Source organism: Epinephelus moara, chromosome 19 (assembly GCF_006386435.1).
Source record: "Epinephelus moara isolate mb chromosome 19, YSFRI_EMoa_1.0, whole genome shotgun sequence".
Classification (NCBI taxonomy): domain Eukaryota; kingdom Metazoa; phylum Chordata; class Actinopteri; order Perciformes; family Serranidae; genus Epinephelus; species Epinephelus moara.
Window position 1 is genome coordinate 18,866,800 of NC_065524.1, and position 130,177 is coordinate 18,996,976.

Here is a 130,177-nt window from a genome sequence, read left to right on the forward strand (position 1 = left end):
GCCATGTGTAAGTAAGGTAAAGGAGGTTATTGGGTTGGTGCGGGGAGGGGAGCAGTGAGACCTGGCATTAGGGGAGTGTCTCTGGGACGCCAGAGATCACTGTCTAGCCTCCTGGAGGTGTCGTGGGACCAACTAGACGAAACACTGGTGAAAGGAGGTTCCCACCCGATGACCCCAAAGACATGCTAGCTATCACTGCTCACTGGTTTGTATAGTTAAGCCTTTCCATATTAGCTTATCATAGGGCTTAGGTTATTCACTGAGTGTTGATCCTTTCTCTACAGCACAAACTTCTTGTGTTTATTTGAACTTAGGGCAAACATCCAACATTAGCTTATATAAAATACAATCCAGAGTTTAGGGAATAAGGCAAACTAGTTATATGTATGCACTAGCTGCTCAAATTACAGAGATCTTGAAACTTCTATACTCATATATTTCCACCTTCTCCATCTTTACAGTTTAAATTTCACTGTACATTCATAAAATACATAACTGTGACATCACAGATTAGCAAGATAAAAAAAACACTATTCATTGAACAGTAAATTAGTGGAAATATAGTTTTTTATTATGTGGCTTCACACTATTCAAGGATTAAAAACAGTGTTAAAATGGTTATTGGGCTAACTGCTCTTTAAATCTTTCGCCTGGGTTTAATCCATAACACAGAACATCACCATCCACTGCTGCCCAAGCCATTCGCACTGTGGTAAAGGCGACTGCCCACTGTCCTGACGGAGAAACTGCAATAGCACCTCCTGCACCCTGAACACGGTCTCCCATGTACTTCAGAGACAACTGGGAAGAATCAGCCAGTGATTTACCTGCGTAGGAGAGGAGGAAACATGGACATAAATGCTATTTTCAGATAAATAAGACCTAAAAACTTGTTTAAATGGCTAAATTTAAATCAAAGTGGGAACTTGGAGTAAACAGAAGCTCACATTTCATTCTATCTGTCCTAAAGTATCTAATTAATGTTTATTATTTATTACAGCATGAAACAGACATAGTGACATCAAATTATATTCACTCGATAAAGTCAGATATATGCGGTTTGTCTTGATGTAGAGTATTTCAAAGTGTGATACTTCACCTTGTGCAACGTGTGAAAGAATGAGTCTGGCCAGTGTGACTTTAAGGATAGACTCTCCATGACCGGTACAAGACACTGCACCAGTGAAGTTGTCTGCATATCCTCCAGAGCCTTATTTACATGAGGGAACGTTGAAAAACACAACATTAATCAACTTCCTTTCTTTCTTTCTTTTTTTTTTTTTCAGTTGCTCAATTTCACACATTGGTGTCCGTAAATACTAGAAAAATTTAATTATAATCAGGAAACAGAAGTGCTAAATAAACTGTAATTTTAGCGTGAATAGAGCCAGCATATCTTTACATCTAACTCTATGAATTCGGGGGTTTTTTTCAGCCGAACTAGAGTTGGTGAGTGTCAGAATAGTGGAAAGACAAACCAAGACTCTCCATTTAAACAAACAGTAATTTTGTCATTGTAAAACCCACTTTATTCAAAGTCAACAGGAACAAAATAAACTTAAAAAAGCCATCTTGATTCGTCTTTCCACTGTTCCAACAATCACTACTCAGGTTTGGTTGAAATAAACCCTTAACTCACCTCATCAGATGTGATAATATGCTGGCTCTAAACACACTAACATTACAGTTTATTTAAATAGAGTTTGTTGGGTTTGGTGATAAAAATTTCAGGGCTGTGTTTTATGAAACCAAAAGGATCGTATTCTAAAAAAGGTTGCTCTCTGTAGAGTTCTATCCGAAACGTTGTCAGATACTTAAAGTAACAAGCTAAACCTGTTAGTGACATGCATGCACTTTGAGAAACATACATTGATGGTGTGTGATTGCCTCGAGGGATTACAATGAATCATGTTCCTTAATTAAAAATTAAAAAATTAAAAATCTGTGCAAGAAAAGCTAAAACATGTTCGGTTTGAAATTCAGTAGGTCGTCATGAGCATGTCTGCATACCTAAATGCATTGAGTTGCTGCCACGTGATTGGCTGATTAGCTATTTGTGTTGACTAGCAAGTCGAACAGCTGTACCTAATAAAGTGGCTGGTGAGTGTATGCTGGCTCTATACATGCTAATATTACTGTTTATTTAAATGGAGTCTTGGGGTTTGGCGATAGCAATTTCGGGGCTGCTTTTGGTTAAACAAAAAGGATCTTACTCTTTAAGAAAAAGGTCTGTCTCTGTAAGGATCCTTTCCATAATGACACTTAAAATAACAATTTAACCTCGTCAGTGGCAAAACAAGCACTTTTAGAAGACATACACTATCAGTGCATATGCCCTAAGAGGTTACATCGGAGCCTGTTTTGCTGCTACAGCTGCAGCCCTCTCAGTGGTCATGTAGACACAAAAATATGGGAAAACATGGTCTAGTTTGAAAACACTGAAGTTAGCCTTTGACTGCAGCTCACAGTGTAAAAAATGCTATTTGAGACAGAGCAAGAAATGAAGTCCTACCAATGATCGGAGAGTCTCCCACTCTGCCAACCATTTTATGTCTGATCCCTCCAGTTGATGTTGCACATGCAACATTACCAGCACAGTCCAAAGCAACCGCCCCAACAGTATCATGGGCCCTAGGATGAGAACATAAGGTGATAAAGGTGAACATATTTCACTTTTTATGTAGCTAACATTTCCTCTCACTCTCCAATACACACACACACCCACATTCTCTACCAAGCAGGCCCCAGAGTTTCTATTTATTTTATTTCAGGTTAGAGTCACACTGGGTTATTAAGCCTGAAAAGATGCCGTGAAGAGATGAATGAGGAAATCTGAGTCCAGACTTGAAGGGGTCAAAATAAAGTCAAACACTGCAGGTACTCACCACTGAGAGTTGAAATCCTCCATAACTCCAGTAACATAAGCCTTGCGCCTCTCCCACTCTTTCCTCTCATACACAGACACCAGTGTGTCAGTGGGAACCGTGGCCATGCCAATGCTCTCTGCAAACAGGTTTGCACCTCTGCTCGTCAAGATGACGTTGGTGGTCTGGAGTTTTCAGTGGCAGCGAACATGTAAGGAAAAATTCAGAGGGTAAATGGATTTTAAGACATTTTTATTGATAGGTAATATAAGTCAGTTTATTGCACACAGATGCTGCTTCCCATTAGAGACATTTATAAACCAATCAGTGGTCTCTGACTGTTTCTTTTAAAGAGAGACAAAAACAAAGAATTTAAGACGACACCTTCTCCATCACTGCCCGTGCCAGTGACACAGGGTTGGTAATGTTCTTCACTGCGGACACAGCGCCACTGGAAAGCGTCTTTCCATCCATGATAATGGCATCCATCTCCACTTCTCCAGCGGCATTTAGCGTTGCTCCGTTCCCTACAATCACAACCAGTGACTTACTTATACAGCAGCTCTAGGGCTGGGAGATGTAAAGAAAATCAAATATCACAATATTTTTGACCACATACCTCGATATTATTATTGCAACAATATTGTAGGGTTGACTATTGGTGTGTAAACTGGACGGCCTTAACCAGCCCTGAGAAACTAAATTAAATCTAACAACAGCAGACAGAGGGAGTGCAAGAAGGACACACTGGAGATTTCCTTCCTTCTCTGTGTGCACAGGTTTTATGTTGCCTGCTACATCATCACAAGTCCACAGGGTGGTGACAAAAGAGTGCAAAAGAGCACATTTTGGTTGTGGTTCGCTTTGTTTGGCACTTAAAATGCAGGCAGCATAAGACCTTCAAGATTCTCTGGGTGTTCATGTATAATTAAAAAGCTTTGAAAGGTTAAAAATCTAGTTTTAATGTAGCTTTATTGTAGAAAAACACTTGTCTATGTGTCCATGTGAGCCATGGCGCCAGTGAACAGACACCACCTCACATCACCATGAGGTTACAACACATTTTACAGATTTACAGATTTTGGTTGAGATTCCATCTGTGATCAGTGTCTGATCATGCGGATAAGCCCCATAATCAGAAAGCAACCTCACCTCCTTTAACCATCATCACTCTCTCTGACTCTGACTGTACATGTATGTCGGTGTTGCCACCAGCAGATGGAGACAGTGAGCTTCAGACAAATCCAGCTGAATTAATAAAGAGGATAGTGATTATACGTGATGGGCTTCTGTGGGGACAGGTGGGAGTTGGCTTTTTAAACTGATGTATGAATGAATAAAAGCCAAGAGTTGTGGCTTTAAGACCTTTTTCTAAAATTTTACCACATTTGAAACACCTTCCACCTACAATGCAGTTTGCTTCGTAAACATTTCCAGGCACTGGCTTTAATCATCATGAGTAATTGCTGTTATTCTTTTAAGCTTTTTGTCCTTACACTTACATTTTCCCATTTTTCATAGCTTGCAAGGTCTGAGTTTACCGATGCAGACTCATTGCGTGATCTAAGTGCATTGAAGGGACAAAAAAAAGGGGCCTTGCACACATACAGGTGTCGTGTCGAGGTCTGGTAAAATTGTCGAATAGTGTTTCCCTCCTGTTAAAATTATGTTTCCTATAGCACCAACACCAAAAATTACATTTGTGATGTGACTAAAAAAACAATTGAGACCCGTGGCCACCCTGCTGTTTGGTCAATAAATGTAAGGATAACTGTGTAGAGCAGGGATACTCAACTTCCTGTATCAGATGGGCAAGGGCCACTACATAAAGAAACAATGACAATATTTATCAGTATATTTAATTACTGACTTGGCCAGTTTCAACCTGTGAACATTTGTTGTCACTGAACTTTGCCAAGAGGTCAATCCAGTTGCAGCAGCCCTGCACACTTCAGGTGTATGCAGGGAAGTTTCTAGGCTTTGAGGACATTTGGGGCTGTTGGGGGGTCCCCAGGTTCCTCCCCTGGCACTTCTTTTTGATAAACAAACTCTATTTTGATGCTTATTTATGCACTCTGTCACCTTGTTTACAGTCAAAGCTTAAATCAGTGTGAATCAGTTTATTTTCATTGTGAATGAGAAAATAGTCAGTGAGCCACACAGCACTTAAGCATGAGCTGTTAGCTGAGTGTCCCTGGTGTAGAGTATACCTGCATTAAACTCAATGTTATCCTCCATAGACCTCACAGCCGCCTCGACAGCATCAAGTGCACTTCCTCCTCCTTTCAGCACCTTAGACCCTTCACATGCTGCAAACTTGACTCCATCAACACTGGACTCAGCCAGCTCATCCGGTATGGCCCACGCCCCACCGTGCACAACTATGATGGTTGACATCTTTGAGTCCCTGCAGGAAAAAGAAAAGGAAGTGGTTTATGGAGTCTCAGAAAAGATATAGATGAGGAAATATCACCCCCCCCCAGCAGGATAATGCACCATGCCACACTGCAAACATCGCTCAGGGAATGGCCCAAGGAATGTGACAAAGACCTCAAAGTGTCACCTGGCCTCCAAATTCCCCAGATCCCAATCTGAATGAGCTGGCCTCCAAATTCCCCAGATCCCAATCTGAATGAGCATCCGTGGCACATGCCGTTAACCCACCTCTCAACCCACTGGACTAAATCCAAGGAGGCCCCACCTTGGATTAGGGGTACATCTGTGGTACCGGCACATCACAAGAATCCTTAAGCAGATTGGGACTGGGGAAATTTAGAAGCCAGGTCAACACCTTGAGCTTTTTGTCACACTCCACAGTCCAACAAAATGTGGGAGTCACTCACTATCAAGCATGATTTTAAAGCAGGGCATCCTTTTCTGACACATGGTCACAGGAGCACACGCTGTGAGAAGAATGGAAGAATATTTGCCCTAGTAATCATATTTAAAATGACATGAAGTGTAAATAAAAATACATGTGTGTGTATGAAGTTGTAGAGAGGGTTTTATGAAGTATTTTTATTTTGCATGTTCAGAAACTCAGGGCAACGTTGTGCGATAAGAGGTACTTCTTTATTATCTTTACTATCTTCATTATTTCATGCATTTGTGCACAAAACTAGCTGCTTACTTGTTTTAACACATTTTGACAGAAAAATGGACGTAAGATTGTTCTATGGGAGGACAGAGCAGGATCGGCATGTTAGGGATTTCCCATCTGACAGTGAGGACAGTGACACAGACAGCAATGACAGTGGGGTAGAGTGGAGTGGAGAGAAAGGTTTGAGCAGAACAGGAAAAAAGGGTTTTAATTTCATAACACAGACAGCATAGTTGTAGATGTTCTGGATGTATTTTCATTAGCATCGAGAGCTTACTTTTTATATATTATATATTATACATGAGAATCAATATGACTGTATCAAGTCATATATGTAAATACGTTTCAAGTGTTTTTCAGGTCTTTGTTTCATAATTTGTTGACATTTTTGGAAGATTTTCTGATGTTTTTATTGCTCTCTAACAGTTGTCTTATGATCTATGAATTAATTTTTTTTATTTTTTTTTTGCAATAAAAGGACCCAAAGTGAATCAGTAAATGATGTTGAATAATTTTCAGCATGTACCATCAAAATGTGTGCAGTAGCGGGATCTGATCATCAATATTATTGATGTTCTTCTCCAGTCCACATTAAGCTTTTACTGTTCATAATTTACCTGCCTGGGTAAATAAAATGCAAACATATACTTTACTTTGATGAATCACTGTACCCTGCTGTATTAGCTATCTTTGCATAACATATTTATTCAAGTGGCTGCAACAACTACAAACTATAATAAATCAGTACAGCTGTAACTGCCCTCTGCTTTTTGCCATTTAAACCTGTGTGTTTGCGTGTATTGGGTGCAAATAAAAAAATAGATTATTTCTATAGTTGGATGATTCATTCATTTATTCATTCATTCATTCATCTATCTGATGCAGCCTTCAGCTGATCCATACATATTTTCAAGTGTTGATCTGAGTTAAGGACTAAACTGTAGGACACGTGTTGATCCCTCAGGCAGTGTGTGTGTGTGTGTGTGCACAGCCTCCTCGGACACACTGATTACTCTAAGCAGACAATAATTGTTTGACATAGTTTTGTGCATCCGGTTGAAAAACATGATGTAGCAACATTTAATAAAGTATTTGGACTTTTCTTACCTTTCCCGGTCCCCTGGCTTCAAGAGACCATCCGCCATGTTCACGTGACTCGTCGGATTTGTGAAGTGTTTTGCTCCTGTACATTCCCACCATAGACCAGCGCCTGCACACTGACGTCAAGTCCAGTACAAGTCAAGGTGAGACTTCCGGTGAAACCTTTCAAAATTAAACCCTAATAAAAGTTGTAAGAAAAACAATCTTAAAACAAAGTGGACAGATGAATGGACTTTCTGTTTCCTGCTGTTCTTTTATATACCAAACATAAGAGCAATATACCTTTGGTGGTGAAATCTATGGCTATCTAAGTTTTTGTTTTTCAAACCTGCTGTATCTACTGTCACATCACTATGAGGGTATAACACATTTTACATGTTTACAGATTTTGCTTGAGACTCCATCTGGGATTTATGTTGGATTATGAGGATGAGCCCCATAATCAGACAGCAACCTCCCCTGCTAACCATCATCACTCTGTATGTCAGCTTTGCCACCAGCAGATGGAGACAGTGAGCTTCAGATAAACCCAACTGAATTAATAAAGACAGTGATTATACGTGATGGGCTTCTGTGGGGACAAGTGGGAGTTGGCTTTTTAAACTGATGTATGAATGAATAAAAGCCAAGAGTTGTGGCTTTAAGACCTTTCTCTAAAATGTATTTCAAATGATTAGAGTACAGATAGACACTCAGTTGCCAGTGTATTAGGTACTCCTGGCTAAAATGAATGCGGTCTAATACAACAGTCAACAACTGAGTGTATAACCCTGTTGTTCAATATAATGGAGAATTCAAATCTAGATTTTTGCATGTGGGGATGTGTCTATACAGGGTGTCTACAGGTATAAAGACGTTAAATTTAAGACTTTTTAACACAACTTTTAATTAAATTAAAGACCAAACTTGTGATAGACATACACATCACAAGTTAAAGTATACTCCCACGAGTCACGTGAACATGGCGAATAAAGGATTATCTTTACTTTTCTTTTGAAATATGAAATAGATAATCAGGTGTCAGGTAGATGAAGAACAGATGAGGATGATCACCATGACTACCATCTAGAAGAATGACCTGCCCTTTCTGAGCAGTGTACATGATCTTGTGTGTCCATAGTGGATTGAGCTGACCAGTGCTCCAAATATCTCCCTCCTCCTCCTCTGACTTGACTCGAGCGTAGATGCTCTGTTACATGCATATTGTCTTGTGTAACACATCTACAGTTTGTACCCCCACTCTGTTTTGTAGGTCAGTTTTACATAGTTTTATTTTGAAAGCAAAGTTTGAATCCCTTTTGGGATTCTTGTGTTCGACTTGATGGAGGTGGAGCTAACAGGGGGCAGAGAGAGGACAGAATTTATCAACTGGCCAAGCAATCATAATAGGAATACAGGCATGTTTACAGCATTGCTGCCCACTTAGTAATCACTACCATCCTGTTATCAGTTATCTTTCATATTCTAGGGTGGGCAGATTTTAGAGGGATTGTTAATATTTGTGGCCTAAAACAAAAGATTGTTGGGTTTGTTAATTGTTGATCTGTGTCTGAAGCTTTAGGCAGGAAACTTAATTTGGGCAATAAATAGAAGTTTAACAGAGGAAACTTGGTGTTAGGAACAACACAACTAAACTCTGTGGGGTATAGGAGAACCATAAGTAACAAAGTTCAACACTGAGAAGAATCTGCTGTTAATGTCAGTGCTGTTTCGAAGGCGCCATTTTGTTATATCTTGATGCATGTTTACCTGCCTCCCAATAAAGTAGCCATCGTAGTTTACTAACCTTCTCTCTGTCGTCCTTTAACCTGAACTGTATTTTCCCCACAATATTCTGTGATACACAACAAACTCCCACAAAGTCAAGCAGCACCGACCCTTTAAATGTGCCAAAAATGTATAAACAGGTAAAGTCAAAGTTAGTATCACCTTTCCTGTCATATAAATCTTCATCTACACACAGATTAACACCAGTAAATAAAGTGTATTGGTGTAAAATATCCCTCAAAGACTTTTATTAAATGCACAAGGCAAACAAATATTGCAAATAAAACACTCACATTGCATTGAGAGCAGGAAACCAAAACCAAGAAGCACGACCACATCACACCAGTTTTGGCCTTGGCTCCCTGTTTGTTTAAGGATCGATTTTGAAATCTTATCAATTACTTTAAAGGCTCTTCATGGCCTGGCTTCAGACTACATTTCAGACCTGTTAGTCCCTTATGAACCTCTGTGTAGTTTGAAGTCTTCTTCTTGTCCCAGAGTTCAGACTGAGGACCAAAGGGGACAGAGCTTTTGCCACCAGGGCCCTGAGGCTCTGAAATGACCTGCCTGAGGATATAAGGCTATCTGAGTCACTGGCTTCATTAAAGTCTCTCTGAAAAATATACTTCTACCAGAAAGCTTATCCTGACTCTATGTGAGCTGTGTGTCTATTTAATTGCTATCTTACTGATTTTAATGCCATTTTATTATTTTGATTTTAGTTTTGGCCTTCTTTATTTTATCTTTTACTAGACAACATTTTATGACGTTATTTATTTTATTCTTTTTGTGTGTTAATTGTATTTAGTTTGATTGTACAGCACATTTATGTTTTGAAAGGTACCATATAAATAAAGTTTATTATTATTATCATCCGTCTCATGTACTTTTGTGTGGATGTAGTGACAGTTACTGCAAATATGACAAAAAGTTATGTTATTTTTTATAAAAGTAACCAACTGTATATATTAATAGATACTGAATAAAAGAGATTTGAACGTGTATACACCTTCAGAGGCAATGCAGATATAGAAAATGAAAAGACAGGGGAAAAAAACAACACTAGATGACAGCACAAAATAAAATGGCCTTAAGATCCTCTTTTAATTAAAGAAAAGATTATTACTTAACCTGTGGCCCCACTGTTTTAGAAAATATTTTAAAATAAAGAAATCTTTGAATCTGCATCAGATGCAACGGTGAAATATGCGATGTTGCACTCTGACCACTAGAGAGCTGCAAGAATGCATCAAATCCAAGTTGAAACACTTTGAATAGTTTCAGTGTTGACACAGAGTGTTAAAGTTAAAATCATCTGTCCATCACTGCAGCAGTCTGATAAAAGTCTTCTCTCTGCACTGATAAACATCACCGTACAAACTATTTCTCAATCCAGATTTCCTTTCCCTCTTTCCTGTAACGTCTTGGTGAAGGAGCACATTGTGCGTTTATGTCTGGTTTTTTTGACAAATCTCAGCCTTCCTGCTTTGGTCCAAATGCAAAACCATACTAAAGGATTACAAGATTAAACCACATTAACAGTCATAGTCATCATCACCATTAGTAGCCAGTGTAACAGCTGCGGGATTATCATCATCATTGTCATGAATCATTTCACTGAATTAAATTAAATCAGTGAAGGTTCAGCAAGCATGAAATACAGAGACAGTACTGGGCGACATGGGCCCAGTTACTGACTTTATTTTAGGATTTCAAGCAGAAAAATAAAATTGCGCCTCATTTCAGAGAGACATTAATCGTTAATTATAAAAAAAAGTAATGGTGAAGACGTGCAAGTTGTGATCAACATTGGCTCCTTGGAGGACTGGTTGCCATTTCATAAATGAGCGGAAATAGCAATTAGCAAGAGCTGTAATGCCAAATAAGATCAAATTTAAAAGAAAAAAAGTCTAAATTCTCTGATTCCAGCTTCTTATATGTGAATATTTTCTGGTTTCTTTGCTCCTCTATGACAGTAACCTGAATATCTTTGGGTTGCATACAAAACAAGACAGTGGAGGATGTTACCTTGTGCTTTGGGACACACTGATTGACATTTTTCACCCTTTTCTGACATTTAATAGACCGAACAACTAATCGATTTGTCAAGAAAATAAACAACAGATTAATCAACATGAAAATAATCATTAGTTGCAGCCCTTTTACTGTCTTATGATATTATTTCTGTTTTTAACAGTAACTAATTCATCAAAATCGGTGCCTATAAAGGGAAAAGAAACATGAATGACATAAAAATTAACTGTCTCTCTGGCCTTACACCAGTGTCTGCAGTTCCCCCCACAGTCTTTATGATTCTTATCAGTGCCGTGAGAATCAACTCTAAAGGTCAAGTGGAGCTAAACTTGGACGATCACCAGCCTCTCCTGCTCAAATTGAATAGTGAGTAAGTAAAGCTGCCTACACGCTGCGCCGTCGATGACTTTAGGATTCCAGTCAATATCACAGCTACGGGACAAGAGAGCTGTTTCATATGAGGTGCATTGCTGACACCGGCAGTGTAAGCATGCATGCTTCATAAAGACCTAATGAAGCATTCACTTGACATTGGATTTTTTTTTTTTTAAAGTAGTGCCCTATAATTCACTTTAAGATGAGAAGACTCCTCTTGACCTGACTGCCTTGAGTCCCTGAAAGAATGTGAAGTGAAATCTTACTTTATTCTCACTCTTATTTCAGGATTGCAGCTCTGCTCTTTAAAAATATAGGGTGTTAAACATCTTATTGCATTGCTCTGTATAGCTAATATATATGCAGAGTGGAAAAACAAATGACTGATAATCTCAAATACAAAGTCAAATCCACATCAAACAGGAAACAAGACATTACAGCATTGATATCGCTCCCTCCCCTTCCTATACGGCATATGCTGCAATTCAAAAACAAACTACTGGGCATAGTTTTGCAGAGTTTTACAAATAACATTCCAAACAGTGATTTATTCCACATTAACACAGTCAAATTCAGATTTCAGTTCAGGTCTTGTAACCCATGAGGGTGAACAATGTTGTTCTCCAAAGGCCTCCACGACACAAGAGCAGTAGTATTAAGGGAAGAGGGAGCCGTATGAACGACCCGTAGAGTGCCTAATTAAAGAAATAAATTGCTTTATGTTGTATACTCCCGTGGTATGCTTTCATTTAGAGTACATGTAATGAAAATAATGGCTTCAGAAATTACCACATCTGCACAACCAGCTAGAGTTTCCAGCACTGCAGGCAGTCTTCAGCACCATGGACAGCAACACACAGTGTTACGGTCCCTCAGGTTATTCTGTACACTGTTACAGTTTTCACACTTTACTACAGGTACAAGCTACGCCAGAGACTCTAACACAAACTCACAGGCCACCATACATTAAGGTTTTCCTGGGCTGAATCCAAAAACGAATAAGTTAAGAAATGTTTTTCTTGGAGATAAGGTGCTATCTCTTACTAGTATGACATTACTGGTTTAGCAGTAATTAAACTTATATCATAAGCTATGATTCAAGCAGTGCGACTGGCACTCATAGGTAGATAATGAGACACTGGGCCCCTGGGCACAGACATGCAGAGGGCCCCACCACCTCTACGAGCAAGATATGCTGACTTTAAAGAGTTTGCCTATTTTTTCATGCATGTTTGTTTGTTTGTTTTGTTGTCGTTGTTGCCTCTCTTTGTAGCCACTACGCTTTCCTCTGTGGTTTTTTCTTTCTTTGTAGTCATTCTCTGTCTCTTTGTAGTTGTTTTGTGTCTCTTTTGGGTAATATGTGTTTCTTTGTAGTGGCTTTGCATCTCTTTGTAGTCATTTTGTGTTTCTTTTAAGTAATTTTGTCTCTCTTTGTAGTCTTTTTGTGTCTCTTTGTAGTCATTTTGCATCTCTTTGTAGTCATTTTGCGTCTCTTTGAAGTAATTTTGTGTCTCTTTGAAGTCATTTTGTGTCTCGTTGTAGTCATTTTGTGTCTCTTTGAAGTCATTTTGTGTCTCTTTGAAGTCATTTTGTGTCTCTTTGAAGTCATTTTGCATCTCTTTGTAGTCTTTGAAGTCATTTTGTGTCTCTTTGTAGTCATTTTGTGTTTCTTTGTAGTTGTTGTACCCCTTTCCATAGTCATTGTGAGTCTTTTTGTGTCTCTTCCCTGCTTGCTGGATGTCAAATTGACGTCAGAAAGACATCAGACTCTTACGTCAAATTGTGGTTGGAATGAAAATCGGGTTGTCAATTTTTTAAAAATGTTTAGTGATGTTAGAACTTCATGTTGTGTGGACGTTACCATAAGGACATTGTGCAGATGGTTTGTTCTCCATACCTTACAACTAAATGTGTATTCTATGTCAAGATGATGCTGGCGTGAGACATTTGGAGAATGTTGGGTTTTGATTACTCAACAACACAACTTAAAACCAACAAAATATCAACGTCATCTGTCGCCAGTATTCTACATTGATTAACACTGGCATTTAAATATTGTCCTGACATTGAATTTTGGTTGCCTGATGTCACAACCTAAATTCAACCAAATATCAGTGTTTAAAGACGTTGGTGTCCAGCTGGATTTGCATAATTTTGCACCTCTTTCTCTATCCCTTTGTGGTCACTCTGAGTCTATTTCAAGTCAGTGCATGTCTCTTTAGGTGACATTTTGCAGATGAAGGCAAGGGGGCCCTTGACTCTTAGGGCTCCTGGGTCTGTGCCTGGTAAACCTGCTTAGTAATCTATCCATGCTGGCTCTGAATAACGAGTTTACAGTGGCCGGTGATGATGCACCTATAAGCCTATCTCTGTTTTAAACGAAGCCACACAACATTGATATTGCATTCCCAAATACATTTCTTACTTATTTTTCATAAGGAACTGTTTATAAACCGCAGAAAACTTTCATCTCCTATATTGGAGTGAGATTATTGCAGGGACCAGTGTCAGCCCCGACCAAGTACAACCACAACTTTTTTTAATCCATTCCCTCCGAGCACATCGCCCAATTGGTATGCGCTCAGCGGGGACCGTCCTTGTTTTCCAGCAGCGCCAGTTCCAGAATATGGCCAATAATGATGCTGAGGGGCGGGGAGCAGCGCGGGCTGCAGACCCACTGAGTCTGAGAGTCTGGCGGGGTGCCGAGGAGAGGCAGCAGGCAGCGGTGGCGGAGATGGGCTCACACCTCTGAATCACAACTCAACCTCGAGTCGCTCACACCTCTGAATCACATCTCAACCTCCAGTCAAGCATCTCGGAGACCCGGGACGACAATTCTTTTTTTTTTGGAGGGGGTTTTGCTTGTGGCGCTTATTATAAAGACTGGTAGACTGAAGCTACCAGAAAGCAGGAGCAGGAAGGTTTACAGTTGCATTCCGACGCTCAGCACTCCTGTCGCCTCACCTGCACGGCCGGTGAAGAGGTCCGCTGTGGTGATAATGCATCCAGATAAGTACTTACCTGAACTGGTGGCCGAGAAAAACAGCTTGGACCCCTCCTTCGTGCATGCGGTGCGTCTGCTTGCAGAAGGTAAGTCAGGTATTTTTCAAGTCTCATCTACTCTCAGCTTTGTGGACTTGTTTATCACAGGCATTCACCATGTTCCCCTGCAACTGGGAGCACCGTTGAATTGCATTCTGGTGGAGCAGAGTGACCTAATGTGAGCTTATTTGAACACATTGCCCTTGACTCTTAATGCCAGCTTAATGGCAGTGGATTCACTGTGCGGTGTGTTTAATGGAGGGAGCTCCTCTTTGGCTCCAGTGCAGAACTTTTCTGAGGGATTCTACCATCATGGGAGGAAATGCAGCGAGCACAGAAAGTAAAGTGTGTGCAAAGTCAGAGAGTCAGCACCTCTTATTGTAACCCACTGCCCTCCAAGGTCAAGCTCTGGCACACAACAAGCAGGAAACAAACTGAAAGTGTACACAGAGTAGTTATCCAGAATAAAAGGGACTAATTGCCTTAATTATATGACTGACTGGATTTAAACTGCTGTTAATCTTTATATATGCACTGTGTAGCCCAGTGACAGCATTTATTAGTTTAGTATAAAGTGAAATCAGAATTTATCAGACCCAAACGCTGCATGTTGTCAGAAAGGACTGAGTTTTCTTGATAAAAAAATAAGCACTCTGATCTAATATCTCAGTCTGATATTTTGAAGAACTCTACCTGAGTGCCTGAGGAGTCATAGATCATAATATGGCAAAGAAAACTGTTTTATACACCGTGTAGATGAATGTAGTTTAATAAGACATTCACCTCTTCTTTATATCATTATTTATACTAACTGATAACTGCCATGAAGGTCACAGAGGGGACTCCATTCAATTGAGACAGATGTTCTACAGTTTCTCTTCTGATTTAATGTTACAGTATGTCTAACTGGGCGGCATAATCAGCTTCCACCTGCAGCATATAAAGTAGTCCTTCATACTGCAGGTAGCCTTGGTGTCATTCACATGCTGAGAATGTGTCACTTTTGATAGGAAGCTCACCGTCGCAAAGCAAACACCAGAAACTCGGCTCAGCTCATATCATTGGGTCTGCAGATGTAACTTTTGCATTCCTCCTGTGCGAATACGGACTGTGTGTTTTGAAGGTTTGAGTGATGTGCTTTTGTGGATGAACGGACGAATGGATGTACTTTTATTCTGGTGTCATAGACCCAAAGGTGCTCGGAGTCCACATGGACTTGCAGGACACTACTTGCATTACATACAGAGCGAGAGGAAACAAACAGTGCTGTATCGTTGTAGAAAAACATAATATCAGATGTAAAATGACCACATTTAACACAGGATGCTTTCATATTGTGACTGTAAACCTGCTACATCATTTACTCAGTGTAAACATTTACTGTAATCTATATTAATCAGTCATTTTCAGTAACATTTTGCACACTTTGAAGGAACAATCTGAGCCCATTCAATCATTTTTATTATGTGCACAAATTAAACACCAAAATCTTGCCTGAGTGATTATTTCTAACCGTTTCTGACATGTTTGCTAAAAGAGATTCAGTCAAACTGTGTGTTGGATTAATATGCTCTGATTGGACTGGGGGGAGATTGTGCATTGGTGCTTTTTTGCCCCTTGAGCGTTCCTGTTGAAATGTGTTGATGAGACACCTGACAGTCCTGCTCTTGTCGCTAACTGTGATGCAGATGGGATCATCTGTCACACAGTACACTTTGCCAAATTTACTCAAGGCTGACTCACAAAGCCGGGGAACAAACAAAAAAAAAAGTCATCTTTATCGCATCGGCAGCAACTCGCATGTTAAAATGTGTTGTGTGTTTACCTTGTTGTTCATGTTTATTTTCTTATTTGCAATTCATTTGCAGCTCCCCATAGTATACAATACTGTAGAGTCTGCCTCAATACAGTATAATACTGTATACAAAAATTCAATAGGCTGCAGTAGCTAGTAATACATGGCAGTGGAATAGTATGTTTTCTGTTTGCAAGGTCAGCTCAAAAGAGTATGCATGCATCATACACAATCAGTATAATAAACTGTCAGTTCAGACTGTCAACTCTGAAAATGTTCAACACAGTCATCCGTGGGCAGCATGTTTAATACTCGGCTCATAATTGTAACCACTTTCCAGCAGTTGTTATCAATTTTGTGAGTCCATGCTCATGGATAATGCAGAATCATACATATCAGTGGACACAGCCAGAAAAACAGCCAGATTTATAGATTCACAGCTATTTATCACTGAATAGGAAATCATGTATGTAATCCTGCATTATTCACATCGTGCACAATAAACAGCATAGCATGGAATTACCATGGTCCCAGCTGACGGCTCCATATTTACGAAGTGAGTCTGTGTTTAAATTATGATGCCGCCTAAAAAATCATTTGTCTTTCTTTGAGCAGATTTAAAGCTGTGTGGGACAAAGGGGGGTGGGTGGGGATAAGTCTCCTTTAGAGCGGTGTGTGAGCTCCTTGTTTCCTTTGATTGTAAAAGTAATGATAAAACAGAGAAGATAATTTGAAAAACTTTGAATTATATACATTAAAAAGAATGTGTATAAAACTTTGTGTATTAGTTGTCAAGCAGTCATGTGCAGGTAATGAGTTAGGATTAGGTTTGGCAGAGTCATATATATAAAAGCTGTAAGATGCCACCATTGTTGTCAATGTTAACTTGTCCTTTGTTCTTTTTTGGACATTAAAGTGGATCAAGTTACCCAGAGAAGCTGTCCCCCATGCAACTTCACCCACAGCCATTTGATAGTTAATTCAGGAAGTAGTAAGTTTGTAGGCAAGACAGGAGAGAGAAACCTGCCTTACAGTTGCTTATATTGCAGCCCTCTCCCACTTAAAAAAAATCGCAACGACATAGGTCAAATGTGCAGGCAGCTTATTACGACCCATACTTACATTTATTGTAAGCTGGCACCCTTAAGTGGCTATAGTAATTATTACAGGAGCAGAGGAGGAAGTGGCGAGACGTAGCGTAAAAGCGATAAAGTCTATGTGATGTGCAAATATTAAGAAGCTGCTGTAGTTTGGGCAGGATGTGCGGTCGATGGGTCAGATGAACTTTCACCCAGGAGACTGGTGTTCATGTCCTGAAGTCATGGTCGACTTCTTTTGATGACAACATAGCCTAGTGTGCTAATATGTGTTGCATACTATGCTAGTGACCCATGTGACATGATGTGTGTGATGTATAACCATGTGCTGGAGAACATATTTTTGCTGAGGGGTGCTGCACAGTGTAAATGTGCGTGCATGACTATGTATGTGCACCCCCTTACTGCTCATGTGTGGTTCCATCAGCTGTTCTAAACCATTCACTCGCTTTCTTGGTGGGAGAAATGTTCCAGGCTGGCATCACCACTTCTTTCTCCACGACTTCTTTAAACTTAGATCGAGTCATTTTTGGCTCAAACAGAGGGACGGCCTCGGTCTTGTTGATGGCAGCTTTCATCATGGTCACCACGTGTTTGTTGGTGATCGCTTCGTGGATGATGTTTCGGGCGTTGACTGTGGTCAGGTTGTGCTGTTTAGACTTGGTCTCCAGGGATTGGTCCAGCTGCCTGTCAATCTCCACCTCTACCTCCGCCTACTCATTCTCCTCCTGTCGCTCTCTGAGGCCCCTGGTGTCAGACATCCAGTTGTCTCTTTGCTAACCGCACTATTGATTAGCTCCCCACTGCAAATCACTCCCCAAGTTTAGATGGCACTTTGACCTCACCTGACGTGATGATGTTGGCATGTCAGATCTGGAGAAATTAATTTAAAAATATATATTTTTTTTTACCATATCTTTTCTAACAGGGACCTTATATGCTGTACAAAATTTAAAATAAATGTTCAGATGGACCATTAGTTATGGTAAAATAGCCAACAGACTGTGTTGTTCCGCCCCTTGTCAACTGGGGGTGCTGCACATGTAATGTTAGGTTAGTAACAGAAGTACTTATTTACAGCCAAACCATGATGTTTTTTCCTGAATCTTACCACCTAGCTTTGTTACCTATCCCTGACCAGGAGGCTTTATAGTGTAACTGTGACCATGTCATAAGATTAAGGACGTGTTTGAAACTGCAACGGTTATTTTGGGGATGATCTTAAAGGTTGTTTTGGAAGTCAGTGGGAACCGTCCTGCTCTGTTGCTTTTAGGTATAAGAAAGTGTTATTTAAAAGTGAGTTGAAGTTCGAGTCAAGAAAAGGAAGCCTTTAATAGATCCCAGTGGTTTTTCCACATGCCACGTAGCCCAGCCCTGCCATGAAAACAAAATGGGATTCCTAATGAGGTGAAAAGAAAGAGAGGCAGAAGAGAAACAACAACACTGCTTGCTGAGAAAAACAAAAGGCAGGTGTGCTCCAAGTTTCCATTTTTAGGGTGAAGGGGACATCTCTCCACGTCGCTAGTGCAATCACAGGATCTAGTTTATATTGTCACTAAGCATTTTGACAGGGTATGTTCTATATCAAATGCCCTCACAAATGCTGCTAGGCACAGTGGCAATACAAACAAATCTGCATAGATTTGAAGGATGTGGGCTTCTCTGAATAAAAGATGAGTATAGATATGGAGGAGGACCAACACTGTGACTCATGTCAAGTAAGAGAGCAAGAACATAGGAAAATCCTTACATCTGTTGCCTGATCGTGCCAGTTTAATGCCTATGGAGTTAGATAATTGGAGCTTAAACTGCTTTTGTCTTGAAACCCCCCATTGTCTGAGCTCAAAACACCCTTAATCCACATAATATATTAGTTCTGTACATCATGTCCATATCCTCCTTGCGTTTGGCCCAACTCGAGCACTGAGCTGCACTTGCTTGTGATTTTCATGTGTACACACAGGAGGAAGTACTCTCAGAAAGAGAGGAACCCGCAGTTAATTACAGCACTGGTCAGTTTTGCTTCCTAACATTGTATATGTACAAGTAAATTCTGCGCCACAGAATTTAGGCTGATGAAAATGCTCAATCAAGACTACATTTTGGGCAATGACCCTTTAACTTTAATTAAAATTTATCAGAGAATGTATGAACCCTTGTGATGCACTGCAGCCGTTTTAGCCTTAGTTTCAGTCAGCTGGTAATGAAGAGCTATAATTAAATAAAGTAAGCTTCAATGAGTGACTGGTAAGAAGATATAAATCTTATAAACTATGAATATATGAGGCTTTACATGCAAAAAGTGTCGCCGCTTTTGCATGGTGCAGAATAACACCAAGGTCTTCCTCACCACATGCATACACATGCTCAGTCCAGGAAGAAAACTTCTATTAAGTCTCACGTTCTTACAATTGATTCGGACGATACTTCACCTCAGAGTGCAGTTCTCTCTCTCGAAGAATTGATTTGCATTTAATCTCTCTCTCTCTCTTCTTTATAAATTGTTGCTCACACTTTCAGTGTATCCATTATGCCCCGCTCGGCATCCAGCAGTGACCCGCCTCATAGCGGCAGATAAACAACAGCCCATGTGGTATGACCTATCAAAAGGACACAAAAATTACATTTCGGGAAAGTGAGACATTGCATTAAATTTCGGGCATTTAGCCGACGCTCTTATCGAGAGTGACTTACAATGAGTGCACGGGTCGAATAAGATTAGACTCCAAGGTCGTGAGCATTTCAAGCGACTGAAATGAGTGGATGAGCCGAAGCAGCAGCACTCAGACAAAAGATATGAGGTATCAGATTATGTTACTGCGCCTCTTGAATTTTCACACATAAAAGAAATGGTCTAAATAAAGAAATAGAAATGGGATTTTTTTTTAAAAGTCAAAACAAGCAAAATCAAGGGGAAGTACAGGAGTAACACTGGCATGAGGTGTTTGGTAGAGAAGCTATATTACTGTCTTTATGGTGCTCATAAAACAAGTCCTTTCAGATACCGTGGTTACTTTGAAATGTGTTTGGTAAAATCACTTTCAATTCACTTGCAAGTCATGACTGATTTGAAGTAGCTGCCAGCTACTGGAGCAAGATATATCTGATCTTTTAATCACATCGTCACACAATATGTTAGTGTGGAGGACAAATGGGAGAAAAAACTACCAATTTATCAATTATTATGTTGTAAAATGTGATTTGTGGTTTGGTTTCATTCTTAGGGTTTGTCTCTTCAGGTGTGCTTCTACTCCGGCTCTGCTCAGGGTTTTTTTCCTAATCATTAAAGAGCTACATGCTGATAGAGGCTAATGTGCTGTTTCATCCAACATACCAGTAATTAAATTTACACAGATTGTCCCTTCAGACAAGGAAATAAAGTGCTGCAGGGAGCAGGATGCCAAGCTAACACAATTAGGACTGGAAAAAGGAGAGATATACATACTGATCATGAAGCAGCAAATGCATGAACACATCAGTCAATCATTAGTGTACATTTTTTTGCACAAATATTCATCACAACTGTGCAATGATATACAACGTTAACAGTTATTACTAATAATTATGTAGAATATGTGAATTTAATTATACCAAACAAAATAATACACTATAATAGACAGCTGAAATAAATCCAACAACGTACATGTCAAACATTCAAATACAGATACATCTCATTCATGTTTCTCTGCTGAAATTGGCAGCTAACATACAGGGCTGAAGAGAAAGCATGCACCACTCATCAGAATACTTTGCCATGCTCCATGCTGTCTTTCTTTCTGAATATTTTTACATTTTCTTCACCCAAATTCAACAGCACCAAGTGTTCATCCAAACAAAAATATATCGCCTTAGTCCCCTTCTCCACCGCCTACCTTATGTCCATTTGCTCTTTATCAAAGCCATGCCTTCACTCTGCTCACCAAACAACTCCAACTGTAAGATAATGTGTAAAAGGAATAAATAAAACTTGTCAAATAACAGACAGCAGAGTGGCTGTGGTTCTTTATAATGCCCACAGGCCAAAAAACTTAGTCAAAGCAAGCATACAATATATAGAAATGTTAAAAAATGCACTCTATACCAACACAGTCACAAGCACACATTGGTGCGAATATACTGCATGCACCTAGAGACTAAACCAACAGTGTAAATATTAAAATAAAAATCAGAAACACAGTACAAAAAGTATAAAATATAAGGACATAATAGAATAGAGTAAGATAAAATAAAAATGAAAAATAATAAAGTAAAATAAAATAAAAAATTTAATTAAATAATGATGAAATAATTATAATTATTATAGTAATAACAATATAAACTCAGTGCACAAGTATAAAGATATAATAAAACAAATTAAAATAAAATGAAAATAATAATAAATAAAGTAAAATAAAATAAAAATTAAATTAAATTAAATAATAATGATAATAATTATAGTAATAACAATATAAACTCAATGCAAAAGTATAAAGACACGATAGAATAAAATAAAATAATAATAATAAGAACAAGAATAAGAACTAAATAAATGAAATAAATAAAATATGTGACATTATATGACAATGAAATTGCAAACTCCCTGTGATGCACAATATACAGAAATAAATACATACATTATAATAATAGAATAGGCACAATAATAATGATAATAATAACTCATATTAATTGTAAATAAATAAATAAATAAAATATGTGTATAACAGCCAAAATGCTGCATGTTTAACACAAATCTCTATTGAAGCAAACTGCAGCATTTGATGTGTCCTCAGATATAATAAAACATACTAGTTAAAGTACAGGTGTAGATCATATGTGTATTTCAGTAACACATGACATATATCACACTGTATATACAAAATAGAAACAGACCCTATTCTGCACATATAATATTGCATATGATAAAGAGAAACAGATCCTACATATATATAATAATGTATATCGTACCTATCAGACCATGGGCCATGTTGTCTACCAAAGCTGAATGTTGGGACTGTTTTCCATCCTGTCTGGCTTGTAAGTAGTTGTAATAAATACATGATTATTAAAACACCATCATGGTTAAAATGTGTATAATTTGCTTGCTTTTTAATATGTAATTTGTATGAATAGTAATTAGTTTTTCACTTCACTGTCCATCGCACACTCAGCAGAGAATCTGAAGATGGCATTATAATTAGATTGAAGATTTAATACTTTATCACCATGTCAACGGGCTGAATGTAATTTTTGCTTTGGTGCAGCTCCGTTAAAAACACATAAACAGCATGTGGCCAAGCAGTGGCACATATTATCAACCCCGTGCATTTACACTCATGAGTCCGGAGTGGAAAAAGGACAAAAGCTAATTGCACATCTTGTGGTCCATTCCCCCCACCAGGTCCACTCTGCTAAGCGTCACGTTATTACTTCCTCTTTATGTGTTTGATGTGAACAAGCAATTAGGTATTGGAGAGTAATTAGATTGATTCATTTTCGCTCCCATTGCGAGGTCGTTATTGTAGATATACCAGTCAGTAGGTAGAAGAAATCAGTTAATAATTTAGCTGTCTAAAGGCTAATGGCAGCACTCAACAAGCCTTTGTGTTCTGACCTCTTACTGCAGTAACTGCCCGCAGCACAATAAAGCTCCATCGACTGCGTCAGCACTGCGTAAATCAAAACATTTTGGATGAGCATATTAATATCAACCAGCAATATAGAGACTCTCTAAACGTACAGTAATGAACTGCTTTCACACATTCTTAGGGATTTTATTGGAAGCATAAAAACAAACAAGAGTACCTTATCAAAAACAGAAATGTACAGCCAAAATATAACTCCCCGCATCTAAACCTGACAGAAGTGAGGATTTTGTTTTTCCAGCAATTTACTATCTGCAGTTTTTCTTTAATGCTCATCCATCAGTTTGCGGGTTATTCGAGGTTTCCAGTCTTTCAGCCAGCTTTGCAAAATCAAAGGTGAGCAGAGTGAAAAGAAAGATGGGGAGGATGCTTACTGTGTGCATTATTTGTCTACACAGAGCACATGCCAGACATCGGGACATCCTGAGTTTGCTCTCTTGGGTGTGATAAGGTTCATCTTCATGCTCTGTTTTATCTCATCAAATCCCTCAGTGGCACGACAGCCCAACGGTGTGCGGATTAATCAAGCCTGTGTTGGAAGAATTAATTTTAATTGGATTTAATTATTATAGTGACCTGTTTTATCGCTGTACCACGTTCATTTAGCGTGTGAGTTTTCTCCACATCCACGTTTCTCCTTTGACCCATCAGAAAAAACCCACCAGCAGTGTTGCAGACAATTTGATCTCGCCAACATCATCTCAGTGTTGAAAGCACACATTTCACAAACAGCTCCTATTCAGCAACAAAGTGTATGCTTTAGCAGCATGGACTGTATGGCAAACAACAGCTGAAATCCAATAAAGCTACGATGTGAGGATAAACAGCCGAGCAGTAAACATATTATCTCCAACAAATGGTGCAGCTCCCATTCCCCCCTTCCTCTGATGTTACTATACTGCATACATGCTCTAGTATTTTGCAGTGAAAGTAGCTCAAATATTGTGGGGCATTCATGTTTTCTTTTTAGTAAACTATACTAGAGCTTTAAGTGAATTTTATATGGCTGGAATTATAGTCCGTGTAAGCAGTGAAAGACTTCACTCGATCAGTGCAACACAACCCATTATAATAAACCCCACAGCTTAAGGCAAATTAGATTTAAGACTTTTTTAATGCCACTCGGAATGAAACTAAGGACTAATTTTGTAGAAGCCAAAACTAAACAGAAAAAAACCCAACCATGAATCAACATCAGTTACTCAGGGTCAAATCGCCTAAATGACCAGAAGTGGAAATACCTGGGCATTTTTTTGGCAGCTTTTCTTGGCGATTTTGTGTTTCTCACTCTGCATGTGGGAATCCACCACCTTGATTTTGATCACACTGAGACTGAAAAACATTTTGCATTAAATACCCTGCACGCATTGCTTCATACCAGTTTGAGCCATGGCGGAAAATCCTGGTTAAATTGTTTTAGTTGAGTTTGCTCTTCCCCATGTTGTGCAGGGTACAGTGAAGGCCAGCTTGCAGACATTGGATCACCTGTGCGGAGCATCCCAGTTGAAAAACAACACATTCTCACTCTGACCTCGTCACATATTGACGTTTGGACATGGACTTTCCACGTCCACACACAATGTGCAAGGTGCCCTGGTTATGTTGGTTGTTGACGTTCTGGGACGTCATGTCAAGTCCTGCCTGTCACATGCATTGTGTTCTTTCAAAATACACTTCTGTTTTCACAGGAAATTTAACGTTTACATACAGTCTCTTTCAAAATAAATGCACTATGTCACTTTTTTCCTTCAACTTCAAATGGACGTGGTTAGGTTTAGGAAAAAAGAACAGGGTTTGGTTTTGTAATCTTACGGGATACAAACACTGCTCTCTCAGGTGAAAGACTGTGTTTGTTGGACCATCCTCCGCTCCTCCTGCCCACCCCAGTCGGACTTTCGCCGCCTTAAATTTGTCCTTGCTCCGCCGCATTTCCCCCTAATGCTGCCAGGCATGTTAAACTACGTATAATGGCAAAGTTAAAGGAAGCCTTTTTGGTTGGTTTCTGATACCGCAAGTCACTGCCCAAGTGCCGGATTTTGACGNTCGCCGCCTTAAATTTGTCCTTGCTCCGCCGCATTTCCCCCTAATGCTGCCAGGCACCGTTAAACTACGTATAATGGCAAAGTTAAAGGAAGCCTTTTTGGTTGGTTTCTGATGCCGCATGTCACTGCCCAACTGCCGGATTTGACGACCTCAGAGTGAGAAAATAAAGTATGACCAGGCGGCTGTGGCTCAGAGATAGAGTGGGTCGTCGTCCACCAACCAGAAGATCAACAGTTCGATCGCCAGCTCCTCCAGTCTGCATGTCGTATCCTTGAGCAAGACACTGAACCCCAAATAGCTCCCGACGATACTTCCATTGGTGTGTGTGTGTGTGTGTGTGTGTGTGTGTGTGTGTGAAAAACTGAGTAGCAGGTGGCACCTTGTGTGGTAGCCTCGGCCACCTGTGTATGAATGTGTGTGTGAATGGGTAAATGTTAGTGTAAAAGCACTTTGAGTGGTCAGATGACTAGAAAGGTGCTATACAAACACAGGTCCATTTACAATTCCATTACTGTTGATGGGTCCACCATCCTGATCTGTGTGACGTTAATACAAGAGGAATTTTAAAAAATGAATATCGTATCATCACACAGTGCCAATTATACATGCAAATTAAACTTTAGGTAGCCTATTTGAAAACTGCTTTTTCCAGCCCTCAAACTACATTCCCTTCAAATAAAATGCTTTTAGTGAGATGAACAGATTGAGAACTTTACCTAATTAGAAAAAACAGATGCTGACAAGGTTTCCCTTCGGGGACATAATTTACTATTTAAAAAAGGTTAATGAATCGCAATATATTTTATCACAATTCTCAGCATATTGCAACACGTTTAAAATCGCAATAATATTGAACCGTGGCTTAAGTATCGTGATAATAACGTATCATGGATCCTCTGGTGATTCCCACCCCACCTCAGCTGGGATAGGCTCCAGCCCCCGTGACCCCTAACAGGATAAGTGGTTATGGAACATGAATGAATGATTTTAGGATTTCATAATGCAACTTCAGAAAAAGATTCATTAATTCCTACTTCTTGTGTCTTAGTATTTTTAAGACTTCTGAAATATTGGTTTAAATCAATTTAATGCCAATTATTGCCTTATTTTTGGGTTAATTAAATCAATGTTTTTTAAGACTTTTTAGGGGTCCATGGGAACCCTCAGAAATGTATTCATGGCAAATCTCAATGGCAAAATGATGAAGAATACCCTGTTTAGTATCTGAACGTTTTGTGGTGATGCAGCTGGTTTACTGATGACAGAAAGGAGCCTTATTTTTCCAAAGATCCCTCTTAAAATTAAATCAAAATGCTTCCGAATCTGATGTCTGAATTTCTCATAGAACCTAATTTACTGTAATTGAAAACCCTTTTGTGTATTTTTATTGACAACTTGCTGGAGTCGAGGATAAGTGAACTTCAAGCTGTTTCTCGGTCCGTGTTGAGGCTCTGTGTTGCTGCATACAGACCAAAGCAGATGTATTTAACCTTAAGCCATGGCAGGCTGACTGAGCACATTTTCTCTTTTTTCAGCAGAATTCATACAGTTGCACACATTTATCTGTTAGCTGCCCAGTTAAACCACAGTTGTTGTTTTTTTTTTTTCCCCATTCTTGGCCGTTGAGCGGCTCCGCTGAAGCAGTTTGGCAGTGCAATAGAGGGGATCAAGAGCACCAGAATAGTCGCTGAGAGTGTTTTACTCATTCAATTCTCCCAATGAGATTTTTTTTCATCCTGTGTGAGGAATGAAACCAGTGACCTTCAAAGCAAATTCTCACTCCTCTGATGTTTAGGCTCACGTCGCTCGCTGCCACATATTTGACAACGATGATATTGGTGTGAACGTTTCCAGAGATTTATACATTGTAAGCTCATTTTCCTCTTCTTCTCCCCCTTTCCCCGTCTCTCATCCTCCCTCTCTTCCTCACACAATCTTCTTCTGAGTTCACTGGCAGGCTGCAGACCAGAATAAAGGTGTTTCCCATTATGCACTGTTCCAGAGTATAATCATCTTCACGGGCTAGAAAAACATCATTACTCTATTCAAATGATATGAAAGTGAGGCACTTCACAATGGAAACATAGCCTAAAACAAATTCCCTCCCACATGCAGGAGACCGGAACTGATCTTTGAGGAAATCGAGAAACAAATGCTTCATGAAACCTGGAACTAAAATCAGTAAAAATCCAAATGAGCTTTTTTCGATGGCATGACTAACATCATATGCTGTGACTATAGGTGCACTCATGCAGTAATCCACATATAGGGTGATTCATCATGCATGCCTTATTTTGCACTGAGGACACACCGACTGAGACGTTTGCACTTTTGCACATTATTTTCCACTGTGTGTTCAGTCCTGATGTAAAAGAAGCATTTAAAATACAAACTCTAGTCTGAATCGCTTTTGTTCTTTAAGTGCGAGTCCTTTGCTGCACAATACATTCTGCCTGAATACAGCACCATAGAAGAAGACAAAGGACAGTTTTTAAGGTGAAGCTCAACCTTTGTGAACCACACGACTAACAAAACACACATGAAAATGTACTCAATGACCCAAACTTTCACAGGCAACAAGTCCTTGGAATCGAAGAACAAAACATGACTCACCCTCTAGAACTGAACAGAAGAAGTTGTCTACTGATTGATTCGTTTTTCTGCTCATTTTGTGTGCTTCTTGTTGTCACATATTTGTTGTATATTAATAAATGATGTGAGCTGATTTTCTTCTTCTTTTTTTATTTTTATTATTTGTTTTCTCCATAAGTTGAGGAGAGGTCAGTTGTATACTGCCACCAAGACCCTCTTGACCACTCCTGACATTTCTTGTATTTCATTATCTGGACTGTACGCAGTCTAATGTGGGTGCAAGTAAAATAAATTAAAATTAAATAGAATGATGCACAGAAGTGTTCTGATGTGAAGTCTCAGGTCCAGTGTTTGGTTGACCCATCAGTCCATCCAATGCTATTCTGGACGTTGTGGCTCTATAACAAGGTCACTACTACTACTCCCACCTTGCTGCTAGTAGGCTTTGTCACTTGAACATAAGAATTGGGGGCGTGATGATACATTGATCAGTGATTAATGATCCAGTACCATCAATGCAAAGTGAAAACGCTGCAACAAATCATCATCTGTAAGATACACCTTTACTTAGACTATTCCCATGGCACGTCTGTGTCACCATTTCTGTCCGAGTGCACCTACTTCCTAAATTCAAACAGTGCTAGTAGCTTAGCACCAGGCAGACAATGGCAAGCAGCCATGAAAAAGACAATAAGGACATTTACTCATATTATGTCACATTGATCACGGGACCCTGAATTGAATTGAATCAAAGTTGCATTGTGTTAGATCAGTGGTTCCCAACTGGTGGGTCGCAGTCCATTCTGAATGGACCACACGTGACTTGTGAACATGTCAAGTTTGTAAAAAACACACTTTATTTTGAAGTGCAGTGAAATTCTGGCACAGAGCTTTTATTTTTAAGTGCGGTTTCCTGCTGTAGAGTGAGTAAGAGAATGGACAGCTTCTTGTCAGAGACAGCAAACTAGCTTGACGACATAGCCAAATGCCAGTATGACGCTGAATATATTAAACTGTGCGAACCTTGAACTAATGACTAGAAATCCGGACCCTTTGGCTGAACCAGTTGGGAACCACTGTGTAAGACTTTGTCATCGACAAAGATTGTATCGTTGTTCAAATAATCGATATAATATTGTTTTGTGATTAAACTTGTGATTTAAACCCCTAATAAAAACATGTTGTTCTGGGGTGTTTGCCAGAGATGACTGGGGCTGTCCTTCTTGGGGGGACAGTCTTGTCAATAGCCATGCTAACAGTTGAGGTTGATAAAAGAGTCAATAGCTTTGCAGGTATTAAGTCATAACCCAAAGTATGGAGGAAAGGTCAGGGGATTTCCAAAGTTCTTACATTATATCCTCTGTGGACAACAAATGTCTGTACCAAATGTCATGGCAATCCATAATATAGTTGTAGAGAAATACAGTTTGTGATGGACCTATTGACAGACTTTGACATCCCCAGAGCCCCATCAGTGCCTTGCTGAATACACATTCTCTTTTTTATGTACATATACTGTTGTTATATTTTCAGCTACTCACCACAGAGTACCCCATCTACTGTATATAGAACAGAACGAGTTCAAAATATTCATGTGTTTGCACACCACAGGTTGTGTTTGATTTACCTCCTCAGGCAAGAATACATAAATACTATTTTTAAAAGGCGCATTTTGTAAGCTCCTGCTATCCTGGGACACCTGTCTTGTGTAAAGTGTCACATAAGCGAGTGTGAATCAGCATTGTTGATAGGAATAAAAGGTTGGAGGGGTCTCTTAATCTGTGATTCTGCAAGAGTTTTCAGGCACAGTCTGTACCCAGAGGCAGACGGTGGTGGTGTCAGAGTTCACCGAGTTTACCTGATATAGTCCTTTCTGTTACGGCCTCACTGTGGGGAGTTAAAATACACTTATTAAGGTGTATTTTTGCAAGTAATGCACAAAACTTTCTAAAGTAAATGTTAGTTAAGGCTCTTCCATTTGGCACTGACTTTGACATACTTAAAAACTTAAAAAGGCATTTTTAAACACGCACCCCCATTTTGACAAACTCATTTTTTGGCAGTTTTGCAGCTTTGGTGAAAGTCATCTCACAGAGAAGCTTCACAAAAAAAGCAGAGACAGAATGTTCCAATTTAAACCATCTTCCTCGGACAATCAGGCACAATCAGAGAGACTGTGTCACGCTGGAGGAAATCTGTGCATTTCAAGCTGTTGGAGTTTTGTCTTGGTGATTTCACAGACAATAGCAATATCAAACAAATGAACCTTAATGTATGGTGTAAAACTGAAACCACAGGCCATTAGGGAGTGTAGTGAGTGAATGCTGGAGCTGCCTGGAACAAAGGGATCATTAAGTTGGAGTTATGAACGTCCAGAAGGTCACGTCAAGGAAAAGTCTCAGAAGGACCCTTTGCTGCAGAATGCTATTCCAACAAAGCAATATCATTACCACAAACTGATAACTAGTCAAATTCTGATACATGTGCCATGGATTTTAAGGTGGATTTAACCGCTTATAAGGACGTATTTCCATCCGTAGTCAATCTCCTGCCTTAGTGAACAGAAAACAGAGAAATGCATTCATTCAAATTTAATACGTTGTTCAGGGATAACACATTTAAGCCATCTATTTGTCCAAACTTGTGCTCCGTAATGAAACGTCCAATTGGTCGGGGATGTTTTTAACCTCACAGCTTTGTCCGCTGGTGGTTGACAGCTCAGATAAGGGTGAAGTGCTCCTCTCTAAATGAACTCTTGAGTTTCAATATAGCAGCTCAGGAGCGGTCTGCGACTTGTTCTCGGTCTTGTTCGGTAACATCTTTTATTGTCCAGCCAGTGTGTTGCAGGCTGATAATTGTAAATCCGGTGGGTATTAATTAGCGGCAGAGGAGGATCCCCGCTAGGTGGACAACAGATAGCTTAATTTCTAGAGCACTTAATGTATTGCCAGTAGTTGAGCACAAGTGCCATAAAATGCATCCATCAAAAAATAGCAGCGTCCAGGGTGTTCCTGTCGAGCTGAGCCGGACAGTTAATATCCACCTCTCATCTCTCATCTTATTGCATTAAGGCCGGGGACACAAGAGCACTATTGGCCCAATTTACACAAGCTTTGCACATTTTTGCAAATTATTAGGAGAGACTGCAGTTTGATTGGAATCAACGATCTGCAAATATGATCTTAATGTGAGAGTTCACAGATCCAATCTTTACCGCCCCAGTTGACTTTTACCCGATAACATCAAGCGATTTTTTCATGTTTAATCCGCCGTCTGTGAGAGTCCCGTGCTGTGTGGGGACCAGAGACTGCTGACAGCCCTCAAGAGCTCAGTTTGCAGCGAAGTGAAGCACAGCGAGCTGAGTGTGACTGTTTGCCTCTGTTGTTGTTTTGATTGGAATTACTGGATCATGAGATTACAGGCCCCGATGTAAAAGGACATATCAGGAGTCAGAGGGATAATCTCATATCATTAAAGTTTGCAGCGTGAGCATATTTACAGCTGAGACATAAAATAATCAGCAAAATATTTACTGTGTAATGCAAGGCATAGTTAAATTTCTCCGGATGTGTCCTCAGCCTGTTTGTTTGTCTGTTCCGCTGCAGACTGATGAAGATGTTGACTGATGTTTTTGCAATTACATTACAAACTAATAATCTTCTTATCTGTTTTTATCCATTTTGTTTTTCTGCAGAGATTGAAAAGAATGAAGGTGACGAATTGAGAAAAGATGGTGACATGAAGAAATACCTAGATATCATCAGCAATAAAAATATCAAGCTCTCTGAAAGAGTTCTCATCCCGATCCAGCAGTATCCAAAGGTAAGAGACACATCAGCCACGTCTTGCTCTGACAACAGCACATTATTAGCTCCTATTTAGGGTCCTATTTTTTGCCTCTGCGCCACTGACACCTGGAGGGATTATGTTTTTGGGTTGTTCGTTGTGATATCTCAAGAACACCTTTAGGGAATTTCTTTAACTTTGGCACAAACGTCCACTTGGACTCAGTGATGTGCAGATTAGAATTTGATGGTCAAAGGTCACTGTGCCCTCACAAACATGTTTTTGGCCATAGCTCAAGAATTCATACGCTAATTTTGACAAAATTTCACACACATTTAATCGGATGAAATGAAGTGATGACATATAATCTCCAAAAGGTCAAAGGTCAATTTCACTGTAACATCATGATGTTTTGCAGGAACACTTCTCTGAGCATTATTCAACTCCATAACTCAGGAACAGGAAGGGGTAGAAATTTTGTAGGATACTGAATTGGTGACACTTCTGTTTGGTATCCACCTTGAAACTGTGCTTATTGCATGGGAGGATAATTAGACAATGGGCCTCTGAGCACAGATCTAAAAAAGGTCCCATTGCCTCAAGACACACAGATCTTGTGGTTTTGTGTCTCTCTGAGGCTATTTTGTGTCTTGTTGTGCCCTTTTTGTACTTATTTTGTGTCCCTTTGCAGTTTATTTGCACCTCTTTGTGGTCATTTTGAGTCTCCTCCTGGTCGCTAAGTGTTAATTTGGCTGGAATTTTGGAGGTGAAGTCCAGGCCCTGACATATGGCCCGTTCAGTAATACCTCCATGGGTGATTGTATAGATCTTTAGTGCTGCCGGGTTGAAGATGTGTGTGAAGCAACAACATTTTAGAAGTTGTAACTTCTTTGCAGCAGCATTTATATTTGAAGCATCATCTACTCATTCATTCATTCATTTTCTGTAACTGCTATCCCGTTAGGGGTCGTGGGGGGTGGAGCTTGTCCCAGTGAGAGGCGGGGTACACCTTGAACAGGTCGCCAGACTATCACAGGGCTAACACATAGACAGACAACTATTCACACTCACATTCACACCTACGGGCAATTTAGAGTCACCAATTTATCTAACCTGCATGTCTTTGGACTGTGGGAGGAAGCCAGAGTACCCGGAGAAAACCCATGCTGACACAGGGAGAACATGCAAACTCCACACAGAAGGGCTCCCACACCCCAGGCTTACAACCACGTCCGGGTTCAAAGCAGGAACCCTCTTGCTGTGAGGTGATACTAACTACTGCACCACTGTGCCGTCTACTGTCATGGCTAAATATAAGTCTGGACAGACGTTGATGTAAACTGCAACATGGCTGGTTGGCGGAGACATACAACCACGAGGCAGGAAATCTAGTTTATTTTCTGTAAAAAAAGTGACCAAAAATGGAAATTTACGGTATTTTTAAAATGACCAGAACTGCAAACTGAAAGTCAAGGTACATTATGCAAAGGCCACATTTGAAAAAAAAATAATTCATCATTAATTTTAGTTGTCAATTGGGGAATGGGGCCTCTTAGTGTAATCTGGGTTCTCCTGCTTCACCTCTTTGCACAAATACTTTTGGCACTGAAAAATCCCACTGAGCTTCGAACAGGCTAATAGAAAGTCACTAGGCAGTGTCTGCTTATTTTCATGTAGTCATCAAAAAAACAAAGTTTTTAGTGCACTAAAGCACTCAAGGGTACAGTGAAGAACAATGACCATAAATCACCGTGTGACACAGTACGCCTTATTCTGACTTATGAAATGTCAGTCGTGACAAAGTTTGAAACGCAGCCTAATGAGGCTGCTCCATCAGGCAGCTAAGCAACGACACGCAGCTGCTTGTGGGGAACCAAAAGGCTTTACTGCCACTGTAATCAAGGAAACCTGCTCCACTGAGTTTGAATTCACACAGTCATGCAACAGGCAGCTAAGAATAATGACATCAGTGTAGCAATATAGATTGCAACAAAACATATTTTGATATAGTGTATTGATTATTTGTCCCGCTCTGCAGGTACAGTTTATACTGCATTCACTTTGGAACTATAGGTACACAGACAGATCACGAGGGAGTAGTTTATTTCTGGGCTTTATTGTATGTATCATGTTTTTCTTTTAAATGCAGTATATCTGTGTCCAGCTTTTATACAATGTTACAAAATTATTTTTAAATCAAACCATTTTAAATCTCATCTGAAAATAATTTATACTCACTGGTCACTTTATTAGGTACACCTTGCAAGTACCGGGTTGGACCCCCTTTTGCCTTCAGAACTGCCTTAATTCTTGGTGGCACAGATTCAACAAGATGCTCGAGACATTCCTCAGAGATTTTCTGCTGCTGTAGCCCATCTGCTTCAAGGTTCAACGTGTTGTTGGTTCAGAGATGGTCTTCTGCATAGGCTACCTTGGTTGTAATGAGTGGTTATTTGAGTTACTGTTGCCTTTCTATCATCCTGAATCAATCTGGCCGTTCTCCTCTGACCTCTGGCATCAACAAGGCATTTTCACCCAGAGAACTGCTGCTCACTGGATATTTATTTCTTTTTCGGACCATCCTCTGTAAACCCTAGAGATGGTTGTGTGTGACAAAACAACCATGCCACGTTAAAAATCACTTAAATCACCTTTCTTCCCCATTCTGATGCTCGGTTTGAACTTCAGCAGTTCGTCTTGACCATGTCTACATGCCTAAATGCCTTGAGTTGCTGCAGCGTGATTGTCTAATTAGCTACTTGTGTTGATGAGCAGTTGAACAGGTGTACCTAATAAAGTGGCCGGTGAGTGTATCAGGATAGTTAACTGATGCTTGCTGCAGGTGCTTTTCATTACATGGTAGCCTAATGAAAATAAGGATATATGATTAAGGACACTTGGCATCCATGAGTAGCTTAGACTATTAATTTTAAGGTTCCATAAAACAATACTGCAACTCCCGTGTTGTTGCGTTGAGTCCCTGGGTAGTGTTTCACTGTCTATGCAACATTTTCTGTATGCCAAAAAAATCTTGTGCTGATGCATCTTGTTTTGGAGGATGCAAACTCTTTAAAACTTCCGTCTGCTGATCATAGGTTTTTGGTGTGACCTTGCCGGCGCCCCCATCATACCAAACCTGCAGGATCTGTTCTTCGCTGTCAGTTTAAAATCTCAAACATATATGGCCGACTGTTGCTCAGCTCTCTGCTTCCACACTCTGACACTTTTTGTCTCCAAGCAGTCATTTGAAATGAATCACTTGTGGTCACTTTTCCTCTTGTTGTCGCTGCAGGTTTTGAGGGCTCAGTAAAGGAGTTATGGGGAAGAGATCGTCAACAAAACACTGACCACGTCCATTTTTCAGTCTTTGTCCTGCGAGTCACGTCCCTCTCCTTTCCCAAGTCTTACCCCCAATGTCTTGTTGCATGATCTCACAGCGATTTCATTTCAGTCATATGATGTTTTAAATGCAGATTACCAATTTTGTCTGTCTCATTAGAGACGAACCAGAGAAAAGACGATGTCATGAAGGCAGAGCAACATTTAACTGCACCTCAGGAGCACAGGCGGTGTGCTTTAGTCCAGTGAGCCCCTCAGGACACTCCATAGAAATCAATTTGCTGTTTCCTCCTCAGGATCAGTGTTGAGAAAGTAATTAAGCTGTGCTCAGGAACTCCTCACTCTATTAAATAGATTTTGAATCTATAAAAAAATGCCAATTGAGATAGTTTCTTGGGAACAGCAGACCCACAATGTCTTAGGGATATCTTTCTGTCCTTGTGTTTCTGCCTCATTAAGTGCATTTTCTGAACAAAAAAATAAAACCATTTTTCATTCAGCAGTACTTTCTAAATGCAAACACTGAGTTTTCCTTGAACTGAACTGTCTTCAGAATAAATGTTGTATTATAAGTTTCTACAAACTACGGATATTTAACATTTGTACTTTATTATGTCGTGGAAATGTTGAGACCTTGCATTTCTTTACTCTTCATCGGTGCTGTGGTTAAAGTGTGGTTATGTTTAGGCACAAAAACCACTTAGTTATGGTCAGAAAAAGATCGTGTTTTGGCTTAAAATACCCAGTTTTGATGGCACACTCACTGCTGGAAAAAAAACCTTGTGGTGGTACAGTCAATGCAGGAAATTGCTGCTGATATCTCGCTAAAAACACCTGCCTTTGCTGGCAAAGTTGCCGCTGGAAATGCCACCAATGTGTAGCAAAAAAAGGTGTCTCACCATCCACCACCCCCTCCACCTACTGTTGACAAAGTCAGCTCATATACTCACACTGGCCACTTCATTAGGTACACCTGCTCAACTGTTCGTTAACACAAATAGCTAAATAGCCAAACGCGCATGCAATGCATTTAGGCATGTAGACATCGTCAAGACAACCTGCTGAAGTTCAAACCAAGCATCAGAATGGGGAAATCAAATAACCGCTTGTTACAACCAAGGTATGCAGAAGAGGCCACAATTCACACGAGCTCACCAAAACTGGACAATAGAGTCTGACGAGTCTCAATTTCTCCTGCGACCTTCAGATGGTAGGGTTGGCGTAAACAACATGAAAGCATGGATCCATCCTGCCTTGTATCAACGGTTCAGGCTGGTGGTGGTGGTGTAATGGTGTGGGGGATATTTTCTTGGCACACTTTGGGCCCCTTAGTACCAACTGAGCATGGTTTAAACACCAAAGCCTACCTGAGTATTGTTGCTGACCGTGTCCATCCCTTTATGACCACAGTGTACCCATCTTCTGATGGCTACTTCCATCAGGATAATGCACCATGTCACAAAGCTCAAATCATCTCAAACTGGTTTCTTGAACATGACAATGAGTTCACTGTACTCCAATGGTCTCCACAGTCACCAGATCTCAATCCTATAGAGCACCTTTGGGATGTGGTGGAATAGGAGATTCACGTCATGGATATGCAGTGGACAAATCAGCAGCAATTGTGTGATGCTATCATGTCAATATGGACCAAAATCTCTGAGAAATGTTTCCAGCACCTTGTTGAATCTATGCCACGAAGAATGAAGGCAGTTCAAAGGCAAAAGGGGTCCAACCTGATACAAGCAAGTGTCCCTAATAAAGTGGCTGGTGAGTGTACATGTAATCAGAATGTGTCACTTTAGAAATGTTGATATGATATGTTTGAAACATACAAATGTAACACATCTGTGGTTTGCAGAAACGTACAATGCCAACACTGTCTTCTGGTGACTGGCTGGTATGGTTCATACTCTCAGAGGGTTAGGGTAAGGATAGATATGAAGTATAAGTGGTATACACACATACAGTCCCTGTACTTTAGGCAAATAGTCAGCATACTGATTTTGCAGAGACACCCATTTTCCTCTTAGAGACTACAAATTAGGACTAAAAGGAAATTATTGTGGAATAGTGGAGTACCCATTTTCTATCCTGCCTGCTGGTTTGTTGCACTCACCTGGTGTCCTGTTATAAGTGAGTCAGTTCCTGATTAGATGGTTAATGAAAACCAGTGGAGTCAAAAACAACCAAACCTGAGAACCACTGAGCTAGATAATGGAGATATAAAAAAATGTATTAAATAATATACTCATGATCATGAACAGAAAATTCACAGGCACAATCCACAGGCTGAAAGTCCTGGTGCTTTGTAATGAACATAATGGTGTCGGCTCTGCAAAGTAAGCAAAGCAGTGCAGTCCAGAGGGACGGAGCAGTTGTCCAACAACAACTTCTGTGACCTAATTGCACAGTCAGCACCCCACAAGACACTGCAGTGTCACTATCTTAAACATCTTGGTAACACTGCACTTTCAGTTAATGGTAATTAGCCACATGAAGCAAGTCTTTGATCGAGTGCACGGCCCGTAAAGAGGATGGGAGGAAAGACAAGAAACGCAGAGCTTAGAAAGATGAGTGAGATGAAGCATGCAGCAAATAAAAAGTTCAAAAGAGATTTACTTGACACAAATTGACACCGACAGATGTTTTCAGACAGAAACATTACCATATTTATATCTTGATTTTTTGATAATACTGTGTGAGAATGCATGTTAACATATTCATAAACACCTGCAAGATGCTTTTTAACAGCTACATGACAGATCAAAGATCACAAGTTACTTTTTCTATCAGTTTTCTCTAGCGCTTTGAAAAACATTTGTTTTTGAACTAGAGCAGATAAACATTAATAGTGGGCTGCTGTGAAAAATGTTTGTACATTGTTGCCACACAGATATGAATTCACTGACTTATATATTTGATTTTTCACTCTGACAACATCTGTCCCCACTGAGAGGCACAAACACATTTTACTTCACTTTGTGTCACAGCTATTTTCCAACGCTGACTATTCAGTAATGTCCAGTCTGTCTTTCTGTCTCTTGTGACAAAGTATAAAATGTCATAAATCTGTCCTTTCACGTCTCAGCAGCTTAACAGTGCTTGTTCGTGCCTACAGCTGCCATCTTGCTGCAACGTAATTAAATGCAAAGTAATTAAATTATTACTTGTGAGAATTCTTCTGCATGGTTTCGGATTTGACGACGTGACATAGGAAGATTGATGTCGTGCAGTGAAACAAGCAGTACTGATGAAATCATTCTTTATGGTACACGCCGGACAGGCACATACTGTCGCCTGTAAAGACATGTCATAGCAGGAAAGGCGCAGGTGTGTTAATAACATTAATGAAGACTGCATTTAATTGGCCAGTTACAGGGCTATTAATATGCATGCTGGTTTACTGTCACACCTTCATGTATCGTACATGAAGGTGTGACAGTAACGTGCGTTAATGTCTTCAGTTCCTCCTGTGCTTCTACTGTAATGACACGTCAGAAAGTCTGCCCAATTTAGTCCTGTTCTGTGATGCTACGTAGTATCAGGCAGAATTTTATTGATGGTGATTTTCAACAAAACAAGCTCCAGGCCTGTAAATATCTCAGTTGTGCTGAGAAGTTAATCAATGTTGTTACAAAACAACAAACTATGTGACTGAAACTTTTTTAAGCTTTGAGTCAGAGAAAGAGAAACTCTATGACATCACACAATATATGATACCATAGCCTCCTACCAACTTTTGTTTGGTATGCATTTTTAATTGTCAACGATAGTAAAGTCCCATTATCCTCAAATGAGACGATGATTAAGTCCTAATGCCTTCAAACGAGTACTTCCTAATTAACAGTGTCTTAGCTTGATACTGACACTAAAATTGGTCAAATCTGTTGCCATATCAAACTATAAACATTATTCATCATGAATAAACAAGCCATTAAATGTGATCAGGTTTTGGTCTTGTCCATTTTTGTGTCAGGATCGGCTGCAGACTGACTTGGCACAGATGGCTGCCATCTTCTTTTCAGATTTGTGCATTGTGCTCTTACTACCACTAGATGGCACAAACAAATGTCCACGGCCGAGGACAACAGGTCTAAGTTAAGTAGAATTATAAGGTCAAGTATACCCAAAATGTAATGTCCTCAGATAACGACACAGGGTCTCAGGAGGACAGTGGCTCGGCGTCCTGAGCAGCTCAGGAGGTAGTGCAGGTTGTCCACTAATCAGAAGATTGGGGATTCAAACCCAAGCTCTGCTGGTCTGCATGTTTTAGTATCCTTGGGCAAGATACTGAACCCAAATTGCTCCTGATGGCTTTTCATTGGTGTGCAAATGCATGTGAATGGTTAGCCTTGGCTACCAGTGTGTGAATGGATGAAGGTGACTCACAGTGTGAAAGCACTTTGAGATGTTGGAAGACTAGAAAAGCGCTACGCAAGTGCAGTCCATTTACCATTTAAAAGCAGTTAAAATATTACTATTTGGCATCAGCAGACAAGCGTATGCCAACAAAGCATATTGTAAAAATATTTAATTTAACTTACTTAGCAGGGACAATTCACACATTTATTGCATCAAATATAGCTAAAGACTCAGTTTCATTTATGGTCTCTGCATGGGCAGGAGCTGCCAGCAACACATGATGCAATAAAAGCTTAAACATTACTAATGGGCAGTTTTAGTGAATAATATTAATATTACAACAGGCATTAGAAATGGATATAAGTTCCTGTAGCTGACAGGGAAAATCAAATTAACCCCGACTACGAACCTCAGCGCACTCATTATCCTGTTTACTCAACACAAATGCAGAACTAAAAAAGCATAATTAATCATTTTAATATATAATTGAATATAAACTGTAGATGTTGGAGCCTAAGCATACTGTAAAGTCAGTGTTAGGGTTTTCACTGTAATGTCATGATTGGTTTATTATATTTTACTCTGTATTTTCTCAGAAAATCATCCCCCAATCAGCTACAAGGCATTTGTAAACCAATATTACTGTAGATTGCACATGGCACACTACCCTCCCTTACAGAAGCACTGAGAGGCCAGATAGATTTTTTTTTCCAAGTAATGATTTTCACCTGTTTCCATCTGTGAAAACAGGTGAAATTTTGATGACTAGAAAAAAAATTCTCACATGCGGGCGTCCCTATTGCCTCGCTGAATAATAAATTCAATTTCAGCTGTCAGCATCTGAAATTCATCGTTAGCTACGTGCTTAGGAGATGACAAGGAGCATTCAGGTGTGTTCTCAAAATAGGATCGATGCTTAACCTAACCTGCCAGTAAAACCATATTTAACTCCGTATGACAGTATTTCTCAAATTACAGGTTAATAGTTTTATTATTTTGTGTTTCTAAAGTGTGTTTTGTTGTATGGTTGGGCTAGAATTGCAAAAACTGCAGCTGCTACGCCTCCGATCTATGTGGATAAAACCTGGAGGGATGATGCATCTTGTTACAGAGCGGCCCTAGCTGTATGCATTATTCACAGGGGACGACTTGTGTGTTTTGTGCACCACTCTCTGTAAAATCTACATTAGGTCTGTTGTCGTTTTATAGCCTGTCAAGATAAAGATAGTTGGCCTTGGCGTTTTGCTCCAGTGACCTTACCATCACTTTCTTTAATCTCCTCTGGAAAAAAAAGGGGATGAATCCTTGAAAACAGGGTTGATCTCGGTTAACGAGGGAAGAGGCAGTACATCTGTACCTGTCCTCTTTTGACATCTAAACAAATGATACACTCACAGCATGATTTTGGAAGCCTCTGAATTGTACGCTGAGATCACTATTTACTCTGCAAAAACTATGATTAAGCAGCATAGTCATTTTCATTAACGCTTAACTAGAATTTATCCTCTGCTGTTTAATGAGACAGCTTGATTAGCATCTCATAACCTTGGGGCATGAAATGGATTTTCAATGGCTGATACTGTCTGCGTGTCTGAGTCCAGTGCTGGGACTTCTCTGTATGTGTGTGTGTATGAGAATGTAAAATGATTTCTGCCCTTTTAATTAGCAGCACTTTGATTTGGTTGGAAACAAAATGGACATATTTCCACTCTTGTCACATTTAAACAAGCTTGTTTCAATAGTATTACCTCTGTCGGGTACATGCTTTAACTATCCATTCTGCAGGTACATACAGTACACAGCCCACAACACATTAAATTGTATTTTGTCCTTGCGGGTGCCACAATTTTGAGCTTATCAGTCTTGGGTTATTGTGACCTTTAAATAGTGCGGCAGCTGTGCTCTCCCCAAAGAGGAATTCCATTTTTGTCCGCCCAGAGATGTCAGTGTCCCAAAGAAAGGCCTATCATGTGGAAAAGGTGTTTTGCTTAGATAAGTGCTGAATACAGTAGAGGCAGGACAGAGTGTGAATTAAAATTAAGTACGATAGCATCACAGCTCCACTCTGGGATTCCACTGAGTCAGTGTGTTTGTGTGATGACTTCGTCTGCCACAATGCTGCTCATGAGATATAATAATGATTAAAATGCCTCCCCATGTTAAAAATTGCCCCACATAAACAGTGACCCAGCTCTACACTGGATAATCATTCTAACAGGGTTTTCTGTATGTAGTCCATTCATTCTCGAAATGTGTCAGAGTCTTGTTAAATGTCAGCATGCGGCATATATTCACTTGATTTTTAAGAAGTGTGCTGCTGATTGACACTATTGTCCCACGATGCAGTTTAAGACAGAAATGGAGGAGCTGCTCACAGCCGGAGAAAATTAAGCCAATTGTAATTCTTGGTGAGAGAGCTACAGGAGGACCTGAGGGAAACAAAAATAAAGGAATATATGTTTTCAAAAGGATATGGCTTCCTTATTAAAGCTGCGCCTGTCAGTAACAATGGATCAAGTGGCTACATGTAACTAGGGCTGGGTATCGCCACTGATTTCCCCAATCGATTCTATTTCGATTCACAAGGTCCCGATTCAATTTGATTTCTGATTCGATTCAATACTGATTGATCAGTTACAATACCAATTTTTGCTAGTGTGTGAAAGAGATTCTCAGAGAACTTACATTGCAAACTTAACAAGGAATTATTTTTAAAAAAGAAAAAATTCAGAACAGGAATAAAACTGAATATTTTATAACAAAAGTAACATTAAAGCAGCAAAGTCACAATATAAACCCAATATCTCACTGGAAACAAATCTAAAATGTCAATAAAATAAATCTTATTCCTGACATCACAATACTGAGTGAAGTTTAGAAAGAATAAAGAATACACACGTAATATTAGCAACGGTGGATGACAGACTGCGGACACAGCAGATTAAAATATCACTTTTCTAGATGCTAACATTGTGCTAAACAGATGTATTTTTTATTTTTCCTTGTGGAGGTTTTATTGCACTCTCAATTACGCATAGACCGCGGAACCGGGGGGGCCAGGGGGGCCATGGCCCGGGTAACTTTTGTACTCTGACATAGAGGGCTGCATTGGGATTGGGTCCTGCCAGGTCCCCATTAAACAGTAGAAGAAGAAGAAAAAGAAGAAGAAGAAGATGTAGCCTAGTGACAGGATGTCAACACAGGAACTTGGTGCACATGCATGAGCGTTTCCACTCCATATTTATTCATAAATGGACGAATATGCCCTGAACCAGCTTTCATACCAGTTTGCCGCTTGCTCCACCTGTCTGTCTGTCTGTCTGTCTGTCTGTCAGCTCCATCTGTCATGAGACAAACATGAAAGAAGACGTGCAGTTTATTGTGTTTCACTGGCAACGAGCTGTCATTACGTGCGACTATTACACACGTCTGTGCGCTCTTTATAACTCACTGTGTGAACCTATGTTGCATAATAAAGATTTGCCCCCTCGTAATAGTTTTGCGGGAGGCGGTGGGAGTGGACATACACATTGTGGTTGTGGGCGGTAATGGTCAGAAATTCAGCGTTCTGGTTACTTTTCAGTAACTGCGCAGCTGCGCTTGTTTTGTTGTTGGGTGTGTGTGTGTGTGTGTGTGCGGCTCTGCACATCAGTCTGATATGAGTGCTGACTTGTGATGATAATGAATATGATGTTGATTTAGATTCAGGGCAGCAAGATGAGTTTTGGTTGTGGTTGTGGACTGGATGTACTTGGTTGTTTGCTATAGTTTCATCTGTGCGTNTCGGCGTGACTTGAAATTATGGCCCCCCCTTGTTCAGATGCGTTCCGCGGTCCATGCAATTATGTAAGTTTGTAAGACAAAATAAAAATGAGTGAGAATTATCACCTCACTCTGCAGTGTTTTTCAGCTCTTTGTTTTGGTTTTACAGCTCAGAACTTGACTTTTTTGGTTCATTCTCATGGCTCTCATCATCCTCATTTGTAGCTGCAGCACTTAGCTGATAAACCCGCTCTTCGCTATGTGCCAGCAACAAACAGCAGACAAAGTTAGAGGCTAAATGTGAACACAGAAAGTGCATTTCCATCCACCTGTTTTTATTCGCATTTACAACTTATGCAAAAAATCCTGATTAGAAATGCCAATTAAAAAAAAAAAAAAAAAAAAAAACCCACATAATATCACAAAACGCCTGGGGAGGTGGAAAAGTTGGTGTATTGATTAAAGGTAGATGCAAAATGTAAGTGCAATGGAAACTGATTCAGGGAATAAATGATGACATGCACTGCAAGCTCTCTTCATGTTTCCACAGCTCTCTTCCAAGGGCACATAGCTGGAATATTATTTGTTCATAAATCTATTTTCATTGTCCTGTGTGCTTTACGTTATAATACGACCATTGTTTTCCTTTGTTTGAGGTTTAACCAGCGCTCTCTCAATTATGTCATCTTCTTCTGCAGTGGTATAATAGCACCTGACTGGAGAGTAAGCACCACCCACTGCTTATCTCAATGAACCAACTCCCAATATTTGCATACCAGTATTGAATGAAGAAGTGCACAAATTAGCATTTTCTTTTGCCTACTTTCTGAAAATTCTGTTAAAATTTGCACTACATTTGGATGAAAACCCAACTAGTGAGGCAGTTAGCAGCTAAAGGGTCAAATATCTTTCTCAGGAGTTGGTGGAGACCAAACCAAAGCAAAAAGGAAAATCAAAATTAGACTTATGTTCATTACATAGACACAAACATGACTCCAAACCCATGCTAATGTTGCTTAGTGTCTGCTTGGTTGGTCATAACAACTTTATAATATAGGGTTTGACTACATTACGGTATTTACCAGGCGACGATAGAGATTTGGCAATACAGTTTCTACAATGGGAGCTATTTGATGCAGGCTATATGTAGCAAATCAGGGCTGTATTCTCATGTAATCTTGATCGTAATTGTGATTTTGCTATCTCATGATATCGCCAATCCAGCTGCCTCGCAATGTAATGTGATTTTGGACAGACATGGTGGAGAGTGAAGTTGTAAATACAGAAACCTGTTACACTTTACAAAACTTCCATTTTGAAAGAATTTTAATTTTACTGTCATTATTTTTGTTTTTTGTTTTTTTAGTGTTGTTAACCTTAACCCTAACCCTTTTCATGAATTTTAGTGTGTACTTTAAATTATTTCTTTATAGCACTTATTTATTCATGGTGGAGGAAGCTGCATTTTATTTAAATATGAATTTAACTTTTTTTTTTAGATTATATATCTGTTTATTAATTATTTATTTACTCTATTCAATTATTATTTATTTCTTTAATTATTCTATTTATTTATTTATTTATTAACTCATTCATTTTTTATCTGTTGCATTAGGATTTTATACCAGCTTTTGCCCGCAGCCAGAGTCCCTACTAACCTCTACTGTTTTAATAAACTTCCTTTGAAAATCTGGGGTGAGCTATTTTTATTCACAATATTTATCAACCAGAGCAAGTTTTATATTGGGGGTTGGAATTTTACACACATAAGTTACCCGACATTAAGAATTGCATGTTTTAAGATTACCTATTTATATTTTATGAATTTTCATGAACTTTTATTATTCCTTTTCCTGATTTTTATTGGTTTTATTGGTCTATGCATTATTATTGACTTTTTATCAGCACTTATTTTATGCACCTTATGTTAGCACTTACTAACCTTCCTTCTTTTATGTCGGCTTTCTTAATCCAATCCTAGCACTTATTTTATAATATTTTACCTTGCTCCTTTTAATTCATAGTAACCCCAAGATGTCAATTTAGAGACCCTGGGAAGCTGGAGTACTTTCTTTAAAACCTACTTCCCACTGCCAAACTGCCCAGTGGCCCAATCTACTTTGCATTTTACAAATTTTAGCAGGGCTTTTAGGGACCCATTTGGTTTTTAACAAAAAATCATTTTAAGTACCTAGTGGATACATATAGCCCCCGGAGTGCTCCCTTCAGAGCACTGCGCTTTTATCCTAACCTAACCTTATACTAAGACAATAATCCAGTGTGGTGATGATACACCTACAGTTTGTCTAAGTATATTTTTTTTTAAACATTTCTTAAGTGAATTAATAGAACAATTACCATATTAGGATATATACTGTTACCATGATATGTTCCAATGCCCAAACCCCCCCCCCCCTCCTGTATATTAACTGCCAAACATAAAAACTGGTACATTAGTATTAGTACTGATGTATACATTATAATATTATAGCATTATATAAAGCATGAACTTTAGATGCAGTAACAGTGTTGACTATATTCTTCTCTTCCGTTGCATTTTCAGCAGGATGTATAAAGCTCTGTCTCTCCATTTGCTGTAAAAGCGGAAGAGATTTAATTTAAAAGGTGTTTGTCGTTAGTCATTTAAAGGCCATAGCTTGTTAGAGACTCGCAGGGAAAGATTGCATAAATTGATTTTTCTTTGCTCCTACAGGAAGGCTGTGTAGCTGCTGCTCTGACAGCAAAACACAGCTTGTCTGGAAGAGTTTCATGGTCGTAAACAGCTTTTGTAGCGTCGCGGCACTTTGGCATTTCTGGCTGCTCGTCTGTATTGATCTTGGCTCAAGTTGTTTGTCACCTGTTAAAATATACAGGGATCATGATATTTGTTGTGTTTACTGTGTGTGTGTGTGTGTGTGTGTGTGTGTGTGTGTGTGTGTGTGTGTGTGTGTGTGTGTGTGTGTGAGAGAGAGGAGAGGGGGGACCATCTGGGTGACGGTACATATTAATGGGAATTGTTACATTTTTATCAGAACATTCTGCTCCTCTTTGTTGTGATGAAGATGTTGCATTAGGAAAGGGAAGACTGAGGTCAATTTGCCACCCAAATTGTAACAGGTTTCATTCTTTCATTCTCCTCCTCTTTCTTCAAAAAACTGATGTGTTTTGATGTTGTTTTTGTAATGTTTTGACCAAAGACAACATCCTCATATCCCAATATCTGACACCACTGAAGCAGGTGAACAGTAAATCTCCTCCCTCCCACTAAACAACCACTCATCTGCTTCCTTTAATGTTTGTGGAGCTGATAGAACACACTCCTCTGACACGCTCACAGCCCGGTCATCCATAGCTGTCATTAAAGCATAAACCTCTACCTGAGGCTTTAATCCTCCTATCATACAGGACCTGGACTTCCCCAATAGCACAGCTCGCTAACCTGGCAGTAAGTGCCTCAGGACATCTGCAAATCTTGCCTGGCCCCAGTGCACTGCATTAAAGGGTACCACCATGCACATTTTCCAACTCAAAAGCCGAAAAGGTTTTTGTGTTATTAGCTCTGCAGTCCCACTTGACAAGTTGCAAAAATGTTCTATATTTCCATGCTTAACATGGAGCTGACCTCATACTGAAGCTGCGAAACACAGGCTAGTCTGGTGCATAAAATCACCCAGAGGTTGCTTTGATTTTTATTAATGCTCGTGCTTTCTTTGTTCTTTGCTTTTTTTATTTAGCTTCTCTCATGTTATGACTTTTATTACTTGCAGCATTATAGAATCAGGGCCACGAGAGTGTAAAATATTTACAAGTATCATTATTTTGAATGTATGGAAAAATATTCTTGTGTGCAGCTCTGACACCCAGCCGGGATGCTGGACTGTGTGTTCATGGAGATCTCGGGTCTTGTAGGGCAGAGAAGCGACGTGGTATGAAATAAAGATAAAATGCAACAGCCTGCAGCAGAAACTTCTTTCATCAAACAAATAAATCCTCTTATAGACAACAGGGATTATATTGTTTTTCCTAATGTTTGATAAGCTGCATGTGGTCAGACTTCACTCACCAAAGTCCATATGAATATTAACTCCACACTCGCGGATTTTTTGGTGCATAAGGGGTGCAAAACTGTTTCATAAAAAGATTAGTCACTGTGCTTCTACATTTTTCTCAAGCAAGCCTTTGAAGAGGGATGTTGTATACATGTAGTATCGTGCATGGTGGAGGAACGACATTATGCTACACTGCATTATTTGAGCTCAGTAGGGTCACCTGAGTGTGTGTCAGTCACCATGGTTTCCAAACTGAGAAGAAGATGGTTTATGTGTATTCGTGGCAGCTATATCGAGTCCCGTGTCAAGATTTAGAGACGTTTGTGCCAAAATCTTCAAATATTTTGCCTCTACTCATTTCAAATTTAGCTATACAGAAGCCAGACACCAGCGTAGGAGGATACATATGGGTTACACATACTGACTCAGGATGTACCTGCCCACATGTGAAAGCTGCACTCTGTTTCCAGTGCTCAAAGTAGGTCCTGTCTACAGTGGCTTTGAGACCTAAATGTACTACACCTTAAGAGAGTACTCATCCGATTTAGCACTGCACTCCTATAACACTGTGCCATAGTTGCCTCACAGGGAAAAGACTCTGGGTTTATACCTGCTGGCCAGCTGTAGCCTTTTAATGTGGAGTTTGCATTTTCTCCCTGTGGTGGCGTTTCTCTTCGCTGTGTGGTCTGGTTTCCTCCCACATGCAAAAGATGCATGCAGATGAGGTCAGTTAGCAACTCTAAATTGCCTGTAGGTGTAAGCGTGAACAGTTTTGTGCAAATATTCACTTGTAGATTATGAGCATGGCATTTGTATTTGGTTGTGTTTTCTGCTTTGTGTTTCATCACATTGCATTCAAGTGTTGTCAAACTGGTGAATGTGTTTCTCAGTTTTCTTGCATTTTGTCTATTTGCATGTGTTTTCTTGGAGGAATTCTTCACCCACAAATTGATAATTTGTGTACCAAGTATTCACCACGTTCTGTTCATATTGGTGAAGTGTTTTGCTCTCATGCCTCCAAAGTGAACAAAGAATGCAAAATCAGAGAGTAGTCTTGATGAATTGACCTTTTGCTAAGCCCCTCCCCTTTGTGATGGTCTGACAAGCTGTTGGAGTAAGCGTGGAGCCCACACTGTAACTAACTGCACTCCCTGAAGAAATATTGTCACATTTTTGGGAAAAATGAAATACTGATTCCAGAGAGAAGCAGACAGAGGGGTCTACAGTCTGTGTTTGAAGGATATATCCAGGATGTCAAACTGACTCAGCAGCAACAACAGGTTAAAAAGACAAAGATAGTTAGAAGCTAAAGCCGAACTATAGGCTACAGATCACAGTGTAAAAGTGAACCACCACATCACTGCTGATCGCCACACAAGACAATGAATATAAAGGGAAACGTCGTCCATACTGAGCCAGCTGTGTGGCATCACAGTGTGTGCAGATGAACAGTGTTTGGCTTCACCCCTGTACCACTGCCAGCACCTGGACCTCTGCCACCGGATGGGCAGGGATCTCCAGGGGAAGTCAGACAGTGTTCATCTGCGCACACTGCGATGACACACAGCTGGTTGAATATCAGCAAAGTTTCCCTGCTTCCCTTCACTGGTTCCTGTACAACAGGGTCGGTCTTTTTTTCACTGTTATAATCATTAAAAAGCAAAAGCAGCATGTGTATACATTCAGTAGGCTATATCTTCAGTAGCTAGCTGGCTAACCCTACACTTTCCAGGGCCTGATTTTGGTTTTGGAACAGGGATGAAACGTATATCTTTTTCCAACCTCTCCAAGTAACGAGTATCATTAATACACGACGTGCCCCAGGCACAACATTTAGCTCCAAATCCACAAAACCAGCCTGAAAATGAAGGAAATCTGAAACGACTGCATTAGAGTCAATGGAGCACAGCTGTGTTGTTGTCTGACCCTGGTCTGAGCCATCCCGATGCTACGTTATGATTGGCCTGTCTGCGTCTGAGGGCGGGACTTAGCAAAGGGTCAAGTGGAGTAAAGACAGCAAAACTATATCAACACAGCCATTTACAAACTCTTTCTTTTAAACTCTTGCTGTTTGATCCAAGTCTCATTGATCTCAAATGCTCAGCCTGAACAGGCCTGCTACTTGTATGCAAAAGTGTTTTAAATAGAGAGGTTTGAGAAAAATGCATGTGTTTGGGAAGTACTGAGCATACCACTGGATTCATGAGCCTTTGATTATACTGCACAAGTTGTGTGTGAGTTTGTAAACAGATGTTCTGATGTAGTTTTGATATTATTGAGTGCGGCCCCATTTACTCCAATTCATCAAAAGTTTTCTTAGTTTTCGAATTCTTAGTTCACTGTGGAGGCGTGTGAGAAGTTTTATTCATGAATTCTGTAAAACATGGGGAGAGTAACTGATGTACAGATAATCATTTTGTGGGTGAACTGTTCCTATAAGTTGCAGTGCACTGAGTTTGTAAGGCCACTGTCTGTCAGTTGTGAGGAGATTTTTAAGAGATCATTGTAATCTTGATAATCTTGATCAGAAGTGCAATTAAGGGACAGGCCTCAGTCACTGAGGGTCTTGTGAAAAGTTCTTTGCTCAGCTTCATTAGCAGCTCTACAGACTCACATTAGTGTGACCTGACTCAACCTTCAACTCCTGCTTTAAAACCTGTAGACTTGTACGACACAGGACCTGACAAAAATGACTTTAAAGAATTCATACGGAGACTCACACATTAGAATTCATTCCGCACAAAAGCTCTCAATTAAATATGTGCCCTTCATGTAGGAATTACACTTTTTTGAAATACAAAAAGAAAAGATCACTGCACCCACTTTATCACTATTTCTCCAACGTCTGAAACGTCTTTGTACGCAATTGTTGTATTCACAACACCCTTCCGTCTAATATCTGCATAGTTATCAGTGTTGAGACTGCAGGGGGCACATTGCATCATTTCAAACCTCATTTAACACCGAACCGTGCCCCTTTCTAAAGCCCAAATTGCTCGCCATGGAGCTGCAGAGTGGCTCCAGACATTCATTAGCTTAATGAAAACAGGCCACTCTTCTTCTACCGCCCAGCGAGCGCGTTCTCGACTTAGCCGCTACGACCATCTGCTCTCAAGCTCCCTGCCAGCTATAGGATAGTCCTGTCAAAGCAACCCCTGTGAAGAAAGGCATCCACAAAGGTGCCTTAATCATTCAGATCAGAGGACAGGCAAGGACAGTAGGGTTGCTTTTTTTTTTTTTTTTTTTTTTTAAAGATAGTCTCATCTCTGCGTCCCCTGGCGCCTCCCTAACCTGAGATGTGGCATTGACTCGTGATGTTAATGATGCTCATGAAATAAGCTGAGTGTGCAGTTGTCGGAGTTGAGTTGCAGCAGCCACACAGCTGGCACTGAAGTTATTATCCGCCCAGCCACAGTGGGAGAAGCTGCTTTGTGAAAAGGTTAATATCATTTTAGGGTTGGCCAGAGTGTGTTGTGGTGGGCGGCTGACCACCTGTTCAGCTCTGGAGGTGGTCTCTTATCATCTCATCCAGCAGCAAACATTTGAAGGTCGAACCATTTATTACAATTAAAAAAGTAGTGTGTGAGATATTTTAAGCGGCCTTTATGTGCTTGTTTTAAGAAGCGGAAGATGCTCTTGTTTTATAATTGATCTTCAGCTCATATTTTCTTCAGAAACAACCCATTCGACTACAGTTGTGAGTTTTACCTCATGGATTAATCACCACTAATCTCAGCTGTGTTGCGCCTTCAACAACCCAGAGCTACTTTTCTCAATATGAACACTAGCTGGTGCACAGCGAGAGGGAAATGATAGTCAGAGCCCCGAGGCTTGAATCTGATAGTTTGTCATCTGGATAGTATTACTTAATTTCCCACTGGGAAGAAACTCATTATTTCTGACTTTATCTCAGCACTGACCTCTGGAACAGTCTCAGGAACGTTATTGGTTTGAGCCCATGTTCCCTTTCCCTTTTTTTTTCTTTTTCTCGGCATGACATAGATGACCCTAAATGCCAATAAGACACATGACTAGGAAGGGCACAGTTCAAGCAAATGGATGGATGCGTAAGTTATGCCGGGCCGCAGCTGAGAGTCCCTTTCACCATTAATGTGCTACATACAGAGCACGATTCTATTGATTTATCACAGGCTACATTACAGCTTTTCCTCACATGATGAATGGTGAATGGAATGTGAGATTATATTGATAATAATGACTAACAGCCAGCCGACATCTTTCATGCTTAACCTTTTCTTCAAACGGATCAAATTCCTTAAACATCCGACACATAAAGACTGTCTTCAGAAACATTTCTCTTTACACATCAGTGAGCTTTTTCATTTTTTTGTCCTCTTACATACGTTGGAAGCATTGATAAGGCATTTGATTGCTTTTTTCCCCCTCCTGTGTCACAGTTTAATTTTGTCGGGAAGCTGCTGGGACCACGGGGAAATTCCATGAAACGATTACAAGAGGAGACAGGAGTGAAGATGTCCATCCTCGGCAAAGGGTCCATGAGGGACAAAGGCAAGGTAAGATATTGATTTGTGATGAAATATAGTCGTCGGCCTGGTCCAAGATATGGATCAAATGGAAATATTTACAGGAACAAAGTGCTTGAAATTCCAACAAAGCTCAGAAGAATATTCTATTCAACAATATCAGAGCTGAAACTGAGATGAATAACACCAGAGTAGAATTAATAGCTTTCGGTTGACAAACATATGTAGCAGAAAATGGGAATGTTTTTCTGTGTGTTGTTTAATAGCATATTCTGTAATAGTCAATTATAAATGCCAAGTAATGAATCTCTTTGCCAAAGTCATTTATCCTGCTGACTTGTGGTCCCCTGGAGCCAAACTTATCCGAGCGTGTACACAGACAGTCTGCTGTTCACGCTTTTAACAGGTCTCAGTGTGCTGCTATAGAGTTACAATGCTATCATTACTGTAGCCTCCAATCCAGACATCTAGACATGACAAAAGACTTGAAGTGTTACCACCTCTTTGGCGAAACTGGAGCTGCATTTCAATACATCAGGAATATGATGAAGGTAAAATAATGCGGAGGTTGTTACAACTTCTTTAAAGCGTCTGTAATAAATATTTTTATGATAAAAATATATCAGGCTGACAATGTGACAGAGTTCCCTCAGAGAATTATCACCCAAATCTGCAGCTCCCCTCAGCTTTACAGAGCTTTGCAGTGAGCTTCAGCTCACTACAGGGGCGGACTGGCAACAAAAAGCAGCTGGGAATTTGCTGTCAAGAGGCCCCAGTTTGATACAACAAACTTGAACTGACACAACATGTTTGTGGATCAACGAATTATTAATTTAAAAATCGCCTGGTGGCCCACAAGGAGCCAATGACTCGCCCACAGGGCATGTTCTAAAAATAACTTCGGTCAAGTCAGCTGTCACTTGCATCTCTGTGGTCAAATGAGCCAACGCTACAACTGTAGTGCACCCATATACTGACACTCACAGTAAATGCATTCATACGACCCAGACTGTAAGCGAAGGGATAGACGTGTGACTACAGTTTTCAAAATAAGGTCATAAGAAAATGTTTATGATGCCGGAGTTAGGGGAAAAAAGAGCCCAGAAACTTCCTGATGGCAAGTCCATGCCTGGCTCATTGTTCAGCAACACGTCCTGCAACTATACTGTACACTACCTATTAAACACCAAACTGAAGACACACAGTGAGCGACTAGCTAGTGAACACAGTGGAGCATTTAGCAGCTAAAGAGCCAGATATTTCCCTCAGGAGTTGGTAGAGACCAAAACCAGAGCTAAAAGAGAGTGGATATTGGTGTTACATTTGCCTGATTGACAGAAAGACAACTCCAAATGAACCATAATGTTTCTGTGTTACTGTTGTGTTCATAACTTGTTTCAGCTACCCTCGAGTGGCCACAAAAATCAGTTACTGCATGTCAGTATATTGGTCATTTGTACATATTAAATGCAATTTAGTTGAGCAAACAATCTCAATTTAAGCCTTTAAGCCCCGTTTCCACCAAAAACTTTAGGTATGGTACCTTTGAAATCAAGAGTAACCCTTCAGACAAGGTACCTAGACCCTAGTGTTTCCACCGCAAACAGAACTCGTAAATGTGGGCAGGGTTGTCGTCACTCACTGCTCCGTCCAGCACTCACTGTATTTCCTCATTACCGGTGGCACGGATGGAAGTCTGCACCTCGTTTATCATCCACAGAATGAGGCTGCACACCGACATTTTCAGAACAAAATAAAACAGGCTGCGCTGAGAGTCTCCCTCAGTGAGATATTTGAAAATACCAGGTTTGTGTATTTAGTCCTCAGGCAAGCTGGGGGGTTTAGTGTTGCCGGATCCCACAGAAACGACACTCTGCAACACTTTTTTGCTCTCTGAGGGAGGATTAGAACATATGCCGTTGACATAACCCTGCCAAAATTAATATACATTATCAATTTCGGTAAGCTTGAGAATCCACTTATTTCCTAAAAGTGTATGTCATAAAAACTAAAGTAATGGTCAAAGTTGTCAGTGAAATGTAAGGTGATTCACGTTGCCAACTCATGCATTGAGTAACATTACAAGTTAGCGTTCCACCTTAAAAGTCGCAGGCATTCGGCCCAGTGAATTAAGTTATTTTTCTCAGACTACAGCTGCTGCAAGAGGCAAGAAGACAAACTCTCCACAGTATGAACAGTGGTTACATGAGCCTCAAAACCAGCCACAACTCAGCCCTGAGCAGAGTGACCGTCGTCATTGACCAATCAATGGACTGCAGTGCTCACAGCTCCACCTTTTAGTACCAGATCTGTGTGCTCGGTACCAAAAGGGGTGACCAAAAATAGGGATGGTACAGAATGGTCCCAGTGGTAAAATCCACAACTTTTCACACTGGAGATGGAAAAAATGTGTACCGAACTGAACCGTACTGAACTGCTCGGTGGAAACGAGGCTTTAGTTGCTATTCTGGAGCTTTCAACCACATCACATGATTTTAATCAGCATACACAGTTTGTCCAGTTATTTCTATCTTTGACACTTCGTGAAACAAAATATAAGACAGTAAGAAACACCATTTTCATTAATAATTAAGTGAGACTGAGAGCTCATTCTTGAACTTCAACATCAGATGACAAAAACAATTTCAAGGTCCATTCAGTTGTTTTTCTGCAGCTTGTGATCACATAACAGGACTCTCCTCAGCAGATGGAGAAGTTCTCATAGAAGTACAAAGCTGGTGCAGTAGGCTAATGATGTATATGTACAGTGATAAAGTACAGTAGTTTATTACTGTAATTGCTATGTACTGTGGTTATAAATCTGTTCCAGCATCCCATCATATTGGCCTGCAAAATGTGCAATTTTGAGCCATGTAATCTTCTGGATGACTAAGCTTTTGTATAAGTCAACTTAATAAAGCCCCCAATTCATCAACAACTGTACGGCTTTGTAATTAGAAATTACTGGTAATACCTTTTTCACATGGATTTCCATCCAGGCCTAATTGTGAGGCTCTGACGAAGACGAAAGGCACTGAGACGTTTCTTTACCATCACATTTTTGAATGTGCCTTGGCTGGTGCTAGAGTTCATTTAAAACTTTGGCTTCCTGCCACTAAGTCCATTCAGTTTACTCATGTGCTGCATTCACTTGTCTGCAGTGTGTAAAAATAAGTAAAGAGGTACTAAAATGTATGCAAAATTAATGGTTTATTTACCTGCATGCAGTGCTTCGGTTATGATACTGCACTGTACACTGCAGCATGACTTTTTAATATTTAATAAATCAATTACTAGGTGCTTCTATCACTAACATGGTGTCTGTTTCACTTGGAGTGTCAGTCTGAGGGAGAATCATAGTGCTGTGTGCAGCACAAAGAAAAGTAAGAGACCCCTCACAGTTTCTTACGAAATGCCGGCCATGTAACGATCTGCTTTAGCTCGGTGTTTTCTGTGTGCCATATTGATTTTGTGTACAGTCTGGCCAAGTCTGAAGGACTCTGTGATGAGACTGACACCTAAAGGTCGTGACTGAAAGGCTGCCTGCCACTTGAGGCAGCTGGGCTGTACCAGTGAGGTACAGACATTGCACAAGTCCCATTACAAGCAAAAGTTGTCATCACACATTTCTGCCATCTCATCCAGTTCGTCAGCGGGGTGCATCTGTCTTGCCGTAGGGTGATATCTCAGGTTTGGAAATTTTATATCAGAGCAGCCCACCCACACGTATTAAACCATATGCTCAATATAACACCTTGTGCACAGATATTAGCCTGGTTAACATGGTGCTGAGTCATAGCGCTAAAGCAGAGAGTCCTTATTCCACCTCTCTGACTCTAGATTGTTTACCAAAGCAAACACTGCAAGGTTAGAGAGAATTTTATTTCTGAGTTCTTGAAGTCCTTACAGCAAAGTGAGCAAACCTAATATTGATCGATTAAACACGGGCATACTGCAGCCATGGAAACTGATGTATAGAACGGAAAACATGAAGGCTGTATCCCCTCTTTGTGGGATAGAAAACAGAGATCCCATAGATGTCAATACAATTTGACATGTGTTTGGATTATAATTTTAACATGTTTGTGTGCATTTCTTGTCTTAAACAAAGATTTGTTTTATGTCTAAAAATTGTTTGGTTGATCGTAGTTATGTCCCTTTAGTCTTCCCTCATCCAGGTGGGTCAATGACCCAACACAGTGGCGGGATATTGCTTATCTGGACATCTGGACATATTTGTTTGAATCACCAGGTATTGTTGGGTTAAGTGTTGTCTGTAAACAAGGAACCTGTTACCAGCCAATTGTTTAATCTAGGCTGGGCTGAGATTGCAAATCTCATTCCCAGGGCATCATATACACTTTGTCACGCCCCCTTCCTGTCTCATACTGATGCACAAGTCATCTTTTGGCATCTGTATTTGATGCACAGCTGTCTCCTTTGTGAAACACAATGTAATAAGTAGTTAAAAACATCATGTTTCAGGTTAAAGAACGTAACGTGATGCAAATGTGTCACACACCTATGTAACGTTATGTTTAAACAGTGTTGACTTTTGGTTTCACATGGGACACAAACAGCGGTCTCCTGGGTGAAAGTCCATGTTTGTTTGACCCATCCAACACAATGTGGAGTTTTTCCACGCTATATAGGTGACAGTCTGGTGACTGTACTGCAGCAGCCTCCTTTTCAAGCTAGCTATCCGTCAGTTCTAACTGTCGGCATCACCATTTAGTGATTAACCACACTGACAGTGAATATTCATATCCTTAAATCCCTCAAATCTCAGTGTGATAGCCTTGGTTACCCCAACACACAGCAGCTTTTTGGCCTTTTTCTGTTTCTCTCCTGATGTGACAGCTGGTTTCTTTCACCCAAAAGGTGGCGACGCTGGTCTGGTCTAAAGCTCTGTGTGTGCTGCTCCTGCTGTCAAACTTTGCCAAACATCTCAGTAACAAACTATTGAAACAACTCAGAGACACAGTCGTCCGCCCACATGGACGTTTTGATCTGATCCATAATGACTTAGGCTCCCTGACAGTGACTGTGAAGCCTGCTGAAATTTTTGGAGTGATTTTTTAATTAAAGCTGATTTCTCCTGGAGGGTGGAGAATGGCCCTGTGATGCAAGGACAAAAGTTTGAATTCCCAGATTGGCTGGGTGAGTGGCACTCTCGCCTGTCTTAACAGCCACCATTAAGGTGTCCTTGAGCAAAGCACTCAGCCCCCAACTGTTACAGCGCAGAGTAAATGAACGCACGTTAAAAGAATATATATATATATATATGGAGATTATTAAATAATCAATACATTGTTAGACGGGTAGCAGCTGCATTTGTAATATAAGTAGACAAAATGTCTTTACTGCAGGTCTGACATCACTTCCAATTTTTTGCTCAGTGTAGAATTGATTTTACAATGTAACTGGCTCATTTTAAAACACAGTTAGGACTGGCTTCAAGCTATATTACAGATCTTTTAAGCCTTTAAAGCCAGTGTGAAGCCTCAGGCGGGGGCCCCCTCAGGGCCTGGGTTAAGACTGAAGGGTGATTGGGCTTTTCTTGTCATCAGACTTTGGAACAGTTTGCATGACTAGCTTGAATCGACATCTTTTGTTTACTTCAGTGGTTTCTTGTAGACTTGCTTTAACTCAATGCCCCCTATCCAGCATGAGCAGTCACCTCTTTGCATTCCTAATTTTTTGCTCTGTGTTTTAACCATTTATCCCGTAGAGCTGTCTGTGCACCACACAGTAATGTAAGGATGAACTCAGAAGCTGCACTAAAACAGTAATCCAGCAGCGAGAGACACTCAGCCAGTCAGAAACTCTTTTTTGACTGAAAATCTCTTTTGTTTTATTTTTGCAATTTTTATAGAGTGCTTTTGTTTTGTTTTGTTTTGTTTTGTTTTGTTTAGCACCATCTGTGGGGATGATTAAGGAATTTCTAATCAGATAAAGAGAACCTGTAAACCTCGCCAAACTTTTTCTCAATGCTTTTGTTCCTGTGATGTAGAGAGAGTAGTTTTATAATTAATGTAGAAAGAGAAATCACAGTGCACCTGCTGTTTGTCTCTGTCATGGTGACACCTGCATCATTTCCCTCTCCTTTCTCTTCTGTCTCCCACACAGGCAGAAGGATCTCTGTGTGTGTCAGCTGTTTTATCTATCAGACCTGTCATGCCTCACCTGTCCACCAGGTGTCCTCAGTGTGTCTCCTTGCACACCTGTCCCTTATCTGCTAATTATTCTGCTGCCTCCCCAGCTGCACCTTGTTGGTCTTTTTTGAATGTATAGTTGATATTCTTGTCTGCAGACTTCTCTTACCGTTTGCATGACTTGTTTGTGATACAGAACTTTAATTTTGTTGTCTATAGGATGTCCCTTTTAAGCCTTTTGAAAGGGCACTATTTTTGTCATTTTGTTGTTTGATATCTGCTCTTGTGGAACTTCAAATCCATTTGGCACAGGCGGTCACCAATTCATTCACTGACCATCAAGATTACTTGAACTAGCCCATAGCTTACGCCGTGTCTGGGTCACCAGATGTCAATCCATTTAAGCATTTCTGGGAGATGATTTGGAGCAGAGCCTGCAGGGCTTTCTTCACAACAAACCACAAAATGCAATTTCTGTCTGAAAATAAAAACATTCACTGGTGCCAAGCTCTACTATCTAGTCTGTTATTCTTATTTTTTTCTGCAGTTGTCAGATGAGCGGTAATTATTCTGTAGAAGTTAAGTTATTCCTTACACAAGTGAGGGAAAGGCCACATATCATTCAGAAATGTTTTTGTGTGGTACAAGTGTCTTCCGGTGATGAATGTAGTGATCGCTCAAGTGTCTCCTTGTCTCGAAACTAAATCAAAAATGTTTCTGTTGTAGTCTGCCTTTCCAAAAGATGTTTATGATGAAAGAGGGAAAAAAGGCAGTGTTGGGTGTCACAGCAAAATGTCTTCATTCAAATTTTAGAGCAGGAATACTTACATCGGCTGAATGTAGGTGTTTAACCAAGCTAGCAGCATGGCTCTGACAGTGACGGTCTGTTTGTTGGGCAGTCAACCACTTTGGTCTAAACTCAAATACTTTGACAACTATTGGAGGGATTGAAGTGAAATTTGTGCAGACATCCATGGTAGAGGGTGAAACCTACTTTCCTATGGTGATATTTTAAAATAACAGGTTTGTGCATTTAGTCCTTTTCAAGCTCAGGGGTTTAGTGTTGCCAGGGTTTAGTGTTGTTCTGAAACTTGAGTGGTATTCCTTTAAATTAAAGCTGTATTGTCTATTTAAGGAAAAGGACATCTAGCCAATTTCTTGGACATTTTTCTTTTTTATTTGAGGGATGACAGTGAGGAGGCAGACTGGAAATGGGGGTACGACATGCAAGGTCCCCTGGTTAGAATCAAACCCAGCAACACCTCTACCTTCAGCAGCAAAGAACATTAGTCCAAACTGTCTCTAGGCATAATTAAACATTATATGGGCACACAATTAAAGCTACAGTCAGTAACTTTAAAAAAAATAACTTTGGTTAATATTTTCTGGAAATGTTCCTTTGTTCTGAAATAAGTACATGAGACTGATAGTTCCTGAAAAAAAAATCATGTCCTTCCTCCTCTTCCCACTGCCTCTGCCACTGCCTCTGCCACTGTATTTGCTATAATCTGACCACAGACTGGCAGGACCAACCAATCAAATCCAAGGAGAGTCTCTAACGCAGCTGGCAATCATGTCAATTGCTCTGTGTTCTGCAAACTGTCAAACTAGACAGCGCTGATCAAATCTAAATCAAGATTCTGCTACTGCATTGCGTTTCTCACCTCAAATGTTTCGAGAAACATATTTTAGTGTACTGTTTAGCTGTAAAATGAGAACGTTGGTCCAGCTGGTGGAAGGTGCTTGGTACTCCAGTCGGTTGTATCCAACATGGTTACAAACGTTCTTATTTTACAGCTAAACAGTACACTAAAATATCTTTCTGAAATCATGTGAGGCAATGCATTTACAGATACATATTTGATCAGCGTTGCCTAGTTTGTCAGTTTGACTGCAGTTTAATAGCAGTGACTGACATGATTGACAGCTGCTTTAGAGACTACTCAGCTCTGATTGGTGGTTCCCTTTCACATGCATTAAGGCAATTAGAAGTGCTAAAAGGCAACAGAGATGGCAAAAGAGAATGTATCTGTCTCATTTAGTGCTGTATGAAGATAGTGACAGTTTCGGCAAATGTTTTGTTTTAATTAATTTTTTTTTTTTTCCAATAAAAGTCATCAACTGTAGCTTTAAATGAAATTATCTATCATATGTTTAGCTTTTGTAGTAGAAATATTGACGATAAAAACAAGTCATTAGCAAAGATAACCTGCTTCATTCTGACAACCTGAAATTTACAAAAAAGATAAAACTGACTTCCAAATCAATACCTCATTGATATATCATTATGCATTACTGTACTTGCTACAAGTTAATCCAAACAAGTGTGAAATGTGCTGCTGTTAAAATTTGCATAATAATATCAAACAACATGTACCTTGGCTTCTCTTTTATGAATACAAGTCCTTCACTTGCTTTCTTTTCTTCACAGGAGGAAGAATTAAGGAAAAGCGGGGAGGCCAAATACGCCCATCTGAGTAACGATCTCCACGTTTTAATTGAAGTCTTTGCTCCACCTGGAGAAGCCTATTCCCGCATGAGTCACGCCTTGGAGGAGATAAAGAAATTCCTAGTTCCAGTAAGTTTAATACTTCACCTTATTTTCCCCCCTTATTTTCATTCCTGTGTGGTATATGAACATTAGACATTATAGCTGACTTGATCATTTCTCCACCAGGCTTATGAACACAAAGACTTGACAGTATCCAAGGTTTGTTAACATAAGAGTAAAATATAAGTGTGACATTTTTCTCTGCTCTACAGCCACTACCCTGCACTACATCCTCTCACTTACAAACCAAAAATAATGTATTCAGCAATTAAAGTGCAGTATGGAAAAACTTGGAAGACTCCAGCAACTTAGAGCCTGGAGAACTTAGCAATAATTAATGTGTGTGTTGTGTACTCTTGCTGAGTCTAAGCTGTAAATATTAATCAAGCTTTGCAAATGTGACAAGCCTAATAGAGGAATTGTGCTGCATGAGTCTACTTTATGGAGTTCATGCTTCTTCCTAGTTCGCAACAATGTTCTCACAAGCATTGGGCTGGGGGGATGATGATACTGCATCTTGCACTGAGCAGTTCATACCCTGCAAAATACAAATAACTTAACACTGTCTGCCAAAAAGCAAGAAGAAATACAGGGTTATTAATCTACTCCTGATATTTCTGTGTGTTAGATTTCAGGAGTATTACTCTATATAATCACTGCACGTCTCCAGAATCAGATTTTCTTCAATAAGATGGCAAATATTTCATAGAAAGGATAGTTATCATATTAGTTTCCCTGTTTGCAGGCTGTTAGACAGTTTAGATTTACTGTAGTAAAGTGAAAACAAGGATGAGGGCAATGTTGACACCATCAGACTCGCTCGAGTTTTCCCCATTCTTGTTTCCACCCCTCAGTGCCTTCATGCCTCTCCTAACATCAACTCACGATCGTCATTATCTGCTGGTGCAAACAATTATGGTGAGAAGTCAGGCCTGACAAACAGAACAAGCCCCTGCTGTACAATGATGCATGCATCCAGAGTGCTTATTGGAACTGTTAACACGCTCATACAGTATGTTGAAGCAACTTTTGTGAAATCCTATGCTGAGGTAACATTCGGCAGATCGGTGGTGTAAATGCCCACCAGGCGTACATTTTCTCAGAAATGCTAATTTGCTTCGGCGTCCCATTTGTGCTCTGATGCGCTTTGCACGGTGCGATCCACACCAGCCTGTTCTAGTAATAAAAGGGTCAGATCAGCAGGGGCTTTTATGTATTGGCGGTGGTGGGAAAGTAACTGTATAAACTGCAGTAAATACGACGCTTTACTTGCACGCACACAGTCTTTCCAAGAATATAAATATACTGCTGGCAGAGTCTCAGCTCTCGCCTCGCTGCAGTACCTTGAGAAAAGCTGAGGTATTGTGTATTCTGAATTATTCTAATAACAGTGCAAGGTTTTCTAATTAGTGAACACACAGGATTGGCTGTAATACATTTCTTTTTAAATAGGTCCACACAGTCAGTGAGCACAGACAGTTTAGGCTAGACAGTTTGAGTCTTTTGTGAAAATGTGCCAGCAGAACTAATGATGCAGGGTGACTAGGAAGGAAGAGATTCAGTGAGATTTAACTAAGTGACAAAAGGGCTGAAAATCATTACTGCAGATGAGAATGCACTGTCTGCCATATTTGGGGAGAAAACCAGTTAGTGACAGGTGGAAGTGGACCATAAACCCTCCAAATGCTGACATATTATTATAAATGCTAATCCCGACAGCGAGGATAGGTGCTGAATACTGGGGGGAAAACATCACATTGATTTAACTTTTATCTCACTGCTTAATCAGATCTTTTATCTCCTTCCTTACCTTGTCTTTCATAGTATGGATGAAATCCTAGAATATTTTAGAAAATGGGAAATGTGCCTTTGTCCCTAAATTCAGCCTATACCATGTCCACATCCATTAAAATACATAAAAAATAAAGACCATGCTGTCTATTTTATTGCTTGCTGCCGCAGGGATCTTATGGATTTGCAAATAAACTGCACATAATGTATCACAACAGGCATCTGTCAGTATCCATAGTGACAGATGTTTCCTGCCTCTGGTGGAGAGTGGCAAGTGCGTCCTGCTGTTTATTCTGTTTTTATTGCTGCAGTGTGTATTAGCAGAGATGGTTACTGTGCTGTCACAGCGCAACTTCAAGTGAATAGCTATTGGGAATTGGTTTGGTTGAAAATAATAATCAGCATGGGTTTAACAACTTGTAAATATTGTTAATTTAGCTGCTAATGTTTATATTTCCAAAAGGCAGAATAATGTAAAGTTGTTTTTCTTTGATTGTAATTAAAGGGGAACTCCACCATTTTTATACATCAAAGTCAGTTTGCTGGTGTTGAGGAGTACTACTGCATATATATATTTAAAAAAAAAAAAAAAAAGTATAAAGCCTTTTGTGGCTCCAGAGGAAGATGTGTGAAGTAGGGTTGCACAAAAAAAGTTGTTTTTTATCTTCACCGTGACATCAACTGGCGCGATAAACACGAATATTGAATATTGTGACAATGTGTTAAATCACATTTTGTGTGTAGGAGCTTTTTCTTTTGATGTACACCAAGCAGTTAACTCTCTGGCCAGTCAAACAGAGGCCCCGCCATTAGGTATCGTCTGATTGGTCAGAATCTGAACATCCAAGTGAGCTATTTTAGACGAGTGCTGCTGTACTACTCTGGATGTTTGAAGGAAGAAAGTGTGACAAGGTGTGTTTCTCAAAGTCAAGGAATGATCCTTAAAGGATAACTTCAGTATTTTTCAACCTGGGCTCTATTTCCCCATGTGTATGTGTGCGTATGATTCATAGGTACAACTCGTTCTAAAATTGGTTCAGTATTGAGGGAGGCGGGTGCAGCCGGGAGCCGCGAAACGAGCTAAAATGGTAACGGGGGCAAATGCGTCCCATATAAGTTTGCGCATTAAAAGTGCTTTTTTTTGCCACTGACCGGTTCAGATCGCCAGTCCTATCTCTGTAAATAGCATAGTAAACGTTTCCCTTACCTCTGGGCTGTGTGACGTCATCTCGCGAGAGCTTTGCTCCACTGTGTCTGTAGTTCCCTCTACTCGTGGGACAGCTGTTTTCTTGAGGAAGAGGTGTTTCGGGATTGGATGTCTTCTCTTCTTCGGCTGGCAGTAGTCATCTTGGGAGAAGTGAGCACTGCAGACCTGATGGTCTGCAAGGCGCAGTGTCTGGACAGGAGTGTTAGCATCCATTTGTAGCACAACTAGCCACAACGTCAGCATCTCGCCGTCCGACAAAGGCAGCCTATGAAAGCTGTACAGGGTGTTGCACGACATGCTGTTCTTGTAATTCGGATAAGCACAAACACGAACCATTGTTGTCAATCGATGCAGTAAAACTCTCAGCTGTACTCTGGGACAACCAGCGCCACTCGGAGCGGCGCTCTGCATGGCTCCTCTGTTTTCTTCCGGCAAAAAGCAAAGCTCTCGCGAGACGATGTCACAGCCCAGAGCAAGTGAAGGGTAAGGGAAACGCTTAGTATGCTATTTACAGAGATAGCACTGGCGATCTGAACCGGTCAGTGGCGAAAAAAGCACTTTTAATGCGCAAACTTATACAGGATGCATTTGCCCTGGTTACCGTTTTAGCTCGTTTCGCGGCTCCCGGCTGCATCCCTCAATACTGAACCAATTTCAGAACGAGTTGTACCTATGAATCATACGCACACATACACATGGGGAAATAGGGCCCAGGTTGAAAAATACCGAAGTTATCCTTTAAATGGTTAAATTTAAAGCATGCTACGTCATCATATCCCACCGAAGGACTGTTCCATTGTCGAGGATCCTTGAAATTCTACCAAGGACTGGGTACTTCATTCAGAGAATTTTCAAGGATGAATGTGTGTATCCTCAGCAGGTATAAAGTACCCACAATTTACTGGAAGTGAAGGCGGGGACTCTCCAATAAAACCAATATCTCCAGGAGTGATTTCTCTTACAAGCATGAAAAAATTACTGACAGAAAATAAAATGGACGAACACCTGGGGACACTCGTTAGCCTGTTCCAATGTGTGTTCACTGAATGCTAGGAGGGACTCTTGCCTTGCCTCTGTAGCATCCTTCCTTGGAAGAACTCATACTTGACTTTGAGAAACAGTGCAAATGCCAGAGAGGAAGTGTTGCCTAAAAAAATGGCACATTAGCCGTCTGGAAATATTTGGATACAGGAGAGTTAAGAACTGAGCACACTTTGATAATCCTTTATTTATCAGGAGTAAAATATATTATCATATATTTTCCTCACATCCTGCAGCCCTAGTGTGAAGTCTGACAAACTGCCTCAAGTGATGACACTTGGTTGGTTGAGAGTGAAGGCCACAAGCCGTGAGGTGCGGTGTTTAAAAGAAGTAAACCAACCAGACTTCTGTAGCCCGTTCCTCATCTCTGTATCAGGCTAACACGCCGGCAATGTTGGGCTTGTTACTCTAAAAATTTAATATATTATTTATTACTCCTTACTCTGTTCAAAAGTACTATTACTTTACCTGTTACTCCCGGCAAACAATAATTTGTTACACTACTTGTTATATTTCTTTTCCGTTACACCCCATAAAACTGGTAATTGCATATCTCCCCAGAATGCAGATGTTTGCCTCTGTATGAATGTCAGGGTAGTCGCCGGTAAGTGTAGCTAAGGCTGCAAATTATTATTATTTATTTTTATTTTTTTATTATTCTTTACCTGGAGGCCTTTAGTTGCCTGTGACAGGTATTTTCCCAAGGCTCTGCCTGAAAGACAGAGAGTCACTCATGGAAAAACATTTCATCCACAAAATGTCCAGCCACAAGCTTAATTACTTCTTTGCAGCCTGCAGCTGTGTAGGTCTATGGCCAACGTCTGCTGCCAAGGAGAGCTCATCTTTGGTGGGGTACATTTCCTGGAGCTTCACGTTGTAGTGCTTTTGGTCGTAGTAGGTGTTTCAGACGGGAGGGATTTTGTCTTTCCACCCGACAAAATCAATGTATAAGGGGAATATTTGCAGCTGCTAAGATAAGAGTTTGCATCCTCCTAATTAGCTTAATGCATTGTGGTGGGCCTGTTGTAATATTGCAACGTGTTGTAACGAGTTGTCTGGTATTGGAGTAACTGTAATACTACGACTGAAATTCTATTAGTAATTAGTTACCCTACTCGTTACTGGAAAAAGTAGAAATATTATTTCTAGTATTACTGCCACACACTGCACACCAAAACCTCCAGCAGTCGAGTTGCATGGTGGGAAATATAGGCAAAAGGTATGACAAGGATGAAAGAATGCATTTGATTAATCATGAGTTCAATAACGTTATAAGAGAGCAATTCTAAAGCGGTGCACCACTTTTTTTAATGTACAAGACATCAGTTTGCTGTCAGCTCGGCATGTGAAATGTAGAATGCACCAAACAAAAGTGGCCCAGGAGGAAAGATGGACTGAATTTATGATCCAGATACAAACATGCCTGATTCAAGCCAGCTGGTGTGCAACACTATTGCTTCTCTCTGCCGGCCCACCAGGAAAACTAGCACTGTTCCTGTGGCCAGCCTACCCCTGCTGGTGTGACATTATGCTTCAGAAACCAAAGTGATGCGGTCGGCAGGATCACAGAGATGGGTAGCTGTCTCCCACAATGCCACATGTGTAGTTAAGTGACTTACGCTGCTGGTTGCAGCTGAAAATCTAAGTATGTAGCAGAGCATGTGAGCTGAGGTGAGTGACTGTACACCACTCTCATTTTTCCCCTTCACTTACACTCCTCTCCGTTCTCATCTATCCTTCACATCTCAAATGTGTTCCATCTCCCACCAAAGTAAAATCCATTTTAATATGGCATCACGCCTGTGATGTCTGAAAATAAATGTCTTAGCCCTGTAATTTAACAAAACCTGCCTCCCACTGAGCCCATATCTGCAAAACAGGAAAAAATAATATTCATTTCTTTTCTTCTGATATAAAAAACTCCCCGTATATGGTGTGTGCACATCTCATCTAATATAATCACATTTATCAAAAAAAATCACAATCACACAAGCAGGCTTTGTGACCATTTCCAATTACAATTTCACATGCATAATTAGTGTATGTTGTGTTATTCATTTAGTCCTCCTGAGCAGAAATAGAACACACAGGCCGCCAAGAAGTACAGTTTGTCTGACTGTGGGCTTTATCAGACACTGAAGCGACTGAGGAGAGAAAGCTTGTCTGAACGGAAACCCTCAGATCTGCCGTGAAGCAAAATCTGACTACAGAAATACTGTCAGCGCTGTCAGCTCACAGTTATGCACCCTAGGAAAGAAATAAAAAGCTGCAAACAGGAACCTAATCAGTGGAATACTATACATGCAGGCTGAGAAGCTCTGGAGAAGGACACAAGCTCCTGCTTTTGGCTGGATGAGTTTGTGGCCTTCATCTCTGGCCAAACTGCATTGCATTTTGGCAGACAGAGGGTGACACAGATGCTCGAACAACATGTGGTGGTAATTTGTTTTTGCATAAAGTCAAACGTGAAGTCAAGCTGAAATATTCATGCCATTAAAACTGACTGTTTTGTGTTTGAATTTAATGTAAGCTATTTGATCCATGTGATCCCAAAGAATGAGTCTGAGCACTATCGCTGCAGATTAGCCTGGTGTTGCGGAGGTATGCACTTATGTTCAATCATCTGCATTATTAGCTTCAGCAAAGATCAAGACTGCGCAGGTGTTCTTAACAATGCAGGGCCAATTCAACTGTGGAAGTGAGGGAGGTGCAATTTGTGTTGAGTTGAAAGAAGTCAACGAAAGAGCACATTTTTTTAGTATGAAATAGTTAATTTTTTTCTATAATAGTGCATCACACTGTACGTATATGCAGTTGTCAGGTGTAGGTAGTGATTTACTTATGCTTTGCTGCATCAGGACCTCGATAGTAGCATTTACTATAGACCCCAATCAGACAGAGTGCATTTTAGCAGCTTGGGGCAGCTTTTTGTAATTGTTTTCAATAGTGAGGCATTTTGCTCGCCGCCTTTGCGTTTTTGAGTGCCTCGCATGTTTGCAAGGGCACCTTGTGTTGAAAAAATTGTAACTCAGAGCAGAAAAGCGCTTGACGTCATCAACTTTTTTCTCCTCATTATCCAATTAGATGAATTGTGAGCCCTCTGTGGTGGCTATGATGACAAGTGTGAAGCTGACGTTAGTTCACTTTCAGCATGACTGTGGGCAAGCTGCAAAACATATCTGAACAAATTGTAGCCTCAACTAGGTTCTAATGTTTGACCAATCGTAATTAGGCCAGACAATTCACAGCAGATTGTCAAACTGTCCCCAACTCATCCTAAAATACCCCCCATTATCCAGGCGAAGCTCCTGGACCAGCAGGTGGTACTCTCGAGGATTTCTCCTCTTTCTGAGGGTCTCATGTTTCCACACAGATCTCTTGTTCCCTGTGTTCAGTCCCTCTGCCTGTCCATGTTTTTAATGCAGATTTTAAGGTACAGATCCATGCAGCAAAATAGAAGTTAAGCTAAGGACAGGTGATTTGATGGTTGCCTAGCAACAATAAAAAAAGACAGCAAACTGGAAAAAGCTCTGTGTATGATTGGTGCAGGCTTCAACAAAAAGGCAGTGTGGTGTGCCTTGTGTTTTGTAACCTACAAAACGCGCTCTGACTGACTGAGGCCTCAGTCTTCTCTGTATTCAGTACTAAGCCACCCATGGCCATGAAGCTGCACAATAAAGTGAAATGCACAGGCAGAGGCCCAAGTAATAACCATTTATAAATGTAAAAGTTTGGTAACACTAAATACAGAATTAAAGTCCTGATCTGCACCCAGGAACTGATGTGAGTAGCTCATGCTGAAAAATGTTCAGTACAAAACTTGACAAACATTATATCAAGATGCAGATTAACAGCTGCTGCAGCTGCTTCTGTGCCTCTGGATCAACTGGCCTGATGTGCTTTGGGAGGAGAAGAACATCTTTCAGTAGGTTGTTATGCAGGACAGCATGTACTGTAATGGTTTTTCAAAAAAGAAAAATAGTGCTTAGACGCAGCATGTGCTGTAGGAATTTACATTGTTTTGAAGAGGTGTGAAGTGAAAAATCTGATTTTACCATCTGTCTTACACCTCATTCTAAAAGCAATACACTCACCATGCACTGGTCTTCTGATGAATAATAAAATGTGGCCTGTTAGTCAGAACCATTTGGAAGTTGACGCAGATTAAATATTTTTGGGTGGTTGTGAAACAAACTCATCGTCCGAGGGGCCCATTTCTGCAATATGAGTGCATGTTTGTAAAGCCATATGTCCCTGCAAATTGACCCGTGTGCCTGCTGTGTAAGGGAGCATGATGTATCACACACTTAAATTCTGCCCATCCAGCAGTGCGAACACGACACTTTGTGAGTGCTTTTTTTCTGAAACATCCCATTTATCAGATATGAGAGGGTTGTGAGGTCATCTAGACGGATGGAGATGGTGTGAGTCCTTTGCATTTGCTGATCTAACACAAGATACATTTCAGCACACATTTTGTCAGCTCCTGGAAATTGAAATGGGTTCATTCACATCGGCAGGTGCCATAAATCTGAATCTCTGAATATGCTGTGTGTTACCACTGAATTCTTAACTCTGAACTCCAAAGAAACCAATGCATCTCCTGACACACATCCATCTGACATCCTCTCTAGTGATCTCAGTATAGTGATTTTAATAGTTGGGGTCAAAAAGTAGCAGAAAACATTTATCTTGACAAGCTAAAAGATATTTACACCATAAATTGCTGCATAAAAAATCACCAGAAAGCAGGAAATTAAGTGATTGAGGCCCAAAATTCTCTGGCAGACACTGTGTTTCTTATGTGCCCCCTCAATTTTAAAAGGAAACCTATGTCCTTGCCCCTGCAGCTACCTTGAGTTAAGTGTAATAGCAGTCCTACAAAGGCCACAAGACTGATTCAAAAACTGGGATGGATTTTTTTGTCTTTGCTTATCTCCTTTATATTTTGTTTCCATTGGAAGATTTATTTACTCAGTAAAACCATGTCACTAGATGTCTGAAGGTCTCGGAGGAGATCAAGAGAGGAGATTGATTTTCCAAAAATTCTGAACTCATTTTTATGTGGCACTGTGGCCAGAAAAAATGTCTGAGAATATAGAAGCAGTTCTTTCATAAATGGTCCTGCAGCCAACACACTCGTATCGCTGAGATAAATGAAAGATAAAATGCACAAGGCAAGAAATCAGTCAACGCAGCCGGCAACAGAGACGTGTAGCAGGTAGACCCAAACACAAGAATGATTGGTATCACCATGCTGCGTGTGCCGGCCCCTTAGAGTCTAACTTTAGCTCTGTGAAGGGCATCGTGTGTGTACAAGGTCATGCATGGTCAGAATTAATCTCAGTGAGTAAACAGTCTGACCCGAGAAGCCTCAGCGTGGGGTTTATCTCTGTATACTCATGTTAACGCCTCTGTCAACAGTCAACTTTTACAAGCTCTGGCAGATTTGTTGTGCTTTGGATAAGCTGCCAGCTTTCCAATTAAAAGCCCTGCCAGTCTCCTTCAAACCATCAGAACACTGTAGGCCTTATTAATTCATTTACAAGAGCTGCACATGTGTGCAATGTGTCAAGTGTTTTAGACATCTACCGTGGGGAGTTTTTTTTCCCCGTCTTCTTCTTCTGTGACATGTGGGTGTCAAAATCTGTTCTTCATATGGTGCCTGCATGACACATATCCTATTACTGTAAATGGAGAGCTGCAACAACATGACAGGAGAATGAGGAAAATGATAATGAAGTTTGGTGTTATGTGCAAGGTGCACAAATATGCAGTTCTTGGAGCGTTGTGGTGGACTAGTGGTTAAGATGCAGATCACATACAGTATACTCTGATGTCCCTGGTTTGGTTCCAGCTGGGGACCTCTCATTTCCCCTCTCACGCCCAGCATTTCTTTTACGTATCTACATTTCTACTGGATAAAAAACACTTTGGAATATATTCATGTGACAAAATATACTGTATTTTATGAAATGATACTTTAAGTGTTTTCCTTTATTAGTACCTGAATAATTTGGCTTTGTTGAACCATGATTCTGCTCTGTGTAGCAGAATATTAAACTGTCTGTGGCAATAAAATGAACTGAAACACATGTACAAATGTTTCTAAATGGCTAGTTGAAGTTCCAAAAATATGCCGTTGTGGTATCATCTAGTCCACGATCAAAGCTGAGATCTTAAAAATCCCCTCCAGGCATGTTTTAGGACATATATCTGCTTGAAATGAATCTGTTTGCAGTAATTTGTCAGTTATAGTTCTTCCTCAGTGAACATTCTGAATCTAAAATATGGAAAATTTAAAGGTGCCCTGCAGAGATTTCTTGTAAACAAACAAAATTTCTGTTTACATTCAGCGTTAGTCACAACACACTGTGCGTCTCCTTGAGATTTAAACAAACATGTTGAGTGCATTGCCGTCCTCATAAAACATTTGCAAACCGTTGTGTGCATCCAGCCTTCTTTCTCACTGCCTTTTTTGCCACAGTGGACACACACACACACACACACACACACACATAAAAACATTTCTCCGTAGCGTTCATAGTGGTCGAAAACTTCACAGGGAGCCTTTAACTGTTGGATACAAGATGTTTACTTCTTTACTGAAAAGTCCAATCTCACTCTATATCCATGGGGGGGCGAGTTTCCACATCACACTCAGATGTTAAAACGTAATTGGCTACCCAACTAGTTTTGATGTCACGAAATCATCCTCTTATGTACACAACTTACACTTAGGTTTAAAGAGAAAGTTCGGATGTTTTGAAGTGGGTTTGTATGGGGTACTTACCTATAGTCAGTTTATTCCATACAGTAGATGTCAGTCAGCACGACTGCAGTTTGGAGAAGCAGGCAGGAGTCTAACACGGGAGCTGAGCAATGTACTGCTGTGGATGGGGTCAGCAATAAAACATACTTTAGCCTCCCTTTAGATTTTCATTGCTACGCAGACGATACGCAGCTGTACGTCCTGTTAAAGCCTGGCACCACCAATGTTTCTGGTTTTATGTCCTGCTTCAATAAAATGACTCTAAATCTGGAATAATTATAATTACCCCCTCTGGTCCCAGTGCAATGACCATTACCAATATATCTCGTAGTCTCGGTGCCCTATCTAATAACATCAAATAAGAGGCCCATAACCTGGAAGTCATCTTTGACTCAGCACTTTCTTTTGATGCCCAGGTGATTTAACTTGTGCAGTCCTGCTTTGCCCATCTGAGACATTTAATGAAGATCAGGGCATTTCTTTTCTCTGCAGATTTAGAAAAGGTGATCCAGGCCGTTATCTCCTCCGGACTTGATTACTGTAATGTACTTTATTCTGGCATCGGCATGTGAAACATTCAAAGATTCCAACTCTTACAAAACGCTGCTGCCCAGCCTTTAACTTGTTCTGAGAGACGCGACCACATCACACCAATCCCTGCTGCCCTTCACAGTCTGGCTTTGAAGAGAGCAGTATAACAGCTTCATGTTCTTGTGGAAATCACCATCTGAGTGCAAGGTAAAGCGCTGAAAATATTCTCAAAATAGGGCACACTTACACTGATATTTATTTTTTTCAGTTGAACTCTTTCTAGGAGGCTAAAACACGTTTTATTGCTGACCCCTCCACAACAGTAGATTGCTTAGTTTCTGTGTTGGACTCCTGCCTGCTCCTCCAAACTGTGGGCGTGCCGACTGACATCTACTGTATGTAATATACTGTCTGTATAAGTACCCCATACAACCCTACTATTCCTTTAAGGTAATCACAGAGGAGCTCTCCCTCTTCAGCACATGAATGTGAAAACAGTCTTCAAGTGTCAAACTGAAAATCATTTGGCACAGTTAAGGTCAAACATCCAAGTGAAGTAGCAAAAAAGCTAAATCATGTTTGAGTGGAGGGGGACTTTAACCTTTTTGAGATATCGTGGCAAAAGTTGTAAATGAGCAGCTGATGCTGAAACAAGCCACCAACATTATCAAACTGATGAATTATTAAACTAAGCGTGTGATTGCACATTTGGCTGCTAAAGTTGTCACCTGATAATGAGTCGACAAGAATTTTATACTTTCCACATATTTAGGCAATACATGAATTTCACACAGTTTTTGCTGCTCCCACGGAATAATTCAAATCTAATAATAGGCTTTTATTGAAGATCTGATTACATTCAATGTCAAAACTATGCAAATCACAGAGTGGGCAAACACTCTGCTGTGATATCCTTGCGACTTAGTGGTGTGGTGTAGGTGGGCTTATAGATGTAACATAATGGAAATACTCAGAGAAGCATGAAAAGATGGTGTAAGGATAATACAAAGGTGACACAATTCACCAGATTAAGAGATTATACTGTGTGAGCTGTAATCTGACTCATGCAGGGCCTGCACACCCATTAATGTTCTGTCCTTAATTAGCAATGCACTCTACACAGAGTCATATCTCACGGACAGTGATGATGATGAATTATTACACTGAGTGTGTGCGCCTAGTGGCACACTAGACAAATGTGCCATTGGGAGGAGCTTGCTATTTATCTTCTCTGGCTTGACTAACCCTAACATTGGCCGTTTGGAAAGCTGGTTATCAACTAGTTCAGTCAACTCTGGTTTTTCCTATCCTGACACAAGCGCGTTCACGTGAAATAAGTGAGGCCGGTCTCGCTCCATAGTTGTCGAAATCCGGTGCTTGGGCAGTGACTCACGGCATCAGACGCTGACGGAAAAGCCGTCCTTTAACGTCTGCATGATACACGGCCAGTTGCCATTATGGTTTAACGACTACACCCAGGAGAGAGGTGTTCGCGTCCCATAAGATTATAAAACCAAACCCAGTTCTTTTTTCCTAAACCCAACCACGTGCTTTTGTTGTTGGAGGGGAAAAAAAAAAAACATCAGTTTGCATTGTTGTACTGACGTAGTGTGTTTAAAGTTCCTGTGAAAACTGAAGTGTATCTTGAAAGAAGACAATGCATGTTACAGGCAGAGCTTGACACGGCGTCCCAGAATGTCAACAACCAACGCACCCAGGGTACCTTTCATGTTGTATGTGGACGTGGAAAATCCATGACCAAACGTCAATATGTGACAAGGTCAGAGTGAGAATGTGTTGAAGAGGCGGGGGTGGTAATTACAAGCGACATCATCTCAACCATGAATGAAGGAGGCCACTTCATATGATAGGGAGTGTGAGACAGTAAAATGTCAATGGCGTGGGATGTAAAAGATACTCTGTAATCTTATATCGGAAAATGCAGAAACAGTGAAAATACCATCCAGAAATTCACCGTCAGCTGAGACTTAAATTACGTTTAGGTATCACTAGGCTATATTTGACATTAGTATGCAGTATTTTTTGCTGTATAGTTGAATAATTATGAATATTTCACATAAAACACTTTAAAGTAATGCCACACTGTTTCTGCTACCGAAGTAAAGGCTGGAAAAGTAGCCAAGTTAAAGACTGATGAGGTCTATCTGACTGAAATGTTGTACTGATAATAGCAGGAGCCAGTTAACAGTGTGTGAATTATTTCTGCAATAAAGTATTACCTTGTTTTCCAGTTCTCACGACACAGGTGTCTCGTGTAATTTTGAGCTGCAGTGATGGAATCAGAGTGTAAAATAGCAACACTATCACTGTGGACTAAAATAAACTTTGCAAAAGTTAAATTGAAGCTAAAATAATTTGTTTAGTGTTGTAAATGATCTCTGCATTTGTTTTAAAACCAGTGGAAATAGAGCCCTGGAACAATGAAATGACTCTGCTGACCGATAACAATATATAGACTACACTCTTTTTTTTTAGCTGAGACTTTTGTTAATGAATACTTTTTTCTTCAGTGATCAGCTTGATCAGAGGTCGGGGTGTCGACCGACTGTGATCCGATGATAGCAAGTTACCATGGTGATTTATCCCGGTAAAAAGACAGCCAGCTTCATAGTGCTGAAAACCCAGAGTTAACCCTGATGTTACCTCGCTAACTCCAAATCCTGCATCGCAATACAGGCCTCTGGTCTAAGTTGAAATGATGTGAACTTCTTTTTATTTGAAAATCTGTTCTGGATGACACAAGATTTTTGGGCTTTTTGCTCTCCTTTCAGTTCACTGACACCCAGTCATACAGTCAGAGAGAGAAAAGCCAAACAAAGTCACAAACTGTGGCTGTCACAAAACACAGACGATCACCAAAGAATTCGGTTTCTGCCTCTGTTGCTTTGTTGTCATTACAAAAACACTCTGCCCGGGGTACCAAATCTTCTGGGCTTTGCTCATGTGTTTCTGAGAAATAAGCCTGTTTATCTGTCAGCAATGACAAGATAATGAATACTGCTTTGTCCACTCCCTTATCTGCTTCGTAATGATCCGTATCGTGTTTGATAATGGCTTGAGGAAAAATGGTTTGTAATCACAAGATAACGATATTCCACACAAAGTTGTGGAAACTGTCAATTATGGGCCATGTGTGCTGAAAAAGTAAGGATTTTTTTATGTTGCTTTAAAGTGAGAGGAAGGGTTTTTGATTTAGTTTTCCTTCTATGTCCTCTTTCTTCTCAGCATACAGGTTTGGGAAGTTATCTGGAAATCTTGTTCTGATCTTGTTAGTTATTTTGTCTTTTATCAGAAAAATAGTTTTTCTTCTTTTCCCATTTTGTTATCACACAAACTGAATCCACTGCTCTTTTCATAAATATTTTTGTATTTAATCTCTTCCCTGCATTTTTTGTCTCAACATAAGCAAAACAAGACGTTCTTTATTGAGCATTCAACACTGAGCAATGCTGCACATTTCCTGTGGGCGTCAAGATAATTTTGATTAGATGACATTTACTGCTGTTCGGAGCATCTGTTGCAGTCAGAAGACAAATGTCCTTGTTTTTGAGACATGCTGTATTTTGTTTCCCACAGGACTACAATGACGAGATCAGACAGGAGCAACTGAGAGAGCTCTCCCTGCTGAATGGCTCTGACGAGTCGAGCAGAGGGAGGACTGCGCCGGGGAGGAGTGTACGACCAGCAACCACAATATCCACGAGGTAAAGTACTAAATACAGCTGCGTGAAAGGAAAGGGCTCTGAAGAGGTCGAGTTTTTGTGTGAATATAATAATCAGGGCTTCTTGAAGTTAAATTCCGAAGGTTTTTTGAAAAAAAAAAAAAAAAAAGGAAATTTTGAAACTTTTGAATAATTTTTTTTTGTCTTGCAGGTTAAGACAACTTACAGTTGTAATTGCAGTTTACATAATGGAAAAAAATCACCGGGGTTATTTTCTCAGACTTTAGAAAGCTCCTTTTTAAAATTGTTTTACTGCCGATAAAGAACAATTATGATGATAAACAGAAGCAACAATAAATGTATTTAATTAACTGAATCATAATATTGGCAAAATACTATATCCACAAATCTAAATGTGCAAACTCACAGCCTGGTCTCACTCCCAGTGCATCAAAAACTGCTACTCCTTGGCTTCATGCCCTCAGCTTCAGATATGGACATGCAATGCACCCTTTAGCACTGTATGCAATGCACCTGGCTTTCAACAAAGTCTAATGTAAACCTATCAGTGTGATTATTAGATGGTCACAGAAACTGAACGTAAAGAGCGGGAAAGTCCGCTTAGGACAAGGGTCATTTTTGTGCTGCTGCCGTGGTCCTGCCTGATACCTACTACTACTGCTATTATTAGTCATACTTCTACTATTATGCACATATGATTATTATTGTCACATACATATACTAACATACGTATATTTAAATAAACTTACAATATATGCTACCAAAATTACTGTTATCATTACAATATCATTACTAAATAAATGTTATTGTAGCTATTGTCATCACTGTTTGCCGTGCATCTCTCTCTTGATCTGTTCCGGCTGTGAGGATCCAAGGACAGAAGAATGTCGTATGCTGTAAAGCTCTCTGAGGCCAATTGTGACGTGTGATATTGGACTTTATACATAAAAATGAAATTTAAAATCAAACTGAAACTGAAATTAAGTTAGCGGGGAGGTGGATGGTTCCAACAAACACAGGACTTTTACCCAGGGCACCAGTGTATGTGTCCTGTGTGAAACAAAAACTCAGCAGTGTTATTTTGTTATGTCGTTTTGTGACTTTACTAGCATAAACAACAATCTTTTCCTATCATTTGGTGCCTAAACCTAACTGCAGACCCCTTCTGCTTAAACATATAGCACAAAAAGCTGTCCCTTATGTAATTATAGCGATGACCAAGCTTCTATAGCACAACAAATCCTTACTTTTTCCACTTTACTTGCTAGGAAACTCATTCTCCTTAAATGGACGCAAATGGATGCATACTAAAGCTAAATCTTGGTGTGCAGTGGCGTGTTGTGAATTACAAATACATATTTTATTAATAAAGAAGGAAGTAGCCACTGTCATGGTGAATTTTCAGATTAATTGGTTCACTGGCAAACACTTCAATATTTCACATAAACTTGTTCTAACTTCTCTTCCTCAGGTTGAATTTAATAGTTTCCAGCTATGTCTTCTCCTTCATAACTCCAGTATTAGTTGATTTCCATGTACTGTAGCTTAAGGGGACTTTGGGATGCAGGCTGGACAAGCTACAGAAAAAACTCACTGTTAGAGAGCATTTGATTGGCTTAGCCATGCGTGCAATTGCTGGTGTGAAACGCCTGCCTCTTCCACTCTCCTTTTAAGTTAGTTTTTAGAGCAAATTGTCTGTAATCTACCTGAGCCGTGGCGGTCCCTCGGGAGTAACCAGGTAGAGTTTTCCATGACAGCCTGGCCTAATTCAGGCACCACATGTATATGAGCTAAATCCTGCGGTAACATGGGACGCTCCCAATTTTAAGTCAACACCACCACCACTTCCCTACCTAGATTCTCTCCTTATGGCGCAACGATAAGCGATTATTGTAAATCTCCATGAAAAATATGCACCAGTAATTCCCCTTTGAGTGTCTGTATTTTTGGATCACAATGGGCTGCTACCTAGTGACGGATGTGCCAGAGGAAGAAAGGGTATCCTAGCCCACCTACATCATGCTGCTGTTAAAATGCTAAGTTAGCAGACAATAGACGGCTTTACGATGCTAAATCCACCCCTCAATCCCTGTGGTGTTCATGTGGTTCTGCTACTGGACAGTCACACCTCCATAAAAGAAACAATCCATCTTAAATTCCTCGTGGCTGCCCGAGTCCTTTGGCCTTTAATGTGTCTCTACTGGACAGTGGTGAATAAGTCTTTGTATCTCACTAACCTGAATGCACTCTGCAGCTTCAGGCAGATGGAGATGTGATTCTGTACAAGCACAGGCTAGGCGCTGCTCCATCGTGCTATTGAAATATCCACGCTGTGTCCCACAGGCATGTTTGCAGAGCTGAGAAAGACATAAAGTGACACTCTTGAGCCCTGTGATCATTACAAGATCTACCTCAGTGCCAGCGGAGGTTATGCTTATCTTGCGTTTCACCCGAGCACACTGTACGACAACCACCAGCTGAGGCAGCCCGCACATATGCAGCGATAAGAGGGATTTAACACATTCCTTAATGTCTTGACTCCACTTTTTTCGCTGAAATCACTGCGGCTTATTCTGCAAATGTTGTGGAGTAAAGATTCTTAAGGCAAATTGACGCCATGTTTGTCTGCTTGTTTGCTTTGCCAGGGGCCACAGAGGCACAGGAAGGAGTGCAGCAGCGCCTCGGGGGACAGCGGCAGCGACACACAGCAAACTTCCCACGACTGTTTTAACACGGGAGGCACAAGCTCCCAGAGCCAGGGGGGCAGCGGGGAGCGCGGCGTACAGGCCCCCGCTGTTAGCAGTCACACATGAATCATATGACGACTATGTAAGTCCAATCCTCTTTGCTCAGACTGAAAAGTGTAGCTGATAATAATTTTACTTGAACTGTGTGTAAATATGACTTGGCTTAATCCCCTTTCATGTTATCTGGATGAGTCCTGCTCTACATGGAGAGGTAGGGCATTCAGGGACACGGGGCTGAAAAATTACTACAATTTATTTTTATTTAATTAACTTCAATTTTATAAGCATACCATACTTTTTATAATCATTTTGAATCTTCTAGGCAGCCACTGGTTTCCAATTCTATCAGCTTAAATCATTTTACTTGACTTAAATGTTGCTCAGGATACATCATCTTCTTCTTTTGTTAGTATGTTTAGGGTATCATTGAGTCTAATGTACTTGTGTGCAGGAATTAATTTCTCTTCCCCTTTTAAAACTTTCTAAAACCATAGTTGCCACTTTTGCCCCACAGATGAGGCACTTTGTTGTGGGACAGCTAGCTCTCACTTTCCACAAAAAGCTGAAAGCCAATATCTTCCACTGTAGAGCCAGAGTTTAGTTTTATTGCTTGGCTCAGGTTCCTGTATCTGTGTCGATAGCAGTTTTTGTAACTGTGCAGAAACTCTTATTTTGGCACTGTCCTAATGCAGAATCTGCAGGTTTGACTGCACTGAGGGCTGTGATGTATCAGCTCTGAGCTCTACTTGCTGTGGCAAATCTGTCCGTTATTTCCTCTGACAGCTGCCCACCTGAATACATGCAGTAAATGTGAATGTTACCTCACTTTTTGATGTGGTGAAAACTTTTTGATACAGTAAAATACAACCACGGTGTGAAATGACAGTTGAAAAGCCAGTGGTTAATCTCAAAGCATTCGCATTATGAAGTCTTAGAGTCAACTCTTTGGGATGACTGACAAGCAAACATGTTTTGGTACGATGAGAATATGGTCACTTGTGCATTAAAATTGCACCTGCACCAGATGCCAGTGCCTGGGGGGAGCTTTAAAGTCCTTGCTTGTAGCTGGTAGATTTTCATTCTGTGTTGAATTAAATGGATAAAAATGGCTGCCTGAAAAGTAGCAGCTGCAGTAAAGTGAATGTGGTTTGTAGTTTATTAAATCCTACAAAACGCCAGTGGGGACCATAGTTTGTAAGAACATTTCTGCCAGTGTGGCCAAAAAACACAAATAAAGAAAATAATAAATTCCTGAGAGTCATTATAATAACAAGTTTCCTCAAATAAGTATAAAAAAAAAAAATTAGTAAGTATCTCAAAATAATGAAAACCCTTTTAAAATAATGATTAACTTATCTCAAAATAATGACACATTTATCTAAAAGTAATGACTTACTAGAGTAAAAATAATGACTTGGTATCTAAAAATAATGACTGAATTACCTTACAATAATGACTCAGAGAAATGACCGAGTCTCACAAATAATGAGAAACATTCCAAAAATAATATCATAATCTCAAAATGAATTAGTATCTTTAAGATACAGTGACTTATCTCAAAATAATGACTTAGTATCTTAAACAATGAGAAAGTTTTTCAAAATACTGACTTATGTATCTTAAAATGACTTAGTATCTCAAAAAATGGGTACTCAATACTACTAGTCCTTCTCACAATATAATGACTAAACTTTCAAATAATGCATTAGTATCTCAAAAATAATGAAAAACTTGCAAAAATAACTTAATTATCTCAAAATAATGACTTAGTATCTTGAAATAATAAAATAAGAAACTTACTTAGTATCTCAGAGAAATGACCTAGTATCTCAAAAGAATGAGAAACTTTCTCAAAATAATGACCTATTTATCTCAAAATGAATAAGTACCTCAAAGATACTGGTATTTAACTCAAAATAATGACGTAGTTTCTCAAAATAATGGGACGCTTTCTTAAAATAATGACTTACTTATCTCATAATAATGACTTGGTATCTTAAATAATAACGTTTTTCAATACTGACTAAGTATCTCAAATTAATACTACTTAATACTACTAGTACATATCACAAAATAATGACTTAATATTCAAATAATGCATTACTGTCTCAAAAATAATGAAAAACTGACAAAAATAACTTACCATATCAAAAATAGTGACTCACAAATGTTAAAATAATGACTTACAGTTTTTCTCCATTGGTTTGGCTCATTTCTTGAAAAAGAAATTACATTCTCAAAACTGTAAGATCATTTGGCAAAACAGTCTTACAGTTCAGCACAACACCATAGCTCACTTGCAAAAGCTCATATCTCTCCCAAAACTGTTCACTCATGCTTCAAAACTAAATTCCTTTCCCATATAAATAGTCAGTGCCACCAAAATGCAAAGATCCTTTTTCAATTGCTTTGGCTCATTTCTTGAAACAGACCGGATGTTCTCAACACTCTTGGTGCTTTTGCCAAAATAACCTGGATGGTTCAGCACAACACCATGGTTCACCTGCAAAAGCTCATATCTCTCCCAAAACAGTTCACTCATGTGTCAAAACTAAATTCCTTTCTCATATAAATAGTCAGTGCCCCCAAAATGCATCGTCCCTTTGGCATTGTGTAAGCACTGCAAGTCAAAATGTTTAGATGTTTTGTCACTATGGCAGAGGACCATTGAAATATCCCTCATGTCCACCTCTCAGTCTTAGCCCAGTCCTTCATTGACAATGGTTACTGTGCTAGTTTTTTTTGTCTAGCTAACAGAATACAATTGTGTATAAAACTGAAAAAAAAAAAAAAAAGGATTTTACGGTAAGAGTAGCCTCCAAGGTTTGACATCACACATTGCACTCATACTGCCAAGGAAATTGTAACCATTTTTATTCACACACATAAAGTAACTTCCATACATCAGAGTAAAAAGAAAATGTATACAGCATAATATACTGTAATATAAACACATATACAAAAAACAAGGAAAATTATATGTAGCCTACAGTGCTGTAAATAAAGCTGGAGTTTCACAACTAACACTTCTTCACTGGTCGCTGTCCTCACCCTCCCTCTCCTGGCCACCGTCCTCACCCTCCTGGCCATCCACACGCTGCTGTCTGTCTGGCCACAGATTCTTGTCCACATCACAGCGTATATTCTCCCTTGCGATGCAACGAGGGAAGAAACGGCGTGCATGTTGCAACCATCCCCTACACTGATCTCCTGTAATATCTTCACACGCAGCGTCCATTGCATGGAGCAGGGACCTCTGATTTTGAGCCTGATGCTCATACACGCTCCACCTCCAAGCGGAGAAAAACTCCTCAATAGGATTGAGGAAAGGAGAGTAAGGTGGTAGGAACACCATGACCATCCTTGGATGAGTAGTGAACCAGGCCCTGATGAGCGGGCCACGGTGGAAATTGACATTGTCCTACACAATGACATAGTTTGGTAGGTGAGGCCCTACGAGACCTCTCTCATTTTCAGGGATCAAATCAGAATAAAGGCGGTCCAAGAAGATGAGGAGCTTCTGTGTATTGTAAGGGCCAAGACTGGGGATGTGAGTGGCCACACCATTCTCAGAAATGGCAGCGCACATAGTTATACTGCCCCCACTCTGGCCTGGGACATCCACCGTGGCCCCTCCTTCGTTAGTCAAGTTCTAGTTTCCCCTGACTGTCAATTAATCAATTTATCAAATGTTCCAAGAGATTTATATATGGTATTCATGGTATTATGTTCTTGACTAATTTTGACAATAGAACAGACTATTGTGCATGTGATAACTTATACAATGAAATGATGCTGACATGTTTTGGAGCGAACAACCATTAGACTGAGAATCAACAATCAGTTTAGATCAACAAGATCTATTCACATGGAAATTGTGATAACTGTAGGCTACCTGTACTTAATCATTTGCAAAGATGTACTGAGACATTGAGACATGTACTAAGACATTTGCAATTTGATGAAATGAATGAGAAATTCAATTCTGTTGTGAACAACTGCCAAGTGGTTTGGAGGTTTGTCCATGTTATTTTGAGAATGTAATTTCTGTTTCAAGAAATGAGCCAAACCAATGGAGAAAAACTGTAGTATATCAAAATAATGACTTACTTACCTCAAAGTAATGACTTAGGATCTCAGAGAAATACTGACTTATTTGTCTCAAAATGACTTAGTATCTCAAAATCATACTACTTAATACTACTAGTACCTAAAAAATAACTAAATATTAAAGATAATACATTAGTATCTTAAAAATAACTTACTCATCTCAAAACAATGGTTAAGTATCTCAAAGTAATAAAAAACTCTCATAATAATGACTTAGCATTGTTTCTCATTTCTTTGACGTATTACGTCATTATTTTAAAAAAAAAAAGTGTATTATATTAATTTACAGTTTATTTAATCACACTGGCTGAAATGTGTTTCCATGGGGATTTGCAAAGAAAACAAAACTACTATAAACATAAAACATGTGCTGTGAGTAATGAGTAAAGGTCACCTTGAGGAAAAAAGTCATAAAAATATAAAGTTATTCTGTGTAATGGCACACCCACGAGGCTCCGCATTGTGAAGAGCTGCACCATTTACATGCAAAAAGAGAATACTCCACTTGTAAGAGTCGTCAGCGCCTTGACCAGTGGTCTGTAAAATCTTTGCTCACATCACTTTAAACAACGCTGGGATTCATATCAAAAAATATTCAAGGCCCTAGTTAAAAGTGCGCCTGTACTCAGATCTTGGGAATTTCTCAAGGTCATTTTGAAAAGACTACACAAGGTGAGCTCTAAGTTTCATCAAAATGAAAAAAGCAACACTTTTACCAGTCTATTTCCTCAGAGCCTTCCTGCTAAGCAAAGCCCCCATGTGTGCTGGCAATTGAAGATTGGGCTGTCTGCATGGGGAAATGCACAAGCGCAGTCTCATTACCAAACCAAATTGAGTTCTGATGTAGAGCCTGTGTATTTCTGAGGAGTAAAAAGCGAGGCATTTCTTCTCTTTGTAATTGGAGGTTGGAAAGAAGGGTGGGAGCACAGAGACTAGGGGATTATGGAAAGATGAGTTTGTCCTGAACATTTTCTTCCCTCATATCTCACTTTGCTAGTTTTTTCCTTCTACATTACACAATTTTCCTTGAGCATGTTTCCAGAATGTAGCACGGCCTCTTTATACAAAGGTCCAGGTATGTTTGTTTTTTTCAACACTGAGCATACAAGATGTTGTTATTCCGCTACAAGCATCCTGCACTGTACAATCTGCTGAAACACAATATTAGATCAGCGGCGGCTGATGGGTCTTTGTTGCTACATCCTGTATTTGTCTTTGGGAAAAAGTACAGTAGCGTGGATGGGTATCATGTCGCCGTCTCCAGAGACCGCTGATTGATGGACTCTGTCAAACTGTCAGTCCGTCTCATAAAAGTGATACTGTGAGAATGTCCATAATTGTATCTAATCGAGGGTGGTATTGATTTAAAAACTTCAATGGAAAGCTGCTAGTTATCATGTATCGTTTTTGCTTTATAATTTATGAATGGAACTTTTATTCTTCTCCCACAAATCTCACCTTGCTATATCCTTTACATCAGCACTCTTTATTCTCAGTTTTATTCGTTCCCTTCAGAGTGAAGTTGTTTATGCAATGACTGAAGGTGGGCTTTACCATTCAGGTGCAGAATGCTGCGAGACTTCACTTGTCCAACACTGTTTAAACCATAAAGCAGCCCTGCCAAAAGCAAGGACAGATTCGCACTCCCAAGTCTTATTTGATATTAAACTGTAAGAAAAATCCAAGGCCAAACTGACTGACATCTGATGGATGTTAAAGGATAAGGCTATTTTATTTTTGTGTTGCTGTCAACAAATCCCATTGAAAAACCAAAACCAGAAATGAAATAATAATACCAACAAGTATCATCTGTGTAGCCAGAGCCTGAAATATACCATATTCACAAGTGGCAACCTCTAGGGCTAAAATGAACGTCAAAGTGCCAAAAACTACAGTTCCTGGAACGGCCACTTGAGGCTGTTCCCAGAAGTGAGTCAATACCGACAGACCGCCATGTTAAAATCCCCAAATCTACAGCAGAAATAAACATGTTTACAGCCTGGTACAAAAAAGGTTTTGGTCTTTAAAGTCAAATTTCAACATTCGTGACAAATGTACCGGGGGTTAGAATTTATATAATGCACCCATTTACATTTTATTAAGGTTTAAAGTTATGCACAATTAAGGTCATAGCGGCCTGAGTCACAGGCTGTCTTTGAAGCGTCAACACTGTCTATGAGTCAGATCCACCCCTCACTCCTCCAGAGCTCCTTTCTTTTGGATTTGGGGCATCAGTAGCTCAGTCTCTAGGGACTTGGGTTGGGAACCATATATAGAGTGTGGACTGGTAGCTGAAAAGGTGCCAGTGTGCGTCCTAGGAACTGCCAAAGTGCCCTTGAGCAAGGCACAAAACACCTTACTGCTCAGGGTGCTTGTCCATTGGCAGCCCCCTCATTCTGACGTCTCCTCATTTAATGCATGTTTAGGTCCTGTTTGTGCATGTGTGTGTATTTCCTGTGTGTATATGACAGAGTGAAAAAATTTAACTTCCACTCAGGGATTAATAAAGTATATCATCTTCCTCTTCTTTACCCTCTCCTCCAAATATGGTCGCTTCTAACACAAAAAAACAAGATGGCAACAGAGGAAATGCCAAACAAGGCATCCACAAACCAATGGGTGACATCAGGGTAGCCTTAATTTAACCTTAATTTTTTTACAGTCTATTTTGTTGTCCAAAAAGTAGTTAAACACATCGGTGAGCCACACTGTTGCAACTTAAGCCCTGTTTCCACCAAACACTTTCATATGGTACCTTTGGAGCCTAAAGTAACCCTTCAGACATAGCACCTAGACCCTAGCGTTTCCACCGCAAACTAGGGATGGGCAGCACAAGCAAAAACACTATTCGAAAACCATGGCAACTATTCGACGATTTTTCGAATAAGCGCCCCCAAGCTCAGGGGTTTAGTGTTGCCGGAGCCCACAGAAAGACATCCACGATGCTCTTTTTTTTTCTCCGACTGAGGAGTAGAATATGCCATTCACATAACCCAGTCGAAATTAATATTTTTAAATGCTTGAAGAGCCACTCATTACTAAAAGTGTATGTCATCCAAGAGAGACAATAAAAACTAATGGAATGGTCAAAGTTGACACATTGAAATTTAAGGTGTGTTGATGGATTCACGTCATTAACTCATGCATTGAGTAACATTCAAGTAAATGTTCCACCTTAAAAGTCGCCGGCAGTCGGTCCACTGAATTATTTTTCTCAGACTACAGCTGCTGCAAGAGGCAGCAAAACATTTTATAGTTACAGCTAATAAAACTCTTCACAATATGAACAGTGGTTACATGAGCCTCAAAACCAGCCACAACTCAGCCCTGAGCACAGTGACCGTCCGCTATTGACCAATCAATGGACTGCAGTGTTCACAGCTCCACCTTTTAGTACCAGATCTGTGTGTTAGGTACCCCAACAGAGGTGGGACCAAAAATGGAAACGGTACAGAACGGTTCCATTGGTACCATCCACAACTTTTCACAGTGGATACAGCGAAAAAAAGCGTACTGAACTGAACTGTACCGTACCATACTGCTTGGTGGAAACGGGGCTTTAGAGCGCCAAATGTGTGTTAATCCACAGCTGAAAATGATTCCCAACAAAAATACAATTTACTCCTGTTTGAGTAGTGTTTGCTAAAAACAACAGTGCCCAGCTGTTCTAATAAATTATTTAGCCTTTTCAAAAAAACAAAATATGAAGTTTTACATTTTCTGTAAAAACCAATAGACTCTGGGCCACAGGAGATTGTAGGAAATACACCAAGTATTGAGAAATGTGGACTTGTAAATTAATGGTTTTGGTCTCTCTTTTGGATTTCTTGACAATAAGAAGAAACACAACAATACCAGCCACATCCTTTAGAAGGTGACAACCAGTGTCTCACAAGCACTCATGGCACTCACTGTAAGCAGAGTTATTGAGAGGTAGCAATCAGGTAAATTAGGGTTTATTAAAATTCTGTGACAGCACACTAATTGGCAGTTTGTAAATAGTTAATCACCAGTAATTAACAATAAGTAATTTTTTGCATGAACAATTTTCATTAGTCCATAATTAGTGGAGAATATCTTGCTTTTCCACCTTCTACTTATATGTATCTAAACACTGGTAGCTTTATGTAAATACATGTTTTAGGAAACACTTTTTATTTTTTCTTTATAAGGGTTTGAATAATGTTTTACTACAGGGTTTTATCAGTATACGGAACAGGGATTAACTTTATAAAATAGAATAATAAAAGAAACATCAGACGCTGTTCAGCATTTTGGAGTTGCATTGTCCCACATCCTTTTATGCAGTCAACACAAGTTATTAACATCGCTGCACAATCTTCTGCCAGACTCCGATTTGCTTAGGATTGCTTATCTTTAACCGGCGCATGCAGTAACGCATGCATCTTCGCAGTCATTGTGTTTAGTGAATGAATGACGGACTATTTATACAATTGAGGTGAGGTACCCATAAACACTTCCTGTGTTTCTGCTGCGGAGCAGGTCATCATGTAACAGGGATTCCTCTGGAGACTGTGGTGATTAATGGACTCTGTCACACTGTCAGTGTTGTAAAACTAATACAGTGACAGTGACCATTACTGTACCTCTTAAAGGATAGCAGCGATTTGGAAGAGAAGTGGATTGCAGGGTATAAATTTAGGTGTCACCTCCATGCAATGTGCTGCAAATATTTTTATAAGCTCAAGTCAGCATTATTGTGTTAGTTTCATTGTTTGGGGCTGATACACTTTTGTAAGAGATTCTTCACATGGTGTCATATAAAATCCACCTAATCTAGAATTTGATTGCTGTCAGGCTTTCAGTTGTGAGGAAAGATGTTAGTGGGCTTTTAGTATCATTTCAGATAATTTGATAAGCCTTTTGGTGATTTACTAATCCATAAAGGATCAATTGATTATAGGCTAATTTGAAAATGTGAATGAAAATAGAAAAATGCTCAATTCAGTCCTTTAAAGGATGTAATAATTTGAAACACATCATATTTTCACAAACACATGGTGGGCCACCTAAGCATGAGACTGTCTCTTAACTGTCTGACAGTGAAAGTGCTTGAAAAGCAGATCTGTCATCGAGTGAAAAGACATCTGTTTTCAAGTGATAAGTGAAATGCTAGCTCAGCAATCAGCCAGTTTCTTCTGTGTGAAATTGTATTTTTAATTGTTTTACATTTGCACAAGACTAAATTTCCTCTCTTGTTGAACTCTCAAAGTACAGTATTCGATCTGATGTGGCACGACTTTTCAGAATGTGTGTATTTTATGCCTTCAAACACAGTTGGAATAGGTATAGTACTTACAGTTGTTGCAGGTCTTTAGCTTTGCACAGTTTGTGATGCTGCCAAGGTGCTAAAATTACCACTGTTAACCAGGATTTTGTGACTTTTAAACAAGCTTTAATGATGGAATGTTGCTAATGCCCCAGAAAGAGCAGCACTGAGACATTTCACTGTAATCATCAGCATAAGTTCCTCCATGAGAGAAGTGCAAAGGGAGAGCAGAGGGAGATTAAAGATGTGATTGATGGCATTTTGTATAGACTGGGACCATGGCCTCAGTTTAATGTTAAAGATCAAATCCCATCTGGATCAAATCTTATCTTTTAATGTCAGGGCTGATGATAGAAGAGAGGAATCTGGGGAGTGATGCAGAATTCGGTCCCTGACAGCAGACCATGAATCGTACAAATTGCTGGTAAAAATTGAAACGCATAGCTTGGTTTTTAAACCTGAGCCCTGCAACCATACCGAGGCAGTGCGGGAAATGCCATAATGTGATTAAACACAGAGCTTTGGGAGGCTTTGAAGAAAAAAAAAAGTCTAATCTATCTACTGTGGAAAAAGCAAAAGGACACCCTTTTGAAACGGGGGGGGGGGGGGGGGGGGGGAATTCTCCCTATATCATCTATTTCATGAACATAAAAGATGCGTGAGATTTGTGAGATTCTGTGTATTTCTTGAAGGAGAGCGGTTTCTCAGGCCACCTTTGTGCACATCTGCTGTAATTGCTTTGTAACAATGGGCTCAGACACTGCTGAGTTCACATTTGTTTGATTAATTATGGAAATTCTCCATGCAGAACTCTCCTGTTTATTAAAACAGATGTATGACATACACTTCCACTCGATTATTTAATAGAAGAAAAACTCAGGTAGAATGCATAATGGCCTCAGCCGTATCACCGGGGACTGGAGCCGTGTGTGAGGGACAAAGCAGATGCAGTTATATTTAATGCTAAACCAACGAGCACAACGAGTACAACAATAACATCTGGAGTTTATTTTATTCTTGAGCCTCCGTTCAGTCAATATGACAAACATGATACTATTTAATGTCACATTCTTGAAAGCAATCAAGGTTCAATCTTGTCATTATGTCATGTGGTGAAATTTGTCCTTTTCTCATATTCAACCCTAACGCAAGTTGACTAAATGCTATATTCAAAAGTAAACTCATATTTTAAGTGTGTAACCGACAACAAAGGGCACCTGCTGATTGAATTTGCACAGGTAAAAGCAGTGAAGAGCAGCATCTATTCACTGAGACAAAGGGCTGCAAATCTCATTTTCCTCCCCATTCTGCAGCGTGGAGAGGCATTCACAGGCAGCTCCCTATGAAGATCAGTCACTGTCAGGGGACATACAGGTTGTCAATTGATAATGAAGCACAGTGCTAAGGGCCTTTAGGTTCTCGCTGTCCTAATTACACTGAGCGAGGACTCTCCACCCTTGTGTTAACATTTGATTTATTTCCTCTGCCTTGTTAAAAAGGACCAGTGTTAATTGTTTTTACAGATGAGAGTCAAACTGGAGGAATCAAGCCTCATTAATTAGGGGCTGGACTATTTACACACGACACCTTGTCGAATATGAATGCAGCCTGTGTTGTGGGTCAAACTAATACTGAGGCCAGCGGGGGAGATAAGCGAGAGTGTGATGAACGTTTGTTATGTTTTCTTTGAGCTGACATCGTATTAAAGGCTTCATTATTCATTACATATGTTGTATGGCTTCTCCCTAACCATGCTTATCTGTATTGTCCCTGTTAAACAATTTAACAAATAAATAAACAATTTCAAAATTAATTTTAACACAAATCCCGTCATCTAGAACCATACATATATAGTTTGAAAAATATAAATGTAACTCAAGGCCAACCTTTATAATAGCTTTTCTGAGTTTTCAGCTGCATTGTCTTCCTCAGTCTGACAGCTGCTTGGTTGTCATGGAGATAGCTCGGTTGTCATCACACATGCCACCACTTTAAAGGCGCTGTATGTAAGAATGTGGCCAAAACAGTTACTGCACTCATATTCAAAATACTGCCGCGAGTCGTGTCCGCCCCCCCTCCCCTACAGATTTGAGGTTGCTGGACAGCGGCACGCTGGAGACTGATTTGTTTGCCCACGGGTGGCTGCCGTGGCAGGGCCGTGTCACCGCGTCCTTGATCTTCGGTTTTCCAGCGGACGGTTCGAGCAAGTCCGGCTTCTCTGCTGCTAACGCTGCTGCCGGGATACAGCTGAGGAGGAGCCGGCTGCTCATGCTATGTACCGGGACACTGCTAACGCTGCTGCCGGGATACAGCTGAGGAGGAGCCGGCTGCTAATGCTATGTACCGGGACATTGCTAATGCTGCTTGCCGTGCTGCTGTAGCTCAGTCGTAACTGTAACTGATGCTGAGACTCTACTGACTGCGTGACTGGTAGACGGCGGTGGGTGGCGCAACAGGCCAAAACACAAATTCAAAACATAAACATAATTTGCAGACTGCAAAAAAAATTTTTAAATGCGAATATTCTGGCTGTACTATTGTTGTCGGTGAGATCAGTATGTTATATGAACATTATTCCTTAGTCTCTGTGACATATTAGGAGGATTTTACGACTATTTGCTTTAGATTTCTTACATATAGCTCCTTTAATGTGTGATCACACATACATATACTTATACTTACTTATCTGACATTTACTTTCAAAAATGTTTGCACGACCAAAAGTCATGCAGCACTTGTTAGTAGTAAACTGGCGCTGCAGACAAAAAAGCAGGCAGACAACTTACCACTTAACCACTTCAAATACACCAGTTTTTAAAACAATCAGTCTATTATTTTACACAGAACTAATCAAAAACAGGTTGTCTAGAAGATTTCATCAGCTATGGCTAGTCAACTCCTAGTAATGGCGTTTATATACAACTGTTTTGAAACAGTAAATACATTTTAAGGGAAACAAAATGCAGAATGAATCACGTTTTTTATTAATATGATGAGGAACTGTTTCTAATTAATGCATCTGCTACTAAACAAATAAAATGTTTACTGGCAACATATTTCAGTTGTTTAATGCCAAAATAGGCAGTCTTGCAATACAGGATCCACTTGTAGTGACGAGCAGTATTTTTTTATTACCTTTTTTATTAACATTTCACCAAATAAAGGATTTTTCCCTAACCTTGACCAAAATGTTTTTGTTGCCTAACCTAAAATCAAATTCAGAACAAAGATTTACAATGAGACAAAACTGTTTTAGAACATTGCAAAGGTGTACCCTGCAACTCAGCTGCTCAAATCACCGGTGGCTGGTTTTAGAACGTAAAGCACTCACACTTTCTACAGCCAATCAGCTTGTGGTGAAGTTGGCTGGTTTAGTCAAAATGTGTTGTGTCACTTGCTGCGGCAGTTCCTCCATCCCCACTGAGCCCTCTGTTCCTGTCCTCGCGGTGTGCCTGTGTCAGACGGTGGGTCAATTCTGCTCAATTCTGATCCTCATTCTGTTTCTGTTTTTTGCCGTTTCATCACTACTACAAATGCAACTGTAGCCCGTATCTCACTATGACTATCCTCATTCATATTTTAAGAAGCTACAAATTATATGCAGCTGTCTCATCTAGCTGCATTGGTGGCAGGTTTGTAGAATATTGCAGAACGGCGCATTGCAAGTAGCTGCTTGTTTCAACTTGTCTTGTTGCAAATCTTTGGTCTTGAACCTAGGGTACTGGTGTCAGGGTCCTGCACTTTGTACGTCCGCCATTCCCCCAAGCGTCCTCCTTCTAAAGCCTACACAGCACGTGAATGTAGTGTTTCATTACCTGAAGGAAAAATAATCTCTGCACATAATTCAGGCAGCGATTACGTAGCTGCAAAAAACGTGATTAAGAAAGTAGTTTAGTAACATAAAAAAATGATTTTGAGGAGACAGCGTTGGGCTAGCAGCTAATTAACACCAACTCTGTGACTGAAATTTGTGGATTATTTTTGATGTGTGGTTCTTGAATGGGGCCTCTCCTAACGTAATCTGTAACCTTAATAACACAGCAGCCTAATGATATTCTCATGACTTTCGAAGAAACACAAAGTTCTTTTGTAATGCAAGGTTAGTTCTGTTAGTGTGAGCTAGTTAATCGGTGTTTTGTAGGTTTATGCTGCCTTGTTGAAAAATGCTACCAAGCACAAATCAATAGCAGATTCATGCTGTACTATTGAAAAATGATTTCAAACAGGGGTAAGTGTACTGTTAAAAAAAATCCTCCTTATATTCTCTCCATTATAACATCTTTGAGATTTCAGGGGTAGCATTTTTTGATAGGCCAATATCCAATAATGCTCCTATTACAGAGTCATTTGATATTACAACATGTAATACTACAAACGTGCAGAACTGCTAAGTAACTCATCTCGATAAGTAGCACATATTGACAGAGCACCGGTAGACCTATCAGCTGTTTCGCCGGGCGTGATAATGGCTTACAATAGACCAGATAAACACAGTTTAAATCGGTTCTTAAATTTTTGTTCTCATGCTTTTGGTTTCGGAAAGACAGCACCCTTCAAACTTTAGCTGTACAAAATATTGCTCCTTCTACAGCTCCATAGGCCCACAGTCAATTGACCGTCACATATCCTGCAGTAAACTCAACAGTATGACACAAAGTTTCTTCAGAAGAACCTTTATTGTTACACGAATAATACTATTAAAAAAAAAATAGTTTAACTTTAAACATTTTCTAGATGGGAAAGTAAAAACCAGACAGCTGCTGTGTTATAAAGTGTAAACAGCATCACAACACTGAGATAGCTTTATCAATACTTTGCTCATGGTGAGCTGAGCGCGCACACACACACACACACACACACACACACACACACACACACACACACACACACACACACACACACACACACACACACACACACACATTCCAGTAAACAAACAGCTACAAACAATATGCTGGAAAAACAGTAGGTTTAAATGAGTTCAGTGTCTCTATCGTTTATATAGTCGGTTCTTCTTTCACATCTAAGAACAACAACATCTTTATCCGCTTAAGGCAGCACAGAATGTTACTACAGGTCATTGGTCAAATTCACCCTCTTAATAAGTATACTGTGAGGAACTCAAGTTTTACATGACCTCTCATTGCTGTATTTCTTTATCATGACTGAAGGTTTATTTTTATAATACATGTGACTGAAATTAATCCAGTGATTGCTTTACATTTATGGTCCAGTGTGGAGCGATTTGTCATATGGGATTGCTAACAAAACAGTCAATTACTGAGATACGCAGGTCTCCGACTCGGCCTTTGTCGGGTAAGACTCATGCAAGAAAAGGAGAAGTATTGGATCCTCTGAACAACTTAATCCCTGACATAATCCCTAACTTTAATTTAGTCAAATTCATGTTCACACAAATAGAGGCATACAGAAACCAGAGCTGGTTGTATCGGCGTTACCCGACAAGAAAGGGAGAGTGCGCCTTAAATATAATTTCTTTTGTGTTGCTGCACTTGATGTCCTTCACACTGATGTGTCTGCCTAGGTGTCACAAAGCATTTCCAATAGCAGCCACACTAAAAGCAAGATGACATTACTCTATTGTTACAGGCAGACAGGAATAACACACTGCTGAGGTCACTTCAGGCATGAACCAGCTTCACTGAAGCTTTCACACATTTCATTTGGCTGATTTCGATTTCGAACCAAACACTTGTATGCATCAGCTTGATTTGAAATAGCAAGTTTGCAGAGGATTAGAAGAGATTAGATCGTGATGAGAAAGACGCATGAGCACTTTAAACTCCACTAAATATCTTTCAGTGAGCGAGATCCAACAAATACAAGAGCAGACAAAAGCTTACTGTTCTGCACACGTGTTGGCCTCACTCCAGTTAAGGTGTTATGCAGGTTAAGCTGTTTACGTGCACCTTTGGTCCGCTGAGATTGATTATCCCCGCTGTCATGAATAAACCATCTAACAGAATATTATGTGGAGTACTTTCTTGGGACGCATCAGTCCACACAAGGGCGTAGGTTTAGTTTCAGTGGGGTGAATCAAATGAAGTCAGGTGTTCACTGTTTCCTGCATTCATATTAATCTAGCAAAAACAAATTATGATGAAGCTGGTTATTGTGCTTTCCACACCTTATTTTTATTCTTTATTAAACCTTTATTTAATCAGAAAGTCTCTTAAAATCTCAAAGACAAAAAAAAACACACCGCAGTGCTCACTTCTGCTCATCAAACTTAATTGCTGTGAGTGTAATTGAAAGCATCTCTGACGAGCATATCAGCTCCTCTCCTCTCTGATCTGGGTTTTGGCAGCTGGACAGTCAAAGGATATTGGTCTGTTTACAGCGATTTTTGGAGTAAATCAACTCAAACTGAAAAAAAAGTGACAAGGACAAAAACAGATACTGAAAATCGAGCGGGACATGTCCTCCCTATATACCCTGTGGAAATGACACCCTTGAGTCCACCAGTGATAAAAAAAAAAGATGAAAAGAAGCAGCAACCTTCTCAGCATCTAATATGTGATGGGAAAGAGCTGATGATCCTGAATTGATGAGATTATATGAATATTTATGCAGTTGGCAAAACAAAGTGAAAGGAGTGAGATGTTTACATGCATCTTGGTATCTATCCTTTATACAGCTGTGCAAGATGAAAAGGTGGACAAACATTATGTTTCAAAAAGAAAACATAACTTTTTAATAGCTAGAAAAATTCAAGTATTTACTAAAAAAAATGTCAAGTCCTCTCAAGCCAACTGTCTCAAGTCTCGAGTCCCTCACATCTACTGATAACCGAAGTTTCTTAGAGTTATCATGTTTACTTGCACAGACAGTTCTGTCCCTGAAAGCTTATTGTCATTATTACAGTACACTGCAGAACTGATACCATCAAACACAATAAAGGATCTTCCTTCTGTGCTGGAAAAGAACAATAGTGCTTTGTGTTTATGAGAAACATACAAACAAGGGTAATAAATTGATGCTTCACCTGCCTCACAGCTGCACAGAATGGAGGCTTATTGTTTTAATGTGGTTACTAAAACTTACAGGAGGAAACGTCGGAGGAGAGACATTCTGCAAAGCATTTATACAACTGTACATAAATCTCACAAGTCTTTACTGTGTGCTGCATACTGCTTGGCCATTTTTATTTATCATGACTGTAGTTACTTGCTGGCTTTTTCTGCTTCATTCTCGAACAGCGACTTATCAATAGTTGAGATCCATATTGCAGTTTAAGTCTGAGAAGGTGTCTATTAGGCTCCACTAGTGAGACATGCTCCCCTGCAAGCCTTAATCAATAATCTCTGTTGGACATGAATTTTTCCTGTTTCCTCTCCTATTATAGACACAAAGTAATGGACTTTGCCTGCGGAGCCGAGTATTGATTGTTTTTATATTCATCTGTAACCAGTTAGACGAAGAGATGAGGAGACTTTAATGCTTCCTGCATGTTTCCTCGCAGGGCTATGATGATGGGTATGGTGGGGAATATGATGACGAGAGTTACGAAGCTTATGAAGATAACTACAGCAATCAGTCAAAGAGGTAATGTTTATACACGTACACACAAATGCTGGATAAACAAAAAGGGACTTTATTTTAATCACCATCTGTCTGCTGTCACCTAGAATACAGCATGTGAAGGGTCAACTGTGAGCAGCTGTCATATGGGCCATCCCTGCTTTACATTTCAGCTTTACATATGTTCATTAATAAAAAGTTAAGATATCCACTTAACTTTATTTGTTTACTCACAACATTTAGCCTGAACCATGAATTAACACCTTTATCTCTAATTTGACAAAAGGACAAGCCTGATGATATTTCTATTTTTCTCACTGTCAACAAATCTCATAAAAAGACCAAACCAACACTGAAGTGATCCCACTGACAAGTGTCATGTAACAAGCTGTGTATCCACAGCCTGATAGTGCATCATGATATGTGACTATAAAGCTCCACTGTCATCCAAGAACTATTAAAAACACATCAGTGAGCAACATGGGCACTGCAGTTAATGCCACATACATCGTCCTGCTGCTGTAAATACTCACTAGAGCACCAAATGTGTATACATCCGCAGCTACTGTAAAACTAGTCCCCAGCAAATGTGCTATTTACACTGGTCTGAGCAATGTTTGCTATAAACCACAGTGCCCAGCTGCTACAGGAAAAAGTCCTTTCTCATGTAGTAAAAAAAAAACATACATGTGACCTCTTTTTAAACATGGTATTTGATAAGAAACATATAAAAGTGCCAGCCTATTTTTACCCTTCCTCTCTGTCTGATTTAGCATTTCAGATTACTATGAATACGGACATGGAACCAGTGATGAATCCTACAACAACTACAGTAAGTACGACTTATTTTCTGTTTGGCAGAACATTGTTTTTGTGACCTGAACACTGATCCAAACATGAGTCACACTCTTTTTCATTTGTCGTCCATCCTCTCTCTACCTGCCCACACTGTCAGTTGTCTATCGTAGCAAAAGGGCAACAGTCATAATTACAATATTAGAGCCAAAGCAATTAGTTGATCATTTGAGCCATTCCACAGAAAAGTATTTGGCAGCTGGATAACCAATTCACCATTTTAAGTCTTCTTACAAGCAAAAATGCCAATTATTCTCTGATTACAATTTCTTAATTGTGAGAGTAGCAGATTTTCTTTGTTTTACATCATTAGGCATTTTTGGACCAGAGAACCCCCTTTTCTCTTGTTTCTGCTCCGCAAGAACTATGAATTATTGTAGAGCGCCATTTTGAGGGAGTTTTTTCAGAGTAGGTACACTCCCAGCACATGTGCAACTGTGATTGACCCAAGTGTACGATGATTGGTCAAACACATGAGCCAATGCAGCACCAGCAAACACCATTTTTTTAAAAACGCAAAACACAAACAACTGTTTGACAGGAAAAAAAAATGGGAGAAAACATGGACAAATGGACTGACAATTAAGTTAATGCTTTAGTAAAGGTGCTCACAGACTTGGGCGTATTATAAGCGGAGTGGACTCCGCGAGGAATGTCTGCAGTCATTCGGGCTTCCATAGTCGAGCGCACTTCCGCATTGTAGTTTCCTGTAAAAATGTCCGTGAAAAATGCCCGCGATGTGAAAAACACATGCCGAGCAGTCTTTTGTGTGCCGAGCAGTCTTTCTCCTGGGTCATAGTCTTGCTTTTGTTTGACCCATCCAACACCCTAAACTATAGACTATATCGCCTGTTCTTAGGGGAGCTCTCCAGAGGGCATGTCCTCTCAGGGAGTCTCCAGAACGTTTTGGTCTGAAAACACTTTTTATAAATTGAACATCTTTGGGGTTTTGAATGTTGGTCAGATAAGCACGCAATTACAAGGTTTTGCCGTTGGCTTTAGGAAATAGTACTTTATTTTAATTTTTTTTTAACTTTCTTTTAATGTTTTCACAAAATTAATCAAGGAAATAATTGTCAGGTTTTCCAAAAATGAAAACAATGTTATTTGCAGCTCTACACACTACTTAGAAAAGGACAGCACTGGTTGTACAATATGTAGTAGCAACAACTCCTCTCCTAAAACGTTTCCCAGTGCCATCCTTGTACCAAACTTTAAACCAGTACTTTTACAAAAGCAACAGTAATGTGCCTCTTTTGTTGGAGGTAATTAGTCACATTCGTAGCGTGTATGATTTTAAAAGCAGACTTTTTTTTAGAAAAAAAAAACATCCTTGTATTTAAATTCATTCCTGACCAGAAAAAAAGTCTTGGCCGCACAATCCTGGCTGCTGCTGCACTGATATTTAAAAGATGTTGTGAAGCAGAGGAACAAAAGGAAAAAGCCTTGTGGTTCCAACCCACTTCTAATCATCCTCACCCAGGGGGCTGCTCCTGCATGCACCACATGACCTGCATGAGCTGCATTTGACTAGAGCAGTAAATGTGCCAGTGGAAGCTCAGGGGGCTAACTGATGCCCGTTGTAAAGGTGGAGTGTTTTGCCTTTTGGATATGTGCCCTCGTAGGCTTGTTCCAGAAAAGCTGTTACTATTGGCTTAGTAACCTCTGCTGTGCACACAATACTGCTGTCAGGTAAACACAATCTTGTATCTCCAAAAACACCAACTGTTTTGGAAGTTCTATTCAATCCTCCAAAGACTGTGTTAGGTTTCAAAAGAGAAAGGGTATTAAAATTGCATCTGACTATTGATTAAAACATTTAAAGCTTCAGTTGCAGCAAAAATATTGAAAATCACCATGAGTGGAGTTACAATGTTGTCACATGACGGCGGCGATAAGCTGGTTGCCACAGCCGGTTTGCAGGCTCATTCATTTTCAGCACAATGAACTGTGCACTGGGGTGTTGAGGTCGGACCAAACCAAAAACCAAGGGGGCAATGATTTGATTTTCTGCTCCATAAACACTTTCTTATTTGGAAGCAGTGCAATGTGCCATGCAGCAGAGGTGGCTATCTTTATGTAATTTGGCTCTAAGGAAAGAGCTGCTGACAGTCACATCTCCGTACTGGTCCAACAGAGGGCAAAGTGCTTATGAAAATCATTTTCTGTGGAGAGAAACCTCTATAGTCGCTGGGATAGAATTTGCTCGCTTGAGTTTTCTTGTCTTTGGTTAAATGGGTTGTGAGAGGGAAAGTATACGATACCTGAGCTCACAGTTTGACTTTGTGATAGCACAGGGGACGCAGCAGCTTTCTTCAATGTGTTTTTTTAACTGTCTTTGCAGAGGAGGAGTGGGCCACTACCCGTCCCAGTCTCAAAGCCCCAGTTTTACGGCTGACAAGAGGGGGCTACAGAAAACATCCCTATGGTAGATACTGAAGGTGCTCCAGATATGTGACCTCCAATTTCAAACTTTTTATATATTTTTTAAATTCCTCATAAAATGTTGTAACGTTTGCTTCTTTTGTTCCGTCTCTTTCAGAAATCGAAATAAAAAATAACCCCATTAAAGCGCATAAAACCACAAACCTTAACATTACTGCAGTATTCAGATTGCTTTATTCATTCAGGAAAGAGTCATTTTTTTGAAAAATACAGAGAAAATGAAAAGTGACTTTCACCCATGCTCATCCATGTACAGGAAGGTTGTTCTTAAAATTGGCTGTTTAAATGCCTTTCATTCCCCCTCTGCCGCCCCACAAAAAAAAGTAGTTATTTCAGATTTTTGACATTAAACTATAGATATTTTTCTTATAAATTATGTATCAGACTTTGACAAACTAGTTTCCATTCATTGTCTTTAATGCAATGATTATCACAGCTTACTAGCCAAGCGCTGTAACGGCAGCAAGATGTTTGCCCTTCGACATGCTCAGATCAGGCATTCACAGTTTTAATTCGTTTGATCCTATGGGTCAGCGTCACAGAGCACATCTTTGCAGTTGTTAGATTGTGATTCTGACATGCTTTTCTTTTTGTCAGGATATTGTGAGACATCCATGTCAGTCCTGTCCTACAAAGGCTAATGACAGTAACTACAGTGTTGGTCAGAAATGAGTAATGACTGAAATTAAACATTTGGATATCTGTTCTGTCTTGTGGCCAAATTTCCTGGTTCATTCTTGTTCTGTTGTAGAGAAAATAGGACTCAAAAACTGCAGTAACTCCAAAATCCAACTAAAATCCAAGGTAAACCGCAGTAAATGGAGTTACAGCGCTTTGCCTTGGGTTCCCAGAGATTTGGGATTCTGTCATGCCAAGGAAAACCACAATGTATTAAGGCTAATGGTGACTGTGAGAATGTGAATGACGACAATGACCATAGCAAGATTAGCAATGAAAATGATGATTATGTAATCTTAATTTAGGTCAGATCCAATGAAATGAAGATAAAGACGAGAACAAAATGATAATTAAGGGTTGTTTAAAATTTTCTCCGTTATCTATAAATGAAACAAATACAAATTTGACTCTTGGAAAAAAAAAACAGTTTATCTAAAAAGATAAGACCCTAAAACTGTAGTCACTGCACTTTACTCTTGGATTACCTAATTAGCTGTTTAAAGTGAAACTGACAATTTTAGTGCATTTTTGGGATTATAGGTTACATCATTGATCCTACATTTTAGACAAAAATATTACTCTATAAATACCTATTTAATAAATACATTACTGTATACCTGTAACACATTTGACTGGACAGACAAACAAATGTGTAGCCACTTTTTTCACTTTTAGTGTTAGCGTAGTTCCTGTAGTTAGCCTTTGCAGGGCAGAGCTGTCTTTCACGATGAACCTACAAGACCCACAAAACAAGCAAAATTGTAATTTTTCTTACATTTGAGTTGCCCCTGCAGTTTGACAAATACCCTAGAGCAGTGGTTTTCAAACTTTTCGTGGCCAAGGCACACCAAAGGGCGTGCCAAAATCCTAAGGCACACCTGTATTTATTTCTGTGCACAACAGCCTCCATAATGTGCGTCTAATCACGACATAAGTGTTTATTCACTAATATCAAAATACAATTGACAACCAACTACTACTTATGAAATATTCACGAACGAAATGATTCAAAATTGCATCAAAGCACCAATAACCCATCCATTTAAACGGTAAAGTAAGACAATGTAAGATAATGTGATGTGTCACACACTGATAATGCCCCCGTGCAAACGTCAAAAAATAGGTTCCCCTTGAAGGTTTTTTTAAAATTAAATTATATCTTTAGATTAGAGTTTGCCTCTTTATTAGAAAATTGGTGCGCATACCATACTGATACATACAGTCAATTAAAAATCAACTCGTGGCTTTTTGTATAGGCCCAGTTTAATATTGCAATAATAATGTGTGGTTATCACAAAATCCCATGGCCACGGCACACCATTTGAGAACCACTGCCCTAGAGTGCGCCCTTGTGAGGGTGAAAAGCAGGTAGAAATGACTTTTATGAACTTGGGTTTTTTAATTGCTGTTTAAAACATATTGGCAGTTTTTTTTCCCTTATCTTTCATAGTTTAAGAAAATAGCGCACACACGGCTTGGCTCATTGTGGTTCACCCAAAATGACTTTCCAGGCAGGATGAGTCTTTAACCAGCCAGAGCCGCAGAGCAAATGTGACTTAAAATGAGCTTTTCTCAACCTGCACCACCTTTCTCCACAGTTCACTGATTTGTGTGGCTGAGGGCTGACTGGTTTAAGTGGATCTTTGCCAGACTAACACTTATGGCGAAGATTTAACCTTGTGAGATTCAGACTGACTTCTTTAAGACAAAATTGTTTTCTGCAAATGTATTCATTATTTTGCTTAGTTAAGATAAATCAAGAGCAGTTTCGTGGTTGATAATTTGTCCCTCGGAGCGTCTGCAGATCTGTTTTGGTCTGCAGACGCTTCACATCCTGTTTAATTCCAACTGTGACTTTAACTTGTTGCATGATTTATGCCCACTGCTCTGAACACAAATGACCTAATACACTTTATTAAAGGCAACAAATGGAAACTTTTCCAGGATTGAAGATCTGAACACCAAGTGACTAAATGATCTGAACATTTCTTATAAAAAATAAAGTTTAATGTTCAGAAATCTAAATCGAGCCTCGAGTTTCCCCATAACTGACTGCTATATGAACCTCTGATGACTTCATGGTAAAACTGAGTTGATACCACAGACTAAAGTTAGCCTAAGTTATATTGTGACTTTAAATGATATAAGATGTGAGATCGTAATCGTGCAAAAATTTTCTTTGTTTGGGTTGAAAGCAATCAGCAATGTACAGTGTGTAATTTATAATGCGTGCTTTGTTCTGTGTGTAATCTGTATTTGTACATAAAGCATTTAATAAAAACAACATAAACCTCAACACAGTGTGTAAGACTCTCTAAATAGGAGGCTATGGAGCTATAAATTGGTCTTTGTTTGTTAACATTAACATCTGCTTGCAGGTAACAGCTAACTCGTTTCATAAAGAAAGCCCACCAACCGGTCCCTAATGACTCATTTGTTAAATAATTTATATTCCTGCTCAATCGTCCTTGAATCTTTGATCACGTTCTTATTTGGAAACTAATAAATTTCTTTCCTTAATCCATTCTGTGACGTTTTACATCATTAAACAGACACTGATTGACTCTGAGAATGATATGGAGTAAAAAGAGGTAAGAAGTCCTCATATGTTATCATAATAATGCGCTCGGCGTTTGAAGCTGGCTCGTGAAGAGCATAATAGGCCATACAGGATGTACTAGATCTTGGTATTCACCCTCTGATAGTATGCACTCAGTGTGCTGTGTCTTTTATCTGCGACTCATCAATGTCTCTGCTAACCTCTTTCTGCATTTCTGTCATTTAACCTGAGAAAGCTGTATATATATATGCACTGCAACTTTCCGTGCTTTAAACATCAAAGCTGAAGTCCATTTTAGCCATTTGAATTCTCTTCTGTGATTAGTACACCTGAAGCCTGGCTCTCATTAAGAGTGTAGATCACGGGACTGAAAGGAAGACTAAACACTAAGCAGGTAACCCTAATAATAATGCTAATTTAATCGGACAATGGTAACTTCCACCTAAAAAAAAGTAAACCTGCCCTTTTTAACCCCAAATAAAATCCCTTCATGTCGCTAACTAAATAGCCCATAAGGAATTCAGCTAAACTGTGATAAAAGGAATAATAATAAAAGACACTAAAATAATGTCCGGCAAACTAAACATCACATCAGTGATATAAATAAATGCCAAAAATTTGCTCAAAACTTCTCATAAAATTTCATATTTATAACACCTTGAATTGGTTTACTTTTTTCACAGTGATGGAATGTAATGACTGTTGTGTGCTACGTGTTGCATGCAGTCTGTCAGTGTTGTTTATTATTGACGATACATCGGAGTGACATGTTGTTTTGTTTTCTCTGTAGTTAAAGAAACACACTATTGTGTGATTTGGTCAAAGCAGAGACGAATGGAGCAGGTGAGTGGAAACATTCACCAGAGATGTTCTTACATTGTCACACTGTATGCTAATGACAGTACTCATGGTCAGGTTTGTAGAAATCATTTACTTTTAACATTTAAATGAGACATTATTAACAGAAAATGAGCAAGTTTGGCTCATTCCGCCTCCTTGATTGATTTCATTTTCCAACCAATTAGCAAAGACTCACAACTAACAGTTTAAAGCAGCCTGAAACTTCCTTTGTGTTAATGAGTATGAGTTTGTGTTATTACTAATCCTTCTTTACAGCTGAACTTGTCCATTTTATGTTGTGTGATTAAGAGTAATACTTTCTTGTGTCTCACTGTGTGCACACTGTCAAAGGAGTGAAATATAATTTCCACCTCGCTGCACAGTCTCATGAATCCACCATTAAAGCTCATTTACATCAACTACAAGTGTTACAGTGCGCAGTTTTCATAACTCTGACATCTCATTAAAAACATAATAAAGCACAGACATGCAATTAAAATAATGGAAACAAAAGGGATAAAGGAAAGGAAATCTTACTAAAACTGCAGTGCGTTTAGAAGTAATCAATCATCTGATTAACACAGGAGAGTAGGGACTATATGAGGCTGGGGTGCAGTGTGGAGGACTTTAAGATTAATCACACATAATGTAGAAAAACAAACTGCTAGTAAACATTAATGATATTTACTGTACCTACATTAGCTATTATTACAAACCTTCTTTTCTGTCAAACAAATGTGTTTTTCTTCTTTCGTCTGCACCACTTATTTGCATCTTTTCTTCCTGCTGTTTCTGCTATAAATCCTATTTGTGTGTATTTTTCACCCCAACCTGTGTTTCATAGCTGTGCAAACACGGATACACTTAATCCCAAAGGACAGATACCATACTTGCTGGTCTATTCATAATTCATGCTCCTCTTCTGACATTGTTCCAAAGGTGCAATTCTTTTGGAAAATGTATTCAAAGGCGTAACACCTTAATTGCACACTTGTGCTGTTAATGCATGACAAGATTTATGAACAAAGCTGACCCAGAAGAGCAAGATACAGCACCGATAGTTGTTTATATTGGTGTTTAATTGTTAAGAGATAGATTTCTCCTGCGAGGCAGCAATAAATCACGATTTTTCATTTGTTACATGCACAAATACGCTATGATTTTTCCCTAAAATAATTTATTTTTTACTCGTCGCTCTTAATGGGGTGTAGCAATGGCTGCAAAGCATATTAATAGGATTGACTGAGACAGGCAAGGCACCTCTAAAAGCTAAAGTAACTTCTTTCCAAACTATTTAACTTGAATAGCTTCTGATCCGTGGTTTTTTTTGGGGGTTTTTTTGGTGCTGTATGTGACATTCATAAACTTTATATAGCAACAAACCACTGTTTGCTATGTAAAGATATAGTGGAGTCATGGCGTCCTGAGCAGAGAATGAAGTCACGCTACCTCTGTATGTGTTATAGTCTGAGCTATTCTGTTGTTTATTGTAGTGAACCTGTCCGGCCATGCGTGCATGCTAGTGCATGTGTATCCCACTGGATAGCTTGTCGCCACTACTCTGCACTGTGCTCATACGACGGTCACTTTTTATACAGCCTGCTCTCACTGAAAAAATGACCAAATAGGTGGACTGTGCAAGCAGCTTATTAAAACCAATACATCCATTTATTGTAAGGCTGTAGTAATTGTTACAGAAGCAGAGGAGGAAGTGACGTGACATTGCATGAAAAGTGAAAAAAATCTGTACACTGTACAAATATTGAAGAGGCACCTAAAGTGACTGACACTGACTTCTTCAAATAACAACGTAGCCTAGTATGCTAATAGGTGTAGCATCCTACGCTTGTGACATGTTGTATGTGACATACCGTAAAACTTCAATCAATAGCCCGGGCTCTTATTTGCTTAAATCACTGATATCAGCTGGCCTACATTAGGGACAGGCCTCTATATGGGACCTTTAATAGGCCTTTAATTCCTTTCACACAAAACTGTTTGCTCAGCAAAAATGGGAAATACAAATCAAATTGTTTATTTAAACCAGCATGAATATTACTTGTATAAAATTAGGCCTCACAAGAAAGAGAGTGTTATGGCACTCGAGGATTACGGCACCCAGCATACTGACACAACACAACTTCATCCCGTTAAAACAATACTCACAACTTGGATTAATTTCTATGAAGAACCCTTTTGATTCTCTTGATCTGAGGACCCTCAACGGACTAAAGGAATATGAATAACTTACAGGATAATCGAGGAATGGACATATAATTTGAGGTAGCCAACAACCCAAGAACTTCTATTAAAAAAATGAATTGCTTGGCAACCAGACCAGGCGTCTAAGACAGGTGTTTATTTGTCAATATGTGTAGCCACAACGAGCTAGTAAAAAGGGTCTGGGTGTTTAATTGGGACTAGGTTTTTAACTGAAGTTTTGCAGCATGTCCAGAGATGCATCACACTATGTAAGTGACAAAAAATAATCAGGTAGTTTTGGAACCAAACTGCAGCAGTTTCATAATGGTAGTGTTTAAAATAGCGACTGTTAAAGGTAAATTCTGTCATTGTGGGGCCTGTTATACAAGTTATTTTGAAAGTTGTCATTTAGGTTAAAGTAGGAGAGTGTTGATACCAGGACGGCATCATCGCCACTACCCCATTCCGCCTGGTTGTTTAGCACTGTTTAGAGTTAACTGTTAGCCACTGACTCAGCCACCTCCATGTTGAGAACTGTGTCGAACTCAAACGTCTCATGTGTTCTCAATTTCGCATAGGGCCCCTTACAAATGTAGAGCTGGGAACTTTTTTGTTTTCGAGCAGGTTTCACTGGAAATACTTCATTCAGTGACAAGAAATACTTAACAAAAAACAAAGAGTCAGTCAATAGTCAGCTGCAAACATGAACACGTTACAGTCTCAAGTGTCTCATGAGAAAGCGTGTGTACTTTGGAGTTATTCTCAGCTTGGGAAACAAAAGAGATTACTTTCTGCAAAAGAAACAGAATTTTAATTAACGAACAAGTTCAGGAGGAACAATCTGTTTTTGTCTGAATCCACAAAACTTCAGATATAATGAAAGCACTTTTCTCCAAACTTCATAAAACAAATCATGCTTTTAAACTGGGATGAAAGCATGGCAGCTCCCATTTATATCCAACAGACTTTTTCCTTATATTATTATATAATGATGGGCCAGTTGCTTTAACATAGTGACCAAAATAATAGACACACATAGTGGGTTGAGTTTTGTTTTTTTTTTTCTCCACAGTAATGCTGAGATCGCACTGGCAGCTGGAGTGCTGTTCAGCTGTATGGTACAATTACTAGACAGCCTAACTCTGCAGCTCTGTAACACGACTCACATCATACTCCCTTTGCCTTTCTGCAAAATAGCATTTTCTACTTGTACTTGTGCTTCTTTCCAGAGCAGAAGGCACGGGAATCTGCTCCCAGAGGACTGAAGATTGTGCTCAGCCATCAGACATGTTCGGGCCCTTCATCAGTCAGGAAAGCAGCTCGGTGCGTATTTCAAGTTGTTCTACATAAAGCATCTAACTATAAAGCTGTCTGCATTTTGCCTTAGTACTGAGTTGTGAAAGATTACTTGTTAAGGTTACATGAATAATTGCTGAGTCAAAGATGCAAAAAGAGTTTGCGCTTCATGAGAAATGTCACACTATCATGTAGTATATTTTTCAGGGCAGTTTTCTCGGGTAGCATTTTTGTAAATCAACAATTTGATAAACAAATATGAAGAAAACAACATATTCAAGGAAAAACAAAGCAGCTCAGACAGCTAATTGGAGAGATTCGTGTCATTTAAGGATGATCGGTGATTCAATCCAAGTCCACTGCTATATTATCAAACTGCCAAGAATTAAAAGGATGGTGATTAAATAGCTGTAATTGAATAATTGTGAATAGTTGTAATTATAATTCCCTATTTTCAGTGTTCCCCCCACCCTTTCTCAAAACTAACTCCCATGTTTATTTGCACCTACGAGTTGGAAGTGATCAGTGTTGCTTGAAACTCAGTGTATGCCAGTGATGTTCGTGCAGCCTTTGCCAGAAGCGCTCTCAGATCCATTTTCATAACAAGCCCGCCGCCAGCTCGAAACCAGCCAAGAGCCGAAATCCCAAAGCCTGCTGCGGATGTTGATGCGTTTCTTAAAGTGAATGCCACTGATAAAACTCTCACATTCAGATTACAAAAAGGGGATCCATTACTCATTGTGCCTTTCTCTTGTTTTCCACAAAGAATAGAGTCCGAGGTGCTTAAAGACTTTGCAGCTGTCTTCACATTTCTCTGCCATTAGTCCACACATGGATCCACCGTGATTCTTGTCCATTAGGCAGTCCTGGGCTGCGGCCTCAGGCGCAATAAAAAACTGGCAGCTGTTTGTTTTTGTTGGTTTGCCAAGTTTATCACCTCTGGCAACGTTGTTTATGCAGCCACAACACTCTTAATAGAATACACATTAGTTTATTTAGTGAATACTCTCTGCTTATGCATCTGTTCCTGTGGAAAATAAAGATAAACTCTGGTTATATTAACTTTTATGTATTGTACGCAGAGATGCGAGGAGAGATGATGGAACATGAAAATATGATGGCAAAGACAAATGACACGCAGGTAAGGAGGTGATTGTGTATCAGCTCTTATTTTTCACTGTTAGTCAGTGGGCGATTTGAGGGGGGATGATGGGGGATGCCATCCCTCTTGTTAGCAAAATGACCAAAATGCATCCCCCTTGTTAACCTGCCATGTCCCCCGAGGTCACGAATAGATGGATCCAGACCTATCACCTATAAATTACTGAGAATTATTCAATTTTGACATCTCACATGATGTGATTCAGCCAATTAAATCTGTGCATGGTGATAAACATTGTAACTCGAGTCAGTCAGTGTGTGGGATACAAACACGGGAGAGACGAGACAAGAGACAACAGTCAGAGAATAAGTGAGTCACAGAAAAGTAATTTCACATGGCTCGCTCTAAAAAGAGAAAAGTAGACGGTAATAACAGAGCTTTGAATTAAGAGTGGACATAATTTATTTAATTATACACATACACACACACACACACACACACACACCACAAATATTTGAGTTGAAGGTGTGAGAAAGAATAGTATCAATAACATTGTTAACACTGTGCTACATTACAGAGAAGTAAAGAAGTAATGATTGTGCTAAGTGGCTAATGGGTATGTAGCTACTTGCATGTTTCAGATGATACGTCATGTTTGTAGTCAACAAATGAAGATGAGTTTACATATCACCTTGGGTTCATCCTTCACCTTCTCAAAATGATCCCACACTTTGGATTTCCTGCCCGACATGTTATTTACCAGCCTGTGTAATAAACGCAGGTACCAGCCCTGGAAATTAACGTGACTCCTGTCTGACTGCTGAGTGTGGCCTCTTCCTGTGTCTGTCCATTCAAATTAAATTCCCACATGGTCCAGTCATATAGGTTTTGATTTATTTATTTTTTCCTGCGACTTAGTGACCAGTGAAATCTTGCCTTTCTAATAATCTTTCTGGTTGACTGACGTTTGGTCAACTATCAGGGGAAAGCCCTATTACTGACTATTAAAATAACATATATGCAGTTAATCTTTGCCTATGTATTATTAGAAAAAAGGTTGTACTTCAAGAGAATATTTTTTTTTGTTTTTTTGTTTTCTTTTTTTTGTGGGCGGGGGGGGGACACCAGAGTGGCATCAAGGTTGTCATCAAATTCTCAGTGAGCAAGCAGAGTTAGACGAACATCAATTATTCTAGATTTTTCCCAAAATGTAGAACAGTACCTCTCCTAAGTATGGCACTAAATTTTACTCTCCTAGTAGGGCTGTACTGAATACTTTCAAAGCTTTCAAGTTTCAATCGTCACACTGACATTCAGACGCTGTGCAGCTTTTTGCATATTGATTCATACCTGGTATTCCTGCACAGTTCCAGATAAAGATCAGACTACACTATCATTAGTATTACACTATTTGATTCCAGTAGTGGCAGCATAGGATTGTTTCTAATGTGATCTAAACATTTTCAATAACTCTAGACAATTGTGAAGTCCAAAAGTCAAATTTTTGAGAACAAAAGATAGATATAATCATTTCCAAAATTCACAACATGCTTTAATTTAATTAAATATTCTGCTTCAGTTCATATTTTTGGGCGTTTAGTCTTTCAAAATCATTTGCTCTCCCACTTGTTGCACACAAAGGGAAGCACAGACCTGTATTAACAGGACATCACCATAACTAACATTTATTCATTAAAGAATGTTGATTTAATTAAAAAAGACTGACTCATACAATGTGATAAATTGCTTTATTTAAATTGAGGATTTTGTTGGAGGTTTTTTAAGGGTGATGACATAAAAAAGACATTCAAAGCTTTATTTGAAAACCTCAATAGAAGCTTTGAATGTTTTAAAAAAGAGAGAGAATAGAAGACATTCAGCCCAGCCCTGTCTTCTGGTGCTGTCACTGACTTAGTAATGAGACAAGAAAAATAGAAAAATAAATATGCATGATTGAGAAAAGAGGTTGCACAACTCGAGCTGATACCAACACATTCTGCAGTCATGTAATGATACCATCTGCTTGTGGGTTCACAGTGGCTGAGAGGAAGAGGGGGAGAGACAAACTCAGATATGCAACGCGCTGTACTCGCTAATTCAGTCAACGGCTGTTTGAACAAATAAATGATGGCTGCCAACTCCCATGCTTAGTGCCTTATTTTCTCCAATAATTGCACCTATTTGTTCTTAACAAGACAATAAAAGCTCATTTGAAAAGGTGGAGGTGAGAGTGGGAAGGTCTATCTGCTTCCATCTCCATCTCAAGGACGAGCTGATTGTCTCTGGCTAAGAGCTGCATCTCCATACAGAACGTCACCCTGGATGTCAGATGAGTGTTGACAGATTATAACTGGGGGATTCATAAAGAGACAGCCGGTGGATCGAGGGGAATTACTGTACTGCATTTGATGCACACCCAGCCAAAATGTCAGACTCGGGGCTCAAAGGCTCGCTGCATATACAAACTACTGTGCACCAAGGACACACTGTCATTTGTCATACATCCTCAGAATCCATTCAGACAGATGACAACATGCCTGTCACATGAATATGTCTACAGATCATTATAAAGACTGAAAGGAACAGAAATAGAATTTTGAAATAAACATTTTGGATTTGCTTTCTCACTAAGATTTAGATCTGACCTTTAAATATGGAGCTACAGCCTGGAGACAGGGAGCTTAGCTTAGCATATAGAATAGTCAAGAAATAACCATCACATAACCATTTATAAGACCACAAATTGTTGTCTTAACACCTATTTTTGTAGGACTTAAGCCCACTAATAACACATTGTTTTATTTGATTAAGAGGTGCTCGTAGGCAGTTTTTATTTTCTTTTGTACAGAGCTAAGCTATCTGTTTCCAGTCTTTATGCTAAGCTAAAGCAAGCATCTCCTGTATCTAGATTCATATTTAGCATGCAGTCACGAGAGTGGCGTCGATCTTCTCAATTAATCCATGACAAGAAGGAAGATAAGCATATTTCCCCAAAATGTCTCCCTATTCTTTAAAATATTTACATTTATGTTGCTCTAGTGTATGTTTCTCTTTTCTTTTTTGTGTTGCAGGTTGTTGAATGCTACGAAGACAACAACAAGTCGCGTTACTGGTGGACAATAAAAGTAAAAACTTGTGCTAAAGAATCTAAGTGTTATATTTTCTTGACTTGTAATAATGTTCAGGTTCAGGTTAGCAAATATTCACTGGTAATGTCGTCACACCTGAGCTGACTGCGTTCCAGTACAAGAGGTCGAAAAACCAAGATGTTGTTAGCATTAGCAGTTCTAGCCATATTAGCTATTGTTAGCAATTCCAGTTGATAACACATGATTAGCCTACGCTGTAATTTGTGCGTACAAACACTGCAGCAACATGTCCAGAGATAGAATTTGGACAGTACTGTGTGTATGACTGTTTAAATGAGTCACAATTAAGGCAAAGGTGCTAATAAACAGTATTACTGCAGCTTTTACTACTGTTGATGGACCTTCTGTGTCATAACATCTGACTTCAGGGGGCGTTTCAGTTGAAATATCCATGTGGGAACTTGGAAATTTCAACTTCCCAGTGCAAATGGAGCACACAAATAGTCCATGCTGTCCTTGCAGCAGAAAAAAAATATTTTCCTCTGATGTTTGAAATGTGTTTTTAGCATAATGTCACTTATGTTCACATTTATCACAACATTTTGTATCTTGTACGATGTTATGGCCTCAAGTAAAAGCACTTGACTCTGGAAATATACAAGCACATCTTAACACGACTGCACCTTATTCTAGCCGTGTTGTCATCTGGCGGCTGCTGTCATTACCAACCCGAGTGCACCCTGTGTCTGTTCCCAGCTCACTAATAAATGGTTCACTTAGTGCTGCCAACATGAACATGTTAGTTCATTAAGCAAGTCGAGCCCACTGCTGGCGTTCCGGCCAACTGTCACAGCTACTTTACGAGCCCAACCCATCAGTGCCGCCGGAATATACTTCAGCAGCCAGACACAGCTCACACCTCGTGTCAGTTTCTGAGTGGTAGTCATAATGGATGGCGCCGTCTGCATCTCTACATATGGTACGCAGTGATTAACACTTGAGATTGATAGAAGCAATACAAGTATCCCACTGTTCAAATAAATGTTCACAAATCACGTCTTTCTGAATTTGTTTGTTCATATTCGATTTACAAAACAATAAATCGATGGCCTCGTAAACTGGGCACATCTCAGCTCCTCGCAACACGCTCAACTTGAACAGCTTGCAGGGCTAACGACTCAGATTTGAGGCAGAAGATCATCCATTGCTTATCTTTTTGGGTGGAAAGGGATTTCATGAATCTGCTCAATTGTATAGCAGACTCATTTCATCAAAAACATCCCACCCCTGATTCTGGCATTTGTTTAATTCATTTGCTCCATGACATACACTCCACGCAGCCTGTCAGCCGGCGCAGCGTTTATCTTCCTCGATATCACTTGATCTAAGTATTGGAAACACAAAGACACCAAAGTGGGTCAGGATCTAGGCGAGTACCCAGAAATGTTCAATGATGCAAAACAGTGCATGGTTATAACTCTAACACACAGCATTTCCCCCCAGCCAGGGACGGGTACCTGAGCAAACTCAGCTCTGTTTAGACAGCTGTTTGATGAGCCAGAATAGAAAATGAGGGCTTATAATCACCCGAGTCGAAAAGGGCCTCTTCACCGGCGTAGCACTTGTGATGAAATGGTGTGCAGAGTCAGAGTCCTTGACGTGTTTTGATGATTCTCATGTTGTTCGCCTTGCGACAGTAGGCTGGGATCTAAGCCAGGTGACAGAAGGTGAGGATATATAGCTTGAGCTGCAGTTTTAAAGAAGTTGTGTGCTACTGTAGACAGGACTACTATATCTGATCTTAGCTCCCCTTTTTGTGCACAAAAACAGCCCCCTCCAGCTCATTAGGGCTTTTTTTGGAGAGATGATGAGTTCTGACATGTTGTGCTGCTTTGTGCATGTGGATAAACAAAGCAGCAAGTGAATTGAGCTAACTATGTTTTCTACTGATGAGGTCATCGAGGACACAAAACGTCTCCAGAATTACAGAGCTGCTTTGACGCACAAGATTTTGTTTGGTTCAAAACATTGTGGGAAATGTTTTGCAGGATGTTGCTTTCCTTGAAACATTTGTAACAAGATTACATAGCCTGTTCTAAAAAAAAAAACATGTTCCCCAAGAAATACAATATTTCCACCCGAAAAGACAAAATCGACATCCATTATCATAACTGTTTGGGCTCAAGGTGTGACTTTGCATGAGTCCGTCTCAAGGAAAAGTAAACCATTTCTCTCTGAATAATGTCTTCTAACAAACACCGGAGTCTGAATCTTTTCCCAATGAGTGTTTTCATGCATAATGCAGATACAAGCTGCTAAATACATCTCCATATTCAGATTACAAATAGCTATTTATGAATAAACATAATATTTCCTTGGCAACTGAGCTTCTGTAGACCACAAAAGGCAGAAATAAACAGGATAAAATGTTTATGTGCCACAGTGTCCTTGATAATAATGGCAGAGAATCCATTGCTTATGTATATTTCACACTAAATCAAACAGGATCAGACGTATATGTGTAACACCAAATCTGAACATGATTTACTGTGACGTTAGTGTTACATGTCTGCTCTTTGCCCTACTAAATGTCCTTTGTGTGATCACTGAGTATACATAATTTAACTTGAGATTCAGTAGTTCTCTGTGTTTTATTCCTCATTTGTCAACATTATATATGAAATCATGTGTACTCAAAAAGCCTTCAATGGAACTGCATATGACTCATAACCAGCTGTCTACTTGAAGAAGTTTATTTTGGAGCAACAGCTGCTGTTTTATTTTATCTGCATGTTGTTTTTAAATCGTTAAAACTTCATTAACACAACTATGCACCATTGCAAGAGTGAAAATGAGCTCTAGTTTAAAGGGACAATTCATCCCAAATCAAAGGTACTTATATTCCCTCTCACATGTAGTGCTGTTTATCAATGTAGACAGTTTTGGTGTGAGTCGTCAAGTGTTGGAAATATCAGCCATAGAGATTTCTGCCCTCTCTCAAATATAATGGAACTAGATGGCTCTCGACTTGTGGTGCTCAAAACACCAAAGAAATGCATTTGAAAAACTCAACAGCAATGTTGCTTTTCAGAAATTTCTGCATTCTGCACAGAGATAATTCATCGCTGTGTCCTGTGTGCTCAGATTGGGTGGCTGTCCTAACAATTTTGTGGACTTTTTTTATTGGCATTCTCTTTTTTTTATAAAGCTATTCTTTGCCTACTTCCAGCATATTTATTTGTGTGCATGAAGCCAAAAATTGAAAGTGGCTGTGCTCTTCATTACATGCTTTTAATATAACCTTTAATATCAAGGAGCCATTTTGGCCAAAACAAAAATCTGTCTGGAGCTGCAAAACATATTAGAGCCTCATATTAAAAGAAAAAAACAGCCTTTAAAATCATATTTAGCCTATCAACATTACTAATAGATCTAAATGGGCATTCATTATTTGTTTTAGCACAAGGAGGCTGTACTTTAACTTTGCAGCGTTGCTGATGAAAGCAAACAAATCTGTCCACGCACTATTAAGTTCTCTAGTTTACCCTGAGACTTTCTACTTTTTGGATTTGGAATCCACAGCTAGCCTAGCAAGGAAGACTCAGGACTACTGTAGCCATCAATAATGATGTTTTTAGAGGAAAAGGCACCAGGCCATAGAGGTTGACAAAATGTGAAAACCTTTTTTTAAATTTGTGTATAGGCAAAACATTTTTACAGTTGAAGAATCACTTTAGGCCTACAACAATAAATGAAACTTAAAATGTTAAAAAACCAAAACAAAACAGTTATTCCTTTCCATATAATTTTCTGTCAAAGCCACAGGGAGCCACTGGAGAGGGCCTACAGAGCTACACGCAGCTTTGGTACCGCAGGTTGCCAACCCCTGACCGAGAGTACCTGTGGAGTTTGGCAAATGAGCATTTATGTATGCAGCATCTTATGTGAAATCTTTTGCAGAGGGATTTAAATTTGCAGTCCCTCTAACCCATTTCAAAGCACTGTTGTGGGAAATTTGTATTCAATCATCTATATGCCAGTGTCTGTGTATTTTAACTGGTCTTTTTTTAATTATTTGTGGTAGTTGCCCCTGTTTTTTTTTTTATGGTTCACTGTTATTATATACTGTATATATGTAAACATACTCTTTGGTTTTTCTTTGTAGGTAGTAATGCCATTTTGTGTTTTATACTGCTTGTTTTGGAGTTGCGTATTTTATATTTTGTATTTTTGTCCTGTGTTGTCATCTGTAACTTTATGTTGCTGCCTGTCTTGGCCTGGACACTGTTTAAAAAGAAATTTTTAATTTTGAGGTTTTCCAGGTTAAATAAAGGTTAAATACAAAATAAATAAATAATGACCCGATTGCTCAAAATAATCCATAGACCTTGTTGTGAGCAGTTTCACGTAGGAACTATTTTCTCTCTACAAAACAACACCTGCCAACTGTATCACCGCGCAGATGGAAGTGTAGCCTATATCCACTGTTACTAACCTAGCACCACTGAGCCAGCTAACATTATAGCTTAGCTGAGGAGGACGCCATTAAATTTTACATCTTATGCTGTCACTAGAACAAGCCTCTCATCCATGAGTACATGCACACTCATTTATGCACGGTGATTCGGTTGACAGGTAGAAAGTAAAATAGTTCTCACAATAATGGATTATCTTGAGTATCATGATTTTTAAAAAGAGACATTCCTGTTGAGTTTTTCAAATGTATTTTTTTGGTGCTTTGAGTTCCACAAACTGAGTGCCATCTATTTCCAGACATCTCTACAGCCAACATCTCCAGTGTTTGGCAATTCTCACCAGAACCATCTAGACTGATAAATAGCTCTACAGGTAAGAGGAAAACATGTATTTTTGATTTTTTTTGGGTGAACTGTCCCTTTAAGAGCCAACATTTGTGACACCCTCTCATATTTTGTGTGCTTTTCCATCTCATTCACTGCTGTGTGTTATGGCCTGAGTACACAACCAATTGATCTTTTTTCTTATGGTTTCACAATGCAGAGTAAATTCATGTTATTATTCCAGATGAGCCACACCAATCATGGAAATCCAAAGGTCCAATCAGCTTACAAAATACATCTAAGATTGTTGTAAAAGATGAAGGCACCGCAGGTATCACTCTTCTGTTTTCCAGCTCTTTTCTGCTGCACATAGCCCCATGAGTTACAGCACAAGACGCTACGTCGGATAAATGCCTCCGACAGGCGAGACTGTGATGTAGCTGTCAAGATTCAGAGTCACGGACGTCCCCAATGAAGCCTTTTTGTTTTGCCTAGATTGTATTTCTTTTCACAGCCGAGGAAATGATACACAGTTGTTGAATTCGATCTGGATGACAAAAAGACCTACAGCAACTATTGCTCAGGGGGCAAGGTGATCCTTCTAGCCCACATGAAAACAGCGGGATATTGATTCAGCCGCTGGTTGTCAGTCAAGGTCATGTTTGAGTCTTATTGTCCTTCTGTAGTTTAATGAAAAGCATATGACAAGAGTGTGAACTTCCTATAGGGAACTCTTTACAGCAGAACAAGGGAAACTCGTTAGACCTGACAAATCTCTGCAAAGGACACAGAGGGCTTTTCACAATAACTGACAGTCAACAACTAATGGGCACACCACACTAATACTATAGGCGAACATGCAGCATGCAATGAGAGCAGTCACAGCCAGATAATGACAAATTGCTTGAGCTATTTTCAAAAGACTTAATGTGTCAACTCTGTCACATTTGATGTGTGAGAACATGTGACAAGAGGATGCTGATATCCGCTTTACATTTCACAGACTGCATATGCAGGTTCAGCCATCACATCATCCATTACCATATTATTAATAAGTCATGCTGTCACTTGTTAAGTAAGGCTGGGCAATATATCAATAATATGTCGATATCATGATATGAGACTAGACATCGTCTTAGATTTTGGACAATAAAATATAGAAAGTGTTGAGCTTTCCTGATTTTAAAGGCTGCATTAGAGTAAAGTGATGGAATTTTCTGAATTTACCAGACTGACTTCCAGTAATGCAAGCATCTGAGTAGGTCCTGCGATATTGCTTTTATTATCCTTGCTGGCGATAAATATAAAGCAGAGTGGAGTATTTACTCTAGGTAATGTCCTTGGATCAATTCTGGAGAAAACCTGTGGGCAAAATGCCTCCTGAACAACTTTCTAAAAAGAAAGAGTCACCAGCAGCCACCCTTCAAGACAACGATGCTATTCTAGCAGCTAACACAGCTAGCTCGGAAGTTGACCCGAGTCTGTCCAAAGCTCATGAGGTAATGACGGCTGATATAACTGCTATGATGGACAAAAAATTAGGGAAGATGTTACATGACATTAACATGAATATATCTCAGGGTTAAAAAGAAGTCTCTGAACTTACTAGACTGTTTTAGCTGTTTAATTATTTGTCTTTACCTACATAGTCATTACAGATGCAAATTTTGGGCACCCTGGTCAAAATTTCATTTACTTTTTATAGCTAAGTAAGTAAAAGATGACCCAATTTCCCAAAAGGTAAATTGTTTATGATGACACATTTCTCCAGTATTTTCAACAAAATTACTTTTTTATGTCACTCTTACAGTTTCAAAATAACAAAAATGAAAAGGACCTGAAGCAAAAGTTTGGGCACTCTGCATGGTCAGTACTTAGCAGTGCCCCCTTTGGCAAGTATCACAGCATCTGAACACTTTATGTAGTCAGCTAAGAGCCTTTCTGTTCTTGTTTGGAGGATTTCAACCCATTCTTTCTGTAAAAGGCTTCAAGATCTGCAAGATTCTTGGGCCATCCTGCATGCACTGCTCTTCTGAGGTCAATCCACACATTTTTAATGATGTTTAGGTCGGGGGACTGTGAGAACCATGGCAAACCTTCAGTTAGCACCTCTTGAGGTAGTCCATTGTGGATCTTGAGGTGTGCTTAAGCTCACTGTCAGTTGTAGAATCCACCCTCTCTTCATCCTCAGCTTTTTTACAGATGATATGATGTTTGCTTCCAGAATTTGCTACAATTTAACTGAATCCGTTCTTCCTGCTACCCGTGAAATGTTCCCCATGCCACTGGCTGCGAGACAAGCCCAAAGCATGATCAGTCCACAGGACTTTCCAAAAAGCATCAGGCTTGTTAAGATGTTCCTTTGCAAACTTCTGATGCCTAATTTTATGGTGAGGACGCCGGAAAGGTTTTCTTCTGATGACTCATCCATGAAGGTCATATTTGCACAGGTGTCACTACACAGTCGAACAGTGCACCACCACTTTAGAGTCTGGTAAATCTTCCTGTAGGTCTTCTGCAGTCAAACAGGGATATTAATTTGCCTTTCTAGCAAACCTAAGAGCAGCCCTCTCAGAAAGTTTTCTTGGTCTTCCAGACCTCAATTTTACCTCCAGTTCCTTTTAACTGCCATTTCTTAATTACATTATGAACTGAGGAAACAGCTACCTGAAAACCCTTTGCTATCTTCTTATTGCCTTCTCCTGCATTGGGGACATTGAGGGCTAGGCAGCTGTTTAGAGGAGCCCACTGCTGCTGATTGCTGGGACAAGGATTCAGGAGTCTTTATAAAGCTTTGATATTTGCATCACCTGGCCTTTCCTAACAAAGACTGAACAAGCCAGAGCCGTAACAAGCTAATTACAGTCTGAGACCCTGGTAACAGTTGTCTGGGAGCTCAAATGTCTTGGGGTGTGCAAACTTATGCATGGTGCGCCTTTCCTTTTTTTCAATCTAAAAAAATTGCACAAAACAAAAATACTCTTAATCTTGGTTGAAATGAAGAGAAGCATGTTTAATCTTTAACTTCATGCCTTTTGGAGATCAGTTCATCCTCTAATTACATAACTATTTACAGTAAAATACAGTTTTGACCAGGGATGCTCAAGCTTTTGCATGCCACTGTATATTCACATTACTAATAATTATTTATCAAACATGTCATTGTGTAAATATTCAGTGAAAACACCAATAGACAACCCTACAATATTGTTGCAATATCAACAGAGATATTTAGTTAAAAAATATTATGATATTTGATTTCCTCCAAATCGCCCAGCCCTACTATGAAGCTAGTCTCTTACACAGACACCGATGATGTCAACACGCTGGCTGACTCTGTCGTTTGTGGACATTCCCATAGGAAAGTTGTAATAGAACTAGCGCTGACTCCCAGCGGCAGTGATGTGATTGGATCCAAATCTGTGTATTTCCGTACTTCTTCGACCAACGGCTGATTAGCTTTGCCTTACACCCACCTACACCGGAATTGCTGTTCCCCGAATTGTTGTCCGTAGTACAACAGAAAAGGAAGTGTTCAGTGCATCGCAAGAAGAGATTAAAATGGATATGATTTCATTTGATTCAGCTATATTGCAGAGCTGCAACATCCACAAGATTGGAGAAATTAAGGATTTACAACAGATGTTTACATGCCGTACCTATGGCAACGCTGTCACGTGGTCTGGATATCCCTGCCCATTTCTATTACAAAACGAATGTCCCCAGACTCCCATTCCGAAGTAAGGGAGGCTGGTCACGCAAGACTACTATGGAGACAAAAAAGTAATATTGTTCATTAAATGATTAAACAGAGAAATAAAGTAAATAAAAAAAATGTCAATAACTGACCAAAAGCTTTTTTTTTTCTTTTTACCCTTCACTACATCTTGTTAGTTTTTGGGCTCCACAGTAACTGTAATTTGGATGGAGTCATTAACAGCAACAATACTCCACAGCCACAGTTCAGACATAACTGAATTATTACTCCACTGCTGCTTTGTTTCTTTGCTAAAGTGCCTGAAGAGTTGCTGCAGTAAGCCGCTGAAGCCGATAACGAGCTTACATTGACCTCACCTTATCAGTGTGGCAACCCGTGGAGCTGTATTAGCGCTTTGTCTCAAGTGAAAGTAGTCCACATCATTTCCAGGATCGAATGAAAGCCAACTATTTAAGAACGGCATACAGAGCCACTCTGACACTTTCTAATTAACGCTCTTCTCAGTCCTGCATTTAAGACCTTTTCGACTATAATGCGTGAATGGGAAGAAAATGTTAATAGGCTTTGAAAAGGAAATATGTTGTGATGTCAATGTAATAACTTGATTATTTTAAAATGTCAGTTTTGCAGGTTCTTGTTGCCTGATTTGATTGTCTTGAACACATTTTCTTCTTCTGCACAAAGGGCTGAAGCCAAAATAGATTCTGTTGCTCCGAGGCAACCCTATATAAAACACGATTACAAAAAAACAAGGAGTCATCAGTCAGTGTGTATACAATCTAAGCCCTGTGAGGTGTTGACATTATGCCAGGGGGTCACACTGATGTAATTCTGAAAGAAAGAAAAAAAATTCTCTTTGCAGCTCGCTCAGAAGTTGCTGGCTCAAATGTGCACACGTGTGCAGCCCACCACAGCTAAGACATCAAACTAAAGACAATTACGGGGCTTGGGAAAACTGCAGTTCTCTATAGTGAGTGCTGCTGGAGACCCTGTGAAGATGAAAAATGCATGTCAGTAGTGAAAACCCCCAGCTCCCCGAGGGGTGCTGAAGCTATGAACCACAAGAAAGAGATTAACCAATGCAGCGGTGAGAGGGAGAGGTGAGCTCCCTCTCACCGCTGCTCTCCCTCGCAAACAGATTGTTTCTAAAATGATTTGTTTTTTAATAAATGTTCAATGACAGGTCTGATTTAATGGAGCAAATAATTTGTGTCAGCTTGAAGGGCCCAATGAAAGGTTTGTTCTCACAATGACAAATCCAGTGCTTTTGAAAGTACAAAAGCAGAGAATCTCAGAACCTGATGCATTAAAACAAAACACTAACGCTGCATTTTATGATACTGTTTTTGTCACTATGTCTCATGGTCATGCCTACAAGATGGAGCATTACATTCCTTTGTTATTGCATTTGGCAGAGTTTGCCTGATAATACTTTACAGAGATGATATGAAATTGAAGCAGCTACATGCTCTGGTTCTTGTAACAGCAACTTATGAGCTGTAACCAAAACAAGATATCAGGAACACTATTCATCTAAATGTTGGTCTCAAATCAGAATGGATGGTGCGAGACAAAATGCACCTTTAAAGCCTTTTATCTGGCTAGAACTTAACAAGCTCTACCTTTTTAAGAAGGTGTCAACATTGAATATAAGAGCGGAAAAAAACTTCTTTTATCATTAATCTCAAGGGGGCAATCTGGTGAACCGCTGTGAGCTCCGGCTCATCAATCGATCAACGTCAAAGACGAAATCCAGGGGATTGCTCTTAACTCTGGTTCCCCAACACTCCCATCTTTTGAATTCTTATCTCTTGTCTGTTCAGAGCTGACACAGGCCTAACTCTGTGTCAGCTCATGAAGCATCAACAAGCTCCAGCGCTCTGTCTCCGCCGACACTCCCTGCAGGGAAAAAGGACGGGCACTCAGCTGGTTGATTGTCAGGGCCATTATGTCCCCCCAACATCCCACAGTCCCTGCTTCCACAATTCCCTCCATTAACAAGGGGGTTTGCTTTCCACTTCCCCTTTGATGTGTCACACTCTGCTGCAGATTTGTTTTTAATATGTGTGACTGAATCCACTTAACTGGTTGTGAGAGGAAGTGAGAAGACATTTTTTTTCCCGCGGAGCAGCCATTCAGTGCCAGCACTGCATCCACATTCTAGTTTGTGACTGAGTGTTATGTTAAACCACATTTAATTAAATGAATCATCATCAGATAGGCAGCCATTAAAATATATTATTTATTTTCATATAGGCCTATATAAAATCAAAAGTATGCTGCACACACAAGGGACAAATCTGACTATGACTTCTAACAGATAGTCTGTATTTTTATTTAAAGAGACAGACATTTCGGGAAACACACTTATTTGCGTTATTGCCGAGGGTAAGATAAGAAGATCAGTACTGCTCTCATCTGTCAGCTAGATACGAAGCTACAGCCAGTAGACAGCTAGCTGCCTCAGATACTCTAAAGCTCACTAATAGACCCTTTTACTGTTAGTAAACAGCATGACTTTTTTGGTGGACGTGGCTTAACTGGAGGCAAAATAATTCTCCACAGACATTAACTAATGCTATTTAGCAAGTTGTGTTGGCTTGTTTTAGACAATGGCAAAGATAATATGAGTAGTGCATTCAGAAATACTCATTCTGAGTGCCGGATTGCACTCTGGCACAAACTGGACCGTTGGTAAATTCGGAGTGCTGTGGGAATGTACCATTCGGTTATCCAGAGCACCGCACTCTGGGCACTCTGTCTGAGGAGATTCATTCAAGATTCATTTGTTAATTTATGTTGCAGAATGGCTACCGCTCCACCCGGCTCAGTCTTGGCAAGGTGCTGAAAAACATCAATGAGTCCAAAATGGTAAATAAAGATTTCCACACACTTGCATCTATGCAGTGTCTCGCTTTATTTATTAAGCTCTCAGTCTACTTGACCTCCATCACAGCATAGCAGAGTATGCATACCAGAGCATAGCAGAGTTTATTTCGACCAACAGATCTCTCATTTTTGTGTAGAGCATCGGACTGAATTTACGAATGCACTATGTCAGGTCACTCTCTGGGACAGCAAGTGTTTCTTGAATAAGTAAACATCGACCAACAGGACCAGACTGGCCGACCTGTATGCTGTCACTCAGTGGATGGATGATTTGACAGGATTGCCAAAAGGTGGGATGGTTGGCGTTGTGGTTGATTTCTATGCCAATCTTACGACACCTGGGGTCTGTTTCACAAAGCAGGTTTAGTGAAAACTCTGAGTCTGTTAACCCTGAAATGAGGGAAACTCTGGGTTTTCCGTTTCAGAAAGGGAGGTAACTTAAACCTGAGAAAGCAGAGTAACTCCAGCCCGTTTCAGAAAGAGAGGTAACTGAAGTTCGGTGTCAGTTACTATGGCAACTGACTCTGTGAACCTAACCTGGTTGGGAGCAGGTTTTCTTCAATGAACCTTGAGTTTCTAGCTGCCTCCTCCCTCTTACACCACACACGCAGTGTGATTCGTTCGTTCGTTCGTTCCGTTCGTTCCGTTCGTTTAGTGTCGCGCGGGTTTGATCATCTGTCTTCAAGGTAAAGTTGGATCCTAAAGTGTGTTCTAGTTCTAAATCTACTTTTTTCGACCATGGCATGTCCGTTCTTGGAGGACCCTGTGGACGAAGAGGCAGTATTACTGAGGAGGGAGTTACGCATTCGTCTGGAGATTATTCACAGGCCCAGAATTGACGTATTATCATTTCCAGAACATTTTCTTTTTGAACGGTACTGTTTCACATCACAGTCCATCATTTATATCCATAACCTCATCCGTCGTGACATCACCAACCGTGGATGTGCACTTTCATCTACCCAGATTCTTTGTGTTGCTCTTTGGGTTTTTTTTGCAAACGGGAGTTTTCTGTATAATATCGGAGATGCAGAAAATATCAGTAAGGCCATTCTCTGCAGAGCCGTGAGAAAAGTGTCCCTAGCTCTGAAACGTCTATTAAACTCTTATGTTGTGTTCCCTGGACATAAACCTGTGAGGGTCATCAAGGAGGAGTTCCACAGGATTGCAGGTGAATGATGTAGAAATCAGTTAACATGTATGATTATAAATCATATTCAGTTAATGACATGGTGTTGCAACCTCAGACTGGGATTAGTCATTTTAATTTCTTTTAGGATTTCCCGGTGTGATAGGGTGCATTGATGGAACCCACATTCCCATCATTGCTCCCTCACAAAATGAAGGAGACTATGTGAATAGGAAGTCCATTCACAGCATTAATGTGCAGTTAGACTGACTGTCTCAAAATGTCAGACTGCATCACACTGCAAAAACTCAAAACCATACCAAAAATATTTGTCTTATTTCTAGTCAAAATGTCTCATTTCTAGTCAGAACAAATCACACCTAAAAGTAACTTGTTTTTAGAGAATTTTCACTTGTTTCAAGCACATTTTCACTTGAAAAATAATTAGAAAATTCTGTCAGTGGAGCAAGTTGGTTATTTCTACTTATTTCAATTGAAAATGTGCTTGAAACAAGTGAAAATTCTCTAAAAACAAGTTACTTTTTAGGTGATGTGTCTTAAGTGTAAAGATATTTGATTTGATTAGAAATGAGAAATGTAAACTAGCAACTAACATCTGTCATTCTCTGCACTGTCGAGATCATATGTGATGCAGCCCACATTATCACTAATGTGGAGGCCAAGTGGCCTGGGTCGGTACCCTGATTATTATGTTGAAGTCTTACCTGTTTGAAAGATGTTTTTATATTTCATCTTGAGCTGCTTTCACGTTCTTTTTCACCGGTGGGATTGCATCTAAGTGAACTAAATTTTAGCTTTAACACCATTCCACCTGTTTGCATCTGTAGCCTAATATTATTGTGATTGCATAAATGTGTAAAATAAATTTAAACTTACGCCTTGATTCAAGCAGTAATTTTCTCCCACGCCGACTCCCGTTCCTTCGCTGCTGCAGCCGTCTTCTCCCTGAAAACAGCTTCAAATTCACTGTATGAGCGCATTAAAATATCCAACAATTAATTCTTTTAAAGGGCACTTTGCAGCTTGAGCATACGACTAATTATCAGTTATAGAAATATACAACTGTTCTTCTCCAGAATTAACCAGAAAAGAGACAAAATTCAAACTATTAAACTAAACTTAGCACAATAAATAAAATGTCTATGGACGCTGCGATGGGTGCACAATCCACTAAATAGTCAAGTCATCACCAAAGCAGACAATGTAGAGCCGTACAAACAATATAAACTTCACAGCTGCTGCAGCCACAAGCATACATACTAAAGCAAAAGAGAGACCCTGTAGCGTGTACACACAAGGTTGTTGACATTCTCATTTGAAGAGTGAGTTTAATGAGTGTGTTATTGTATTCATCTGTCTGTCTGAACTGCTTTGTGTGAGTTACGTTCACCGCAAAGTCCATAGTCTGCTCCAAGTTCAACCTCTCTGCTCGTCCACTCACATTATATACACAACTAGTCCACTGGGCCTCTCTGTCCCACTGTGCTCCTTAACGTTTTCAATTATTTTGAGCTGAATGAGACTCTGCAGTCACATTAGGAATTATTGTCACAAACAAAAAATGTCCTCACACACCTCACTGTGGAGAAATGTTCTTCAGTGAATGCAATAATCATCGCTGGAGGATCCACCATGAGCATTTAGTGTAGCACTGCAGGTATTAACAGATAGACAGGACCAGAGTCTAGGTCCAGAGAAAAGGTTTATAACAAGCACTCAGGAATTCTTTCACCTACAGTGACATCACGCACTACCCAAAATTCAGCACAAATAAGCTGCCAGTGTGTTTCTGGTGCAAACAAACAGGCTGTTGGCATTGAGATCACCAAGACTGATGATCACTCTTAAATATTGCTATTTTCTTTAGTGCCAGTGCATATCTATGGTGAAGTGGTGTAGTGCAGGACCTGCTGAACCCTTATTTCATGAAACTTTCATGAAACGTGAGGAGGGGAGATCCAAATATTCTTTTTTAAATTCCTGAGCACTGAAAAAGAGCCTGAGAGCAGAGCACTCTGGGTGAAGGGCTGTGCAGAAACACAGTGGAAAATAAAACCCATTCTTATTTTCTCACATCTGCTAAATTAGCCCCTTTCAGAACAAATAATCATAAGTGAGGAAGAGTAGGTGTAGGCTACTTAGTAGTTTGTCTAAAACAGGTCTAACTACGATGTAATGTATTGTACAACATATTTTTAAAGGTCAGTAGAATTTTTTTTTTTTGTTCCAGGCTCACTATTTCCATTCTGTTTTTAAAATAGAGCTTCTAACAAATGGAGAGATCGCTTGAGCCAATAAACACCTACATTTTTAGCTGCATTTTAATTGCGTTAAGGTTTATTTCATCTCTAAAGTGAGAAATTAAAGCATGGCTGATTTTACACTCTGTACAGTTTTAGAACAACACGAGACATCTGTATGACAAAAGCTGGAATTAAAAACCAACAAAAAACCAACACCACTTGGCTCCCGTGATCATAAATGCAACATTTCTGTCGTCTTGATCTCATCAGTCATCAATTCCTTTTCCAAACTTTGCTTCCACAGCAGAAACAGTCAGTGGCATAAGCCTACTCACAGTATTTTTATTGTGACATATTCAGAGTAGTTTATAAATCATCCAGCTAAATAACTTGCTTCAACTTGCATCAGGATGTCTATCAGGTAAATGTAAATGTTTCCAAAGTCAACTGGTGGCCTCTCATTTATTCATACATGATTCAACCCAATATCACCACGCAATCTGTACTGACAATCCTTCAGTCCACAAAGCTTCAGCTTCTGTTTATTTATAGCTCACTGAAGCACTTGGTATGAGCTGAGAAATGTGATCAGATGACACTTACACTACCAAAGAAAAAAAAAAAAACAGCACTTAAAAAATGGGTTTTTATATCCACATCGAACAGTTAGTTTGCAATTTGCACCTTCGTCACCAGTGTTTGCAACTCCGAAAGCATGGTTGGTTGGTTGCCACCTCCAAATGCCCATACGTGTGTATGAAAGAATAGTAGTACACCAGAGAATATGTTTTAACAGCCAGCTTATTATTGTATGAAAATTTGTAGTAGCTAGAGGCATAAATTGGTACCAAAATATCACATCTCACACTCAGAAAAATTGGGCATTAAAATCCCTTGAAACAATCCAGAGTAAAACCCAAATCTTGCAAGAAAAAAAAATAAAGAAAAAAATCTCACTTTGGTTTCATTTAAAGTCCTTGAAGTGGTTATTTAGTTTCTCATTTCTCTTTGAGTTCACTCAGTCCTAACTCCACCTTTTAGCTTAGTTGGGCCACTTTAGGCCTTTCGACTCCCTTGTGACCTTAGATCCTCAAGCCTATCCTTGTTAGTCATCCCTGGGTCAAGGCTGGTAACTAAAGGTGACAGGGCTTTTGCCCTCAGGGCCCTTACAGGCTCCCGAATTCTCTGCCTGAGGAGATGAGGCAGGCTTTTTTTTCAGTCATTGCTTAACACATATTTTTATAGAAAAACTTTTCCTTTTAATGCCTGATTTGTAATGTTTGTGTTTCATTTCCTTTTGTTCTGTTTTTGCCTTTCTGTTATTTTGTGTTTTATTTTCATGCACTCTGTGAAGCACTTTGTGACCTTGTTCAGATATGTGTGTTATGTTATACAAATAAAGTTACTATTAATATTATTTAAATAATTTATTTATACCTTCCCTTTACTGAACCAATACAAAAGTTTTCAGTTTACAATGACACTACCTGTTAGCATTACCCATTGGGCGAAAAACAAATGGAAAATAAAATACAATTTAAATCAGAATCAAGACTTAAATTTCACATACCAATAAACTTAAATTTCATAACTCGGTTAAGTACCACTGCATACTGCAGCAATATACTGAAATGAAAGTTTAGTCCTACCATGACTCAGGTGTATCAGTGTCCTTATCCTCAGAGTGGTGGTCGGTTCTGCTGAAGCAAACACCTATCCAACATGATGTCTCCCATGGGTGGCTCCCACCTTCCTTCTCCATGCTTGTTGTGTGCCATCACCAAACGATGCTCACAACTAAAACCTGGCCTGTTTCATTACAGTGTAAAATACATAGGCTACAAATGTTTAGTCGCACATATTTCGTAATAAAATAAAGTACTTGAGGACTAGCACCACACTGAAGCACCACTCACCTTACTAACGAGGCTAAACATGACCATGTCTGTCACAAGTAGCTTCTCAATTCGCGTTACACAAATAAAAAACAAAAACTACATAATATAGGCTAAACGTATTCACACTGTCTTGGCTTAGCAACAGGCGACAGACCTTCCTCACGGCAGACATTTTGACACATCAGAGTGGGAGCAGCACAGGTGCGTTCAATAACACTAATGACAGCTGTGTTCCATTTAGCACAGACCCTGGTATTGTCCATGTTAGCTATCTGTGCTTACTGGCACACTGAATGGAACGCAGCCATCCTTAATGTTATCAATTTCACCTGTACTTTTCCTACTGACACAAGTCAAAATGTCTGCTGTTTCCTTCCCTCATTTATTGGCAACTTCTCTCACTCGTCTGCTGTCTGATATTCTCTGTTTTCCCAGCATGCACCTGAAATGGGTGTGTTTGATTTGGGTGACTTGGGGTGCTAACTGGTGGTGCATTATATTAGTGATTAGTTATGGTAGATGCAACCTTTTCTTTTAACTATGGTAAGGTACAGTGATGGTAGTCTAAGAACGTCATCCTTAATTTAATTGTTAATTACAGTGTTGTCCTTTTTTTTTTTTTTTTGGCTAGTGGTCACTTGCCTGCCCCGGTCTGTATGCAGCTGCTGTTCCCACCTCCCATAACCCATATTTTTACCATTGTACACACGTTACACATGCCCGTATCCTTGTGATACATATTTAAAAAAAAAAATAAATAAATCTTTACGACTTTATTAATTTTAAATAAATTAATACGCTTTTAACATAACCCTAAAATTTATTTGTTTTTGACACATAAATGAATTAAATTTTGACATATACCACATTAAGATTATTACACCCCTTCAAATCAAGAGGGCTTTGCATAGATATGTTTGAAAAATACTAAGCAAGTGGGGCATAAATATGTGTGGGAACCCTGTTTGAAACAAAAGCTAATTTTAGGCCTAAGTGTTGAGGTGATCGAAGGCATCCAAGTTAAGATGTGAACTGGCAATAGGCTTTTGATCTTTAAAATGTTACATATTTAAAACATCTCTTCCTCGCATTTTAAGGAAGGAGGGTAAAAATGCAAACAACCAAATGGGTGATTAACCTTAAACAAAGATCCAAAATGAAAATGTTAACTAAAACTCTAAGGTGTTACTTATTTTTTTTACCAACTACTTTGCTGTCAAAGGGATGTGTATTTAAAGATAATGGCAAGGGGTGACATTTAGTTCCTCTTTTCTGCAGATTCTCCCAAATGTCATCCATGAGTATTTTCCCATCTACAACCCAAAGTCCCATTGGGATGTATTAAACACACAGCTCTTGGATGTTTACTTGGCTGGCAAAGACAGCAGAACAAAAACTATTTACCATGACAAACATTGCTCCTATCTGCTAACAACAGCCTGAAGATTGTATTTGCAAAATTATGTAAAATAAAAATTTGACCTTTCACTTTGAACAATTTCAATTTCCCCCCAAGGACTCATATGACTCAGTAGAAATTGTGACATTTGTTAAAGAAATTGTGCGGGCAGATTACTTTGCAAAGGTGAAGATGAGAGTAGCACGAGTCGTTGCAAGACTGATGATAGGAATTGTGTTAAAAGCACATTTCCTGCTACAAAGCACTTTGTTTCGAAGATTAAGAGCCTTGATTACCATTTATATTTAATTTCCTCTTCATAATGGCTTTCAAGTAAAGTAGCGTGATGGCATTTTATTGTGTCACAAACATTGGAAATCCATTACTGAAAAGTATGTGCAGTAGATGCATTAAGAAAGTGAACACAGGTATTCACTCAGTTTGGTGCCCAACTATTAGCTGTCTTTCTTTAATTATCTGGTTAATAATAACATGTCTAAATACATGATTATTGTTGGTGCAGAGAAGAACCAAATTCAAAGCTCTTCAGTTCACCTGCTTGTTCATTTCCATCTTAACTGGTGGCTAGATTTTCTCCCCAGCTCACAGACAGCAGAGTTTCCTTCTATTTGACTTGCATGCTTTTGGGATGCAGAGGAAAACCGGTGCAAACACAAGGTGAGCATGCAAACTCTACATGTGGCAGGGGATTGATTTTTTTGTTCTTGCTGGGAGGCAGCATTGATGCCGCCATTGGCTTGAAATATAAAAGAGAATTTAGCAGGAAAGTCAGCCACTACAAGGTGGTTTCAGAGAAGCTGTGTGGGCATGTGTCCTTCCTACAAGGGTTTACACAGTACAGCGAGGATGCACCTGTTGGCGCCATTCCATCGGTCTAAATATGGAGATCCACCAGTGTCCATTACTGTCTCTTGATGATGTTGTTTGGTATTGATCGTAACAGCAGATGGAAGCATCGGTTACACTCCCATCAGCCTTTTTGTCCAGTTCTTCTGAAACCTGGCAGTTGTTATGATGCAGAGTGTGATGTTGGTCTGCTCATGTTAAAGAAAAATTGTCAAACAATACATCTATCATTAAGCCTTCTCTCCGAACACAAAATTAGCGAGGATATGTGACAACCCAGTTGATTGTAAAATTGGAAGCAAACGTCCTGCAGCTGTATGTAAACTCATCATAATTTCCCCGGGCGTTGTCTCATTAACCTGACAGATGTGTGAGCCGCTGCTCGTGTGATTAACTTTGCTCACAAACTCTTCACTCTTTCTAAGCTTCACCTGCAGCCATGCTGTCACTTCATGTTAGACTTTACCTTGGACAAAACCTGTGGAAGAGGAGAATTAGTTGCTAAAAACATCCCCGATCCTGCTTTGCTTTTGGTAAACAGGTTTTAATCACTGCACCACACATGCAAGTTGTTGTTTTTCACCCTTCTGCACGTTGTTGTGGATCAGACTGCTTAGTAAACACTGACCATCTATTTGATCCCCATAAAGTTTGTCTGACTGAGGAGGGAGCTTATGTTTTCATCTTCCTCTCTGCAGTTGTTTTTCCCATGAGTTATTTGAGCTTTGAAGACAGAATTTAATGAGATCACACTGTTGTATATCCACATTGACTTGAAAAATAACTTGGCTATATTTATCCATGCCCGTGTTTACATTACTCTCCTTCTTTATTGCCTGTCTGGACATCGTGGCAAATCATCCCAGTGTGAGTTTAAATACTTAAACTCATTTCTGACTGAATCTATAAGATAAGTCACACGTAGGCTCCTATCACAGCCAGAGAAGGCAAAGTAAATAACATCTAAAAATAGGGGAGTTTCAGCATTGGAAAGTTGGAGCATGAGATGGATCAGCAGTTTGGTGCTTCGTCCACAGTGATGTGGGCGCTGCGCCGGACCGTTGTTGTGAAGAGCGAGCTGAGCCTGAAGGCGAAGCTTTCTATTTACTGCTCCATCTATGTCCCAACCCTCACCTATGGTCATGAGCTCTGGGTAGTGACCGAAAGAATGAGCTCATGGATAGTGGTCTAAATGAGTTTCCTCCATGGGGTGGGTGGGCTCAGCCTTAAGGCCCGTTTCCACTGAAGAAGTTCCTGGTACTATTTGGGGGGCAGGAACTACTACAGGAACGTCCCCTCGCTTGGCCCTCTCAACCGCCGTGTCTCCACTGAGAGAGCGGAGTACGAGGAAGGTTCCTGTAAAGTTACGGGCTGCCTCTGGATGTGACGTAATCGTTGCGCGACCATTTTGACCGGGGCGATGTAGGGACGCCGTTAGCCGATAGCGGTGTCTGTAATAACTCACTAAA

The 130,177-nt window shown here is 39.7% G+C and overlaps 2 protein-coding genes across 2 annotated transcripts; one reads left to right on the forward strand and one right to left on the reverse strand.

Moving 5' to 3' along the window:
• Nucleotides 1–549: 549 nt before the first annotated feature.
• On the reverse strand, nt 550–7,197 carry si:dkey-103j14.5 (isoaspartyl peptidase/L-asparaginase). Its single transcript, XM_050071238.1, has 7 exons — nt 7,072–7,197; nt 5,075–5,271; nt 3,249–3,391; nt 2,886–3,049; nt 2,513–2,631; nt 1,100–1,210; nt 550–827 (listed from the first exon to the last, which is right to left on the reverse strand). The coding sequence occupies exons 1-7, from the start codon at nt 7,107–7,109 to the stop codon at nt 619–621; spliced, it is 981 nt and encodes a 326-aa protein (XP_049927195.1). The 5' UTR covers nt 7,110–7,197; the 3' UTR covers nt 550–618.
• Nucleotides 7,198–14,121: 6,924 nt separating this feature from the next.
• Nucleotides 14,122–98,044, forward strand: khdrbs2 (KH domain containing, RNA binding, signal transduction associated 2). The gene is made up of 9 exons (XM_050071457.1): nt 14,122–14,331; nt 31,126–31,253; nt 51,151–51,267; nt 59,824–59,970; nt 74,883–75,010; nt 77,635–77,818; nt 94,620–94,702; nt 95,452–95,510; nt 97,878–98,044. The coding sequence occupies exons 1-9, from the start codon at nt 14,241–14,243 to the stop codon at nt 97,970–97,972; spliced, it is 1,032 nt and encodes a 343-aa protein (XP_049927414.1). The 5' UTR covers nt 14,122–14,240; the 3' UTR covers nt 97,973–98,044.
• Nucleotides 98,045–130,177: the final 32,133 nt, after the last annotated feature.

Excerpts from the sequence above, each read along its gene's own strand:
- si:dkey-103j14.5 (XM_050071238.1), bottom strand. The coding sequence starts at position 7,109 with ATGGCGGATGGTCTCTTGAAGCCAGGGGACCGGGAAAG. Across the intron at positions 5,272-7,071 it reads AAGCCAGGGGACCGGGAAAG|GGACTCAAAGATGTCAACCA; the intron begins GTAAGAAAAGTC and ends TTTTTCCTGCAG. Across the intron at positions 3,392-5,074 it reads TAACATTGAGTTTAATGCAG|GGAACGGAGCAACGCTAAAT; the intron begins GTATACTCTACA and ends TTGTGATTGTAG.
- khdrbs2 (XM_050071457.1), top strand. The coding sequence starts at position 14,241 with ATGCATCCAGATAAGTACTTACCTGAACTGGTGGCCGAGAAAAACAGC. Across the intron at positions 14,332-31,125 it reads GGTGCGTCTGCTTGCAGAAG|AGATTGAAAAGAATGAAGGT; the intron begins GTAAGTCAGGTA and ends GTTTTTCTGCAG. Across the intron at positions 77,819-94,619 it reads ATGAATCATATGACGACTAT|GGCTATGATGATGGGTATGG; the intron begins GTAAGTCCAATC and ends GTTTCCTCGCAG.